The sequence below is a fragment of the Carcharhinus amblyrhynchos genome, chromosome 10 (genome assembly GCF_965287045.1).
Source record: "Carcharhinus amblyrhynchos chromosome 10, sCarAmb.v2.hapA, whole genome shotgun sequence".
NCBI lineage: Eukaryota > Metazoa > Chordata > Chondrichthyes > Carcharhiniformes > Carcharhinidae > Carcharhinus > Carcharhinus amblyrhynchos.
The window spans coordinates 77,190,963-77,335,141 of record NC_137333.1 but is presented as its reverse complement, the minus strand read 5'-3'; the positions used below and the strand labels follow the sequence as shown (position 1 = coordinate 77,335,141).

The window sequence follows — 144,179 nt, the reverse complement described above, 5'->3', positions numbered from 1 at the left end:
CGAATTCTGAAATATCATCTTAAGTATTTGTCACCGCCTTTCTATTGACCTATCCTTTAACCTAATTTGTCAGTTTGCTTTTGCTAGCTGTGTTTCAATGCCCTCATAACTGCCCCTTTTTAAGTTTAAAATATTGATCTTAGACCCACTCTTCTCCCCCTTAATCTGAATGTAAAATTCAATCAGCAATCAGAACAGCAGCTAGCATAATCAAGGACCCCACGCACGTTGGACGTTCTCTTCCACCAGGAAAAAAATACAAAAGTCTGAGGTCATGTACCAACCGACTCAAGAACAGCTTCTACACTGCTGCCATCAGATTTTTGAATGGACCTACCTTGCATTAAGTTGATCTTTCTCTATACCCTAGCTATGACTGAAATAATACTTTTCATTGTATGCTAATACATGTGCCAATAATAAAGCGAAAAAGGTTTAATTTTCTGAGGTGTGAGTTGATATTCCTGCTCTCAGATCTCCCTAGTAATAAATCTCATGCCTTTACCACTCATATCTCCTTCATAAATTCTAAAGTTTGTCACTGTGGCAAGCTTCAGTTTCCCGCCCCTCAGGTTTTCCATTCCCTCCGATCACAGATTATTAAATGTCACAATTTAAGATCTAACCTCATGTCACACTGCATTTGCATGCAAGTACGTGCTTCCACATAGTGTGAGCCTATATTTAGAGCTGTTGTCAAGCTGTGAGCTTTTTGTGGATAGACAACTTTTGTAAATTGGGAAGTTTCTGTCCTGTTTAGAACACAGGCCAATATGGAACTGGGGCCTGAGAAAATAGGCAATAACCCTTTAATCGTAAAATGTGCCACTTTATCACTGTGACAATAATGCAAACCAATAAAGGAGGGACAAAGCAACATAACTACAGTTAATGGTGATCACCCCATAGGTCAGGAACCAAAGTACCAGAGAATCTTCTGGAAGGATCCAATGTGTCAGTGGAACTTTGGTTCCATTTTCTCAGACACATTGAAGTAAATCTAATTTCTTTCAGCACTTGCACACCATCTGCCACAAATCAACAGGATCCTTTAGATCCTTTGCAAGAAGGCAGTTTAGAGTTTCCTGGTATTAGACACTTCAGTATTGTTTTGTTTCTCATTTGTTTGTGAAGTGTGTGCATTGTTGGCACAACCAGCATTTATTTTCTATCCCTAACTGTCCTTGAGAAAGTGGTGATGAGCCATTTTATTGAACCACTGCAGTCAGAGTGCGGTTAGAAAGTTCCAACATTTTGGCCCAGTGACAGTGAAGAAACTGATGCAGTTTCAGGTCAGGATGGTGGGTGACTTGGAGGTGAACTTGCAGGTGGTGATGTTCCCAAGCACCTCCTGTCTTTGGCTCCCCAGATGTCAGGGGCCATGGTTTTGGATGATTTTGCAGAAGTTTGGCAAGTTGTTGTAGTGCATCTTGTAAATTGCATATTGCAGTGGTGATGCCGTTAGTACAGCAGTGACCTCTTAACTCCCAGAAGTGTCTGTGCAGAATGGAGCCTAAAATTCCTCTTGATGAAAAGGAGTATGGAGGGAATTTTCCCATCCTACCAGCCACGGGAATCATAATGGGCTGGGAGCGGCATGCAACGGTCTGTTGACCTTGGGTGGCTGTCTCCAGTTTTGACAGTGAGCGTGGCAGGAAAATCCCACCCTACCTCTTTACTGAGGTACCAACAGCAAGAGTGAAATAGAACATAGAACTAGCAATTTGATATTCTAAATGTGAATCTGAATTTATAAAGAAAAAGCCCTGAGCCCTGATTATATTACTAGAGTTTATTGCAAAACAAAACATCCTTCCACCAGAGAAAAAAGGTCCTTTAGCCCTGGTGTAGCAGTATTGATGAAGAGACCTCAGATAAATCTCCTGATTCTTAATTGACAAAGCATAAGTCTCAACATATACATGGTATTCTCCAGTAATGAGAGGAGAACGCCAGCTCTTGCAAGCACATGCAGAGCATGTAACTAACTTACCAGCTTTCAAATGTTGAGCACATTATGGGTCTTGCAGAGGTAATGGCTGATGAGGTTGATGACTCCATTTTCTAAGCTCATGGTCCTCATCGAATGTGAAGTAGGGCCTTCTTTAGACTAAGATGTGCTTACGATGTGCACACTGGACTTCTTGTCTGGCCTTTCCCTTTAACTGGCTATTTGCTCATGCATCTGAGCCATAATAACATAATTATTATCAGATAATGAAGCAGTCTGTGCTTGCATCCAGCAAGACCTGGATAACATTGAGGCTTGGGTTTGTATGTGGGAAGTAATGGTCTGAAATGGTCGCTACGAGAGGACACAGGTTTAAGGTGCTGGGAAGCAAGTACAGAGGAGATGTTAGGGGTAAGTTTTTCACTCAGAGTGTGGTGAGCGAGTGGAATCGGCTACAGTCAGTGTGGTAGAGGTGAACTCACTGGGGGTTTTTAAAAGACTTCTGGATGAGTATCTGGGATTTAATGGGATTGGGAGTTACAGATAGTTCTTTGGCTTGGTAGGTATGGATGTGATTGGCGCAACTTGTGGGCCAAAGGGCCTGTTTGTGCTGTAGTGTTCTATGTTCTATCTTGTGTGGAGCACAGTTATCAGGCAATGACTACTTCCAATAAGGGGAAATCTAACTACCTCCCCTTGAAATTCAACAGCATTGTCATTGCTGAACCCCTATTATTGACATCCTGGGAGATCACCATTGACCAGAAACAGGACTCTTCCAGCCACATCAATGCAGGTTATTGGTTATGGAGTTAAGTTTTTTTTAGGAATTCAGGTCCTGTGTAAGACTTTTTTCTTTTGTGCCAAATCTTTGAAACTGGTTCTAAATACAAACATAAATAGGTTCTAAACTAAATGTCAGCAAAATTGAAACCGTAGCTATTCTCTCCCAAAAGCACTGACTCTACCCTCAGAAAGACTGCTTCCTCTTAAACTAATGAGGAAGTTGTGAAAACTTGGCACTCTACTGAATTCTGAACATATTTTCCCCAAATTTTATCAGTCATTAAAACCACTCTCACTTCCACTCAGGAATTTTTTTTCCACTTCTACCACCAAAGCTTTAAATCATATCTTTATTATCTCGGGCTCAAAGCTCTCCAATCTCCCATTGCCACATTTCCCACCACATCCCCCCACCCCCTGCCTCCCCACACACTCACCATCTCCCATCCCCCTATCTATAAATTATGGGTCATGCACCAAGACAGGCTCCTCTATTACCCAATCCTTGAAAACTTCATTGGCTCCACGAGCAAAAAAAATCATCTTCATCTTTCTGTTGCCTTGGCGGGGACTAGCTTCTGCCCTCTCGTTTTGTACCTATCGACACAGTCCCCACCTCTCTTTAACAAAGAAACAAAATACTGCAGATGTTGTGATAAAGACAGACAATGCTGGAAATACTCTGCAGTTCTGGCAGAATCTGTGGAGAAAGAAACAGAGTTAAAAATAGACCGTAACTTCCTCAGAATGGCAATCAGTGCCAGGTTACCACTGCAGGATGGACATTTAATGCTGGTCCAGCTTGTGGTGCCCACATCCCAAGAAAGAGTAAAGAAATTCCATGTCTGTTTCACTCGATCTTCTGACTCAGGCCGTGCGAGATCCAGGCACTGCAGAGCCTCCCCAGGGCCTGTAGTCAGGACCCAACGTGTCTCCGGGGGCCCAGAGTCACAGTCCAGCAGAGCAGAATTGAAGAAGGAAATGCCCCCTTTTTCACAGCACCAGTTAAGGTAAGTGGGTAGGATTTGGTGAGGGTCGGAGATCAAGGGGGTCAGATCTCAATCAGGGTGAGGCAGTCAGACTTAAAGTGGGGGGTGGGAGGTGTTAAACCTTAGAGGGGTTGTGGGGCATTGGTGGTCATCAGGGAGTCAAGTCCGCCTGCGGAGTGGGGAGTGGTTGGGTAAGGAATGGAGGTCAGGTTGGACAGGGAACTCTTGGGCCTGCAGGATAGGGCCAAGTTGGCTTCAGATCTTTGTGAGGGGCGATGTAGCTTGGGTTAGGTCTGTTGTGGGGGTGGGGCTGCAGGGGTGGGGTGGCATGGTCTGGTTGGGTCTATGGGAGGAAGGGGGCGGTCAGATCAGGTTGAAGGGATTGTTGGGGGGAGTCTCATGCTGGTGGGGGAATCCCAGGGAATCAGAGTATGGGGAATACTTTAGGTGTGTGGTCAGTTGAGGGAGAATTATAGAATCCCTACACTGCAGAAGGAGTACATTCAGCCTATCAAGTCTGCACTGACAACAATCCCTACCCCACGCCCTATCCTCATAACCTGACGTATTTACCCTACTAACCTCCCTGACACGAAGGGACAATTTAGCATGGCCAATCCACCTAACCTGCCCATCTTTGGACTGTGAGAGGAAACTGGATCACCCGGAGGAAACCTATGCAAACATGGGGAGAATGTGCAAACTCCACACAGACAGTGACCCAAGCCAGGAATCGAACCCAGGTCCCTGTGAGATAGCAGTGCTAATCACTGTGCTGCTATGCTGCCTGTGTGAGGGAGACAACTGGCAGCCAGGGGCATGTGCAGTGTCCCATCTGAACATTAGTCTGGGTCTGAAAGAGTTATTAATATCACATGGACAAGTATATGGGAATAAATTGGGAAGTACTAGAATGGTTACACATGATGTAGTGGTGGGAATTGTCTAAAGTTGGCACAGATACAGATGGAAAACTTGATGTTTATTCAGAATGAGATACAGCAGCCAAAAGTCTCGATTGATCACACAATTCTGGTGGACGTGGGGAAAGAAAACAAGTTAATGGACAATGATGTGAACAAAGAAAGTGAGCAGGTGCAGTGATACAAGTCAAGGTGACTGTTTTGGAACATGCTCCTGAATTGTTCAAATTGCCCGAATGTAAACTGCAGGACTGTCAAAAACAGTTCATTATCTCCGCAAAAAGTGTGGATACTTCAACAATCGTGTGTGATCTCAAAAAGGAGATTGAGGAGTGGAATTATTGTACTAATGTGGATCAAAGAAAAGGATATGAGATCAGACTGTTTGCCAAAATTGTACCATCATCCACAGTGAATTGCTGGCATAATGATTGTGTGTAGAGATGTGGATGCCCAGCACTGTACACAGCTGGTGTTTGAGTGAATTATGGTGGTTTTGGCAGCAGCATAATTGCCACATTGATCTGTGGAACCATGGTTGAGATGGGTTCTGACACCAAGGAAGACAATCTGCTGCGTGCCTTTACCAAAGAGTGTGCAGAAAGTGTTAGAAGCCATAGAAACCATAGGAAATTACAACTCAGAAACAGGCCTTTTAGTCCTTCTTGTCTGTGCCGAACCACTTTTTGCCTAGTCCCACTGACCTGCACTTGGACCACATCCCTCCACATCCCTGTCATCCATGAACCCATCCAAGTTTTTTCGGAAATGTTGAAAGTGAGCCCGCATTTACCACTCATTCCACACTCCCACCACTCTCTACATGAAAAAGACCCCCCTAATATTCCCTTTAAACTTTTCCCTTTCACCCTGTTGGTGCAGATCCAGAGCAAACAACAAAGTCAAACTACTTGACAGAGGAGGAACTAAGGCCAATGTACAAGAAAGGGGACAGAGATAAAAGACCTTTCTGAATGGCCCTGACTACACATGTGTAATGTGTTATCTTATTGATCCTGCCTAGTTCTATGAGGACACTGCCAGAGTTAATTTATCGTTGCAACAACAGACTGAGTTTAGACTTGGAATCAAAGCAGGACGAAGAACTGAAGGAGAATTTTGAAGAAGCAGTTTGTTCCAAGTGTGATAAAAGAAGGAGTGGGAAGACCTGAATAATTTGCTGGGTGTTAGCGATGGAAAGGTGGTAGGACTGGAGGGTCTCAATGACATTATTGTTACTAGAGAGGTGGTGCTCGACAGACTGGAGGGACTGATTGTGGACAAGTCCCCAGGACCGGATGGAATGCATCCGAGGGTTCTGAAAGAAATGGCGGAGGTGATAGTGGATGCCTTGGTGGTTATTTTCCAAACGGATTCCGGGGAAGTGCTGGAAGATTGGAAAGCGGCTAATGTTACGCCGTTGTTTAAGAAGGGTGCCAGGCAAAAGGCAGGGAATCATAGGCCGGTTAGTTTAACGTCTGTTGTAGGTAAAATGTTAGAATCCGTCATCAAGGAGGAAATAGCGAGGCATCTTGAGGGGAATTGCTTGATAGAGCAGACGCAGCACGGTTTTGTTAAGGGGAAGTCGTGTCTGACAAATTTATTGGAGTTCTATGAGGATGTGTCTAGGGCGGTGGATAGAGGAGAGCCGGTGGATGTGGTCTTTCTTGATTTTCGGAAGGCGTTTGACAAGGTGCCTCACAAGAGGTTACTGCAGAAGGTAAGGGGACATGGAGTTGGGGGTAGGGTGTTAGCGTGGATAGAGGATTGGTTGTCAAATAGGAGGCAGAGAGTGGGGGTTAATGGGTGCTATTTGGATTGGCAGTTGGTGACTAGTGGAGTGCCCCAGGGGTCGGTGCTGGGGCCTCAGCCATTTACCATTTATATAGATGATCTGGAGGAGGGAACCGAGTGTATGGTGTCGAAATTTGCTGATGACACCAAGATTGGTGGAACGGCAAATTGCGCGGAGGGTGTGGAGAATCTGCAGAAGGATCTAGATAGGCTGGGCGAATGGGCCAGGAACTGGCAAATGGAATTTAATGTTGGCAAGTGCGAGGTGGTCCACTTTGGTAGGAATAATGGTAGGAAGGACTATTACTTACGTGGCGAAAAACTGCAGCAGGCGACGGTGCAGAGGAACCTCGGGGTCCTTGTGCAAGAGTCGCAAAAACCCAGCCTGCAGGTGCAGCAGGTGGTCAGGAAGGCTAATGGGATGCTGGCCTTCATAGTGAGGGGGATTGAATATAAAAGTAGGGAGGTCTTGCTGCGGCTGTATAGGGTATTGGTGGGGCCGCAGCTGGAGTACTGTGTGCGGTTTTGGTCGCCGTACTTACACAAGGATATTTTGGCCTTGGAGGGAGTGCAGAGGAGATTTACTAGGCTGATGCCGGAGTTGAGGGGGTTGAGCTATGAGGAGAGGCTGAATAAACTAGGCTTGTACTCGTTAGAGTTTAGAAGAATGAGGGGAGATCTCATTGAGACATATAAGATGATGAATGGGATGGATAGGGTAGAGGTGGAGAGACTCTTCCCGCTCAGAAAGGACAGTAGGACTAGGGGGCACAGCCTCAAGATAAAGGGGGGGGGCAGTTTAGAACGGAGTTGAGGAGGAACTTCTTCACTCAAAGGGTGGTGAATCTCTGGAATTCTCTGCCTGTTGAGGTGGTGGAGGCTGCCTCGCTAAATATTTTTAAGACGCGGGCTGATGGGTTTTTGATAAGCGAGGGGATTAAGGGTTATGGGGAGAAGGCGGGAATGTGGAACTGAGCCACGACAGATCAGCCAAGATCTTATTGAATGGCGGGGCAGGCTCGAAGGGCTGGATGGCCTACTCCTGCTCCTATTTCTTATGTTCTTATTATGTTCTAAGACAAGAACTGAAATGGACTATGTTGCTGTTATGTTTGCATGTTTTGATTTTTGTAAAATTTATCTTATTGTAGAGTTTTAGTAATGTGAAACTGGAAGGGTTTGAAAAATGAAAGCATCTGTGATTGTTAATGGTTAATTTTTTTCTTAAGGGGTGAGGTGTGACATTAGTGTACCTTTAAGAAAGGTTTTCTTAAGTCATGATCTCTGCAGCTTTTACAGCTTCAGCATTTTCTTAGCTCACAGCCTCAGCTAACACCATTTGTTGCCGACTTGTCTGGAGATGGCCTTTTATTGTTGCTTAAATGGGGGCTTGTTTTTACTGGGATGTTTAAGACTTTGCATTGTTAGGAGGACGGTCATGTGTATTTGGACATTTTTTTCTCCTTTCCAGGTTTCATTTTCTGTTTGGCTACAGTTAGAGTTGAGTTTTAGAAAGGACAGCAAGTTGAAAAAAAATCCTTCTCTCTCCCTGGTTTTGGAAATTCTGCTGGTTAGCTAAAAACAAGGTCTTGTCTTTCTGAAGGGGGGATCTGCTGTTGGTGGCTTGCTTGGAGTCCCTGGTGTTTTGGGAAGCTGTTCTGACTTCAAACTTTTCTGAGTCTATCCAGAGAACAGCAGACTTTGTCCGAAGGATTCAATTCCAGTATCACATGAGCTGTATTACATGCTATATTAAACCCTGTTTGATGGGATTTGTTTATGGGACTGGTTTGATTAGGACAGCTCCTAAGTTCATTAAGGGTTATACTATATCATGATTGGTTTTTTGTTGCTTGTAATTGATAAAAGTTATTGCTAATTTCTTATTGTACACACTAACTATATTCTTAAATAAACTTTGATAAGAAGTCCCTAGTGGTCACTTGAATCATACCTGAAGTGAAACATCTCATGCTTATCCTAGCCAAATTCAAGCAGCAAACCTGATAATCTAGGCAGCCTCCATAAAACACTTTGGAGTTTTTACCCTGAACCATAACAATGGCCCCAGTGCAGGGTAATTGTCCGGGGGCAGTCTGCACTTTTGGGCAATTGCCCTGCAAACTCTTAACTGGAAACTTCAGACGGGTTTCCCCGCGTACCTTTGGGATATCCCCTCCCCACCTGCTTCCCCAATCTGATGCTGGTAAGCCCAGAAGCTGCAGTCCAATGTTTCATTCAGGTCTGTGACCTGCAGAATCAGTGGAGAGAGAATTTGTAAACTTTTGTCAGAAATCAATCCTCTTTCCCTGTTTTATCAACATCAACATCTCATTTAGCTGCTATCTCTCCACCCACTGGCACTCCTTCCCTCAACATCTCTTTGAACCCTCCCTCCTACTGTTTCAGCATTCTCCTAATGACACCTCTCTTCCCTGGCCCCAGTCTGGTTATGATGTGGAGATGCCGGCGTTGGACTGGGGTAAACACAGTAAGAAGTCTGACAACACCAGGTTTAAGTCCAACCGATTTATTTGATAGTAAACTCGCAAGCTTTCGGGATTTGCCCCTTCGTCAGGCGAATGGAGAGTTCTGACCTCAGACAGAGCATATAACAGCGCAGATAGTCTGCACGGTCTACATGGACGCTACGACAACGGATGAATGAACATCGCTCGACAATCACCAGGCAAGACTGTTCCCTTCCTGTTGGTGAACACTTCAGCAGTCACAGGCATTCAGCCTCTGACCTTCGGGTAAGCATTCTCCAAGGCGGCTTTCACGACACATGACAGCGCAGAGTCGCTGAACAGAGACTGATAGCCAAGTTCCACACACATGAGGGCGGTCTCAACAGGGATCTTGGGTTCATGTCGCACTATCTGTAACCCCCATGACTTGCCTGGGTTTGCAAAACCTCACTCACTGTGCTGTCTGGAGACAATACACATCTCTTTAATCTGGACTTAATGCTCCTTCCACTCACATTGTCGGCCACTTTAGGACTTGAACAGCAGGTTAGGTGTAAAGATTCGCATTCTAATCAGTAATCTGTAAACTGTCTGTGCTTTATATGCTCTGTCTGAGGCCAGAACTCTCCATTCACCTGACAAAGGGGCAAACCCCGAAAGCTAGTGAGTTTACTATCAAATAAATCGGTTGGACTTAAACCTGGTGTTGTCAGACTTTTTACCCAGTCTGGTTATCCAGCTCTGTGTAAAATGGTTCACAAGGTGGTGGTGAGCTGCCTTCTTGAACAGTTGCAGTTCATGGGGTGTAAGAGGACAGCTGTTATAAATGCTGCATCACAGTATGTCTGAGGAGACAGCGCTACCATGTGGCGAAAGACTAGACAACATTTTTGTAGTTAAAATATATAACACAAACATAAGATTCTAGAGTGGTGAGAAACAGTGATAGCAGAGTGAAGCTCGAAAGAGAATAGCTGACAGCGAGACTTCGCTTGCAGAATGGAGGAAAAGGAGTGAGCCATAGCCACTCCAAGGGTTCAGAACCCACATTCAGAAAGACAAATTGAGGTGCGGTATTCCAGGGACGCAAGTAGATGATTGACTGGTGAATATTTCATATTAACCTTAATAAACTTCTGCATAAACTGGTGAGTCATAGAATTATAGAATCCTTACAGTGCAGAAGGAGGCCATTCGGCCCATCGAGTCTACACCAACAACAATCCCACCTAGGCCCTATCCCCACAACCCCAAACATTTACCCAGCTAATCCCTCTAACCTACACATCCCGGAACGCTAAGAAGCAATTTAGCCTGGCCAATCAATCTAACCCGCATATCTTTGGACTGTGAGTGAAAAGCAGAGCACCCGGAGGAAACCCATGCAGACATGGGGAGAATCTGCAAACTTCACACAGTCAGTGACCCAGGCCGAGAATCGAACCCATGTTCCTGAAGCTGTGGGTCAATAATGCTAACAACTGTGCCACCAAAGTCTGAGGTTTTATTAGGTTTTAGATTTATTAAGTTTATTTTTTAAAGTAAGCTCTATTAATACTTGTTAGTAGGCTTTATCTGTATTAGTAAGGTTTATTGTTATTAGTAAGGTTTATTAATAACAATAAGATTTATTTATTTGAAGTAGCAAGGTTATTAACAGATAGAAAAATGGCAGGAAGCTCAAACCTCAAGTGCGTATCCTGTGCTATGTGGGAACCCCAGGACAGTTTTCATGTTCTGGATAACCATTTGTACAGCATGTGCCATCCATTGCAGCAATTTGAGCTCTGGCTTTCAGAACATAAGGCAGCACAGTGGCACTGCTGTCTCACAGCGCTAGGGACCAGGGTTCAATTCCCAGCTTGGGTCACTGTCTGTGCCAAGTCTGCACGTTCTCCCCGTGTCTATGTGAGTTTCCTCCAGGTGCTCCGGTTCCTCCCACAGCCCAAAAGACGTGCTGGTTAAGTGCATTGGCCACGCTAAATTCTCCCTCAGTTTACCCAAACAGGTGCCGGAGTGACTAGGGGATTTTTCACAGTAATTTCATGGCAGTGTTAATGTAAGCTGACTTGTGACACTAATAAATAAACATAAAAACATAGGCAGCAGGTGTCATTGCAGTTTAAGGATATGCAGGAGAGAGGGAATGGTTGACCACCAGACAGTGAAGTAGAAATGGGCAGTTAGCATAGGACTACTCTGAGTGTATCCCCCTCTCCAACCAGTATTCAGTTCTAAATACTGATGAGAGTGATGGTGCATCTGGGGAGTGCAACCAGATCCAGGTCCATGGCATCCTAGGTAATGCAGCTGTATGGGAAGGTACAAGGAAGGCTGGGAGAGCATTAGTGATGGATGATTCAATAGTTAGGGGGATAGGCGTGTGTTTCCATGGTCACAGACCTGGCTCCAGCATGATGCGTTGCCTCCCTGATGCCATGGTCAAGGAAATGATTGAATGTTACAGAGAGCCTTGAGGGTGGTCAGTCAGCAGTCGTGTTGCACATCAGCATTAACTATATAGATAGAAACAGGGTGCGGGATTTTCCAGCTAATCTCAGCCCAAGATTGGAAAGTCCCTCCCAAGGTCAACGGACATTTGCATGGTCTGCCCCCACCCGCTACGATCCTCATGGTGAGTGGGACAGGCAAATTCCACCCAGGGAGTCTGAATTTAGGGATTTAGGTAGGAAATTAGCAAGAAGAACATCAATATGAATAATTACTGGATTGTGCTTGATGTTAGAGTTTAGAAGAATGAGGGGAGATCTCACTGAGACGTATAAGATGATGAATGGGATGGATAGGGTAGAGGTGGAGAGACTCTTCCCGCTCAGAAAGGATAGTAGGACTAGGGGGCACAGCCTCAAGATAAAGGGGGGGTGGTTTAGAACGGAGTTGAGGAGGAACTTCTTCACTCAAAGGGTGGTGAATCTCTGGAATTCTCTGCCCGTTGAAGTGGTGGAGGCTGCCTCGCTAAATATTTTTAAGACGCGGGCTGATGGGTTTTTGATAAGTGAGGGGATTAAGGGTTATGGGGAGAAGGCGGGAATGTGGAACTGAGCAGCGACAGATCAGCCATGATCTTATTGAATGGCGGGGCAGGCTCGAAGGGCCAGATGGCCTACTCCTGCTCCTATTTCTTATGTTCTTATGTTCTTATGCCACGCATAACAGGAGACAAAATAGATGAATATGTGTCTGGAAAGATGATACAGTAAAGAATCTCGTATACAGTTGCCATTAACATGTTTGGTGGGGCTGCTGTCCATGGCACAAGCTTTTGCAACAGATTGTATTAGGTGCTCCTGGGACATTGGGACTGGCTCTGAGGAAGATAGATCGGGTACAGGCTAGACCGGTTACTCCTAAACAGAATCAGCAATTTGCTAATGATATCAGCAGGGGTTTAAACCAGCTTGGCAGGAGTGTGGGGACCAGGAGGTAATAGGAGAGAGCAAGGTGTGAAGAATACTGGGAGAGACAGAGAGCACTAGAGTAGGAAATAGTATGCTATTCGGTGGGTTCAGCAAAAGGGAATGTGCAGAGTGTGGGAGATATGATTGGTAAGTAACAGGCACAGGTTGCCATGAGCAAATGTGATGTTGCGGCAGTAACAAAGATGGGCAGATCTGGATATTAAGTACTCCTGGATACTAGGTGTTCTAGTTGTTCTGGTCACCTCACTATAACAAGGATGTGGAAGCATTGGAGAGAGTGCAGAGGAGATTTACCAGGATGCTTACATAAGAACATAAGAAATAGGAGCAGGAGTAGGCCATCTAGCCCTTCGAGCCTGCCCCGCCATTCAATAAGATCGTGGCTGATCTGAAGTGGTTCAGTTCCACTTTCCCGCTTTCTCCCCATAACCCTTAATTCCCCTGCCTGTCAAAAACCTATCTACTCGTAACTTAAATATATTCAGCGAGGTAGCCTCCACCACTTCAACGGGCAGAGAATTCCAGAGATTCACCACCCTTTGAGTGAAGAAGTTCCTCTTCAACTCCAATCTAAACTGCAACCCCCCCAACTTATCTTGAGGCTGTGCCCTCTAGTCCTGCTATCCTTTCTAAGCAGGAAGAATCTCTCTACCTCTACCCTATCTATCCCCTTCATTATCTTATACGTCTCTGTAAGATCCCCCCTCAACCTTCTAAACTCCAACGAGTACAGAGCCAGTCTATTCAGTCTTTCTTCGTAGGCTAACCCCCTCATCTCCGGTATCAGCCTGGTGAACCTTCTCTGCACTCCCTCCAAGGCCAATATATCCTTCTGCAAGTGCAGCGACCAAAACTGCACACACTACTCCAGTTGCGGCCTCACCAGTACCCTGTATAGTTGCAGCAAGACCTCCTTACTTTTATATTCTATCCCCCTCGCGATAAAGGCCAACATTCCATTCGCTTTCTTGATCACCTGCTGCACCTGAAGACTGGGTTTTTGCGACTCGTGCACAAGGACCCCCAGGTCCCTCTGCACCATAGCATGCTGCAGCTTTTCGCCTTTTAAATAATAATCCCTCCTACTATTATTTCTACCAAAGTGGATAACTTCACACTTGCTAACATTATACTCCATCTGCCAGGTCCTCACCCACTCATTCAGCCTATCCAGATCTCTCTGCAGACTTTCCACACCCTCCATGCAATTTGCTTTTCCACTCATTTTCGTGTCATCAGCAAACTTCGTCATCCTGCACTGCCTGCTGTGATAAATGGAGTCGGACACTTTAGGAACTTTCAAGCAGTTATTGGATAGGCACATGGAGCACACCAGAATGATAAGGAGTAGGACAGCTTGATCTTGAGTTTGGACAAAGCTCGGCACAACAATGAGGGCCGAAGGGCCTGTACTGTGCTGTACTGTTTTATGTTCTATGTTCTGTGAAAGGAAGAAAAGGGAGTGAGGTAGCATCTTTTTCAAGGAGGACATTGAAATGTTAAATAGAGAGGACAGAATCTATCTGGCTGGGTATAAAGATCAAAATGATTACACAGCTTTGTGAAGTCCACAGTCCTGCAAATAGTAGGAAAGATGTAGAGGAACAAATTTGAAAGGAAACTGGAGAGAGATGCATCAATTATTGAGTAGTTATAATGGGGGATTTTACTCAGCTACACCACTACTATGTCAGTCTATACTTAGAAGGCAGAGTTCCTCGACTGTTTTTGGGAGAAGTTTATACAGCAGTATGTTTCCAGTCCAATGGAACATAGAACATAAAACATAGAGCATAGAACACTACAGCACAAACAGGCCCTTCGGCCCACAAGTTGCGCCGATCATATCCATACCTACCAGGCCTATCTATAACTCTCAGTCCCATTAAATGGAAAAGGAGGCAATGCTAGATTTGCTTTTTGGAAATAAGTACATAGATCATATGTCAATAGAAGAAAATGTAGGTAATAATGTTGTATCACAAGGCTTATGCTGACAATGACACAATCCAAAGTTAGAATAATTAACTAGGAGAAAGCCAAATCCAGTGGGATAATACTGGATCTAACCCAGGTAAATTGGATTTGAAAGCTGGCAGGCAAAACTTAAACTGAACAATAGAATTCACTACCACAAAAAGTAGTTGAAGCCAAAACGTTGTGTGATTTCAAGAAGAAATTAGATAGCCCTGCCTCCCAGTCGATTTTCGGCATCGCACAGAAGTAACCAGAAGTCTGGGCTCGGGAGACGCAAGCGCTGCGCAATTGCTCTCGTGATTCCCACAAATCGGCCAACACACAATTCTCCAGCCCAATACACTAAAAAATTAATGCAGCAGGATGGGAGAACTGCCTCCATAACTCTTGGGGCTAAAGGGATCAAGGGATATGGCAGGGGAGAAGGTGAATGAAGATATTGAATTTGATCATGATGAATGGAGGAGCAGGCTCAGAGGGCCGAATGGCCTACTGCTATATTTACCTTTAAATAACAGATTGTTCAGGCTACTGTGTGCAGTTTTGGGCACCATACTTACGCAAGGATATTTTGGCCTTGGAGGGAGTGCAGAGGAGGTTTACTAGGCTGATGCCGGAGTTGAGGGGGTTGAACTATGAGGAGAGGCTGAATAAACTAGGCTTGTACTCGTTAGAGTTTAGAAGAATGAGGGGAGATCTCATTGAGACGTATAAGATGATGAATGGGATGGATAGAGTAGAGGTGGAGAGACTCTTCCCGCTCAGAAAGGACAGTAGGACTAGGGGGCACAGCCTCAAGATAAAGGGGGGGGGGCGCGGTTTAGAACGGAGTTGAGGAGGAACTTCTTCACTCAAAGGGTGGTGAATCTTTGGAATTCTCTGCCCGTTGAAGTGGTGGAGGCTGCCTCGCTAAATATTTTTAAGACGCGGGTTGATGGGTTTTTGATGAGAGAGGGGATTAAGGGTTATGGGGAGAGGGCGGGAATGTGGAACTGAGCCACGACAGATCAGCCATGATCTTATTGAATGGCGGGGCAGTCTCGAAGGGCTAGATGGCCTACTCCTGCTCCTATTTCTTATGTTCTTAGAAAGGATAGCAGGACTAGAGGGCACAGCCTCAAGATAAGGGGGGGGGTGCGGTTTAGATCGGAGTTGAGGAGGAACTTCTTCACTCAAAGGGTGGTGAATCTCTGGAATTCTCTGCCCGTTGAAGTGGTGGAGGCTACCTTGCTATATATAATTAAGTCACGGGTAGGTAGGTTTTTGACAGACAAGGGAATTAAGGGTTATGGGGAGAAAGCGGGAAAGTGGAACTGATCCACTTCAGCTCAGCCATGATCTTATTGAATGGTGGAGCAGGCTCAAAGGGCTATATGGCCTACTCCTGCTCCTATTTCTTATGTTCTTATGTTCTTATGTTCACAGTCAAGATATGTTCCCACAAATGAGAAAAGCAGGACAAACAAATTCAGAGCTCCCTGGGTGACAAAAGAGATAGAGATTGAGGTGAAGAAGAATAAAGTGTGCCTATGAAAGATGTTAGGTGGATAATGTTGTTAGATCACACTTGTGAGACCATACTAAATGTCAGTTGTGATTGGCTAAGGGACGATTGCAGAGACATAGAAATGCCTGAACAATAACTGATTTGGTGGATGAAGATATGCAGAAATACCTTTTCCTTCTGAATCCTAGTCATGTGTCTCTTACATCATTATGCAAGTGGAACTGTTTCTCCATCTCACGTTAACCTTTTCAATGCTGGACATCACAATACTACACCTTTGCGAGGGCTGGTGTTCCACTGTCTCAGCATCAATATTAAAATAACTTCACTTGAACAGAGATATTGCAAACTATCAGGGCAGGTAACGAAAGCAAACCGTTTTTTCCTCTGACCTTGGATACCATAGAGATGCTTCATTGAAAATACCAATTTATTTGCTAGTAAAAGATCATAATCATCAGGTAAAGAGCGCTTTATGTCCGATATCAATGTTGGATTAATTTTCAGATGCTTTTTCATTATCAACAATATTAATGTTTGATATATTGATGCACAAATTGAGCAGAGACAGTGCTCATTAATTCAAATTGGAATCAGAATTGGCATTTGATGAAATACAAGCATTTTACTTGACGCAATTTGTCTTACTTGATCTTGTACCGTATATCATTGGAGAAATGAGCCCTGCCTATGAAGCAGCAAATTACAGCAATAATGTTTCGTGAGTGGAGTAGGTTTGACAAAATAATTAAACTCCGGGATTAACCCTAATGGGACACAATAGAAGTCAGGATGAGCAAAAGCCGTCCCATCTATTGGACTGCACCTCATCAGCGCATCAAGTGCCTCTCCATGGCACCGATTTATATTTGAATTGTCCTAGGGGGCCGAAACTAAAATAGACCCTGAAAGTAGACAAATGAAATTGTGATGTGTGATAAACACCCTGCAATTGTTTAAAATGCTGCCATCTTTCTACTGCCAATTCATGAACCTGGCCCAGATTTACCTCCTTCAATTGTAGTCAATGCTGAGAAATTCTCTGCTATGAGGGAGGTTGCAGTCTCACAGCAGCCAGCCAGCTCAAGTAACACCCAAACCAGGAAGCTGTGATTACCTATCTGTTCACACCCACCCCACCCATTTCCCCAGCTTCACCCCGTCGCCACTGATCCTGCCATTCGTATTCTTAAAGCAACAGGGGCCAATCACTCAAAACCTGCTTGTTTGCCTTCAGCTTGTATGGATTATTCTGTGCCAAATGTTAAGGTTGATGATCACAGGCATAAATCGAGGAGTCAGATCTCTGAAATCTAATGTTCCCATCCACAATCTAAACAGGGCTGCCAATTGCGATGACATTGTTTTTTATGATATCTCTCAGCTCCTTTACCCATCTGCCCTCCCACCCACTACACAGGACCACAGTCCCATTGTCAGCACTCCAATATCTCCCCACTGTCCTCAACCAGCACCCCCAACTCCCGACCACTGTCACCCCCAACTCCCCATCGCTGTCACCCCCAACTCCCCACCACTGTCACCCTGAACTCCCTACCACTGTCACCCCCAACTCCCCATCGCTGTCACCCCCAACTCCCCACCACTGTCACCCCCAACTCCCCATCGCTGTCACCCCCAACTCCCCACCACTGTCACCCCCAACTCCCTACCACTGTCACCCCCAACTCCCCACCACTGTCACCCCCAACTCCCCATCGCTGTCACCCCCAACTCCCCACCGCTGTCACCCCCAACTCCCCATCGCTGTCACCCCCAACTCCCCACCACTGTCACCCCCAACTCCCCATCGCTGTCACCCCCAACTCCCCACCGCTGTCACCCCCAACTCCCCATCGCTGTCACCCCCAACTCCCTACCACTGTCACCCCCAACTCCCCACCACTGTCACCCCCAACTCCCCATCGCTGTCACCCCCAACTCCCCACCACTGTCACCCCCAACTCCCCACCACTGTCACCCCCAACTCCCCATCGCTGTCACCCCCAACTCCCTACCACTGTCACCCCCAACTCCCTACCACTGTCACCCCCAACTCCCCACCGCTGTCACCCCCAACTCCCCATCGCTGTCACCCCCAACTCCCCATCGCTGTCACCCCCAACTCCCTACCACTGTCACCCCCAACTCCCTACCACTGTCACCCCCAACTCCCCACCACTGTCACCCCCAACTCCCCATCGCTGTCACCCCCAACTCCCCATCGCTGTCACCCCCAACTCCCCACCACTGTCACCCCCAACTCCCTACCACTGTCACCCCCAACTCCCCATCGCTGTCACCCCCAACTCCCTAACACTGTCACCCCCAACTCCCCACCACTGTCACCCCCAACTCCCCATCGCTGTCACCCCCAACTCCCCACCACTGTCACCCCCAACTCCCCATTGCTGTCACCCCCAACTCCCCACCACTGTCACCCCCAACTCCCCACCACTGTCACCCCCAACTCCCTACCGCTGTCACCCCCAACTCCCCACCACTGTCACCCCCAACTCCCCATCACTGTCACCCCCAACTCCCCACCACTGTCACCCCCAACTCCCCACCGCTGTCACCCCCAACTCCCCATCGCTGTCACCCCCAAATCCCCACCACTGTCACCCCCAACTCCCCATCGCTGTCACCCCCAACTCCCCACCACTGTCACCCCCAACTCCCCACCGCTGTCACCCCCAACTCCCCACCGCTGTCACCCCCAACTCCCCATCGCTGTCACCCCCAAATCCCCACCACTGTCACCCCCAACTCCCCATCGCTGTCACCCCCAACTCCCTACCACTGTCACCCCCAACTCCCCACCACTGTCACCCCCAACTCCCCACCACTGTCACCCCCAACTCCCCACCGCTGTCACCCCCAACTCCCCATCGCTGTCACCCCCAAATCCCCACCGCTGTCACCCCCAAATCCCCACCGCTGTCACCCCCAACTCCCCACCACTGTCACCCCCAACTCCCCATCACTGTCACCCCCAAATCCCCACCACTGTCACCCCCAACTCCCCATCGCTGTCACCCCCAACTCCCCACCACTGTCACCCCCAACTCCCCACCACTGTCACCCCCAACTCCCCACCACTGTCACCCCCAACTCCCCACCGCTGTCACCCCCAACTCCCCATCGCTGTCACCCCCAAATCCCCACCACTGTCACCCCCAACTCCCCATCGCTGTCACCCCCAACTCCCCACCGCTGTCACCCCCAACTCCCCACCACTGTCACCCCCAACTCCCCACCGCTGTCACCCCCAACTCCCCATCGCTGTCACCCCCAAATCCCCACCGCTGTCACCCCCAAATCCCCACCGCTGTCACCCCCAACTCCCCACCACTGTCACCCCCAACTCCCCACCGCTGTCACCCCCAACTCCCCATCGCTGTCACCCCCAAATCCCCACCACTGTCACCCCCAACTCCCCATCGCTGTCACCCCCAACTCCCCACCACTGTCACCCCCAACTCCCCACCACTGTCACCCCCAACTCCCCACCACTGTCACCCCCAAATCCCCACCGCTGTCACCCCCAAATCCCCACCGCTGTCACCCCCAAATCCCCACCGCTGTCACCCCCAACTCCCCACCGCTGTCACCCCCAACTCCCCACCACTGTCACCCCCAACTCCCCATCACTGTCACCCCCAACTCCCCACCACTGTCACCCCCAACTCCCCACCACTGTCACCCCCAACTCCCCACCACTGTCACCCCCAACTCCCCACCACTGTCACCCCCAACTCCCCACCACTGTCACCCCCAACTCCCCACCGCTGTCACCCCCAACTCCCCATCGCTGTCACCCCCATCTCCCCATCGCTGTCACCCCCAACTCCCCACCACTGTCACCCCCAACTCCCCACCGCTGTCACCCCCAACTCCCCATCGCTGTCACCCCCAACTCCCCACCACTGTCACCCCCAACTCCCCATCGCTGTCACCCCCAACTCCCCATCGCTGTCACCCCTAATTCACCACGTCTGTCACCCTCAATTTCCCATTGTGGAGAGGGGAGACCGGAGTCTCCGGGGGAGAGGAGACAAGGGGTTGGGGAGAGGAGACAGGGGGTTGGGGGAGGGGAGACGGGGGTTTGGGGGAGAGGAGGCAGGGGATTGGGGTTAAGAGATGGGGTGTTGGACAGAGGAAACAGGGAGTGGGGAGAGAGGAGACAGGGGGTTGGGTGAGAAGAGGTGGGGGCCTGAGGAGTGGAGGCAGGGGGTTGGGGGAGGGGAGACAAGGGACACTGGGGATTGGGAACAGGGGGACTGGGGGAGAGCTGGCCGGGGGTTGGGAGAGAAGAGACAGGGGGTTGGGGGAGAAGAGATGGGGACTGGGGACAGGAGACGAGGGTTAGGGAAAGGAAGCGGAGGTTGGGGTAGGGGAGACAGGGGATTAGGGAGAGGAAACAGGGGGTTGGTGAGAGGGGAAACAAAGAGGTTGGGAGAGAGGAGACAGGGAGATTGGGGGAGAGAGGACAGGGGGTTGGGGGAGAGGAGACTGAGGGTTAGGAGAGAGGAGACAGGAGGGTTGGAGGAGAGGAGATGGGAGCTCAGGGAAAGGAGACAGGGGGTAGGGGGAGAGGAGACAGGGGCTGGGAAGAGGAGTCAGTGGGTTGAGGGAGAGGAGATGGGGTGCTGGGGGAGAGGATACAGGGGGGTTGGGGAGAGGGGAAAGGGGCATTCGGGGGAAGTGCAGACAAAAGAGTATCTTTCCCCCAGTTAATGGCCCTCCAGAAACAGTTGATGTTTGTTTCTGTGTGCGTCCCTGGAAACAACCCGTAGAGAACGGAGTTCTGCATCACAGAGCTGCTTGGGATGAATCTCAGCAAAGGCCAGTACATCGCTCCAGACCTTCTTTACAAAGGCACATTTCATCAGGTGGTATGCGACCATCTCTTCCCATCACAGGCATTTGAAGGGCAGCGTGCAGTGGCGCAGGCACCTCAGGTGTGCCTGCAGGATCTGACGCGGAGTGCCCTTCTCACCATCAGCTAAGCTTAGCCTTGGTATTTGTTTGAAAGTTCATGTGACGAGACATTCTGCCAAATGACTCTGAAAGTCTGCTCAGGGAACAGTCTGACAGGATCCACCATCTCCTTTTCCCTCAGGGCTTTGAGGGCATTATGTGCAGGCCACTGATTGGTGGCCTTGTGGTCAAAAGTGAACAAATTTCTCCACAAGGGATAGGTGATAGGCGTGATCTAACCGCATGGAACACTCTGCAGCAATGTGTCCAAACTCATCCTTCACAACACCGGGGACATGTAAAATCTCAATATGTAGTGACACTTGGTGTTTGCATACCAAGAATCTATGCATAGCCTGGTACAGCCACACACAAAGTTGGCCATCAGGTAGAGGGCAGCATTGGGTGCATTTTTTTCTACCCTTATCTTTGCGTACAGTGTCCCTTTGGACACAATCCTTCCTGCATCTCCAGATGAACGCTTATTTCCCAGCAAGTCTCACCCCGAGACAATGAATGGCCTCAGTTCTTTGGTGATGGGCTCCCGACTGAGGTTTGGTTTGAGAGAGTCAGGGAATTCAGCAACCTGTAAAATCCACCCCAATGGCTTACATCTGGTTTGGACCCATTGCCCCCTGGCTGGGAAGTGACAGGGTAATATTACTAAGTCACGGCTGACCTCTTTAGAAATAATTAAGAGTTTTTGGGTCAGGTATGTACAAGGGCAGTGAAATGAAGCAATGTATAACACAAATAACAGGACCTTCTTTTAGATTGTGTGTTTGATTTGCATAAAACAAAAATAAAATACAACATGTGAAATGCAGCACAACTTGGACAAGATTTGTGATGTGAAAATTCTGGTAAATAGTCAGAAACAGGATCGGGATAATAGGCAATTTAATTCTCCATGTATCAGTCATGCCACTCCTGATATTGGTGTATGCTCTTTCTACCTGTATTTGTGTATAGTCATCATTTGCATCAAAGGAACAAGGCTCAGAGCAGCATGTGATGCTGACATGAATAAATCATCTATCCATGGAGCTGCAGGCAATATCTGCTCAGCTTCACATCAGATTTCAATTACTTTTCAAGAGGTTCAGTTGAAAATCTTACAAATTTCCAACCACGCAGAAATTACCCTCCCAACGCTACAACTGTAGATCCATGAGATATAATAAGAAGGTTGAGGGAAGACCGGTGTGGTTATATTAGAAGACAAGTTTATTTAAGAAATACATTGAATCAAACCTACTGAACTACATTTTAGCCCTTCAATCAAAGACTGCAGTGTGACCACTGCTCCAAGATCCCTCTCATTGTGTCAGACAGATTATCGCTGTGATCGACAGGGATCCAAATGCCACATCCAAATAATCAAAGTGAAGAGAACAATGTGTAGTGTCCATCCTGGCCTTTCAAAGTTCCCCAAACACAGCTCCCTTTTTGAATTATTTTTCGATGCAGCCAAACTTTGCATGTCCTACTCTCCCAAAGGAAATTCATGGGGGATTAGATCAGGATTAGAATTGCTGCACACCATTTTTTCACACGCATATGATTTTCTTTGTGGCTGAGACTTTCCATTGCATTCCAGTCTTTCATTATAAATATATGTTAAAGGTCTCATGACAGTATTCAAAGAGCATTGAGGAATGTTCCCGGTGTCTTGCATTGTCCATTAAGAGAGCAGCCCTTCCCAGTTCTAACTTCCCTGGCCTCTCCAAGATCCTCCCACACATTGGTGTCATCAAATCCATCTCTCTTGGCGCTCTCACTTTGGTTTCCATCCAGCCCTTCATAACACACTTACCTCAGCTAAACTCACCAATTGCTCCATAGGATTCAATTCCCTGCTTGACCTTGCTTTGCTGCAATTGACCACTCCTCCTTCTTCCGTCATTTATCCATTTATCCATAGAATCCTTACAGTATGTAAGGGGGCCACAATCCCACCCGTAACCCCACACATTTACCCTGTTCATCCCCCTGACTCTAAGGGGCAGTTTAGCATGGCCAATCAAACTCATCTGCACATTTTTGGACTGTGGAGGAAACCAAAGCACTCGGAGGAAACCCACGCAGACACAGGGAGAAGGTGCAAACTCTACACATACAGTGACCCAAGGCTGGAATTGAACCTGGGTCCCTGGTGCTGTGAGGCAGCAGCGCTAAACACAGTGCCACTGTGCTGCCCTGGCCCTATTCTCTATAATTAACAACTGTGTCATCACCTTTTCGTAGTTCTATCCTCATCTTTCCCATGTTGGCTCACATCTCATTGAGCACCTTGAGTTGCCCCCTCTAACCTATGGCAAGATTGTATTATGGGCCTCTCGTCCTCACATACATGCTGAATCACCAAGAATGTGGATGCAGTGACACAGTTTCACCTTTCCAATATGAGAGGATCCAGTCCATGAAGGCCGCTGTGTTTGTCTTGACTGCCTGACATCAGGTCAGGAGAAAACCAAAACTTCAACCAAATATAGAAAAGAATGATCCCACTCGCTTCTCCCAGAGACTCTGTACCCTGGAGCTGAATGACAGTGTGGGGAGAGGGGGCAGAGAGCACAACACATTTCCAGAAACCACATCGGCGTGAAGCCCACCGACTCCTGACTGAGCAGCACTGCAACAGTGAGGCACTGCGGAGCTGAGTAACAAGGGCCAGATGACTTTTCAGCCCCTCAAAGGGATGGCTGTCCCAGCCTCTGGAGCTGAAAGCCAATCTGATTGGCTCTAACCAGCCCCAGCAGTGCCAGGAAGGAGTGAATGGCAACTGCTGGATCTACAGGTGACAAGTGCGGTCCAAGGCCTCAGGTCTGCAGAGGAGGGACGTCTAGCGTCATGGGCTTAGGAGGGTTTGGAAGCATTAGGGACAGAGGTGGCATGGGGTATTAGGGGGATGTTTATGAGAGGGAGCAGATAAGAAGGAAGGATGTGTTCAGTCGGGGTGGGGGGGGTGGGGGGAGGCACCCGAACAAGGACACTCCCCTTCCTCCTCCTTCCTGCCCTCGTAACCATTTTATTTTGAAAACCAACCTTCCACCCTGTTGCCAAACCTAATGTGGCACGGGCAGCTTATTATTCAGCTCAATATGTTTAATTAAATAGGCTAATTGACACATAATTATTCATTTAGTCACAGCAGGTAGGCAGGCAAAGACTGGGGTCCAAGGCCTCAGGTCAAGGAAGTCCAGGGTTTTGGGCCAGGAAGGTTTGGGCCCAATAGGGAGAGGTTTTGGTGGCGGTCCATGCCCTGTATTCTGGGGGGTAAGTGGGAAGGTGGTGGGGATGGGTGCCAATGCCCTGCCCAGGGGAATCATGTCCACCAGTGGTACATAAAATTCAACCCCACGCTTCCAATTCAATTCGCAATCAGCTACTGGCTCAGGCCGAACAATGTACATCTTTGGTATCTGCTTGAAGCAAACATTTGAAGTATAAACACAGGAAGGAAGAAATCGTGTTGTAATAAAACTGTCTTTACTTTCATGTCACTTCATTGCTACAATCTGTCATTTCATGACTATAAAACACCAGGTGTGTCTCCCTATAAACACTGACTTGTAACTAAAATACAAATCTCCTATTGGTGTTCTGGATTAGTTCATTCTTGTATTAATTTAAAAGAGATCAAATTATGGAAATTACATGAAAAATATTCGATTACAAAGCGTTTTTATTTTGTGTTACAGATCTTACGGCAAACCAGAAGATGCAGTGTTAAAATGTGACCTCAATAGAAATCCCTAGAATGTAAAAATTCTGATTGGGTCACATTCCAGAGTGGAATTTGGATTGAAGTTTGATTTATTCTGATGTACCCACAAAATTAAAACAACAGGTGAAGTGATAATTCCAATCCATTGTCAGCTGGTTTCTGCATCTCTGTTCATAGTGATGTATCGATGGAGCTTGCCCTATTTATGTTTTAACCTGAAATTAAACATGGATACTGAAAGCTTTGGCCTTTTGGAAATGATTACGTAGTTTCTTTCACTGGTACAGGTCCCGCAGCAATGGTTTACAATCAGTTCCAGTTAGCTATGTTATTATGAAGGGAGCCATGATGTGGAGATGCTGGAATCAGACTGGGATGTGCATGTTAAGAAGTCTCACAGCACCAGGTTAAAGTCCAATAGGTTTATATGATATCACAAGCTTTTAGAGTGCTGCCCCTTCATCAGGTGATGAAGGACCACTCACCTGATGAAGGGGCAGTGCTCCGAAAGCTCATGATTCCAAATAAACCTGTTGCACTTTAACCTGGTGTTGTGAGACTTCTTACAGTGAAGGGATGTTATTATCAAACCAAAGGGGTGTCATTGAAGTTTCATTAATGACAATGAAATGGGAGTGGGTTCAATTTTCTTTGAAATTAGGCCAGCAAATGCAATTTCACTTTCAGAAATTGTATGATTCAAGCTACACATTCAACAGTTTTCTTAGTGCAATGTGGATTATGTAGAAAAACCATCTTTCTTGTATTTTTCATTAGAAGAACTATTATACCTCAAACCACCTAGTGAGGTTTTAATTGGATCATTTTAATTCAATTATTGATCCAGCTATGATTCAGTAATAATCCCCAATGGTGAAATTAAATATTTACTTATTGTTCCTTCTAAGGATGACAGATATACGTGGAAGTTGCTGGAAAATGATCTTAGTTTTGCTTTCAGTATAAATGTACTGTGGAGCACAGCAATATTTTCCTAGAGTTCAGAGTGAACCAATTCAATCAGTTCATTTGCCATCATCCATTTATTTTGTACCATCATTGGAGTTTCCCTGTTATCCCTGAACACAGGGACCTTCAGTCCAGAATAACGTATTGATGGAAATCAGAAATGCTGTACATGTTTTAATGTTGCTGAAAACAGAGATGAGTTGCTGAAGATTTTCATCTTGCACTCATCAGGACAAATGCAAGAATGCCAAATTTCAAACAAGCACAACAATCTATACCACAGGAGAAAGAGGTGATCCCCAGCTGTATAATTTGCACAGATTGTTTGAAATTTGATGTTTTTGCATTTGTCCTGATGAGTCCAAGATGAAAAACTTCAGTGACTTGCTCCTCTTTTTAACAAGATTCAAGTTCAGTACTACCAAGTGACGGTTCGTATACATTTTGATCAATTGTGCAGTGAGATGAAGGGACCAAAACTGTGCATTAATTTCCGCTTATAAACCTTTTAATTTTCAGAGGTCCAGTATGAGTGTTTATCAGAAATATAGGGCGGGATTTTACGGCCTCGCTCGGGCAAGACTAGAAATTCCCATCCAAAGTCAATGGAAATTTCTGTTGTTGGACCCTCTTCTGCTCCAATTCCATGGCGGGTGAGGTGGTAGGAGTTTGGTCACAGTCTATAATGAAGAAAGGTTTAAATGCTACAATAAAATAGGATATATGCTGAACATAAAGCAACATGTTATAGAATTCTATAATGTATTAAAAAGTGAACAGAACAGAACCATCTGGAAAAAAGAAAAAGGCTAGAATTTATATAGCGCCTTTCATGATGTCCCAAAACACTTTACAAACAAAAAGAATCTCAGAAGTGTAATCACTGTTGTAATGCAGGAAAAACAGCTGTCAATTTGCACACCGCAAGATCCCACAAACAGCAATGATCAGGTAATGTGTTATCTGATTAAAGAGATGAACATTGGCAAGTACATCAGGGAGAGTTCCCCTGATCTCATTGGGAATAATGTCACAGGATCTTTCAGATGCACCTGAGAGGGCAGACAGGACCTCTGTTTAATGTGTACTATCTACAAGAAGCACTGCAGCAATTCACCAAAGATCCTTAGACAGCATCTTCCAAACCCACAACCACTTCCGTCTAGAAGTGCAGCAGATATATGGGAACACCACCACCTGCAAGTTTCCCTCCAAGTTACTCACCCTCCTGACTTGGAAATATATCAGCCGTTCCCTTGCAGTCTCTGGGTCAAAACCCTGGAATTCCCTCCCTAATGGCATTGTGGGTCCACCGACAGCACAAGGACTGCAGCGATTCAAGGAGGCAGCTCACCACCACCTTCTCAAGGGCAACTAGGGATGGGCAATAAATGCTGGCCAGCCAGCAACATCCATGTCCCACGAATGAACTAAAAAAAAGGTGCAGCAATAATGAGTCTTGTGCTGGAGTACTAGAACAGGACCTGAACCCTAACCTTCAGACTCAGAACTGAGAGTACTAGCAGCTGACCCTTGGCTAACACATTGATGTAGGAAACCAAAGACAGTATAACTTGCATCAATAAAGATTTGAAATCTTATTAATTTGGAGAAAATATGTACATACAGAACCAAAGTGATTGTTCTATTTGGCTAGAGTTTAATTTATGGTTTCTTGGTCTTCTTTTTCGACCAGAGCTTTTTCAAAGTTAAATCATAGATCATAGAACCCTACAGTGCAGAAAGAGGCCCTTCGGCCCATTGAGTCTGCACCAACCACAATCCCACCCAGGCCCTATCCCCATATCCTTACACATTATACCCACTAATCCCTCTAACCTAACTATCTCAGGACTCTAAGGGGCAAATTTTAGCATGGCCAATCAACCTAACCTGCACATCTTTGAACTGTGGGAGGAAGCCGGAGCACCTGGAGGAAACCCACGCAAACACGAGGAGAATGTGCAAACTCCACACAGACAGTGATCCGAGCCAGGAATCGAACCCAGGACCCTGGAGCTATGAAGCAGCAGTGCTAACCACTGTGCTGCCGTGCCTTGAAAGGCTTTGACTGCTTGTATTATTCTTCCACAAGCCTCCATATCAATCCTTCTCCAGTACTTCCCCAAGCGATTGTTAATCTTGTGCAAGCCCTGACAGTGGGTGTTCAAAATTGTTCAACAGTGGGGCATCATAGTTGAACCTGATCCAATATATGGGCAGCACAGTGGTTAGCAGTGCTGCCTCACTTTAAACTTCACAGTGCCAGAGACCGGGGTTCAATTCTAGCCTTGAATGCCTGTCTGTGTGAAGTTTGCAATTTTCCCCATTTCTGCGTTGGTTTCCTCTGGTGCTCTGGTTCCAGCTTGGGTTCTTCCAAACTCCTGCATGGCTTAATTATTCACAATTTGAGCTCATTTGTTCTGTTACGGTTTTGGCACAACATCTGATAAGCAAGCTGTGTTTCCCTAACTCTAGCACAATCATAATAATGGAAAATAACATGAAAAGAAAAGGCTGCAGTTTGCCAACAACTGTTTGAACATTCCTTCCATCTTTCCATAAACTCAATCAAAATCACTCCCACACTCCAAAGATGTTCAGGTTAGGTGAATTGGCCATAATAAATTGTCCCTTAGTGTCAGGGGGCTTAGTAGGGTAAACAAGTAGGGTTACGGGGAGAGGGTGGGATTGTTGTCAGTGCAGGCTCGATGGGCCAAATGGCCTCTTCTGCACTGTAGAGATTCTACGATTCTATGATAGCCACACACTTTGAACAGGGATTGCTAGTCAGGAATAAATATCCTAACTGATTGTGCTTTCTCTAATCCAATGATGCTAAAGCCAAATGGACCATTCTTATTGCCTTTCCTGTTGTGAATAGTAAATTTAACTTTGATGAGGGAGCAAGCTTGGGTTCTTCCAAACCCCTGCATGGCTAAATTATTCACCAATTCGAGCTCAGTTGTTCTGTTACGGTTTTGGCACAACATCTGATAAGCAAACTGTGTTTCCCTAACTCTAGCACAATCGTAGTAATGAGGTAATATTGGAAAATAACATGAAAAGAAAAGGCTGCAGTTTGCCAACAACTGTTTGAACATTCCTTCCATCTTTCCATAAACTCAATCAAAATCAGTTTCGACCTGCAGGAGTAACTTTGGTCTTGAAATTATTAAATTTTTACACAATAGGCCTAGTGTTGGTTGGGTGTGCCATACCCTACAAGGTTTACATTACTTAGGTAATCTGCAGAGTAATTTTGTGATAGTGCCCCACAACCAAACTTAAACTGAGAGCTGCAATTAGTGAAGGTATTACACCAACAAGCCGATTTACAAAACATCAGCTGGCAATCTGCTAGGTTGAAGATGAGCATTTTAAAGTACAATTTCCACCCCCCCCACAGTTCTTTTTTTTTCTCCATAGAAATGATGCCTTTCTGTTCCCAACTTTTCAACCTATTAATGTGATAATCCAACTCTTTCCCAGCTCGTCCTCCTCTCTGCCTACAATTCTTTCTCTTTCTTGACATTTCCGATGTCTCTCTACTGATCCCTCAGTTTGTAATGAATCTCTGATATTGAGAACTTTCTGGAAACATGCTGATACGTGCATACATTCCTTTTAAAATCATTATTTTTAGCAGGTAATCTATCACACTGGAAAATGCAGCAGCAAATGGGCTAAACGGATGAGTGAGTGCTGTGAGGATAAGGGAAGCAGCTATAGGATGAGTGAGGACAGTCAAATCATATCCTACTTGGTGGCACAGTGGTTAGCACTGCTGCCTCACAGCACCAGGGACCCAGGTTTGATTCCTGGCTTGGGTCACTGACTGTGCGGAGTGTGTATGTTCTCCCCATGTCTGCGTGGGTTTCCTCTGGATGCTCCGGTTTCTTCCCACATTCTGAAAGGCGTGCTGGTTAGGTGCATTGGCCGTGCTAAATTCTCTCTCACTGTACCCGGACGGGCACCAGAGTGTGGCAACTAGGGAATTTTCATAGTAACTTCATTGCAGCGTTAATGTAAGCCTACCTGTGACACTAATAAATAAATGCTTTGGAAAAGTCCCACCTTTCCAGAGAATGTTGTAAAATGTAAGTATGGATGTTGAACTGAGCTTATGGGTCTGTTGCACCTCAGCCTAAACACAGGAAAGAAATGTCACTAATCCTGCATTCTCTGAGCAGAATTTTCCTGTCCTGCCTGCCATGGGAATCATAGCGGAACGTGGACCATGCAAAGGTTCGTTGACTTCAAGCGGAATTTTCTAACCTTGGCCGGAAAAGAACACAGCTCAGACACAAGCCATTGTGCTGATTCTCCTCTATGTCTTCTATATATATCGGTGAGTTTACCTTCACACGGTCATTTCTTTAAATAAAAATAACTGTAATAAAGGGAGGCAATTTTTCTTAAAGAACATACCTCATGTTATCGATGTGTATATCCAAACAAGGAATGGGATGTTGCTGTGTTCACTCTGCCACTTTGTCAATGCTGAGTTAAATGTAAAATTATCATCTCAAAAGGAACCTTGTGTAACGAGGATTTTTGTGCTTGATCTCTAGTTTGATAAAATGATCATCCAATACTCACTGCAGTGTGCAAGGTATGAAAGTAATGGGTTTAATTCTCTTTTTGTGCTATTCTTAACATATTTGTTAACATAAATTAAATGCCACTTGATTCTGATTAACATGATGGTTAAACCATTTATCCCACTCTCAGTGTAAGGAGAACACAGCTCAGCAATAAGGCTACAACCCCATTGTGTTGATTCTCCTTTTCTCCCTTTGTGTTCAGCAGTGAATTTACCTTCAGGTGCCGGGATAATCTCCAAACTGACAGAGTTTACCTGCAAAGACAGAGTCTACCACTCCTCTGACTATAGCACAAATCAGATATGGAGGGCTACATGGCCTCCAGGATGCCTGAAGCTATGAACTCAGAGACTTGAAGGGAGTAGTAATAATGATAAAAATGCATGGGGCAAACAAAAATAACTTGTAAATATGTTGGATAAAGTCTAGGGGGAGGAGTAGTATAAGGGTCTGGCACATAAAGGATTAATGTGGGTCTGAGTACAGGAAGGTTACGCATGACCCACACCTAAGGGAGAGTCTGGTGTTCGACCGAGCCAAATGCGCAAGCAAGCATGGTGACAGCTCCCAGCTTGAACCCTTTGCTGCATTCATGTACATAGTTCTATAGTTAATAAATCTATACAGTTAACCTATCTGAGACTATGAAGACTTTATTAAGACCAACCAAGAGGTATCCAGCATCCTACCACGGCCATTTCCAATCCCTTTGATTTCTGTACCACAAAATCTTTTGTAATTTTAGTCTCTGCTGCCCTCCACCCTATCAAAGACCTTCAATTTTTGTTCTCTGTTACCCTTATCATTCACTCAAAACATTATAGGCAGGATTTTCCGGCTGTGCCCTCCCCGAAACCGGAAAGTCCCACCCAAGGTCAACAGACCTTTCCATGGTCTGCCTTTCACCTGCCCTGATTCCCATGGTGGGCAGAATGGGAAAATTTGCCCCTCTATTTCTATTGTTCCTCAATTCTGATGAAGGGTCATTGAACTGAAATGATGGGCAGTATTTCATGCACGCGACAGGGGTCTTGCCTCTGGCTGAAAAGCCAGCGAAAGTCCTGTATCACCTCCCCGGGAGCAGCCCACCATTACAAAGTACTTCTCACACTTCAATGGCCATCCTCGGGACGAAGGATCCTGGGGGCAGAACACCCACCCACTGAGGGATGCCTGCCAATTACAGGCTAGCAGACATCCAATGCAGGCAGCTCCAGCAAGAGAGGCGCCAACTGCCCACACTGCACCCAACTGAGACCCAGGATCGCTAAGGGAGCCAAGCCGTGAGGGAGGTGAGTGAGGGAGAGACAGAGAGTGCTGGGTGGGGTCACAGATGAAGGGAGAATGGGGGGCATCAGCAGCTACAGCTGGAGGGCTTGAGCCGACCGGCCCTAACGGCAACAACATGGGTCTCTTGCTGGCCCTCCAGCCTTTGGCCAAAGGCTTGTTGTCTCCAGAAAATTCCTCCCAAGATACTGAGCTGCCTTGATTAGATTTCTGATAAGACGCTATCGACTTGAAACACCAGCTCTGCGTTTCTCTCTCCACAGATGCTGCCTGATCTTTTCTAGCATTTTTTTGTATCTTTTATTTTGGATCAGTAGGTTATGTGCTGTGTTAATTCTACTGAACCAGTGTTGCTGGGGGAAGCTCGGGTTGGGGTTGGGCACAAATTTCTGGACCAGAAAGAAAAAACAATTGGTTGCGTTTCCAGAATTCACAAGAGACTTCCGGATGAAGAAAGCCTTTGAGTCTTTCTTTAATCATCCACCCAGAGAGAAGTGTTTTATAATCCGTGTTGATTGATGTGGGAATCCAAATAAATGAGATTGGCAAAACTTGCCAATGGCCTTGTTGAAGCAGAACTTTCTTTTAGAGGTAATTATATATGCAGCCAAATACAATATCTGTTCAGTGGAACTCAACCATTGTGGGTTTTTTGCTCCTTTGATAGTTTGCAGTCTTCACAAACTTTCAAAGACGAAATGGTTGGACCCAGCAACTTTGTAACAAAGAGGTCAGAATTGATGATGATATAGAAGGATGAGGAGGTTGATTTTGAATTGTAACAATCTCTAATCCACTCATGAGTTTAAATCAGGACCAGCCAATCTAAATCACTTGGAAATGTTAACTGTGTTAGGTATGCAGTGCACTGTGTAACACGCTGCCCTTCAGGGATCAGATTACTTCTCAGTGAGAAGCTAAGTTACATTTTGCGTGTCAAATCCAGTCTTACAAGACTCTGGGAATCAGCGCTGTTAATTTCTTCACCTTGTTCACCTTCTCTCCTTCCTGTCTCATATCTATGTTCATGATGATTCGCTCGTCCCATTTTCCTTTTCTGTCTACAATCCTTTTTACTTCCTTTCATCTTTCCAGCTCTTACCTCATCTCCCTTTTATCTATTTTCAATATTGTCGAAGCAATCTTTAACTATAACACCCTGAATACCAACAATGCCACTCAGCAAACTTCCACAAACCATGTTTCTACCATGTGGCATGGTGTAGACGTTCAGACACTTGCTGCTCCTGCTGTGACCTTAGCTTTAGTCCCATCGCCATGGGGAAACACTTAAGCTGATGTCAGGAACCAGGAAAATCAGAGAATCAGCTTCTCCTCACTGCTCACTCACACCGTCTGGTGAGCAATTCAGAAACTGTTAGCTGCTGGAAAAATATCACGGAGCAAAATATAGAACACCTACAGAGCAGAAAGAGACCATTTGGCCCATTGAGTTTGCACCGACCACAATCCCAGGCAGGCCCTATCCCCACAACTCCACCTATTTACCCCGCTAATCTCCCTTACACTAAGGGGCAATTTACAATGACCAATCAACCTAATCTGCATATCTTTGGACTGGGAAGAATGTGCAAATTCCACACACATATACCCAAGGCTGGAATTGAACCCAGGTCCCTAGCGCTGTGAGGCAGCACTGCTAACCACTCTGCCACCATGCTGCTCTTTGTACAACCCAATATCCTGCTATGAAAGCAAAGCTATTCTGTCTCATTAGCCAATGTACAGAATTTAAATTTTTGCCATTGATTTTAAATAGGTTTCAAGATAAAACAAATATATTGATTGTCAGAGATGAAAAGCACAGGACATGACAGAAGTGGATCTCTTCTCTTCGGGTACCAAGCCCTAAGAGAGTGTTGGCGACCATGAAGAGAGTGTTGGGGACCATGTTAACCTTGCTCAGGAGATGGGGACCACCTCAGTTGGGGCTCATTCATCCAGTCTGGGAGGCTTTTTGGAAGGATGGCTCTTTATCTATCTCAATCTCTTTCTTTCCATCAATCTTTCACATCAGCATCAGACTTTCTAAATTATGATTTCTTACGATATGCCCAAGAAATCTCAACTGTCTCTCCCATATTCTCTTCAGTGTTGGATAACTGCGGGATAGGCTTATCAGGAGATTTCCAGCAATATCGGGTCATGTTGTAACAACATAATATCTGCGACATAGAGAATACTGCACACAATGGCTGAATTCTCCAGTCTCGTTCCCTTGTTGCCACCACTGCCAGTCTCACTCCCTGCCCCTGCTACCGCTGCCAGTCTCATTCCCTCCTCCTGTCTCTGCTTGTCTCATTCCCCCACTGCCAGCACTGCCAGTCTCCTCCCCTGCTGCTACCTTTGCCAGTCTCACTCTGCCAGTGTCACCTCTGCCAGTCTTGCTCCCCTGCTATCGCTGCCAGTCTCACTACGCACCCCCCACCCCCCCCCACCCCACTACCACTGCCAGCAAGAATGGAGAATTTGGCGCTCAGCCAAATCTCCGTGCTCAGTGGTGGAACTGGAGAATCCTAGCCATGGACAAAGTTGAAGAATGTTGACCCATACAAATCTACAATCTCAACAAAGAACAAAGAACAACCCAGCATGGGAAACAGGCCCTTCGGCCCAATGAGCCCGCGCCGCCATCTTAACCAAGCATTTTGCTACACCTACCTTGCCCCATGTGTATGTGTATGGTACCCCCATTGGAAACCAGATTCAGGGGGGAATAGATTAGGGATCATTTGTTACACCAATCAGCCTAAGGGCACATCTTTGGGGTGTGGGAGGAAACCGGAGCACCTGGAGGAAACCCACACAACCACAGGGAGAATGCGCAAACTCCCACAGAAACTGGCCCAAATCCATGTGTCTGCACAGCTAGCAGTGCTAGTCACTGAGCTGTTGTGGTGTCCATCTGCTGGTCCAGTTTTAAGCACACACATCGACACGAAGTACTAGGCCACTCTCGAAACATCCAAGAGCAGTCCACGCACGACCCCCGAGAGCGTGCTCCTCGTTAGACAACAAGGTGGACCGACACACCTGCGGATTAAAAGAGACAAGACATTAACATGTAGTATTACATTTCCACTTTCATCCCGAGGCTCTGAACCTCTTTAAAACCGTCTCCTATAACCCTCCATCCCTGTTTCATTCATGTGCCTATCTCAGTAAACCTTAAACAAGTCCAGCGTGCCTGCCTCCACCACCTTACTTGGTAATGCATTCCATACCCCCACGACCCTCTGTGCGAAAAACCTCCCTCTAGTATCCAAATTATACTTCTCCCCCCTCACCCTTAGATTGTGACCCCTCGTGATATTTGTCTCCAATCTAGGAAAAAGCCTGCCACTGTTAACTCTATCTATACCCTTCATTATTTTATACACCTCTATCAGATCCTCCCTTAATCTCTGTCTTTCTAAGGAAAAGAGCCCCAGTTTGCCCAATCTTTCCTCATAACCCAGTCCTTCCATACCAGGCAGCATCCTGGTAAACCTCCTCTGCACCTCCAGGGTCTCCACGTCTTTCCGGTAGTAAGGCGACCAGAACTGGACGCAGTACTCCAAACGCGGTCTAACCAACGTTCTGTACAACTGAAGCATTAGACGCCAGCTCTTGTACTCTATACCCCTTCCTATAAAGGCTAGCATTCCATAAGCTTTCTTCGCAACCTTCTCCACCTGGGTTTCCACCTTCAGAGACTTGTGCACTTGCATTTCTATACTCTTAATCGGTCTACCCTTTATCATGTAACTCCTCCCTGCATTATTCCTTCCAAAATGCATCACCGCGCAGCACTTTATCTTTCAAATAGAGTTCCAAGACCACAAACACTTTTTCAGTTCTAACGTAACTTTATCTAATCACACCTTATCAGAAATATCATAATAGTACTTGCCACAACAAAAAGCATGCGAGATTTTAGGAACATTATATGTGCAGTCATCATTAAAGTTCCTGCAGCAAATGAAAATCTTAGGGTGGGATTTTCCAGCTGCATTTGCCCCCAGACCAGAAAATCCTGCTTTGAGGTCAACAGATCTTTGCATTGTCCACCCCCTACCACCTACCCCCTCCCCCGGCCACACCCTGTCCCCCCCCCATCCACATCTCCCCCCACCCCTCCCCAACACCACCCCTCTCACCAACCCCACCTGCTATGATTCCCATGGCGGGTGGGACAGGAAAGTTTCAGTCTTATATTTGTAAATTCACTTTTAAGGTAAAAATGAATCTGCTATCTGAAATATTAGGATGAAGGAAGATATAGCATTTATTTTTAATGAACTTGTGAGGTCATTTGATATCTTGTTACACTGATGACCAATCTGGGAGTTAGGGCATCCTCACTTCTTCCCACGCTATCAAAAGGATGTGAATGCATTGGAGAGGCTACAGAACAGGTTTACAAGAAAAGTTTCAGGGATGAGAAAGTTCAGTTATGAGGAGAGATGGGGAAGATCAGAACTGTTCTTTTTGGAGGCTACGAAGGAGATTTGATGGAGATATTCAAGATCTTAAGGGGCTGAATAGAGTGGATAGAGAGAAACTGTTCCTGCTCATGAAAGGATCAAGAATGAGAGGGCACAGATTTAAAGTGATTTGCAAAAGAAGTAAAATTCATTTTCACCGAGTTAGTGGTTCAGGTCTGGTGGAGACAGGACCAATCAAAGCATTCAAGAGGGCATTAGATAATTATTTGAATAGAAACAATGTGCAGGGGTATGGGGAAAAGGCAGGGGAATGGCACCAAGTCATGGTGCTGGTTTGGAGAGCTAATTCAGACATGATGGGCCAAATGGCCTCCATCTACAGAATTAATAGAATTCTGGGTAATCCTACTAATTACCCAGTAAGTAGTAATTGCTACTTACTTCAGAAAGTAACAATTCTGTAACTTTGTGATGATTCTTTGTGCTGTTTTGATGGTGTTTTGTCACAGGTGGCATCATCTTGTACCTAGTTTCAATTCATAAACATTGAACATCACCATTAATGAAGTTTGAAGCTTTTCTTTTGCGTCCTCTGATGTTATAACCTTCTCTTCCTCTTGGCTGCAGCACCCCATCAAGGACAGTCAGCTTTGAATGATGAAGCTGTATGCCTTTCCTCTTCACATTTTTCATTGTCCCACCCAGCAGCATTAGAGTGAGTTGAGCCCAGGATTTGGGAGAGCGTTAGAGTCACAGGGTGGGCAGATGCCCAGGCCTGCTCCAATTACAGCGGTGGATCTTGGAACTTGACGTTTTGGTGCCCCTATGTTTTGGCATTCTCACAATTTTCATTAATGGGATGTGAGTGCCATAGATTTTTTATTGAGGCTCCAAGTGGGCTTGATGCCAGCTAGGTCAGTATTTGTTGCCCTTTTTTTATTCATTCATGGGACATGGGTGTCACTGGCTGGCCAGTATTTATTGCCCATCCCTAGTTGTCCTTGAACTGAATGGCTGGTTAGGCCATTTCGGAGGGTAGTAAAGGCCTGTTGTGGCTCTCGAATCACATGTAGGCCAGACCAGGTGAGGATGGCAAATTTCTTTCCCTAAAGGACATTAGTGAACCAGTTGGAACTTTTTGACAATCAGCAATGTTTGCACGGTCATCAGTAGGTTCTTAATTCCAGATATGTTTTAATTGATTCAAATTCCACCATCTGCCGTGGCAGGATTCGAATCCAGATCTCCAGAACGTCAGCTGAGCTTTTGGATTAATAGTCGAGTGATAATACTACTAGGCCTCCCCTTGCTTTTGTTGCCCATCCCTAATTCTCCTGAGAATGTGATGGTGAGCCAACTTTTTGGAGAACTGCAGTCCATGTGGGGCAGGTACACCCACAATGCTTTTTTCAGTTGCACTTTGATATGACTTGTTAGTCCACTTCTGAGGGTGGTAAAGGGTAAAGACAGTAAATTTTCCCCCTTTTATTAGAGCTACACAGCCACAAAGGAGTCATGTGAAGTCATAGAATCAATAATAGCATAGAAGGAGGCCATTCAGCCCATCAGGTTGATGACTGTGCACATTGAAGCAATCATGGCTATTTTCCCGTTACCCACATTCGTTTCTACGTCAGAGACAAACATGGAAGTGCTTAATGTTTAATTCAAAATCACTTGACTTCAACTCTGAGCCTCGATGACAAATCAATTCAGGATTGGATTGAATTTCCATAATGCAGTATATTTAGACTGTTCAGCCTAGTCTCCAGGCAACCTTCCAGCCTCAAGGACATTTGCCTGGTACAGGGAAAACTCCCCGTTCCGTCAGAATGATGGGGTAAGTGTGCAATGGTCCAGTATGTGGGCTGTCATCGCACAGGCGTAACTGTTAAAAAATATGAAAGATTTCCAAAATGCCCTCTCATCTTCTGGGTACAAGTGAGGCATTGTTTGAAAAACAACACACAGGCCTTGGCTGCCGGCAACAACTTGGCTGTCCTACTGCCCACTTTAAATAATGAACACCAACAATGGTGCTAGTACAATGATAGCCAACACAAGTTCAATTCTCTCTGTGCCTGCAGCAAATATCAAGCATTGTTATCAACCAGAATGTCCGTTACCATTGGAGACAAACTGCAGATGACATGGCAGATGCTGTGTCCTCTGATTTTAATGTTGTTTTTGTGCACCATCTTGAATCCCTCCCTCCACCACCAATGCACAGTGACTGCAAAGTGTACCAAGATGCACTGCAGCAACTTGACAAGCCTCCTTCCAAACCCGTGACCTCTACCATCTTAGACAAGGATAGCAGATACACAGGATCATCACCGCCTGCAAGTTCCCCTTCCAAGCCTCTCACCGTCCTGACTTGGTTCCTATTGCCGTTCTGGTGACTATTGCCGTTCCTTCACTGCTGCTGTGTCAAAATCCTGGGGCTCTTTCCCTAACAGCACTCTGGGTGTTTCTGCAACTCAGAGGCAGTAGCAATTCTGGAACCTGGCTCACCGCCATCTTCTGAAGAGCAACTAGGAATGGGTAATAAATACTGGCCTTTCCAGCAACATCCCATGAAAACATAACAGCACCATCCAATGATTTGAATAGTGGGGGAGGACATTTTCCACTGCCACTCAACACAGATGCACAAGTGAGGCCAGGTAATCCAGGTTTCTACCGCTAAATTCTAACACCTTATTGTTTCTGTAACTATTACTCCGAGAATTCTTCTAATATTAAATAAGAACATAAGAAATAGGAGCAGGAGTAGGCCATCTAGCCCTTCGAGCCTGCCCCGCCATTCAATAAGATCATGGCTGATCTGTCGTGGCTCAGTTCCACTTTCCCGCCCTCTCCCCATAACCCTTAATCCCCTTGCCTATCAAAAACCTATCTACCCACATCTTAAATATATTTAGCGAGGCAGCCTCCACCACTTCAACGGGCAGAGAATTCTAGAGATTCACCACCCTTTGAGTGAAGAAGTTCCTCCTCAACTCCGTTCTAAACTGCACCCCCCTTATCTTGAGGCTGTGCCCTCTAGTCCTACTATCCTTTCTGAGCGGGAAGAGTCTCTCCACCTCTATCCTATCCATCCCATCCATCATCTTGTACGTCTCAATGAGATCTCCCCTTATTCTTCTAAACTCTAACGAGTACAAGCCTAGTTTATTCAGCCTCTCCTCATAGTTCAACCCCCTCAACTCCGGTATCAGCCTAGTAAACCTCCTCTGCACTCCCTCCAAGGCCAAAATATCCTTGCGTAAGTGCGGCAACCAAAACTGCACACCGTACTCCAGCTGCGGCCTCACCAGTGCCCTGTACAGTTGCAGCAAGAATCCCAGATACAAAAACAAAACTAGCTTTGCCAAAGTGACTTGATGAACGATGACCTGTATCTTACCGGTATGGTGCATATTATTTCCTAAATTTCCTCTGACTTTTCCAACAGAAACATTTCAGACACTAAAGATACACATTACACTGAAGGCATCAGCATAGCCTCTCAGCAAGTCCCTGCTGTGAAAACAAATGACCACAAAACCTACTTTCATGCACTTGGGGAACTATTGACTTATACAAACAATGATAGCAAAGTTTCATACAAAACTGCTGCTTGTTGAACTCTTTCTCAGGCAGTAACATCAGATGGAACTTTGAACTTTATATAGGGAAATCCAAATCCTTGGCCACCCATCGCTTGTTGATTTAGAGTTACTCGACCATGCATAAAGCAAAGGGGTGGGTAACTTGCTGCTGATAACCAGCACAAATTCAAGCATTTCTGTGCTCAAAGCAACATCGTGTAATGTATTGTTGATTTGATTTGATTTATTATTGTCACATTTATTAGTACACAGTGAAAAGTATTGTTTCTTGTGCACTATACAGACAAAGCATACCGTACATAGAGAAGGAAACTAGAGAGTGCAGAATGTAGCGTTACAGTCATAGTTAGGGTGTAAAGATCAACTTAATGTGAGGTAGGTCTATTCAAAAGTCTGATGGCAGCAGGGAAGAAGCTGTTCTTGAACTGGTTGGTACGTGATCTCAGACTTTTGTATCTTTTTTCCAATGGAAGAAGGTGGAAGAGAGTATGGCCGGGATGTGTGGATCCTTAATTATATCTGGGTATTCCAGATTCCGGAAATGCAATTGGTCAATGAGGAAAGCAAGTCCTGGGTCTAGCAGGGCTTGGGAGAGAGAAGTCGAGGGGCATTAAGGGGTTTCTGGGATCCAGAGTAAGGTTGGAGTTGAGAGTATAGGGCCCAGGAGAATGGGACTCAAATGGTCCTTGATCCCTTTTGATCATCAGGCACCATTTCCCCAAAAATCTTTTCATTGGATCATCTGTTGAGCCATTTTGGGCATCAGGCATCAGCACACTACCTCCCCGTTCCTTCCAACCATGCCCCAACCTCAGCACTCTCCTCTCCATTCATCCACTCCCATTCTTACTTTCTTATATAGAGCACCATGAGTGATCTTACAGATTGAATATTGCTTAATGATCATACATTTCCATGAACAACAATAAAAGCCTCAAAAGCTTATTCTTTATGTTTATATAAAATAATATCCTTCAGTCCCAAAATAGTTCAGGAGAAAACCTAGTCCTCCCCCACGTAGGCCCAACCACCTTCAACTGTTTAATCAATCACCTTCCTTCCATCATAAGGTCAGAAATTTGGATGTTCAGTACCATTCACAACACCTCAGACAATGAAGCAGTCCATGTCCAAATGCAGCAAGTCCTGGACAATATCCAGGCTTGGGCTGACAAGAAAAACATTCATGCCACATACATGCCAGGCAATGACCATCTCCAACAAGAGGCAATATAGACATCAATGCTTAACATACAATGGCATTATCATCACTGAACCCTCCACTATTAACATCCTGGGGGCTACCACTGACCAGAAACTGAACTGGACCAGCCATATAAATACTGTGGTTGCCAGAGCAGGTCACAGGCTGGGAATTCTGCAGTGAATAACTCAACTCCTGACTCTCCAAAATCTGTTCACCATCTACAAGGCATAAGTCAGGAGTGTAATGGAATACTCTCCACTTGTCTGGAAGAGTGTGGCTCCAGCAGCACTCAAGAAGCTTGACACTATCCAGGACAAAGCAGCCTGCCTGATTGGCACCCTGTCCACAAATACTCATTCACTCCACCCACTGAAGCACAGTTGCAGCAGTGTGTACTATCTACAAAATTATTTGATTTGATTTGATTGAACTTACCAAGGCTTCTTAAATAGCAGCTTCCAAACCTGTAACTGCTGCTGTCTAGGCCACCAGCTGAAAATTCCCCTCCAAGCCACTGACCATCCTGACTTGGAATTATATTGCCGTCCCGTCACTGTCGTTGGGTCAAAATCTGAAACTTCCTCCCTAACAGGACTGTGGGTGTACCTACACCGCATGGACTGCAACAGTTCAAGAAGCAGCTTACCTCTCAAGGGCATTTAAGGACGGACAATAAATGCTGGCCAGCCAGCGATGCACTCATTCCATGAAAATAAAATAGGGGAAAGTTTTGTTCTGTAGTTAAGGTATAAGTTGCCTATTATTCTCCTGTGTGGGTGGGTTTGGAGGTAGGGGATAAGTGTAAAGTTCCACAGATAGGCTTGCTGCTGGCTTCCCACCTACCCCATCCTCTCAATAATTTTACGCTACTGTGGGTGAGGTCTCAGCCTGCTTGCCCTTGCCCAATTGAGGCTCTTAAGTTGCCAATTATGAACCATTTAAGAGCTGTTTCCTACTTAGCCTCAATTTTCAAAATGATGGAATTGGGCGAAACCCAAAAATGAATCGAGTTCAGGCCTTGGGTGGGAAGGTTGGGGGAGTGCACCTCCATCCTTTTAATCTTAGCACCCCTCCATCCCTTAATGTTGCAGGCCCTCCTTTCACACTAGTCCCCCCACCCCACCCCCCAGGCTGTCCATTAACATGATATTCCTCCTCATCCACCGGTCCCTCTATCTACCCTTCGCACTTTGAGGCTTCCAACAATTACCTTGTCCTAGAGCCCCAGGACTTTGGTCTGGGGACTGCTTGCAGTTCCAGACCTGGCCACTGCAGCTTCTGGCACTGCATAGACCAGAAAGCTACCAACCAACCAGGTTGACCAACTGCCCTCTAAGGCAGGACTTCCTCCTGAGTCAGGAGGCCCTGCCTCTATTCAATCAACACTCATTGGAGCTGGGTAGGCAGTGTCATACGTTTGATTGATGGAGTTCAGGTTACTTACAGTAACTCGCCAATTGTAAATCAAATCAGGCTCTGCAAGAATTAAGGCTTTCAACGGTGAATTCAAAAGGTTTATTAACGATTAAAAATAAAAGTGTAACAAGTCAATTAACAGTTAGTTAGTGGCAGTTAACAGTAAAAGGGGAAAGTTTAATTCTAAGAATTGAACAGACTTCATACCATTTCCTTTGTTGATCAGACTGACATGTGATGGTGATAATTCCAAAATGTGGATAACATGTTAACAAACACGGCTTCTCGAGAACCTTATTTCATACCTAAAAGATATTGTAAGCCCACTTTAGCCAAGTTGTTGGAAATAGCCAATTGGTCTACAATTTGTCAATAATGAAATGAGAGCCAGTCTCATTGGATTGAGGTAATTACGCATGTTGCCATAACCTTAACACAATGCTTTCTTCTAAACTATGTTTCTTATCTTGAGTTAGCCTAAGGATCGAATAATAATTGATTATCTTAACTGTCTCTCAATTTATAATTGAGACATTCTGAATAAAGTCACTTTTATCCATTCATTCAGTCAAGGACAAAAGTGTCTTGAGAATTCTATATTATCTCTCCAGTCTGCCTGGAAAGACACCATTATGTAATTCTCATGATTTATGATAAGGATACTTAAAAATCAAATGTTAATTATGTGCAATTAAAAATATGAAACATTACGAACTGTGTTATAGGTTATACTACTAGCCTTACTTAAAAATCGATTGATTAATTGCTTCCTCTTTAATTGTCTTACAATTAAAGCCTTTTGTTTGACTAGTCTTTCTGGTTTCCAAAAATGCATTAACCTGTTAGCTTTTAAAATGTCTTCTTGTCTCAGCATTAGCTCAAAATGATGCTTTAATATTCATCACAGTGAATATAACTTAAATTAACCTGAAAACAATTGGGTCACACTAAAACTACTGGTTTTAAAACTGCCAATGGTGCGATGTGCACCCACTAATTCTTTGGGTGGCACTAAACCCTGGCATCCTAAAAACTGTGACCACAGCTATTCAATATTGCTTTTACTTTGTTTGTTACAGTAAAAGTCTTCAAATGGGGAGGCTATTATCACTAGGCTATTAATCCAGAAATTTAGCAAATGTTCTGGGGACCCGGGTTTGAATCCCACAATGGCAGATGGTGGAATTTGATTTCAATAAAAAAAATCTGGAATTAAGAATATATTGGTGACCATTAAACCACTGATGATTGTCTGAAAAACCCACCTAGTTCACTAATGTCCTTTAGGGAAGGAAATCTGTCATCTTACCTGGTCTGGCCAATATGTGACTCCAAAGCCACAGCAATATGGTTGACTCTCGGGCAATTAGTGATGGGCAATATATGCTGGCCAGCCAGCATCAGCCACATCTCATGAATAAATACAAAAAATGTGAAATCTTGCAGGGTCACCCTTTTAACTACTCAATGGAAGTTCCAATTACCTTTTTAAAGTTATTGCCCCCTATAGGGATCAAATTTAGCTGTTGTCACATCACAGGGAGTCTAGGGAATGCAATCATTTTGAATTGACTGATTGTACCACCAACTGTGTGCTGATGTAATTTTAAAATATTTTCAGATACCCTCACATTTTGATTATATAATAGAAAAGCATTTGGAATAGTTTACAAAATATTTTACATGGGGAGTTCTTCTGCATTCAAAAAGCTTTCCATTGACTCTCATGATAAAATGAGTGCACTGATGAAAGTCTTTTGATGGCCATCGACATGATGACAAGTATCTAAATATGCGATTGTAAAAACATTTTTAAATAGATAGGTGGTGAGTAGTGTTATCCCTTTGGATAAAGTGGGTGCCATAGTGGTTAGCACTGCTGCCTCACCAGCAGACCCGAGTTTGAGACAGGAGTTTGATTCCCAGCTTGGATCACTGTCTGTGTGGAGTTTGCACATGTCTGTGTCAGTTTCGATAGTAGTCATGATGTGGATATGCCGGCGTTGGACTGGGGTAAACACAGCAAGAAGTCTGACAACACCAGGTTTAAGTCCAACCGATTTATTTGATAGTAAACTCACTAGCTTTTGAGGTCCCCCTCTTCATCAGTTGAATGGAGAGTTCTGACCTCAGACAGAGCACATAACAGCACAGACAGTTTATAGATTACTGATTAGAATGCACGTCTTTACAGACTCGTATTCTAATCAGTCTTTACAGACTCGTATTCTAATCAGTAATCTGTAAACTGTCTGTGCTGTTATATGCTCTGTCTGAGGTCAGAACTCTCCATTCACCTGATGAAGGGAGAAACCCCAAAAGCTAGTGAGTTTACTATCAAATAAATCGGTTGGACTTAAACCTGGTGTTGTCAGACTTCATACTGTGTTGGTTTCCTCAGAGTGCTCCTGTTTCCTCCCACAGTCCAAAGCTGTGTGGATTAGGTGGATCGGCCATGCTGAATTGTCCATTAGTGTCTAGCTAGGGTAAATTCATGGGGTTATGGGAATAGGGCCTGAGCGAGATTGTGGTCAGTGCAGACTCGATGGGCTGAATGGCCTCCTTCTGCACTGTAGGATTCTATGATAAAGGCAGGATACGATTTGGTTATTCTAAAATTAGACCCACTGGGAATGATTTGTCACTATTTGAATACCTTAACACAATTCTAAGTTCAACTTCCGCCAAATAACAAGCCATTATCATGACAAAATGAAAACATTTAACAGATGATGTAAAACAAGATGATCAGATAACTTCAAAATAAGTCATAATTGCCTGCCAAATCAAGATGTTTTACCATGTGACTTACAGTTATCTTGGTATTGTATCTATTTTCACAAACCCTAGCTGCTGCACATATTTATAGCGAGTACGAGGAAGGATTTAACTGAATATTTTTCTAGCCCAGAAAATCATTTAAAACTGTGTTTAATGCGGCATCTGAAGAATGTGATTAGCATATCCCATGGAAAATACCCACATTTTTGTTAGAAATGTAAGAAGTTGTAATGATTGTATTATGAAATGAAGACGATTACCAAAAGCTTTCAAACATGTCTTAAGCAAGGAGAAAGAGAGTGGAGGGGCAGATGGCTTTGCATGTAGAATGACAGAATTTACAGCATAGAAATAAGCCATTTGACCCAATGGTCGAAGGCAGTATTTATGCTTTATTAATATTTATTTATGGGATATGGGTGTTGCTGGCTGGGCTAACATTTATTGCTCATCCCTAAGGGCATTTAAGAGTCAAACACATTGCTATGGGTCTGGAATCACGTATAGGCCAGACCAGGTAAGGACGACAGATTTCCTTCCCTAAAGGAAATTACTGAACCAGATGTTTTTGCAACAATGGACTGTGGCCATCATCAGACTTTTATTTCCAGATTTTTATTGATTTCAAATTTCACCATCTGCCATGGTGGGATTCGAACCCGGAATTACAATCCAGTGACAGTGTGAAAGTTGTCAAAATCTCAGAGGACCACAGGCTGCCCCCTTTTTGAGGGAGAGAGAGTCGACTGGTGATTTAACCTGAGGGACTCCACACTTCTGGCAATGGGAAAGGTTGAGAGTGTACGGCCCCATGGATAACCTCACCTGGTCAGGGAATTGAACCTGTGCAGTTGGCACACCAGCGTCATAGACCAGCCAACTGAGCAAGCCGACCTGTCCATCAGTAACAACACACTGCTTTCTCAGTTATATCTGTCTCCACCACACTGGCCTGAGCTTTTAGGCTGTCAGTTGAGCGTGATTGGCAGGACAGGGGGCAGATATGAAATCAGCTCCTGCCCATGACTGTCCCCCCACAGTACTAAAGTTTAAAGTTTATTTATTAGTGTCACAAGTAGGCTTACATTAACACTGCAATGAAGTTACTGTGAAAATCCCCAAGTTGCCACACTGTGGCACTTGTTTGGATACACTGAGGGAGAATTTAGCATGGCCAATGCACCTAACCGGCACATCTTTCAGACTGTGGGAGTATACCAGAGCACCTGGAGGAAACCCACACAGAAATGGGGAGAACATGCAGACTCCGCATACACAGTGGCCCAAAGCTGGGAATCGATCCTGGGTCCCTGAGGCAGCAGTGCTAACCACTGTGCTGTGATTTTACATTGGTTGGCCGGGGGAAAAGCACGCTGAGACAGGCTCAGCTGTCAGTGGGGACAGGAAGAGAGTGTATATCCTGATCAGTAAGGGTGCAGGTGAGAGATTTAATTGAGCTCCCTGAAGGCTGGAAGGCCAGAACCTTGATGAGCTGCTATGGAACTTGTAACTTTGGGCATTTAGCTTGTTTGAGAGCAGCTATGATCATCCGGAATGGCGTCATTACCTGAAGCCTATACTGGAGAGGCAGAAATGCCTGGAGCTTGTCTGCACCCTGCTTTTCAGATATGTTCCATCGGGTCTAAGGGCTTGAGGCAGTTGGTGACTGTCACAATATCCTGCTGCCTTGAGACAGCAAGAGGAGGCTGACTGACGTGACGGAGAAGGCTGGCCTGCTTAGTGGCCATGACATAAACCGCTGAACCTAAATCCTATGTAGGCAAAGGTCCAATGACCCTCTGCAAGGGCGGGTACTGAATCATAGAATCCCTACAGTGCGGGAGAATCCACTCTGTGCATTGCTGTGCCCTTGTGGGAGCAAGACCTGCGGTTGTAGCTCTCCTCGACTGGACTCCTTGAGTGTCGCAGTGGCGTCACCAGCCACTGTTTCAGTGGATAGTCATGTGAGCGGTCTTGGCACCTGGGATTGATGGAGGATATAGTCATCATGGCAGCTTCCCTACCTGACACAAACCTACAGTACCTGACTTGTGGTCATGCACAATCTGGACATTTAGAGGATGAAAGCCATTTACAATGGCACCAGGTTCACCCCCGGCACCTTTATGGCCATATGCGTGCCGTCGATAGCTCCTTGAATTCAGGGAAATTCTGCAGTTCCTTCAAGGATTCAAGCTCGCCCAGCCTGGCTGGCCTTGTGTGTCTGGAAGTGAATGAAAGTCTTGACCCTTTGCATCAGTACGTTAATAATCAGTTTAATGTGGGCAGCTGATTGGGTGACAGCACACAGATTTCCCACTGACACCCGGAAGGAAGGTGAGGCATAAAGGTTCAGGACAACTGTCACGGTAAGAGCTACAGGCATAGAATGGAATTTTGGGACTGACCATTTCACATGTGGGGGTGACAGTGTCCCTGAAGAGGTGGAGCGTTCTTTGGCATTGAACCTCAGACATGTCCATGTAGGGTGAGCGCTGCTAGTATACCTGTCTGCTGAGTAATAGTGCCTTCTCCTGGCCCTTCAGCCTTGCACTTCTTGCTGGCCCTCCACCCCTTCTGTCTGTGTCTCTTGGTCCACAGGTTCACCTCTGGGACACTGCCTGCGGGCAACTGGCCTCCTCTCCCTCCAACAGGGTACACAATCTCCATGTTTCTACAGGTGGTTCTACAGGCTTCTGCAGAAAGCCCTTGTACGTGTTGAGGAATCAAAGAATTTTCTGAAATACCAAAACAATGCCAGAAATTATCTCTGAGACAACCCCAAACAACTCACAGCAAATCTCCTAACTATTTACCTTACCAATACCCAGTGGGCCTTTTATCCTGTCTTGGATGTAGAATATATATGAAAAATGTGAAAGCTGCCTGGCCATCCACTGAGCATAAAAACACACGGGCCTCTCAAAGTGACTGACAATTGCTCTTTCAATGGGTTTCACTGGCTCTTTAACTGTCAAGCCCATCAATGGAAATATTGCAAAGTGGCACAGTGACTTTGATTCACCCTCCCAATGTCAGTGTACCCCATTTAGCAATTGTTCACGTCAGTTACGCACCCGCTCAGTCTGCACCACATTCTGGCCTCTGTCAGCTGGTGCATTCACTGACTGCATTAACAAGGCTTTTCCTCCTGTCACAGAACTGTTACTGTGCAGAAGGAGGCCATTCGTCCCATCATAGCTGCACAAGCTCTCCTAATGACACCAACAGTTCTTTTGTCAATCACTTTAAATTTGTGTCCTCTGGTTCTCAATCCCTCCGCCAATGGGAAAGGTTTCTCATTATCTACTCAACCCAGAGCCCTCATGATTTTGAACACTTCCAACATGACTCCTCGCCCCAGCTTCTCCAATCTGTCTATGCAACTGTAGTCCATCATATCTTAACATTTTCATTCCCTCCATCTGTTCTGTAACCCATCCCTCTCTAGTTCCTTCACAAGTGTATTTCCAATGTTGGACACAATTGAGGCTGACCCTACAAGCCTTTTTCACCAATTTCCTAACCTGCTCTGTCACCTTTAATGAGTTGTGCACATAGCCTCGGGTATTTACAGTTCTAAAGTTTAAGTTTAAAGTTTATTTACTAGTGTCACGAGTAGGCTTATATTAACACTGCAATGAAGTTACTTCACAGTACCAGACACCCAGATTTGATTCCTGGCTTGGGTCACTGTCTGTGTGGAATCTGTACATTCTTCCCATGTCAGCGTGGGTTTCCTAAGGGTGCCTCCCATAGTCCAAAAGACATGCTGGTTAGATGCATTAGCCATGCTAAATTCTCCCTCAGTGTAACCAAACAGGTGCCAGAATGTGGCGACTAGGGGATTTTCCCAGTAACTTTATTGCAGTGTTAATGTAGGCCTATTTGTGACAAAATAAATAAACTTTTAAAAACTTTAAACTTTCCTTTTATTCCATGGGCCTCAAGCTTTGCTGGGAAGTTTATTGTGTGGCACACGCTATATGAAAGGTCATATACACTTCATCAACTGCATCACTCTCAGCGACCATCTCTGTTACCTCATCAAAAAACTCAATCAGGTTAGTTCAACATGATTTACTTTTAACACATCTGTGTTAGCTGATTGAAATTAATCTATATCTGTCCAAGTGATAATCATTTTTTTACCCATCCACTAAAGCTTGTCCATGATTGAGGTTAAACAGACTGGCCTGCAGTTGCTGGATTTATCCTTGCATTCTTTTTTGAAGACCTAGAGAAGATTTGGGAAGAATTGAGGGGCAGCATGGTGGCACAGTGGTTAGCACTGCTGCCTCACAGCATCGGGGACCCAGGTTCAATTCTGGCCTTGGTCACTATTTATGTAGACTTTGCACATTCTCCCCGTGTCTGCGTGGGTTTCCCTGGTTTCCTCCCACAGTCCAGGGATATGTGCGTTAGGTGGATTGGCCATGCTAAATTGACCCTAGTGTCAGGGGGATTAGCAGGGTAAATACGTGGGGTTATGGGAATAGGGCCTGGGTGGGATAGGGGTTGGTGCAGACTCAATGGACCAAAGGCCTCCTTCTGCACTGTGGGTATTCTGTGATCCTACGAGGAAAGGGCAAATCGCTAGAAAGATTTAAAGAAAAGGAGATTTGGAGCCAAGGTAAGCCGGGAAGGATACGAGGAAGGGGGTTATTGATGTGTTGGCAGACAGGCAGTTCCCATGAGCACTGAGCAATCAAATCTGGAGGAAGGAAAGGTCTCTATGAAGGAATTAGGTTGAAAGTGCATTTTTAAAATGGACATTAAAGCTGACAGCGCAAGTTTTTGAAAATATACAGAGAGAATGGTGGAGGAGAAAATAACCCAAAGACAAATGCAATTAAGTCTAGAAAGAAGTATTCTGCAAGGAGACCAATTGTTCATCGTTTAATTTGGTGTCAAATCATCTGTGATGTTAAAACAACTTTTGATTTTAGTTTTTTTAAATTAGTTCCACAAGTAGCCTTCCATTTACACTGCAATGAAGTTTCTGTCAAAATCCACGAGTCGCCACACTCCAGCGCCTGTTCAGATACACTGAGGGAGAATTTAGCACTACCAATGCACCTAACCAACATACCTTTCGGACTGTGGGAGAAAACTGGAGCGCCCGGAGGAAAGCCACGCAGACACAGGGAGACCGTGCAAACTTCACACAGACAGTGACCCGAGGCTGGAATCAAACCTGGGTCCTAAGCGCCATGAGGCAGCAGTGCTTGCCACTGTACCACCAATCATAAAGATGACGTGTGAAGTTATGGGTGGAGGGGTGGTGAAGGCACTGGCTTTGCAATGTGTAGACACCTGACTCTGTTCCCTTAAAAGGTTGAGATTGCTTATTGGCAGGGATTTGTCCATTTGCATCTGGACAGGGCTGTTGCTTTTTCCCTCCTTGTTGTGGAATCCAACCTACAGGCTTCAAGATTGGCTTTCAGGAGCTATTTGCATCAAAGTTTGGTACAGAAAAGAGCTGACATTTCGAATCCAGATGGCTCTCTTGTCAAAGCTTTGGCAAAGGGTCATGTTGACTGGAAACATCAGCTCTTTTCTTTCCTTGTAGATGCTGCCAAACCTGCTGAGATTTTCCTGCATTTTCTGTTCTGGTTTCAGATTCTAACGTCCACAGTAATTTGCTTTTATTCAAAGTTTGGTACATCCAATGTCGCCACAATAGGCAGTTAGAAATTGGCAAATTCAATGAATACTTTACATCTGTTTTCTCAGCAAAGAAAGGGGGTAAAATACTCTCCATGCCAAGGAATCCAGACATGAATTAAGGGCAGGGAGGTCAACTTAGGTTGATTTATTAGAAATGAAGGGAAATAATAACACTGAAAATAGTGGTAGTTAAGACAGAAAAATCTACAGGTTTCCAGCCCAGATTATTGAAAAAAATGTGTTAGGCATAAATTTCTAAAGCTCTGCCTATGAATTGAAACAGTACAGGTATCATTCCATTATACATGAAGAGAGGGAGGAGGAAGCACTTCTGATTTGCTTTATTATTGTCACATGTATTAGTATACAGTGAAAAGTATTGTTTCTTGCACGCTACACAGACCTAGCATACCGTACATAGAGAAGGAGAGTAGAGGGTACAGAATGTAGTGTTACAGTCATAGCGAGGGTGTAGACAAAGATCAAATTAATGCGAGGTAGGTCCATTCAAAAGTCTGATGGCAGCAGGAAGAAGCTGTTCTTGAGACAGTTGGTACGTGATCTCAGACTTTTGAATCTTTTTCCCAACTGGGAAAGGTGGAAGAGAGAATGTCCGGGGTGCGTGGCGTTCTTAATGATGTTGGCTGCTTTTCCGAGGCAGCAGGAAGTACAGTCAATGTCAATGGATGGGAGGCTGGTTTGTGCGATGGATTGACAATGGTAATAATAATTACAGAGCATCGAATGGAATCCACCAGAGACAAATGCAGGAGGTTTCTGTTCTGGAGACAAATGCGAATGTTAGAGTGATTTCTGTGGGGTGATAGCTGACCACAAATACTCCTGCATGACTCAGCTCATTGGCTATGCATACATGAGGATCTTGGCGAATCGCGTGGCGGAGGGAGTAGGAAGTCACCCTCCCCGCCATTGCCTCATGGGGTTGAAGTCTGGGGGTCATAGTTAATGGTCACATGGACAAGCATTTGCTCACTGCAGGCCAGGTGCTCCAGTCTGGCTGTCCTTGATGTAGTAAGAAGTCTCACAGGTTAAAGTCCAACAGGTTTATTTGGTAGTGAAAGCCACAAGCTTTCGGAGCACTGCCCCCTCGTTAGGTGAGTGGGAGTTCTGTTCACAAACAGGGCATATAAAGACACAAACTCAATTTACAAAATAATGGTTGGAATGCGAGTCTTTACAGTAATCAAGTCTCAAGTCCTTGATGTCCCCAAGGAAGGAAATAGATTATGGCCCAACAGTTCAGCAAAACCTCTCCAGAGAGTCTCCCACCTCTCCCCCCGCCATCCCCCAGCCCCGGTACACCCGGGGGGTGCAGTTTCCCTGGGATGAGAACAGGAGGCTATCCGGTCTGACCACAGTGACCCACAGTCAGAGGCTGCAGTTAAGATCAGCACCCCTGCGGCAAAGCACAGAAATGCCCAGCAATATCAGAAGAGGAGGAAAGGTTTGCTATGCTCTGCCAGGGTAAATGTGCCATTTAATCACGGCATGTGGACACTCATGAGGGCATCAGGCAGTCTAAGTGTGCGAGTGCACAGAGATGTCAAACAGGAGCTTGGGCTGCTCCACTCAGCTGTTTACTGAATGTATGTCAGCCACTTCATGCTCTTAAATCTTCTACTAGCCACAGGACATCCTGCTTTTAATCACTTACTGGGCAGGGCTCAGCAGCAGCCATAGACATGCTGCTCGACTGCTCATGCAGCCACTGGGATGACCACCAATTCGTCCCTCTTTCTGCAAGACAAGAGGGGGAGATGCCCCAGACCGGAGGCAAAATTCACCCCTATATGAGGAGCAGGCCTCCGATTGGGCTGGTCATTTAAAACAGAGCGCACAGAAATTTCCTCTCATAAAGGTTGGTGAAGCTCTGGAATTCTCTGTCCCGAAGAGTAGTGGAGGTGGAATCATTAGAAGTATTTAAAGTGAAGGTGAATAAATATTTGATAGATTGTGAAATAGAAGGCTATGGGCAAATGGCGCAGAAAAGGCATTGAAACCAGCAAAGATCAGCCATGATGGTATTGAAGGACAGGCTTGAAGGGTCGTGGCCTACTCTTGCTTCTCCTTCTTGTGCTCTTGTGAGATAGAAGGAGGAGCAGCCTGTGCTGAAGGCGAGATAGGACTCCCCCGGCAAGTCTGCAATTGTCAGCTCCACCCCCAGAGTAACACATTGCTTTAGCTAAGGAACCTGCTTAGGCAAACCACTAAACCTCCCTTTCCTCTATTCTAGACACCAGCAGGAAAGGACAGAGACCAACAAGAGACACAGCTCCGAGTCCAACCCCAGCTCTGAGGGTGCCTCAGATTTCAGAGGATACACTGTCAAGGCGTTCCCCTACATCCTCCGCCAGTCTCAGTGTGGGTGGGTGCACATTCTAGACTGGGCTTGGGGTCACAATCTGGTGAGCACATCACTGAAAGACGTCCATAGCTGGCAGAGGAAGTGTCAGTCTCTAACATTTGGAGGACTGCTGCTCAGCTGCATGCAAAGTGACTCTTAGCAGGCCAGGGCTGTATAGGCCTCCAGCTATTCCACTCCCATCTGTCACCCTTGAACCACCTCTCCCCCGTTACCTTTTCACCTATTATGTTCCATCCCCACTCGCCTTCCCTTCCCTCTGAGCTTACACTGGTTACCATCCCCTTGCCTACCTGACCCTCATCTGTCCACATCTATCACCTGCTCCCCTTCTGCTACCCGGCTATCACCACGGACGTGCCACCTTACCACATACCACTTCCCCCCTCTGACTGTGTCTGTTCCCTCTGCTGCCCAGCACTCTCAGTTGAATCCCAAGACACTACCATCAACAGCACTGACACCATCCCCCTTTCGCCATCCTTGCCTAGGCACCCACTTCCCCCACCCAGCCACAGGATCTCCAGAACAACAAAAAATGCGGTTGGCATTTTGCATCTGAGAAAAGCAGAGCAGAATATTTTCTTAATAGTTAGGAGCTTCAGAGGAGAAGAAAGATTTTGATGTCCATGCCCACAAGTCACAATAAACAATTCCAACTTGTTCAGTTGATTGACGATGCTAAATTTCCCCTTAGTGTCAGGGGGGATACGCAAGGTAAATATGTCAGATTAGAAGGATAGGGCCTGAACAGGATTGTTGTCAGTGCAGGCTCAATGGGCCAAATGGCCTCCTTCTGAACTGTAGGGGTTCTATGATTCAATGGAGCGCAGGGTATAAGAAACATCAAAAAGTATAAAAGTCTTTACCTCAAGGGGGCTGCAACAAAATAGTTCAGGAGTATCACTTCAGGATGATAGACCTTAACTGGAGTTTTGCATAATTTTAGCATCAATCTTCAGGAAAAAAATTGGCTCTGCTGTGTAAAATCATCAGAATAATCCTCCTCCTTCAGGTACCATGCCCTAAGAGGACATCAGTGACAATGAACTGCCAATAGATGCCTTATAAGGCTATTTAATTGTGTAACTGTAATATTGCGTGCTTAAGTCTTCTTTTCTTCTTATTGATAAATCATTTACTTCTTTTCTAAATCTCAAAAATGTTCCTAGAATTCTTTGCTGCTAAGATCAAGAAGTTTCTTCTTGTTTTCAGACAATAAAAATGGGTTACGTAAGCCAGTTTTACCTCTTGATTTGGCTTGCTTAGCAATTAACACCACCATGGTCATAACAATGTAAAATATCAGATAGGATATGAAATGTAATAATTCCAAATTTGCTAATGGCACAAACTTGATGTGATTGTGAGTTGGATACAAAAAGGGAATGTAGGCAGGCTAAGTGGGCAAGAACATGGCAGCTGGAATATAATGTGGAAGAATGTGAAAGTTACCCACTTTGGTAGGAAAAAGAGAAATGCGGAGTATTTATTAAATGGTAAGAGATTTGGAATTGTTGATTCCCAAAGGGATTTAGATGTCCTTGTTCTTAAGTGACCGAAAGCCAACATGCAGGAGCAGCAAGTAGTTGGGAAGCCAAATGGTAAGTTGAATTTTATTGCAAGAGGATTTGAATACAGAAGAAAAGAATTCTTGTTGCAATTGTATAAAGTCTTGGTGAGGCTGTGCCTGGATTATTGTGTACAGTTTCGCTCTCCTTAACTCAGGGAACACGGTCTTGGAATAAAAGGTAGGCAATTCAGGACTGAACTGAGGAGGAGTTTCCTCACTCAGAGGATGGTAAATCTTTGGAATTCTTCACGCCAGGGAATGGTGGGGTATGTTCAAGACAGTGATCAATAGATTTCTAGATATTAAAGACATTAAGGCTTATGGGGATAGTGGAGGAAAACAGCGTTGAGGTAGATCAGCTATCATCTAACTGAATGGCAGAACAGGCATGAGGGGCTGAATGGCCTGCTCTTATTCCCAATTCCATTGTCCTGTACAAAAACATTGATGTTCTCTATTTCTGCATCGGGCTTTCATCGTGAGCCAGTGGCTAGGATTTATGAGACTGCTGAGAGGACCAATCTTATGCAGTGTGGAGTTATATGAATCCTAATGTGTATATTGACTGGTGATGGCAGGCATGCGATAGATAGTACTGGGCAACCCATTAGCGAATTTCTCCATTAGCAGGTTGCAGAAAGGGTGTGTGTTAGACAGTACCACCTCAAAAGTGAACGGGAGCACAGATCATGGGGATATGTTATTTACATTTATTGGAAAAATGTCTGGGATAGGAAGTTTGGTGCATTCCATTAAAAACACTTTTCTTGTGGAAACCGACCAAAATGTCAGTGACAGCTGGATCTAAATAACATAAGAACATAAGAAATAGGAGCAGGAGTGGGCCATCTAGCCCTTTGAGCCTGCTCCGCCATTCAACAAGATCATGGCTGATCTGAAGTGGATCAGTTCCACTTTCCTGCTTTCTCCCCATAACCCTTAATTCCCCTGTCTATCAGAAACCTATCTACCCGTGACTTAAATATATTCAGTGAGGCAGCCTCCACCACTTCAACGGGCAGAGAATTCCAGAGATTCACCACCCTTTGAGTGAAGAAGTTCCTCCTCAACTCCGATCTAAACTGCCCCCCCCCCTTATTTTGAGGCAGTGCCCTTTAGTCCTGTTGAAGCAGGCAAAGCAGGCAAAGGCCAACTGGCCCATCAAACCTGCTCCACCATTCAATAAAATCATGGCTGATCTGGTTGTGACCCCAACTGCTCGTGCAACACAATCTCCAACTCCCCATGTGTCCCACCACGTGGCTGGGTCCAGACAGGGACCCCGGGACCGTCCCTCCTCCCGCAGTCTGCAACCTCCCAAAACCACCGTCCCCCATCCAAGATTCTCAGGCCCGCAAGTAGGCCCACATCAACACTGCAATGAAACCACCATGAAAACCCCCCAGTCGCCACACTCCAGGGCCTGCCCAGGCACACTTAGGGAGAATCCAGCATGGCCACTGCACCCAACCAGCATGTCCCTCAGACCATGGGAGGAAATTGGAGAACCCTACCGGTGCAAACGGCCGGAAAACTCCGGCCTACACATTTCAGCAAGACCACCTCTCCATCCACTGAACTCCAACAACCACAGAGAACTCCTCACCCCTCCCACACTCCCCCCGGAACACCGCTGCCGGATCCCTCTGTTGGAATTTTAGTGTCTCGTCCACTCGTGGCTCGCAAGATCCCGCTCGAAGCCAATGGAGAATGCCATTCGGCGAGCCTCTCCCATCCCGATTCCAGGGCAGACATGCCGGTAAAGTTCCAGCTTTTATGTTCACCTGTGAAAGTAGATTTTGATTTGATTTATTATTGTCTCATGTATTAACATACAGTGAAAAGTATTGTTTCTTGTGCGCTATACAGAGAAAACATACCGTTCATAGAGAAGGGAAGGAAAGAGTGCAGAATGTAGTGTTACAGTCATAACTAGGGTGTAGAGAAAGATCAACTTAGTGCAAGGTAAGTCCTTTCCAAAGCAGCAGGGAAGAAGCCTCGGGCGGGATCCCACGAGCCAAGGGTGGACGAGGCAGCAAAACTCCAACAAAAAAGGTCCAACAGCAACACTCCAAGAAGAGTATGAGAAGGGTGGAGAGCCCCCTCCGGTCACCAGAGCTCAAAAGATAGAGAGGTGGTCCCACCAAAGCATACAAGCCAGAATCCTCCAGCCACCCACACCAGCGGGACCCTCCAGCCCCCTCCCACAGTCTGAAAGACACGCTGTCCAGGCGCACCGGCCATGCCAAACCTCCCTGAGTGCACCCACACAGGCCCCGGAGTGTGGTGACCAGGGGACCCCCACAGCAACCTCACCGCTGTGTCAATACAAGCCCACTCGCGACCCCAAAAGTCTCAAATAGAAAACAATGGCTTCAAGACGTCACAGGAGGACAGACAATCCCAAAATCCCCCATCCAGACCCGGCCACACAATGAAACACATGGGGAGCCAGAGACCATGCCACACAGACAGTTAAGGCCACAACCAGATCAGCCATGTTGGTACATGACCTCAGGCTTTTGCATCTTTCTCCCGATGGAAGAAAGTGGAAGAGAGAATGTCCAGGGTGGGGTCCTTAATTATGCTGGCTGCTTTGCCGAGGCAGCAGGACGTGTAGACAGAGTCAATGGATGGGAGGCTGGTTTGCATGATGGATTGGGCAACATTCACGACCTTTGGTAGTTTCTTGCAGTCTTGGGCAGAGCAGGAGATGCGCCAAGCTGTGATACGACCAGAAAAAATGTTTTCTATGGTGCAGCTGTAAAAGTTGGTGAGAATCATACTGACATGCCAAATTTCAGTTGTGCCTCAGTTTAGCGTCATTCGAAAAGCAGCAGCTTTGATGCTGCAGCATTCCCTCAGTGCTGCACTGGAGTGCAGCAACCTCCTGGCCTTCTTCCCTTTCCTTTTTTATAACAATTGAACCTCTGAGGAGATTTTCGACCAGAGAATACCATTTGGATCTTTTGATCTCAGGCTGAGCATCAGGAGCACAGTAAATGGGCCACTTATCCAGGGAGAATGTGAAAGTTCTAGGGGTGGCATGGTGGTTAGCACTGTTGCCTCACAGCTCCAGGGACCTGGGTTTGATTCCCGGCTTGGATCACTGTCTTTGTGTGGTTTGCATGTTCTCCCCATGTCTGCATGGGTTTCCTTCAGGTGCTCTGGTTTCCTCCCACAAAGATATGTGGGTTAGGTGCATTGGCCATGTTAAATTGGCCCTTAGTCTCCTGAGATGTGTAGGTTAAAGGGATTAGCTGCGTAACTATGGGAGGGCCTAGGTGGGATTGTTGTCAGTGCAGACTTGATGGGCCGAATGGCCTTGTTTTGCACTGCAAGGATTCTATGATTCTAGATGGGACCTTATGGCTATGCCATATTTGAGCATGCATGGCGTGATGAAAATTAACTTGACTGTTCACTAATGTCTTTTAGGGAAGGAAATCTGCTGTCCTTACCCAGCCTGACCTACATGTGACTCCAAACCCACAGTAACGTGGTTGACTGTTAACTGCCCTTTGAAATAACCTTCTCAAGGGCAATTAGAGATGGGCAATAAATGCTGGCCCAACCAGTGATGTCTACCTCCCCAGAAAAGAGTAGAACAAAAGAGTTAACATTTAGAGTCCAATATGCCTCTCGCTCATATGTTCAATGAATACAAATTCAGAAAATGGTGACTTGTATATTGCCAGTGATATTTGCAACTTCTGCACCAGCAAGTCACTGTGTATATACACATCAGCGCCAGGCACACAGCTACTGTATCTATAGGATCCTGTTCCTCTTCATCTGAACTGCAAAGCTGATTGTACATCCACCCTACTCTGAGCCGTGTTTGTGTTGGCAATTGAGGGGAGAACTGGAGCAGTCAGGTGTCCAAACATAGGCAACAGTGAAGTAGTGAAATTGGGAGGAATGTATACGTTAAAGCGTTGTACGCGCTAGGCGAGGTCACGCCATTCATTTCATTGCGGAGCCCCGGGAACCGCCTCTCTCTGTGGCTGTGTGTGTATCTCTCCAGCTTAGGCAATGCAACATTTGCTTTAGTTTGTGTGTGTGTGTGTCTCCTTGGGCAGGCTGAAGACTCGCTCGCCGTTGCACTGCAGCTTCTCTGTGTCTTTGAATCCAGGTTGTGCAGAACCGCCCGTGGAGAAGCTACTCTTTGCTGGAGAACCCCTTTCATTTCCTCCCAAGGTACGCAAGCGCCACGTTTTAATTCGACCTTTGTGTGGGTTTCGTTGTAAGCTGGAGGGGCTTTGAGGGTCACTGAATAATGGGGTGGGTTAGGGCTTTATTGAACGGAGGCTTCTCGCCTGCTTTGGGGTTTGGTTGAGTCGCCTTTTGCCTGCGAATGTATGATGTTCCCCCGTTCCCCCCTATCCACGGAGAAGTTGCAATGGCCACATGGTGAAAAACCCAGCACTGGGATGATGCAAGAATCACACCCGATGTAAACAGACGCGGAAACTTCGCCTGTATTCCGAATAGTGTGTGTGTGCTTGCTTACCCTGAGCTGGGGCCGGCTTTCTCACCTCTCTCTTTAAAAACACTAAATTACAATGGCATTTCTGTTTTTTTCCATTTTGGAATAATTCAGAGGCTGCTAGCAGCTTTTGTGTGTTTGGCATTTGCTGCCTTTGCTTGTCGATGACTCACATTCCAAACTGGAGTGGTATCTGCGTACCGTAGGCCAGTCCCGGATCCCATTGGAGTGTTTCTGGTTTGGACCCTTTTGGCACTGAATTAACTTAGAGACCTGTGCATTCTGAATATTGTGCTGAAAGTCAGGTCCTCGGAGCACAACTGTGGGGTGCAGAATGTGTTAATACAGGAAAAGGAGCTAAAATACTGGGTGTAAATCTTTTTATATCGTTCTATTTAAATAAAACCAACAAATTCGTTTTGGTTGCAATTGAGTTACAGTTTGTTAATACTGAACATCTTATTTCTATTTGATTCTAATGTGCAAAAATGAATAAATTCAAGACATCAAAGCAAGTTACGATAGTGTCATAATGTCACACATTGCATATAATATTTTATATTTGGAACTACATTCTATGTTGAAAGCAGATCAGATTACATTTTTCCTTTCCAACAGAGTTTGTGTGTATGTGTATTACATATCATGACATTTGTTACTTGGCCTCAGCCTATACTCATCTGTAGTAGCAATTTTCTAATAGTCATTATGCTGTAACAACTCTAAAACAGCAAGATGAGGTTTGTTCTGACAGTAATTAGGTGTGACTTGCTTTGTATGTTGCCCTAGCTAATGTAGATAAGTGTAATGCAAATCTGCAGCGTGGCACACTGGCCCCAAATGGAATCAGTTCCAGCAGAGCCCTGTCCAAGCCTCTGAAGGACAGCACCAGCTGCCCACATGAAACAGTGGTCTACTTGCAGAAAACTTAGTACCTGACAGCAGTAATGTCAGAAAGGCAATAACACCAGAAAATAATCAAAATTCTGACTACTTTAAGGACGTTCGGTATGGGATTTCCTCATTTGAAAATCAGTCACATGTTGCATCACAGAAATTTATCATCTGGGAATATTTTATTCCTTAATCACATATTTTGTGCTGGCCAATATGAACAATGACAAGTAGTGGAAGTATTCCCATTTCAGATAGTTCCCTATCTCCAAGGTCAGATGCAGAATTATTATTTTATTAGTGTCACAAGTAAGTTTACAGTAACACTACAACTAAATTGCTGTGAAAATCCCCTCGTCGTCACATTCCGGCATCTGCTTCAGTACACTGAGGGAGAATTTGGCATGGCCAATGCACCTAACCAGCACGTCTTTCAGACTGTGGGAGGAAACTGGAGCACCTGGAGGAAACCCATGCAGACACAGGGCAAGTGTGCAGACTCCGCACAGACAGTGACCCAAGCCGGGAATCAAACTGGGCCGCTTGCGCAGTGAGGCAGCAGTGCTAACCACTGTGCCGGCTGTGTAATGTTCACTCTATCTAGCACCCTGTACTATACCAGCATGGTAATCATTTCCCCCACACAACTTCCAGCTGGTGAAGAGTACAGAAAGGGGAACAGTTTTGCTGTATGTCCATACTTCCTCGCAACTGTGTGAAAACTGTCCAAGCTGATTTCACCATGACTCTCAACCAGTAGATTGCGAAAGTTTTCACCCTGTCAATCCAGGTTAGTTTTGAGTTTAGGTCACAGCAGTTAAAATCCCACAAGTTCAACGCTGTAGGGATATTTGACATGGAGAATAAAAAAAACTGGCTGATGGGTAGAAAACATGGTAAAGAGGAGTTACGCCAGGGTCAATGGCAGGACTGAATGCACGCTTTAAAGTTTGGCTTTGGGACAGCAGCTGTTAATTTATAAGTATTGACATGGATTAAAAATCAATATAAATTGTTAAAGTTGGGGGAAATGCCAAACTCAGATGCAGCTTGCCATTTCTAAAATGTGTGGAGGCAGAACAATGTCAGATTAAATTTAATGCAATGTAATCAGACATTATCTGCTGGTACAAGGATTAGTGGAAAAGATAAGTGAAGAACTTGTTTTACACAGTGAGTGGTAATGACCTGGAATTTGCTGTCCTTGAGGCTGCTGGAAATGGAGGCAAGGAAGGATTTCAACAAGAAATTGGAATAGGCACTTGAGGGGGGGAAAATCTTGCAGGGCTACAGAAAAAGAGCTGGGGCCAGGAATTGACTAGGTTGCCCCCACAGAGAGCCAGCATGGACTGAATAGGCCAAATGGGACTCATTCTTTGTCATAATAATGGTATCCCAGGAAATATAAATAACTACTTACGAAGGAAAAATGGATGATGAATGTTCTGTGTATACAGCGTTGAGATAAATCTTGAAAATGTGAGAGCTGTGAGACTTGGGGTGGAATTTTCCAGCCGTGCTTGTCCCAAGGCTGGAAATTCTCGCCAGAGGCCAATGGACATTTGCGTAGCCTCCCTGCCTGCCATAATTTCCATGACAGACAGGAAATTTGCGCACTTAAAATGACTTGATGTCCAATTTGCCTATCAAATGCAAAGTGGCATTCAACAAATCCATTTTAATTTTGCGCTGAATTGCCAAGTCTGTGGAATTAGTGATAAAATTGTGCAGTATGCTGGTCAGGCTACATCTAGAACGTGATGACAAATCCTAGTTGCTGAGACACAAGGGAAAATGCAATGATATAGACTCCCAAGATTAATCTGGAGTGTCAGAGGTCCGAGTACAAGGAAAGACAAGATCAGCCGTTCACAAGGAGCCTAAACAGTGAACAGCTAACTTGAAAAGAACGGCATCTTGAGGATTAACAACTTAAAAGAAACAGCAGCTCACACCAGACGAGGGAAAATGTCCTGGGACTTTCGTTGTCTGGATGGAGTGAAAAGCAGCAGAACCAAAGTGTTGGAATGAGGTAAATTTCTGACTTGAATATTAAGAGCACAATACCCTTTAGCTAAACAAACAGACCCATGAAACTAAAGCGGGGAGAGGAAACCAACTATAAGGATTGGGGGTAAGTTATGTTTCTCTCTCCACAGATGCTGCCAGCCCAGCTGAGTTTATTTAGCATTTTCTGTTTTCATAGGGATTAGGACTTGATAATAAACCCCATAGTAAGAACATCCTTATTGAGTGACAACCATATTGACAAAAAGGGTAATCACTAATTTGGCATGCAAACTAACGAGGTTTATTGGACCATAAAGATTGATATCAAACATTTCCTCAGTCGAGGCATGGCACGAAATGCAAGTTCACAACTTTGTCAGTTTGCCTTTCCTGCCAGGTCACGGAACTCGTGAGGTCTTCCCTTCTGGGTTCTTTGAACCTGGCCTCTTGACTCAGCAGCCTTTGAGATTTTAGCTTAACTTATAAATCCCTTTGCAGTTTTAAAACTTCAACGGATCCTTTTTTCCAACTCTCAGCTTCCAGTCCACCTGAACCGTTGTCTGCTAAGTGTTCTCTGCCACTCACGACAATTCCCTTAGTCCTGGCTATTCTGTGTATGCTGGATCCACAAATCTTAAATACTGGATTCTTACGGCGACGTCTCAACCGACAATGTCCGATGTTAAATGCTAACTTCTTAGCAGTGTCCTACATCTGACAAGTGTTCTCCTATTAAGTGCACTACACTGCAGATTTCCTCCAGCCAAGTCTGTGGAATTAGTGACCAAATTGTGCACTATGCTGGTCAGAACATGATGACAAATCCTAGTTGCTGAGACACAGGGAAACGTGCAAGTGATGGAGCAATGAGAGAGACTCACAGATTAATCTCTAATGTCAGAGGTCCGAGTTGTGAGGAAGGACAAGATCAGCCATTCACAAGGAGCCCAAACAGTGAACAGCTAACTTGAAAAGAACATCATCTTCAGGATTAACAACTTAAAATAAACAGTGGCTCACACCAGATGAGGGAAAATCTCCTGGGACAAATGCTAACCCATGGCAAGTGCAAAGATCTCTGTGCTGCACCCATATTTCTGTAGCTTTGCAGAATGTACTGTATACCTGGAGCAAAGCTAGACTTGCTGAAGCCCAAATGTGCTATAGCTATTACTTTAGTTCAATCAATGTATTTTTTCTTAAAGCTGTATTACAGTATTTGACACTTGAGGGATGCCAACTTTATAACTTAACAAAATTCATGATTCATCCCAATAATACATTTATGTACAACACAATTTGATCATTTAAGCCTTATTGATTACACAAATGTGGTGAAGACGAAAACAAGATTAAGTTTATATAATTTGCATTCAACAGGTACCTACTTTATATAAAAATAATTACAAATTAATTTCAGTTCAGTCTAATCTATCAGATCATTTAATGTGAGATCTTGAGTGATTCTGTTTGTTCCAGATATAAATACTGTGAATTAAGGTGCTGTGATGGGACTGAGATACATAGAAGCAATTCCTAAGACACTGCCTTAAAGCAAGATCCCAACCCAGCATACTTTGGATGCTGGTATTGGAGCGGGGTGGGCGCAATAAGAAGTCTCGCAACACCAGGTTTATTTGGAATCATGAGCTTTTGGAACGCTGCTCCTTCATCAGGTGAGACGAACAGGAGCCAACAGGAAGCAGAGTTAAATGGGTCTTTTTTGTGTTGGTAGGATGCGATGAGTGGAGTGCCCGCATGGATCTCTGCTGGGGCCTCTTACAATTTATAATCAATGACTTGGATAAAGAGACAGGATGTATGTTTGCTAATGTCTCAAAGCTAAGTAACAAAATAAGTTGCAAAGACGCAATTATCAATGTATCAATAATTGCACCCTTTGGCAATTGTTAAGCCAATTGCATTGTTAAAGACAGGTGGTGATCATTGGCTTAACCTCCAAAAGGATATACTTGAACATTTGGGTGTGGGGAAGCAGATTGTTGCCATGCTGAGCTGTTCTGAGAATAAACTTCCTTCAGGTAAAAGACAAGTAAGGTACTATTATTGGAATTAAGATGGTCACAGAGGATGAACATTAAATGTGGATGGTTGGTTGCTGTAAAAGAAGGTTTTTGCCTCTAATTTATAAAAGACAGAATTTACTGTTTCTGAGAAAATTAAGACAAAGGATGGTAGAAGGACTATGCAAAATATCAAGTTTCGATTATCCACCAATTTTCTCACAGGCAGGAGACGTGAGCAATGAAAAACTGAGATGTGGGTACATGTTACTTTGTGACACAAAAAGAAGCAAGGTTTGGCTGTGGCTTTTATCGTTACTGGCAGAGAATATAATAAGGAGTAAAGTGTTTTCAGAATGGAATGTAAATGATTTGGATGACAAAGCGGGATTGGACCTTCTGTTACAGTTCTTGGATAAACTGGTCCTACAGGCTCAGTGGAAGCAAATGAATCTTGGTCAGCCTTTGCTGGATGTAATAGAACAGATGATCTAATCATGGAAGAATATATCAGGGACTTTGACAGATGTTATAAGAAACTGAAGCAATTTGAACTTGACATCCCAGAGTCAGTATTCGTGTTTTGATTGCTTGATTGTGCACGTGTTTTTCTTGTCAACAGACTTTTAGTATTCATAGAAACATTGGCTTCCTAGAATCCTTGCAGTGAAGAAGGAGGCCACTGAGCCCTTTAAGTCTGCATCAGTTCTCTGACAGTATTTTACCCGTGCTCTGGGTTCCACTGCAATGTAAGGGTTCCCGTTTAAACCAAATGATTGTTGCCCTAAAAAATCTTCTAGGAGGACAATCATTTCCAGCTACTTTCGTATTGAATACAGGGAACTCAGTTATAAAGCAAAGAATAGTGAATTCAAAGGTGTCTGAGCTTTGAGATTGACAGAACGTTAAATGTAGATTTCAATACAAAGTTGGGTTTATTTATAAGCTGTCTGAAGGTGGCCATACTTTTATCTAATTTGAGAGTCAAGAGAAAAAGTGGATCTGCGAAGATAACTACAGGTGCTTAAAACCTGAGAAATTCATGGGGAATGGTTATTTAATGCTATTAGTGTATCATTACTCAATGTGAGCCACAGAGAGAGAGAGAGAGAGAATCAAGTGAAATGCATTTTTACTCAACACTGAAAATGATGAGCAGGACAGCCCAGAAGAAAGTATTTTTGTTACTGAGAATTTGAATCCAGTGATGAGTATTTCAATGGCTGATTAATTTAACTGTGTACAGTTTTAGATAGCGATTGCGCATCCATAGTTAAGGGTGGACTGGCTTAACTAATATCTGGTGAAGCAGATTGGCGGAAGGTCAAGGAGTAAAAAAGGTCTACGCGCTTTAGGTTTGGAGATGACAACATTCTAGCATTCTCCAAAAGGATAGTCCCCCCCCTCCTTGCAGGATAGCTGGGATCAGCCTTTTGATCAGCCTGAGATAGCCAAGTTCCGCACACATGAGGACGGCCTCAACCGGGATCTTGGGATCATGTCACACTATCTGAAACCATCACGATTTGCCTGGGCTTACAAAATCTCACTAACTGTCCTGGCTGGAGACAATACACATCTCTTTACCTGTGCTTAACCCTCTCTCCACTCGCATTGTCTATACATTTTAAGATTTGATTACCTGTAAAGACTCGCATTCCAAACATTATCTTGTAAATTGAGTTTGTCTACATATGCCCTGTTTGTGAACACAATTCCCTGACCTGATGAAGGGGCAGTGCTCCAAAAGCTTGTGGCTTGTGCTACCAGATAAACCTGTCGGACTTTAACCCGGTGTTGAGACTGCTTACTGTGATCAGCCTTTTCAACAGTACAGATGTGGATTTCGCGTGTCATTCTTCTATTGCTAAGCAATCTTCAATGAAAAATGCACAGATAACATGAAGAATGACGGAGTGATTGAATTTAGGAAGACTGTGGAGCTACATTTGACTCAGTCTGACTATCACTGCCTGCCATTAGGGGAATCAGCAATTTCTCATCAAAGAATTCACATGTTTTGTTACGTTCTGGGAATAAGAACTTGATGGACAAAGAGAAGGAATTTGGAAGTTAAAAAGTCAGCTGGCACATTTAGTGCCACAAAAACTGGATGCTTTATTGCAAGATGCTGGAGTGCTTGACTAAGAATGTGACAACCTTTTATTGACCAAGTCACAGCTCAGTGTGAAATCTGAATAAAATATAAAACGACACCCACCACCAGCTGTGAGCTTGCCTCAAGCCAGGGAATGTAACGATGCAGTGACAAAGTATGGGACAAAGATAGAGGTTCTTTTTGTTACACTGTATAGATATGGTGACCAGTTTTAACATATCCACTGTAATACATGGCAAGGACAAACAGTCTATTGTCAATGAGGTCATGGAGAAATGAGTGGGAACAGGATTAGGAATACCAACAAAATTCCTGACAGATAATGGTGGGGAATTTGCCACCGAGGAGTTTTGAGATGTGTGGAAATTTGAGCATGGTAGTTATGTGTCGGGGATTAGCAGGGTAAATATATGGGGATATGTAGATAGGGCTTAATTCCTTCTGCACTGTAGGGATTCTATGTACACTGCAGTTGAGAGCCTGTTCCGTAATGGTCTATGTGAAAGAAAAATTTGTTTGTTTTATTAGTGTCAAGTTGGCTTACATTAACACTGCAATGAAGTTACTGTGAAAATCACCTAGTTGCCACACTTGGGCGTCTGTTTGGTTACATTGAGGGAGGATTTACCTTAGCCAGCGCACCTAACCAGCACGTCTTCTGGACTGTTGGAGGATACTTACGCAAGGATATTTTGGCCTTGGAGGGAGTGCAGAGGAGGTTTACTAGGCTGATACCGGAGTTGAGGGGGTTGAGCTATGAGGAGAGGCTGAATAAACTAGGCTTGTACTCGTTAGAGTTTAGAAGAATGAGGGGAGATCTCATTGAGACGTATAAGATGATGAATGGGATGGATAGGATAGAGGTGGAGAGGCTCTTCCCGCTCAGAAAGGACAGTAGGACTAGAGGGCACAGCCTCAAGATTGGGGGGGGGTGGGCGCAGTTTAGAACAGAGTTGAGGAGGAACTTCTTCACTCAAAGGGTGGTGAATCTCTGGAATTCTCTGTCCGTTGAAGTGGTGGAGGCTGCCTCGCTAAATATATTTAAGACGCGGGTTGATAGGTTTTTGATAGGCAAGGGGATTAAGGGTTATGGGGAGAAGGCGGGAAAGTGGAACTGAGCCACTTCAGATCAGCCATGATCTTATTGAATGGCGGGGCAGGCTCGAAGGGCTAGATGACCTACTCCTGCTCCTATTTCTTATGTTCTTATGGAGGAAACCCACACAGATCCAGGGAGAACATGCAGACTCGTGCAGACAGTGATCCAAGCCAGGAATCGAACCCGGGTTCCGGTTGCTGTGAAGCAGCAATGCTAACCACAAACCGTACAGCAATGGATCACGTTAGATCCTATTATGTATTCGTTCTACTCTAAGCTTAATGCCAGTAGTAGGAAAGATGATGGAATTTTCATGCAAAAATGTAACAGTAAAACATGTAGGGTGGAATTTTACCCTCACTGGGGTGGGACTGTCACACATGGCGAGTATTCAAATGTCCATAGACTTCAGAGGAACTGGAAGATCCGGCTGGTGGGAGGGGCTGTAAAATTCTGTCTTGAGAAACTGAAAATATAATAAAAGGGTAATCAGTATGGATTTCATTAAAAGCAAGGTCATACTCTCCTCACTGTTATTCCTTCAACAATTCACCAAGGTTGAGTAAGTATGTGTAATATATTTTTGATTTCTGAATGGGTGAATTAGAATGAACCCTTAAGCTGTACCTATCTTGTCAAAATCAAACATTGAAATCTCTGAATTCCAAGCAAGGAAACAAGGTGCACAGTGTGATTACTGGGAGACCCGATGCAGTTTGAACAAGACAGCAGTTTGTTTTTAAAATGCTCGAAGCATACATGCACATTTCATCAACAGTGGATTTTCCTGTTCAGGGCTTTGTAAGGGGAACTCTGAGAAACATGATGTGTGTGAGTGGTATGTGAAGGATGTCACAAGGGAAGTGACAGTTTGATATTCCTAATCTTTTGCTGTTGACCTTCAAACATAGTTTGATGTTTAAGTCACCGTGTCAGTGGAGGAAGTCCGGGGAGCAGCTACCAAGTGTAGTCGGTACCACTTGTATTTTGGTGGACAGTGTTACAATACTACCATTTAACTTTCCTACTTGTGTTGAAGACCTTCACGAGAGGTATGGTTTGAGCCAAGCTGGAGAAATTGTAACCATGGTATTGACTGTTAAGCCTACATGTGGCTCTGACATCCCCGTGCAGAGTGGCAGATCAAAAGAAGCACCCAGAATGATGTGCTTTGTGCAGTTGACTTAAAAAAAACCCCTTGAGTAAAATGCCATGTTTCTGTGTCTGTTCCCAATCAGTGTATCCTTGCAGAACAAGATCCGTGCTGAGTGCCTTGGGCCTTTCTGGCTCTGTTTCACTGCCTGTGTGTGGCTGCATCGTTTCGTTTGGTGCAGTTTCTGCGCTGTTCGTTGGAAATGCAAATCGTCTTCTCACCGATTTAATTTACATTGTGGTAGTGGGTTCCAGTGCTATGCTCACACACACAAGCCAACGTTGGACCTGAGCCCTGATGTGCGGTTTAGGTGGATCAGCCATGGTAAATTGCCCCTAGTGTCAGGGGGATTAGCAGGGTAAATATGTGGGGTTACGGGGATAGGGCCTGGGTGCGATTGAGCCTGTACAGGCTCAATGAGCAGAATGGCTTCCTTCTACACTGGGAGTTCTCTGATTCTCTTAAGGTTGGAATGGATGGATTGATTAATTTGGTGAATTCTGGTACACTGATGTGACAGTGAAAGCTTGGCGGACTGAATGAATAACTGACCCTTAAGATCCTGAAGGATCAAGTTAAAGGAGATGGATGTAAGTGGGGGTGGGGAGGCAGTTGTTGAAAGACAGTTGTTATGCAGACAACATTTTTGCAGCGTTTAAAGCAGCAAGGTGATTTAATTTTGGAAATCTTTTGAGGCTCAAAACTGAGACTGGTTATCAGTAATGATTTAGTGCAAAATTTGCTTCCGGCTGGGCACGATTGCAATTGGGGGTGGGGGGGGAATCCCTTAACGCACGCTCCAAATGGCTGTCTCCACATCTGATGAAAGGGAGCAGGAACTGGTGGTAATCCTGCAATGGGAATATTTTTTGGAAACCTTTTGTAAATTATTTGACTCATTAACATTTATTCAGAAAGCAAGAACAGATGCAAAATTACAGGTCAGCTTAAAGATATAAATTGGCTGGACCTCAGTACTGAGTTGGTGTTGCGATTATGTGCGTTAATTTGGTGATAAATAGACATGAGCAGTGAGTGATAGGGCCACTACATCAAAAGAACTATCATTGTGTACATCGTGTTTCCAAGTAGAAATTCTTCTCTCTTGATTACTAAGCATCTCTGGTCTTCTGACTTCTAAAGTGCAATTGTCTCTTGGTAGGTCAGGTAAAGGTAGATTTTCTTGGAGAAAGGAGTGGGTCCAAGTGCCATCCCTGTCATGCTTTCCTGGAGCTTCCCCAAGACGCGACTCGTGGATGAGATGCCCATGGTTCCCATGTTCAATTTCTTCTCTTTGTTCTTGACATAATGGTTGGCACTCCTTGAAGCTGGTCTCTTGAGTCATGACATCTTTTGAGATTTTAGTTGAGCCAACTTTGTTCTACATACATCCCTTTTGTAGCTTTAAGACTTCAACTCTTGTGGGTCCTTTTTCTGATTCGTAGCTTCCAATCCCCCCCCCCTTAGCTACACAGTTTGCAGCTACCTGCAAAGTGTTCTCCCTCCCCAGTGGAAACTGCTTTCTACCAATGACTGACTAGACTATACTGCTGGATTTGAAGTAAGTCTCTTCCCTCAAGGCTAAGGGCAAGATTTCCCAGAACACAGAACTCAAGATGGCTGAAGGCATAATCATCAATGTTAGGTATGAACAGGAGGCAATAGCTGGATGACTGAAGAATTCTTGGGTTGTAGGACTGCAGGTTACAGAGACAGTGAGAGGCAAAGGCATGAAAGGATTTAAGGAAAATGATTAGAATTTTAAATTTCAGACTCAACTGTGACCTTATGAAAGTTTGTGCATCTCAACTTAACTTAAATTTTTTCCATTGGGCTTAGTATTTGATCCTTTTTTTTTTTAAAAGTGCTTATTTTCCAAGTTTCCTTTCTTTCCCAATTTTAAATGAATTCACCTCCCTGTTTATTGATTAGTTTTTATTTTGCCCCCAGTTTCTTAATTCCCATTTAGCTTGTCCAATTCACTATTCTCCACAAAAGGAAATGGCTCTGATTATTTTACCCACCCTTGTTCCCATTTGCTTTTAACCCATTTTTCTTCCAGCCAGCCAGTCTGATATTGACGTAGTTCGGCTTCTAACTCATTGTAATTCCTTAACTACTGGAAAATAGTTTGCTTTTGTCGCCCCTGTTTTATTCTACCATGATTTCTTGCCCTAATAAAACATTTTTTTAGTCTTTCTTTGTATTTCCATTTATTTCTACAAAAACTGATTCCAGTTCAATTTACTTATACAAGAACTGATTCCAATAATCTAATTTGTGCAGTTCTGTCTGTACCTATCACATTTTCCAGTTGGCATCTTTATAGGTCTGTATCCTTCCAAATTTTATGCAGGTTGTAAACTCAATTGTCCAATTTGGAATTATCTGTTTTTTTTATCTTGTTAAATGGTGATTTCATCCTTAATTGAAACTTATTTTATTTGCTGTAGATGTGAAGCTAACTGGCCCATGATTACGCTGCTTAGTTTTGCCTTGTTAATTGGCACTATACATTTTTTCTCATTCCCACCCTTCTCATACCTTCTGGCTTCATCAGACGGAGGTCATGCCTAACAAATTTGATTGAATTTTTTGAGGAAGTGACCAGCTGTGTAGACAAGGGTAGCGTGGTCGATTGTTGTAAATATGAATTACAGCAAAGTCTTTGACAAGATTCCGCACGGGAGACTTGTAAAGAAGATAAATCCACATGGGGTACAGGGTAATTTGATAGAGTAGATTCAGAATTGGTTCAGTCGTAGGACACTGAGGGCGATGACAGAAGGATTGGAAGCCAGCGTCCACAGGAATCCGTGTCGGGCCCCTATTATTTGTCATTTATATAAATGATATTGATGATGATGTGGGAGTTAGGATTAGTAAATTTGTGGATGACAAAGATTGGACAGGTGGTTAGCAGTGAGTGTCTTGGGCTACAAAAAGACATAGATGGAATGGTCAAATTGGCAGATAAGTGTTAAATGGAATTTAACCCTAAAGTGTGAGGTGATACACTTTAGAAGGAGTAATTTGACAAGGCAGTTTTCAATGAATGGTAGGACACTAGGAAGTTCTGTGGAACAAAGGGACCTTAGCACATTAGTCCACAGATCTCTGAAAGTGGAAAGGCATGTTAGTAGGATGGTGCAAAAAGCATAAGGGATACTTGCCTCCGAGTGCAGCTGCTGCTTGGGATGGAACATTTAAGTTTATGATAAGACGTTGTGTAAGCTTGTTTTTGTTGGAGCAGAGAAAAGGGTGACCTAATCAAGGTGTGCAAGATTATGAGAGACTTGGACCGAGTGGATAAGGAGCAGCTCTTTCCCCTTAGTTGAAGGGTCAGTCACGGGAGGGCATGTTTAGGAAGAAATGTGAGAAAAATTCTTTACCCAAAGGGTGGTGACAGTCTGGAGTGCGCTGCCTAGGAAGGTGGTAAAGGAGGGGCTGTCTACTTGGATGAACACTGGGTACATCATAACATTCAGGGCAATGGGCCAAGTGCTGGTAGATGGGAATAGGTGGAAGTTCAGGTGTTTCTAATGTGGGTGCAGACTCAGTGGGCTGAAGGGCCTCTACTGCTCTGTATAATTCTTATGATTCACAATTGATAGAACCCAGAATATAATTTCATGGACCTTGAGCATTTCCTCCCTCATCTTCCCCTGGCGTGCCCTGCCTGGTCGCACCCTACTTGATCAGATATCCTGCTGTGTAATGAGACCATTGCTAATTGTGTATATTAAAATTATTCTTCACAGATTTACAAAGCTTCTCCTCCTCTTGTCAATACTACTTGTACAGATACACTTCAGAAATATATTTTTTAAAAATTCATTCAAAAGAATAATTAGTTTGTCTTAATACATTTGATATTACAAGACCTTTCACAGTTTCCCCCATTTCAGCTTTAATTAGTTTCTGACTTCATTTATCTTGTGTCTGGACACTGACAGTGAGTTTATTTTTAAATACAAGATGCTTAGTCACCTTTGCAACTTACTTTTTGCTGTTCTACAGTCCAATGTCAATTTTTCCATGAACCTCATGACCAATCTTGCTCCTTTTTCTTTGTGTTTTTTTTTCCTTGATTCAAAGTGTATTCTAGTCTTTGTATTGACTCTGTTTCTAGTCATCTCTTCAGCAGTATTCTGTGATGACTATTGTTCCTCAGATATTTACCTCGAACTAGCTTGTTTCTGATCAACTTCATTACTCATTTTTGAAAAAAAAGAATTTGCAGAGAAAGGCCTTTGGTCTCAAAAAGCCTCTGGAGTATTGCGAGCAGTTTTGGGCCCCGTATCTAAGGAAGGATGTGCTGGCTTTGGAAAGGGTTCGGAGGACGCTCACGAGTGATCTCTCGAATGAAGAGTTTGTTGTATGAGGAACGGTTGAGGACTCTGGGTCTGTACTTGTTAGGGTTTAGAAGGATGATTGAAGCTTACAGGATACTGCAAAGCCTGGATAGAGTAGACTTGGAGAGGATGTTTCCACTAGTAGGAAAAACTAGAACCAGAGGGCGCAACCTCAGGCTAAAAGGACGATCCTTTAAAACAGAGATGAGAAGGAATTTCTTGAGCCGGAAATTGGTGAATCTGTGGAAATCTGCTGCAGAAGTCTGTGAGACCAGGTCATTGAGTGTCTTTCAAGACAGGTAGGTTCTTGATTAATAAGGGGATTCAGGAGTTATGGAGAAAAGACAGGAGAATGGGAATGAGAAAAATATCAGCCACGATTGAATGGCGGAGCAGACTCAATGGGCCGAGTGGCCTAATTCTGCTCCTGTGTCTTACGATTGATGCGGATGCACCATATAGGCAATACTGTTCATGTCTGAGTAACTGTGATCGAATCAAATTTGCTTTTATTTGTTTAGCCAATTGGTGACATTTGCCTGTGACATGCAGAGCAGTTTGCATGTTTTTCTCCCTGTTCGTATGTTTAATTTCTTGCATTTTTTTTTAAGTTGCGAGATTTGGTTGTGGAAGATATCAATCAGTATCTCCAGACTTGAGCTTTCCAGTTTGCTGCTGGCAGGCTCAACCAAAACTCAGGATGTTGGTGTTCTCTCCTCAGTCCCAATCCCGTGTCACTCCCGCCTCTTATCCTTCCTGACTGATATTGATTCCAGCTCCCAATTTAAAACTTTCCTTGGATTTAATTCCCCTCACGAAATTGCCTATTTCCACCTCTCTGATCCTATGTGGCAGTACAAATTACCTTTTAATGTCACGAGGTACTTTATAAGGGAAAAGGGGTAAACCATACAGCCATTGAGACTGTATTGAATGGTGAGGCAATCAAGGTGGCACTGCTGCCTCACAGCACCAGGGACTCAGGTTTGATTCCTGGCTTGGGTCACTGTCTGTGTGGCACTTGTACATTCCCTCTGTGTCTTTGTGGGTTTTCTCTGGGTGCCCCGGTTTCCTCCAAAGATGTGATGGCCGTGCTAAATTGCCCCTTAGTCTCCCTGACACTATCTAGAGCAAATATTGCGGTTATGGGGATAGGGCCTTGCTGAGATTGTGGTCGTTGCAGGCTCGATGCACTATATGGCCTCCTGCACTGTGGGATTCTATGATTGTCCAATCTTAGTCCTGGCTGATCTTCAGTTTTCAACTCCCCATTCCTGCCAGCTTCCTATATTCCTTGATTCCCTGAGACCAAAAAATCAGTCTGTCCCTGCCTTAAGAGTCACAGAGATAAACAGCACGGAAACAAAACCTTTGGTCCAACTAATCCCTGCCAACCAGTCTGAAACTGAACTAGTCTCATTTGCCTGCATTTGACCCATATCCCTCTAAACCTTTCCTGTCCATGCACCTGTCCAAATATATTTTAAATGTTGTAAGTGTACCCGCCTCTGCCACCACCTGGCAGCTCATTCCAAATGTGTACTACGCACTGTGGAGAAAGTTGCCCCTTGGGCAACTTTCCCCTCTCACCTTTAAACCAATGCCCTGTAGTTTTGGACTCCCCTCAACGTTGGAGTTGTCCACGAGTCTCTGAAATAGAGAATTCCAAACGTTTGCAACCCTTTGAGTGAAGAGGTTTTTCCTGATCCCAGTTCTAAATGATCAGCCCCTTATCCAGAGGCTGTACCCCTGTGTTTTAGACTCCACAAGCAAGAGAAGCAATCTGTGTCTACCCTATAAACTGCCTCACAATATTTCAGTGTAATCACTCATTCTTCTCAACTCCAGAGGATACAAAATAAATTTAACTCAGCCTCCCACCATAGGAAACACCCTCATCTCTGGGACCAGTATGGTGAACTATTCTGTACTGTCACCAATGCAGATATATCCTTTCTTAAATACAAGACTAAAACTGCGTGCAGTATTCCAGATGTGGTTTCACCAAAGCCCTATAAAATTGTAGTTAGACTTATTTAGTCCTGCACTCCAACTCCCTTGCAATAAAAGCTAACATGCTGTTTGCCTTTCTAATTGCTTGTACACCTACACACTAACTTTTTTACGTTCCTTGTATGAGCTCGCCTTTGAATATCAGCCCTTTCCACAGTTAAGAAAAAAGAATTTTTTTTAACTTTTGCCCAAAGCGAATTATTTCACATTCTACCTGCCATCTTGTAGACAGGTTAAGCGAACAGACAGCATCTGTGTCCACCCCACAGCCTAACTTCTAATCTAATTTGATATCCTGAGCCAGTTTAGATTCATAACTTAGACAAAGAGGCAGAGAGTAATTAGTATAGATTTTGAATAGAAGCGGCCACAGCACTGATCCCTGTGGCATTCTGCTATTCACTGCCTGCCCAAGCAGGATTGGTAACCAGGTCAAAGAGGTAATTGCAGAACAGCATCTTCAAGGAGGAGATAGAGGCAGATTGGCTGTCACCAAGAATGCTGGAGCTGGGGCCCAGGCAGGTGAAAGACAGAACTGCCATTGATGGAACAATGAAAATGAGGGTGAGAAAGAGGCCAAAATTGAGAATAGGGCAATCTTGTACGGCAGAGCAAGCTTTTCGATGAACTATGGAAGGAAGAAGGTGGGAAACTGGCCAGGGAATCATTTGAATAGTGGGCCTAGGGACATGGGCGAGGGTTTTAATGGCAGTTGAGCAAGGGTTGGATGAAGATGGCCCGTTTACAGAGGCGGTAGTAGGCAGTTTTGGTAAAGGAGTGTGGATATGTAGTTAAAAGCTCACCTTGGGTCAGGTTGTACGCAACGTTGGTCCATTCTATGGTCTATGCTATGGGATCTCCTCTCTTGGGAACTATCCACAGCCCCATTTCTTTTCTGAATGAGTCTTTGAAGCACTTTGGGCTGTTTTTCTATATTAGAGGTACTACTTCATGGGAGTAGCTCCATTCTGTCTCCCCCTACCTCCCCCAAGTGTAAGTGTCCTTCCTTCAGCAATAATTTGTTAGGATTTTTTTCTATCTCTCTATAAAGTGGAGGGTTCTCATTAAATATTTAATTATGTTTTTTTCTGTTTATTCCCTTTTCTTTGCTGTTGGGCACTGGCCAGCACCTTCGCGCTGTAGCAGACAGAGGCCAGTTAAGGGGAATTTTCTACAAACCATCAATTCCTTTATTGAACTGATCATTTTATTTGCTGAGGCCAGGAGTTAAAACATTGACTCCAATAAAAATTGTAGCAAGTCCAGGTGACCGCGCACTTTAAGTAGGTCTGAAAGGTCAAGTGCAAGAAATTAAGTCTTCCCGTGGACGCTGGAGATCTGAAATTAAAAGAGAAAATGCTGAAAAAGCTTAGCCACATGGCAAGAAAAATGGAGTTAGTGTTCCGAGTCAGATGTGAAGTCTTCAGAACTGGAGTGGTAGAAATGTGACAGGCTTTGTTGAAGGTGGGGGGAAAAGAAAGCTCTGGGATAGGGTAGAGGCAAGGGAGATTTAAGTGACAAAGATGTCTTGGAATAAAAGGCAAAGAGTAGTAATACTAGCAGTAAAGAAACAAAGCATTGGGCCAGAGTAGGTATTAATAGCAGAATAAGGCTCGGTGCTGTCTGAAAACAAAACCTGAGGAGGAGACGAAAGCTGGTACTGGGTGGGGGGGATACAAAATGGAGGACAGTATTTATGTTCCGAAGTTGGTGAAATCCGTGTGAGTCCGGAGGCTGTAGTGATGTCTAATCAGAAGCTGAGATCCTGTACCTCAAGCTAGTGTAAGGTTTCATCGGAACATTCCAGCGGGTGGGAGACTGAAATGCAAGCGTGAGAGCAACATGATGAATTGAATTGGCAAGCGAGCAGAAGGTCGAGATCATGCTTGCCAATCTCGGAGGTGTTGCGCAAAGCATTCGCTAATTACTGGTACCTTGTAGTAGCTGCCAAATGCTCCAGTGCATTGTGAAATTACAGCCATCGTTTCGTTTACCATGCTCGGCTTCAGATGCAAAGGTAACATTGCTTTAATTAAAATAGAGATGTGATAGTCATGAAATTTTTAACGAAGGACATTTTCTTAGTAATTGATATGTAAATACAGAAGTGCTGAAGCATTTACAACCACCGTTAAGCAGACATGGAAGATGTATCTTGGTCTCTTCCAGAGGTCTCCAGCATCACAGATGTCAGATTTCAACCAATTCGATTTGCTCCACATGATATGAAGAAACAGCTGAAGGCACTGGATATTGCAAAGGCTGTTGGTCCAGACAATATTCCAGCAATTGTACTGAAGACTTGTCCTCCAGAAATAGCCGCACTCCTTGCCAAGCTGTTCTAGTACGGCTACAACACTGGCCTACCCAGCAATTGGAATTCTACCAGGTATGTCTTGTACCCAAGAAAGAGAAAAATCAAATCCAGCCAGTGACTGTTGATTAGTGGGGGCCACTCAGCTCCTCACCTCATTGCAGCCTTGGTTCAAACATGGACAAAAAAAGCTGAATTTAGGAGAGATGGAGTGAGAGTGACTGCCCTTGACGTCAAGGCAGCAAGGGGTGGTGAGTGGGGAACAGATGGATAACCTCTCTACTGGTTGGAATCATACCTGGCACAAAGGAAGTTCTTGGAGGTCAATCATCTCAGTTTCAGGACACCACTGCTGAAGTTCCTTGAGTAGTATCCAGGACCAACCGTCTCCAGCTGCTTCCTCCAAAGACCTCCCTCCTATCATAAGGTGAGAAACAGGGATGTTTTCTAGAATCCTACAGTGCAGAAGGAGACATTTTGGTTCATTGAAACTGCACTGACTCTCTATCACAGCATCTTACCCAGGGTCTATACCCCTAATCCTATGTACCTACCCCGCTAACCCCCCTAACCTACAGATCTTGGGCTACTAAGGGGCAACTTAGCACAGTCAATTAATCTATACTGCACATCCTTGAATTGAGAGAGGAAACCGGAGGAAACCCACACAGACACAGGGAGAATGTGCAGACTCCACACAGTGACCTGAGGCCGGAATCAAACCCAGATCTCTGGCGCTGTGAGTGCTGACTACTGCCAGCATGCCACCCATAAATTTACTGCCCCATTTGTGACTCCTCAGACTCCAAGTGCAGAAATACCAGGACAGTGTTCAGGTGTGGGATGATAAGTAGCAAGTATCATTGACACCGTACAAGTGCCAGGCAATGACATAAGAACATAAGAAATAGGAGCAGGAGTAGGCCATCTAGCCCTTCAAGCCTGCCCCGCCATTCAATAAGATCATGGCTGATCTGTTGTGGCTCAGTTCCACTTTCCCGCCCTCTCCCCATAACCCTTAATCCCCTCTCTTATCAAGAACCCATCAACCCGCGTCTTAAAAATATTTAGCGAGGCAGCCTCCACCACTTCAACGGGCAGAGAATTCCAGAGATTCACCACCCTTTGAGTGAAGAAGTTCCTCCTCAACTCCGTTCTAAACCGCCTCCCCCTTTATCTTGAGGCTGTGCCCCCTAGTCCTACTGTCTTTTTTGAGCGGGAAGAGTCTCTCCACCTCTATCCTATCCATCCCATTCATCATCTTATATGTCTCAATGAGATCTCCTCTCATTCTTCTAAACTCTAACGAGTACAAGCCTAGTTTATTTAGCCTCTCCTCATAGCTCAACCCCCTCAACTCCGGTATCAGCCTAGTAAACCTCCTCTGCACTCCCTCCAAGGCCAAAATATCTTTGCGCAGGTGCGGTGCCCAAAACTGCACACAGTACTCCAGCTGCGGCCTCACCAATGCCCTATACAGCTGCAGCAAGACCTCCCTACTTTTATATTCAATCCCCCTCGCTATGAAGGCCAGCATCCCATTCGCCTTCCTGACCACCTGCTGCACCTGCAAGCTGGGTTTTTGCGACTCATGCACAAGGACCCCGAGGTCCCTCTGCACCGCCGCCTGCTGCAGTTTTTCGCCCCGTAAGTAATAGTCCTTCCTACCATTCTTCCTACCAAAGTAGACCACCTCACACTTGCCAACATTAAATTCCATTTGCCATTTCCTGGCCCATTTGCCCAGCCTATCTAGATCCTTCTTCAGACTCTCCACACCCTCCGCACAATTTGCCGTTCTCCCAATCTTGGTGTCATCAGCAAATTTCGACACCCTACGCTCGGTTCCCTCCTCCAGATCATCTATATAAATGGTAAAAAGCTAAGGCCCCAGCACCGACCCCTGGGGCACTCCACTAGTCACCATCCGCCAATCCGAATAGCACCCGTTGACCCCCACTCTCTGCCTCCTATTTGACAACCAATCCTCTATCCACGCTAACACCCTACCCCCAACTCCATGTCCGTCGACCTTCTGCAATAACCTCTTGTGAGGTACTTTGTCAAACGCCTTCTGAAAATCAAGAAAGACCACATCCACCAGCTCTCCTCTATCCACCGCCCTAGACACATCCTCATAGAACTCCAGCAAGTTTGTCAGACGCGACTTCCCTTTAATGAAACCGTGCTGTGTCTGCTCTATCAAGCAATTCCCTTCAAGATGCCTCGCAATTTCCTCTTTAATGACAGATTCTAACATTTTACCTACCACAGACGTTAAACTAACTGGCCTATAATTCCCCGCCTTTTGCCTGGCACCTGTCTTAAACAACGGCATAACATTAGCCGTTTTCCAATCATCCGGCACTTCCCCGGAATCCAGCGACGTCTGGAAAATAACCACCAAGGCATCCACTATCACCTCCGCCATTTCTTTCAGAACCCTCGGATGCATTCCATCCGGTCCTGGGGACTTGTCCACAATCAGCCCCCTCCAGTCTGTCGAGCACCGCCTCTCTAGTAACAGTAATGTCATTAAGACCCTCCAGTCCTACCACCTTTCCATCGCTAACACCCGGCAAATTATTCACGTCCTCCTCCGTGAAGACAGAAACAAAAAAGTTATTCAGTACCTTAGCCATATCCCCATCCCCTACCACTAGGTCCCCTTTCTCATCCTCTAAAGGACCAACGTTCACCCTAGCCAGCCTCTTCCTTTTTATATATTTATAAAAACTCTTGCTATCCTTTTTTATATTAAGCGCTAGCCCAGCTTCATAGTTTCTCCTACCCTTCTTTATCAACTTCTTTGTCAATCTTTGACATTTAAACCTCTCCCAATCCTCTTCTCGCCCACTACTCTTAGCTACTCTAAATTCCTCCGCTTTTAATTTAACACTTTCCTTCACCTCCTTTGTTATCCACGGCTTATTATCTCTCCTCCTACTATCCTTTTTGACCATCGTCTCCAACAAGATTGAATCTAACCATTACCGCTTAATATTCAATTGCATTATCATTACTGAATCTATCAACATCCTGGGGGTTACAATTGACCAGAAACTAAACCAGACTAGCCATATAAATACTGTAGCTATAAGAGCCGGTTAGAGGCTGGGAATTCTGTGGCATTGAATGTATGTGTTATTGGCAAGGCCAGCGTCTGTTGCCAGATTTGAGCCTTTGATACTCATCAGTCTCGATGACCAGTGATTCACTTTGATAATGGGTATATTTGTCCTTTTCAAATCCGCAGATCACCTGAGATGAGAGAAGTAGCTGAGTCTATATTCTGGCGTTTTGGGGACCCCCTTAACTGCTAGAATTCTGTATTTCAGCCCTCCCCATGACAGACAAAAGAGGATGTCGTATCATAGAATCCCTACAGTGCAAAGGAGGCCATTTGGCCCATCAAGTCTGCACCGACCTCAATCCCATCCAGGCTCTATTCCTGTAACCCCATATATTTAGCCTGCTAATCCCCCTAACACGAGGGTCAATTTAGCATGGCCAATCAACCTAACCCGCACTTCTTTGGACAAGATCTTTGGATATAGGAACAGACAAATGACATTTTAAATCCAGAAATGTGTGTGATGCTCCTTGGTTCAGAGCTGGTACTAAAATGCAAGATGTTATGTTTTTAGAGTTTAAAGATCTGTGGGAAGAATGGGATATTAAGAACAGTAAGTAACCTCACCACATCAAGGTAAAGTCCAACAGGTTTATTTGGTAGCACGAACTTTTGGAACGCTGCTCCTTCATCAGGTGAATGGAAGTTGTGTTCACAAACAGGGCATGTACACAAACTCAATTTATAAGATAATGGTTGGAATGTGAGTCTTAACGGTAATCAAATCTTTACAGGTGCAGACAGTGTAAGTGGAGAGAGGGTTAAGCACAGGTTAGAGGTGTGAATTGTCTCAAGCCAGGACAGTTAGTGAGATTTTGCAAGTCCACATCATACTAAAAATAGGTCTGCCCACAGAAGAAACAATATCTAATGGATTTTATCTTCACCCATTTTTTTTAAGGTAAGATTGAGTTCAGTAAATGTGATGTGCTTTTGTTAGTATCCCAGTTACTTGATTGCTGTGAAATAAATTAGCTTCCAGTGAGTGAGTTTATGACCTTGGTTCAATCTGCCTTCTAAAAGTTTGGGCAAGCACAAATAGAGGTATGTGTGACCGTCATGGTGCCCATTTGATATCACAAGGGGAGCCTGTTGTTGTTACATCAAGAGTTACGCCACTTGTTGGCTAGCATGAGCATAGCCTGGCATGTGAGTCACTCAAACCATTTATCAAAGTGACTAACAATACTCCAACATAGATTATTTAACAGGTGACCCTTGGTGCATATAGTGTTTCCTCAGATCATGTTCTCTTGCGCACCTGCCACATTCATTCCCACCATTGGAGTAATTTGATCTGATACCCAACATAGGTAAAACCTACTCCAAGTTCCTTATTTTCTTCCTCAAAATTGTGCAAGTGTTTAAAGAATGTTTGCAATATTTTAATCAAATCTGCAGTTAGCTGTGTCAGTTTCCAAATTTCGAATTGCCATTTTTCTGGCGAGTTCTTTGATCTAAAAAGCTTTTCCAAACAATGCATTTTCGGTCCAACTTCAGCAACAGCACATGTTTGCAAGTTTCTCTTGGGATATTTTGGGTGACAGGTACTTGTTGGCAGTTCTTGTATCTCCTCCTAATGTCAAATTGGCTAGTTGTGCAAACTTGGTAAACGATGATCATGAGAGATGGATAGTATTATTATTCTGCTTGACTCCCACTGTAAAGTACCTATAGTGTTCAGTAGTTATTGTATTCTCTAAATCACAGCAACCCGCGAAGTTACAGACAGTGTAGTGTTCACTTCCTATTGAGGGAAATACGTCACAGAAACCTTGGTTTTTCTATCTCAAATGCAAATTGCCTTTATTTCAGGGTCAGTAATTGATCACATGCAAACTTTTCATGTGTAAATTGCAGATAGGCAAATATTGGGGACTGCAATGAGTATATTCAAGGACTTCTGCACAAATCAATCTGTGGAGGACAAAATTGTGAACAGTGAGGCTTTATACTGTACCTGCATAGCAGATATTGAGCTTGATGACAGCACTGTTCAGTGGAAGCCCCTTGTTCTCTATCCAAGACAACCATTGACCTGGTGAAAGTTAAATGCCGATGGTAATGTTGCTGCCCTTTCTTTAGGTGGGTGATCAAGAAATTGGCTAGGATAGACTTCAGAACTGTATTCCTTCACGTGAAGATGCAACGTTTTCACAAAATGAACTTAGTGGTGCAAAGTTCCGCCTTTCCGCTGGCATGGTCTACCAATGACACTTGGTTAGAAACTAGAAGCAGGAGTAGGCCATTTGGCCTTTAGCCTGCTGCACCCTGCTCGTTTTGATCATGGCTAATCATCAAATTCAATATCCTGAACCCTGCTTCCTCCCATATCCCTTGATCCCTTTTAGCCCCAAGAGCTATATTTTTTTTCTTGAAATCAGACAATGTTTTGGCCTCAGACTAAATTCTGTGGTAGTGAATTCCACACATTCACCACCCTCTGGGTGAAGAAATTTCTCCTCACCACAGCTGTAAAAGGTTTACCACTTAACTTCAAGCTACGACCTCCAGTTTAAAATGTGAGGTAATGCATTTTGGAAAGTTTAATACAGATGGGAAAGAAACAGTAAATGGCAGAACCCTTCATAGTACTGAGAGGCAGAGGGATCTGGGTATACAGGTACACAGGTCACTGAAAGTGGCAACACAGATGGAGAAAGCATATGGCATGCTTGCCTTCTTCAGCTGGAACACTGAATTTAAGAATTCGCAAGTCGTGTTGCAACTTTATAGAACCTTAGTTAGGCCGCACTAGGAATATAATGTTCAATTCTGGTTGCCACACTACCTGAAGGATGTGGAGGCTTTGGAGGGTACAGAAAAAAATTTACCAAGATGTTGCCTGCTATAGAGAGCATTAGCTATGAGGGGAGGTTAGAGAAATTTGGTTTGTTTTCATTGAAACAACAGAGATTGAGACTTCAGATGTCTTCAAATGTATGATGGCATGGACAGAGTGGAGAGTTTTGAAACTTTTTCCTAAGGTGGAAGAATCAATTACCAGGAGGCATAGGTTTAAGGTGTGAGGGGCAAGGTTTAAAGGAGATGTACGAGGCAAGTTTTTTTTTAAGAGGGCGGTGGATGCGTGGAACTCTTTCCCGAGGGAGGTAGTGGAAGCAGATACGATAGTGACTTTTAAGGGGCGTCTTGACAAATAGGATGGGAATAGAGGGATATAGTCCCTGGAAGGGTAAGGGGTTTTAGTTCATTCGGGCAGCATGGTTGCTGCGGGCTTGGAAGACTGAAGGGCTTGCTCCTGTAAAGTAATTTTCTTTGTGGTCTGGGTCAGATAGCTCGACAGCTGCACTTTGAACCCAGCCTCTGCAGGTAGTCATTAAGAACACAACAGCCATTGGATTTTGAGGGCCCTTTGAGAGACTGAGGCCTTCATTAATCAAAACCCAGAATATGCCTTACATAGAATATCCTGGACATTCCTGCAAGATCACTTGATAGTCAATTCAAAGGAAAAGCAAGACCTAAATCTGGAAAATATAGGCCGATTGGCAAAACAAACAATTTAAGGGGAAACTATCCATTTCTGTCTCAAGAATATGGAGGTCATAATGCTTTGTCAAAGTAGCTTAGAAGCATTAGGTCACACCCCATCAATCTACTGGAATTTGAAAGTGGGAAATAAATCCCTATACAAGCTTGATCCAGTCATTTGATTTACTTTGTTTTTCTTTCCCCTATAAGTCCATTGGTAAAGTTCCATATTTGCACTCCTGAAGAATATTAAGCTGCTTGGAATTAATAACAAACCAACTTGATGGATTTGAAAGGTGCTTTGAAATAGAATGAGAGATTTTAAAAGTTCAGTCTGGGATTATTGACCAAGAATTTGTTCAGCGTATTCTGTTGCTTAAGCTAGGAGCAGGAGTAGGCCATCTGGCTCCTTGAGCCTGCCCCGCCATTCAGTAAGATCGTGGCTGATCTTTTCGTGGACTCAGCTGCACTTATCCACCCGTTCACCATAAACCTTAATTCCTTTCACGTTCTCTGTCTTTGCCTTAAAAACATCCAACGAGATAGCCTCAACCGTTTTGCTGGGCAGGGAATTCCACAGATTCACAGCGCTTTGGATGAAGAAGTTCCTCCTCAACTCAGTCTTAAATCTGCTCCCCTTTTTATTTTGAGGCTATGCACTATTGTTCTGGTTTCACCTGCCAGTGGAAACCACCTCTCTACTTCTTTCTTAGCCATTCTCTTCATAATTTTATACGTTTCTATAAGATCACCCCTCATTCTTCTAAATTCCAATATGTAGTCCAAGTCTACTCAGTCTCTCCTCATTAAACCAGCCCCCTCAATTCCTAGTGAATCTCCTCTGCACCCTCTCCAGTGCCAGTAAGCAGACCAAACTCTACATAGTACTCCAGGTGTGGCCTCACCAGCACCTTATACAGCTGCAACATAACTTCACTGTTTTTAAACTTTATCCGTCTGGCAATGAAGAACAAAATTCCATTTGCCTTCTTAATTACCTGCTGCATCTCCAAACCAACTTTTTGAGATTCCTGCACAAGGACACCCAGGTGTGTCTGCACAGCAGCATACTGCAATTTTTTTACCATTTAAATAATAGTCCACTTTGCTATTATTCCTACCAAAATGGATGACCTCACGTTTACCAACATTGTACTCCATCTGCCAGACCCTCGCCTACTCACTTAGATTATCTATATCCCTTTGCAGACTTGCAGTGTCCTCTTTTTGCTTTGCCGTTCATCTTAGTGTCATCTGCGAACTTTGACACACTATACTTGATCCCCAACTCCAAATCATCTATTGAATCGTAAACAATTGTGGTCCCAACACTGATCCCTGAGGCACACCACTAATTACTGATTGCCAACCAGAAAAACACCCATTTATTCCACTCTTTGCTTTCTGTTAGTTAACCAATCCTCTATCCATGCTATCCAAGCTATTACTAAAGTGAAGGAGACTGTTTTGAGAGACTTCCTCTTTGCCAATGACTGCGCCCTGTATACTGGCTCAGAGCCAGAGATGCAGATTTTCCACGGCTTGTGACAACTTTGGACTCACCATCAACATTAAAAAGACTGAAGTCATGCACCAGCCTCGTGCGCCATGCACAGAACCCATAATCACAATCAAAGGGCAGAAACTACAGGCAGTGGACCAGTTCACTTATCTTGGCAGCACCCTCTCCCAAGCAGTGACTATTGATGCAGAAGCTAACTGCAGAATAGCAAAGGCAAGTTCTGCTTTCGGTAGACTACGCTCCACTGTTAGTTAACATGACTTGCCTTTCATGAACCCATGCTGTGTCTTCCCAGTGGGACAATTTCTATCCAGAAATATTGCTACTACTTCCTTGATGATTTGATTTCAAGCATTTTCCCCACTACAGAAGTTAAGCTAACTGACCTCTCGTCGCCCGCCTTTTGTCTACCTGCTTTTTAAACTCCTTTTACTCCCTTCAGCCGATGGGTGCATTATTATGCATCTCGACTATCGGCATTTCTATGGTAACCAACTGTATGAGTAGGGGAGATTAATGTCATTCATGGTTTTAAGAGGATTTGAGGAATTTTTAATGTACGCACATTGGTATGGTGGGGCTATGAAACATTTGGCAGCTGTTAACTATCAAAGGCAAAAGATCACTTTTTGCTGGAATGTGAAGTTGGTGCAAAATGTTTCGCGGCGTTTGGTCAAGATTCCCGTTGGGCTGATAAGGTTAGTGTTATTGGTTGTGATGATCAGAATGCGGACGAGTACCGACAAACTTTGAATTGATTGCCTCAAGGCTTTCTGTGTCAAAACTGGTTGCTTAAACCAAGAGTTTCTCATTGGTAAACATATACTTTGAGTATTATATGCTGCTCTGGGCATTCTACCATCGGAAGCACAAATCACAGTGGGTACAGAAAATGGTTCAAAAATGTCCCATGACTTAAAACTAGGATAAAACTGTGATTCTTGCTAGAAATATTGATAAAGCATGAGAGTTTCAAGTTTGTAGGTGTCCAGATTACCAACAACCTGTCCTGGTTCCCCCCATTCAGGCACTATAGTTAAGAAAGCCCACCAACGCCTCTACTTTCTCAGAGAACTAAGGAAATTTGGCATGTCAGTTATGGCTCTCTCCAACTTTTACAGATGCATCATAGAAAGCATTCTTTTGTGGTTGTATCACAGTTTGGTATGGCTCCTGTTCTGCCCAAGACCACAGGAAACTACAAAAACTTGTGAATGTAGCTCAATCCGTCACACAAACCAGCCTCCCATCCACTGACTCTGTCTACACTTCCCGCTACCTTGGCAAAGCAGTCAGCATAATTAAGGACCCCACGCAACCTGTACATTTTCTCTTCCACCTTCTTCCTTCAGGGGAAAAAGATACAAAAGTCCGAGGTCACGTACCAGCCAGAGAAGTTGTGACAGAAATTGCTTTTTGAAACCACCTAGGCAACATCCGTCGTACACAGGCTCTGCAAAAGCTGCATTGTGGTTGCAAAAGAGTCTAGAAAACGTGACGGTAAAAGAGTAGAACTTATTCAGTTTATAGTTACTCTGGGTACTTTGTGGTCCTAACTAAAGATTGACAAATTAATCCTCTGTGAGAGGATTGAAGCAAGTTGATGTGGTGTTGGAAAAAGATTGTTGGTTCTTTCAAAATCCACAAAATAATTCTTCAGCTTAATTCTTTTGAAAATCGTGGAATTCCACATCATTAGTTTAGCTTGTTATTCCCTGCCGTCACAATTTCTCTCCTTGTGTGGAAAGAATGGCCCAAAGCAATTCCAACTTTGTCCTTCTAGCAGAGAGTCTGAGGAAGCAGGAAATTCAAACACCCATGTGCTTCTGGTGGGTAAGGCCTTTCTCTGGGTGAAATAAGAGAACTGCGCTTAAAAGGGTGACAGATTGCTTAGAATAGTGTTTGTAATTGACAAAGCTTACCATTCATAGAGGAGAAGGAAAGGTGAGGGTACAGAATGTCATAGCTAGGGTATAGAGAACAAAGAACAGTACAACGCAGAAACAGGCCCTTCAGCCCACCAAGCCTGCGCCAATCACATTGTCCTATCTGGACCAACTATCTGTATTCCCCTATTCCCTGCCTTTTTCATGTGTCTTATCCAGATAAGTCTTAAATCTCACTAACGTATCTGCCACAACCTCCTCACTTGGCAGTGCATTCCAGGCCCCCATCATCCTCTGTAAAAAGAAAAACTTCCCTCCCACATCTCTACTGAACCTTTGCCCCCCTTCCCTTGAACTAGTGCCCCTTGTAATTGTAATTTCTGCCCTGGGGATAAAGCTTCCGGCTGTCACCTTATCTATGCCCCTCATAATTTTTGTAAATTTCTATCAGGTCGCCTCTTGGCCTCTATCTTTCCAGGGAGAACAATCCCAGTTTTATTTGATCTCCCTTCATAGCTAATACCCTCCGTACCAGGCAACATCCTGATAAACCTTTTCTGTACTCCTTCCAAAGCCTCCACGTCCTTCTGGTAGTGTGGCGACCAGAACTGGACGCAGTATTCCAGATATGATCTAACCAATGTTTTTTTCTTTAATTGTAACATAATTTGCCAACTTTTATACTCTGCCCTGGCTGATGAAGGCAGGCATGCCAAATGCTTTCTTCACCACCTTTTCTACCTGTACTCCCAGATCTCTGTGTGTCTATGCTCCTGATGGTTCTGCCGTTTATTTTATCGCCCCCACTTGAATTGGATCCAGTAGTGGTGAGCTCTGCTGCCTTTCAGTGCCAGAGACCTGGGTTCCATTCCTAGCTTGGGTCTGTGTGGGGTTTGCACATTCTCCCTGTGTCTGCGTGGGTTTCCTCCCACAGTTCAAAGAAGTGCAGATTAGATGCATTGGCCATGCTAAATTCTCCCTCATTGTACCCGAACAGACACTAGAGTGTGGCGACTCCAGGATTTTCATAGCAACTTTGTTGCAGTGTGAATGTAAGCCTACTTGTGACAAATAAACTGTTATCAAAACTTTTTATAATTATAAGAACGCCTGTCTTCAAGAAAAAAGATTATCCTCCCTTGCTTAGTATAGCCATGCATTTCTGGTATCATTATTGTCATTTTTTTATTTGCACCTTTTCCAGTGCCTGTACATCCTTTTACATAACAAGACACAAGTGTAGTTTAACCAAAGGTGAATACAGGTTCAGTATAACTTCTCCACTGTTCGTTTCTCTGCCTCCTAGAAGTAAACCCTCATGTTTTGCTTTTTTTAATGGCCTTGTTAACCTGTAGTAGTACCTTTGTGATTTATAGTCGATTGGTAGTGTAGAACACGCTGAGAAAGGAGATGTGTTGTCCAAGCTTTTTGTCTTGCACCCATCGAGACAATTCTCGGTATCAAATAATAAAAGGAACAGTTTGTACTGCATGAGGATAGGGTGCTGATCAGTTGGTGAGATTTGATTTATTATTGTCACATGTATTAGTATATAGTGAGAAATATTGTTTCTTGCACGCTATCCAGACAACTCACGCCATACATAGAGAAGGAAAGGAGAGAGTGCAAAACGTAGTGTTACAATCATAGTTGGGGTGTAGAGATCACTTAATATGAGGTACATCCATTCAAGAGTCTGATGGCAACAGGGAAGAAGTTGTTCTTGAGTCGATTGGTGCATGTCCTCAGTGCTTTGTATTTTTTTCCCGATAGAAGAAGTTGGAAGCGTGTGTCGGGTCCTTGATTATGCTGGCTGCTTTTTAGCAGGAAGTGTAAATGAAGGCTGGTTTGCATGATGGAATGTGCTTTTGTAACTTCTTTTGCAGTCTTGGACAGAGCAGGAGTCATACCAGAAAGAATGTTTTCTGTGGTGCATCTGTAAACATTGGTAAGCATCCCAGCAGACACGCCAAATTTTCTCAGCTTCCTGAGAAAGTGAAGGTGTTACTGGGCTCTCAACTATTGCAGCAGCATGGAGGGGCCAAGACAGGTTGTTGGCGATGTGGACACCTGGAAACTTGAAGCCCTCGACCATTTCCACAATGTCCCTGCGTGGAAATGGTGGGGCATTGTCTTGGAGAATGCACCAGTTAACTGCCTGACAGTTGTTCCCTTTCCAATTTGGAATTATTGTGAATTATCCTGATGTGTTCAAGGGGAAAAGCTTTGACATCATGTCTGCTCCTTTCAGCAGTATTCTGTGATTTTGCATGTTTGTACTCCCAAATCCTTTGTTCCCTTTTAGGTTTTTATTTTCCAAGTAACATTTGACCTCATCTCTTGCAGTTACCTCTCTCTTATCTGTATTGAAACTCATTTGCCAATTATATGTCCATTCAGCAAGTCTTGTAACTTGTTACAATCTTCCTTGGCGTAGTTTCCTAATCAAATTCCGTTCACTACCTTTAGATTTAAATTCCAAATATGATTAAATTCCAAAAGAGAGAACTTCACTTTCTAGAATATTAACAGTTATGTACATGTATACAATCAGCAAATTAACTCTCTTTGTTGCTTGTGGTTTGTGCAGTAAACTGCAGATTGATGTATTCCTATGCATTTTCTCTGACTTTCAAAGTAATTGGCTAAGTTAACATGGCACATTAATAGATACAAGTCTTTCCAGGAACAATATCAGATTACTGAACTCAGCAACATCAGCTTGCATTCATATCTAGTCCTTCATGCAGAAAAAATGTTTCAAGGTGCTGAGCAAAAACTTCATCGGGCATAATTTTGACACAACAAAAGATGGTCTGAGATGGGTTTTAAGCAGCATTTTAAACAGACAGAAGCACAGGGAACTGGAGGGAGTTCCTGACAGTCTAGATTACAATCACCAACAGTGGGTAGAAGCACAGAACACTGGAATGTTGCAGGGCAGGTAGAGATACCGTGACTAGGAAAGGGTGAGGCCATGAATGAATATTTATTTGATTTGCTTTTTCTTGTCATGTCATGTGTTAACATACAGTGAAAAATATTGTTTCATGCGCTATACAGACATAATATACCATTCATAGAGAAGGAAAGGAGAGAGTGCAGAATGTAGTGTTACAGTCATAGCTAGGGTGCAGAGAAAAATCAACTTAATGCAAGGTAAGTCCATTCAAAAGTCTGACAGCGACAGGGAAGAAGTTGTTCTTGCGTCAGTTGGTATGTGACCTCAACTTTTGTGTCTTTTTCCCGAAGGAAGATGGTGGAAGAGAGAATGTCCGGGATGTGTGAGGTCCTTAATTATGTTGGCCGCTTTGCCGAGGAAGTGGGAGGTGTAGACAGAGTCAATGGATGGGAGGCTGGTTTGCGTGATGGATTGGGCTACATTCACGACCTTTTGTGGTCTTGGGCAGAGCAGGAGCCGTACCAAGCTGTGATACAAGCAGAAAGAATGCTTTCTATGGTGTATCTATAAAAGCTGGTGAGAGTTGTAGCTGACGTTCCTAATTTCACTCGTGGGACATGGGCATTGCCAGCTAGGCCAGCATTTATTGCCCATCCCTGGTTGCACATGAGAAGCTGGTGGTGAGCTGCCTTCTTGCGTGACTCAGCTGATGAAGGGGCAGCGCTCCTAAAGCTCATGCTGCCACATAAACCTGTCGGACTTTAACTTGTGTTGTGAGACTCCTTACTGTGCCCAATGAATCGCTGCAGTCCATGTGCTGTGGGTTGACCACAATGCCGTTAGAGGCAGAATTCCAGGATTTTGACCCCAGTGATTGTGAAGGAACAACGATTTGTTTCCAAGTCAGGACGGTGAGTGGCTTGGAGGGGGAATATGGATGGGATTTTAAATTTCTGACATTGTGGGGATCTGCCAGTGTAAGTAGCAAATACAAGGGGCGTGTTGGAAGATAAAATATGGATGGATTTTTGGATGAGTAAAGTTTATGGATGGAAATGTTGAGTGTGAAAGGGACTGAGTCATTGGATGAAGGCGGAGCTGTATCGTCTTTGTGGCATCGGGACAGAAACTGGGTTTACAGCCTCACCTCACCTGATCAAACCTGAGAGGGAATGGAGTTTGTGATTTGGCCAACTTCACGATGTTTACCTGGTCTGAATGTCAGGGAAGCAATCCGAAAGGGTTGAGGGAGGTATTAAAATGGTACAGTATTGCCAGTAGGTTTGTGGAGGCTGCCTCCTGAGGGTTATGTTGGTGTCCGTCACCAGGTGAAAATGGACTATGAGGAGGATTGAAATTGGACCTGGTGCTCCTTACTTCCTCTTTTTATGCAGTTTTAATCTTGGAGATTGTCCAGCCAGCCAAAGCAGATATCTCGTCAATTTGGACAGATGTTGAAAATCGGACCCAATACAACTTTAACTGTTTGAAAAATAACAGATTTCCTGTCAATCTCCCAGCCCTCAAAGTGAACTGGTTTGGTTCCAGAGGCAGAATTACAAAGTGGGAAGTTGCAGAGATCTGGGTGTTACTAAAGATGTTGATGACAGACTGACCTGGGACTTACTTTCTCTTTGGTGACTTCCAGTCTGATGGATGGTTTCCTTGCTGCAACTTAGTGGTTGGAGGAGGAAGCGAGACAGAGCAGCAGAGCCCTTGCTGCAGGAGGCACTGTCGATGGCTCTGTAGGTGAGGGGCCCAACTCACTGAGTCCAAGCCAAGGATGACCGTTCTAGATATGTACGATGAGGTGGCATTGCTTAAGGCATGTTGCCTGGAATTTTACCAGCTTGCCTGCCAATGGAATCAGAGTGGGCAAGGGGCAGAGCATGGGAAAGGTGGGATTTTACGGTTTCAGGACAAGCGAGACTGGTTTGTTTCTGACCGTTGTAACCATTATCCCTGTATCAGTTACCACAGGGAGCCAAGGCCCCCCTGATTGTAAAGGTGATAACCACCGGGTGCTAATGGACAGGACGTGTGTTAAGCAGGTGTCCAATGCTGTATTAGCCAGGCTGTGACTGTCGATAATAGCTGTCAGAAATGAGTGATCGTTGGCTCTGCAGCAATAGCGCTGAGGGCCATCAAAGCTGCGATTGTGTTGCCAAAAGGGTAAGCCAAGGCCAGCTAGGAGGTCTCTCTGACTTGGGGGGCAGGATATTCTGGCCGTGCCCTTCCTAAAACTTGGAAAATCCCACCGGAGGTCAGTGGACCTTTGCATGGTCCACCCAGTATGATGCCCGTGGCAGGCGAGATGGGAAGATTTCCCCAAAGAGGTTTCACTCTTTACAGCGTGAATCTTGTGCCTTAGTGTAACGCAGTTTGCCCTTGTGCTGTATGTAATCATTTCTCATGGCACTGAAGGGTGGAGCAGAGTGGCTCTGATCAGATACGGAGTCAGAGGTGGGAAAAGGGATCCTGTCAGGAATTGTCTGGGAGAGATGGGTGGGCGGGTGACCTGCTACCAACCAGTCCACCATTTGTATAGAATCCCTACAGTGTAGGAGGAGGCCGTTTGAGTCTGCACAGTCCCACCAAGGCCCTATCCCCGTAATCCCACATATTTCCCCTGCTAGTCCCCCTGATACCAAGGTCAATTTAGCATAGCCAATCCACCTAACCCACACACCATTGGGAAGAAACCGGAGCTCCCGGAGGAAACCCACGCAGGCACAGAGAACGTGCAAACTCCACGCGGACAGTGACCCGAGGCCGGAACTGAACCCAGGTCACTGACTCTGTGAGGCAGCAGTGCTAACCATTGTGTTACCGTGGGACCCAGCATTTAAAATGGCTTTCCTGAAACCATAAAATCCCACTTTTCCCATGCTCTGTCCCTTGCCCCTCCGATTCCAGTGGTGGGCAAGCTGGTAAAATTCCAGGCAACGTGCCTTAAGAAATGCCATCTCATCGGATATATCTAGAAAGGTCATCCTTGGCTTGGACTCAGTGTACCACCCAATTAAGGGGTGGTAATTATAGGGCGGATTCAGAGGTAGGTTCTTTACTCAGAGGGTAATAAGGGCGTGGAATGCCCTGCCTGCAGCAGTTGTGGACTCGCCAACTTTAAGGGTGTTCAAATGGTCAGTGGATAGGCATATGGATAACATTGGAATAGTTTAGGTAAGAGGGTCATTAGATTGGTTCCACTGGTCGGTGCAACATCAAGGGCCGAAGGGCCTGTACTGCGCTGTAATGTTCTATGTTCACGCACCAACTTGAGACCTCCTGCTCTCATATCAGTGGGTGCTAAGATTTGACACAGCGTTGCACATTAATATGAGTGCCCAATCTAAATATCGGCAATAAATAAGCACCTTTCTGACTGCATGATGGGGGAATTTGAATCATTTGTTTTTCCATGCGTCTATCCCTGTCCTGCTATTTCTAAAGATCACTCAACACACTCTTGTTTTGTTGTCTCGTGGCAGTGTTTCCCTGTCGGTGCCAGACTCTGCTCTGATTGGCTTGAGTTTGATACACCCCTACCTTGCCCACTTTTGCAGTCGGCTCAATTTGGCATCACAAGAGAACGGATAAATCACGCAGTTGTATTTCTAGAATCCTCTAGGTACGCAGTGTCGGTGAGGCAAGATTGGATTAAATTCCAGGCTATTTTAAATCTCCTGAGCTTCAAAGGTTGTTGTAATGTCATTAGTAAGTCTGTGTTGAAATGCAGTGTTATTTATAGATTTTTCCACGTTTGATTCCAGCAAGTTTCAAAAGCCGCTTGTGTTGTGCAGACATGTGCCTTGCCTCTTAATTTTGTATTTACCGCAGTATGATTGATTCTAATGAGTCCTGAAGCAGCACTTCGGACTTGTCGGAGCTTTCCTTTTCTGGAAACACATATAAAGGCACATAAATTATACTCGATTCGATCTCTCTACGTGAGGAATAATGCTCTCAGCTTTCTGCTTTATACCAATTTAGTTGCAGCAGTTTGGTTTTTAACGTGATGGTTCTATCGCACTTTATATTTCCTCGGGAGTTTTTCTGCTTGGCCACGGTAACTTTGTCCTAAAGTCGGCTGTGTGAGATATCCGGAGTTTTCATCAATGTTCTGGTGGCCAATTGGGAGACCCTCTGAGGAAACTCCCATTGTTAAAGTTGCACATTTGTGAAGTGTTTGTAGTTTTTGATACCTTCATCGTGGCAGCAAAGAAACAACCAGTCAAATTGAGTTTTTGACTGATTTTTAAATTTACTTCAAAAGAGAAACTGCTGTAAAATCTCGGCAGACTGGCAGCACCTGTAAGGAGAGAGAAGAGCTGACAGTTCAGGTCCAAATGATGCTTTGACAAAGGGTCATCTGGGTTTGAAATGTCAGCTCTTTTTTCCTCCTTGCAGATGTTGCCAAACCTGCTGAGATTGTCCAGCATTTTCTCTTCTGGTTTCAGATCCCAGTAACTGCAGTATTTTGCTTTTATTTAAATTTATTCCATCTGATTAGCGTTTCGTCACTCCATGTCTCTGTGGATTTCCTCCAGGTGCTCAGTCTGAAAGACACGTTGGTTAGGTGCATTGGTCATGTTAAATTCTCCCTTAGTGTACCCAAACAGGCACCGGAGTGTGGCACCTAGCGGATTTTCACAGCAACTTCATTGCAGTGTTAGTGTCAGCCTACTTGTGACATTAATATATGAACTTTAATAGCAGAAAGTGTTGTTTGGTTTTACAGCCTTTGCAGCTGAATATTGAAATGCTTCACATGGGGACAGGGCAGCAACCAAATATAGCAAGATTCTACCAAGCTACAGTCAGAATTACATAGACAGTAATAACTTTTAAGAAGAAATTTGAATCTGCAACTGCAAATTGATTGCTGAAAGGATGACACAAGATAATGAAGGACTAAAATCACTATTATCTAAATACCCTCTTGGGCAACTTGCACTTTAAACTATCTAACTGAAAACACAACTTTAAACTAAGCATTTAATTTGTCCCTGAATGTTTAATCTAAGAACGGTCATTATAAGTGAGTTTATTTAATCCCTGGAGATACTTTTCTCTAGCATAAACTAGGTGGATCTTCTAGCCTTCTTTAAACTCCTCTTGAATTTTGGTCTTATCAATTTGAGCACAAGCTCTCACCTGCATGGTGAACTACATCATCTTGCTGCTTGCAGCTGCTCTCCCTCTCCTGGATCCTGACAGACTAACCTTTTTTCTGTTGTCTCTTCTACCCCCCACCCACCACACACACACACACACACACACACACACACACACACACACACACACACACCCCTCATCAGTAAGAATCACCTGGGCCTTGTATTCAGGTAGAAATACTGATTAGCTATTTCAGACACCAACTCTCTCTCGAATTGATAGTTTAAAGCAGAACTGTTTACAGCTTGACATTCTTAACACTTTTTCCTGGCACGTTCAGACTAATGCCTAACCTCCACTGTTAGTGCACAGGTTGCTTCTGCTGTCTCCAGGTGTAGGCACATTACACCTTCCCAGTAAATCTGAGCTCTCTTTAATCTCCAACAATCCAATGAATCAGACTGCAGAGCAGGCCATATGATTCCCGTCATTTTACCTTGGGTGCTGGGGCACTGTCTTTAACTCAACAGTTTTCTAAACCCAGCATGACCAGCCAGTGTTTATTTTTTGATTATTAGAATAGTTTCCATCATGTTATATTTGTAATTCTGACTGTAGCTTGGTAGAATCTTGCTATATTAGGTTGCTGCTCTGTCCCCAGCAATAGAGTGAAGGACTGACATCATAGAACCCCTACAGTGCAAAAGGAGGCCATTTGGCCCATTGAGTCTGCGCTGACAACAGCCCTACCGAGACCTGACCCTGGTAACCCCATGTATTTACCCACTAAACCCCAACACATCTTGAGACACCAATGGCTATTTACCGTGGGCCTAACCTGCACATCTTTGAAGTGTGGGAGGAAACTGAAACACTGGGAGATGTGTAATCTCCACATGGGCAGCCACGCAAGGCAGGAATTAAACCCGGGTCCCTGATGCTGTGAGACAGCAATGCTAACCACTACGGTGCCTGTAAAGCAAGATTCCACCGAGATTTGAACTTGGATTAGAGCCCAACATGCTCACTATTACACCACAGATCCCAGAGCACAAAGTTTATTTATTAGTGTCACAAGAAGGCTTACATTCACACTGCAATGAAGTTACTGTGAAAATCCCCTAGTCGCCACACTCCAGCGCCTGCTCAAGTACACTGAGGGAGAGTTTAGCATAGCCAGTTCACCTGTCCTGCACAGCTTTGGAGTGTGGGAGGCAACCAGAGCACCCAGAGGAAACCCACACAGACACGGGGAGAATGTGCAAACTCTACACAGACAGTAACCCCAGCCAGAATCAAACCCCAGGTCCCTGGTGCTATGAGACAGCAGTGCGAACCACTGTGCCACCGTACTGCCCCATATATTGAATTTAAATTCCACCATCAATGAACCCAGGTCCCCAGAACATTAACTGAGTTTCTGGATTAATAGTCTAGTGATAATACCACTAGGCTATTGCTTCCCCAAGGTGATGTTACATATTTGGGAATAGTTAAGGAAAATGGTATTGGAAAGTATCAGTACAAGTTTGTTCTTTCCTCTTCCTGTGCAAGCCTTGTCTTGGGGTGATCACCCTGTTCCATTGTCACAGTGTGTGAATTACTTGTCTTTTACACTTAGCCCAACTTCCCCTCTTATTACTTTAACTCATAGCTTAATGTCCAGTAAAACTCTGATGCACCAACCAGATGCTTAGGAGCAGCAGCTTGGACGATGGATAATCTGGTAAAGGATTAGTTTTTTTTTTAAAAGGTTGGTTTGCTATCGAAGGTGAGAACTTGTGTGCAGCAAGCAAGCACAGAAAACCTTTTCCCGGATTACTGTGGATGATCCTATTGTAGAAGTGGCCATTTTGGAAAAGGGTGCCCTGTTTTTAAAGTGAACACATAAGTTGTTTGGCTGGAAAGAACCAGAACGTTTGAATCCAGATTCCAGTTCCTTAGAATCTTGTGTTAGTGGAGGAGGAAGCTTTGTGGTATCTGGGAGAGGTCCAAGACCTGGGTGTTCATCCTTGAATGCGCTACTGTGGGATCTACTTAGTGTAGTTTAAAAGCAAAACCAGCCTTTAAAGAATGGAGACAGCCTGCTCTTGTTGAATTTAAGCTGATGGGCTTCCTTTCTTGGACCATGCAATTAGTTTTCACAGTGCGACTTAAATGCTGAAGTGCTGAGAATCAGTACAAATTCCATGCCTGCTGAATTGGAATTCACACAATGAAATTATGTGGACTGACCATAAATATGGTGTCTCTGCAATCTGGTTGTCTTGTGTGAGCTTCATGGAGTCTCAAATTTCACAGTTTCTCCAAGTTTACTCATGATACTTCAGCATCAACCTTTTAAACCCAAATGTGCGTCCCATTCAGTTTTTTAATTTATTTCTATAACATTTTAAATTGAAGGTGAAAAATCACATTTTTCTTCCTGGTTTGCTGTCTGTGAGAATGCTTAAATGCGATTGGCTATTTTTGGGGACAGCTTGCAAGAAGTTGCCTTGCTCCGTCACCATCTTTTTTCCTGTGTGACGAGGTGCTGGATACCTGGAGGTCCCCTTGTTTCAACACTAGGTTCAAACTGACACTGGGGAAGGAAAGATCCAGGCCACAGAGGTCGCAACTTCCCTCAAGGTCAGTAGTGTGTGTTTTGCCACTGCCTGTGAAATCTGGGCCATCCGGCCGCAGCTCCTTGGTTTGTTTTCAGCGCTCCTTGATTGATATGGGTTGAGAACGAGGTCAGCTGTTCTGGCATCCTTTCACCATCCCCTGCCTCTCCCAGCAATTAATCAACTGGCTGACACTCGCTATGTAGATGCAAATTAAAAATAAAATGCTGGAAATGCTCAGCAGGTCAAGCAGCATCTGCGAAGAGAGAAACAGAATTAACGTTTCGGGTCAACGACCTTTCGTCTAACACTTGATTAATCTGCTTACACGGATATTGCCTGGTTCGCTGATAGCAAACGCTGGAAGCAGTTTTAATCTGAGATTTCCAGCACCTGTGGTATTTTACTTTGCTATATGAAAAACAGCCTGTTGGGCATGGTACCAAGAGTTATTACTAACACCCATGAAACCTTACCCAAAGAAAGAATGTCAGTAAATTGGCAGTAAATGTATTCTTCCAATTGCCATGTAATTTAATAGTAGGGTTCTGATACCTGTTATTTTAAGACAAAAATTCACAACTCTTCCCTGAGCGACGTTCAGTTTTTCTTTTCCATGCAGCACGTCTCTACCATAGCTGTAGTAAAGCATGTTTATTTATTAGTGTCACAAGTAGGCTTACATTAGCACTGCAGTGAGGTTACTGTGAAAATCCCCCAGTTGCCCCACACCTGTTCGGGTACACCGTGGGAGAATTTAGCATGGCCAGTGCACCTAACCAACAGGTCTTTTGGACTGTGGGAAGGCACTAGAGTACCTGGAGGAAACCCACGCAGACACAGGGAGAATGTGCAGAGCCTGCACAGACAGTGCCCCAAACTGGGAATCTAACTCAGGTGCCTGGTGCTGTGAGGCAGCAGTGCTAATCACTGTGTCACCCAGTGAGCAGTGAAGACCGGTGGTGGATTTACTAAATCTCTAATGTTTTTGGCTACTCATTGCGTGCCTTCCTTTCCGTGTCCTGCTGTCAGAGATTCCGTGGGGTCACCCCGCTCGGCAGTCCCTCGGGATCACAGATGGTTTTTCCACTCCAGTTGGATGGGTCTTGAAGTGACCAATTAAATCCGGTGTGTGACCTGCAGATTCTGCTGTACACTGACCAGTTGATACATTGCTGAATGGGTTGTTTGGAGGCTTGTACACTCTCCCAGATGCCTTGCCTCTGCCTTTCCCTAATGACCCCTCTGTGTTTGGTATCTTCCTGAATGATCCAGCCACAAGCCAGGGATTCCTGATTGGCTGTAGGAATGTTTAATTTCCTCAGGAGTGCTTTGAAGACATCCCTAAATCATGTCTGCTGTCCTCCTGCTGTGCCCAAATTCCAGGTGGTGGGGTTGCTGCAGGAATCTGGTGTTGGGCTATGAATGACAGGCCCCACCCGCAGAAGCTGGTTTTGAGTGATTAGTGCCACTGTACTGGCAGAGGATGCTGATGTTGGACCACTTTTCTTGCAGCTGGATTTGGAGATTATGCAAAGGCATTGCTGGTGGTAATCCTCCAATAAGGTGCCTGTGGTAGGTTGTCCAAATCTCTGAGGCAGGTAGTAGTGTGGGGGTCACTGCTATCCAGTAAACCGTCAGCTTAGTCTCAGGTTTGAGATCCTGGTTCTCAAATACTGTATTTTTCTCTCAGTTGGATGGCGGCCATGATGGATTTTATTGTCTTTGTCGAGAGGAGACTCCTGAGATACGGAGAATAGTCCCTAGGTGTTGGTTGTTCTGCCATTCACACCTTCTCTAAACACTACTTTTGTTTCTTGGGCTATTATCATTTGTATTCTTGTATTGTTATGGTGCAGGAGGAGGCCATTTGGCCCATCGATTCTCCAAATGTGCATCATGACTTCTATGTGTTCATGTGTATAGCCTTGTGATGCCACCAATTATACATGAGGATACGGTTTGCAGCTAAACGTGTGGCTAGCGTGGCTTGACGTGGTCCCTGTGTTAGCTCCATAAGGGCAGTTGACGAGGCTACCTGATCATGATGGTGCCATCAGGGTTTTGGGCTTCCTTGTATATATCTCAATCTGCTATAATGTAAATGTGCAAGACTGTAATGAGATGGGAGTGGAACTCCAGTGCAGCAAACCACAATGGTGTGGGGAGAATACTGGAGAGTGTCGCCTGATTGCCTCATAGCGCCAGGGATCTGGATTCAATCCTCAGCTTGGGTTGGTGTATGGAGACTACACATTCTCCCCGTGTCTATGTGGGTTTCCTCTGGGTGCTCCGGTTTCCTTCCACAGTCTGAAAGATGTGCTGGTTAGGCCATGCTAAATTCTCCCTCAGCGTACCCGAACAGGCGCAGGAGTGTGGTGACTAGGGGATTTTCACAGTAACTTCTTTGCAATGTTAATATAAGCCTGCTTGTGACAAAAAAAAAACTTTTTTAAAGACTGATTTATTAAGGCATCTTTATCATGCCAATGGTCTGCTCCACCAAGTTGTCTAGGCCCAAACAGCCATTAAAATACGAGAACATCTGCTCCCCAGAGGAAGCGCTGTTTGATTAACAGCTCAAGCTATTTGATCTCTTGTGGTCCAGTTCACAACATTCATTGACCGTAACCCGCCTTATAAAAGATGCTCTCATGCGCACTTGTGTTCACAAAGGGGCTGTGCACGACGTATTTTTTAAAAACCTGATTCAACTCCATGAGAATTGCAGAAGAGAAGGACATTTCTCAATGGAGCCTGCCAGGTCAGGAGTGCTAGATGGAGGCTTCTGATAGGAAGGAGCCCAAATCTGTTAAAAGCACTTTAAAAGTTAGCCCGGGGAGAGGGTTGGAATCCTGGAATCAGACCCGCCATCTGTTTTTCGCCTGACTCGATGGAAATCTGGGTTGTTGATCTGGTTTCTGTTTGCGCAGATGTTGTAAGACATGGCTGAGTTGTTCTGGCATCTCCTGTTCTTGTTTCAATACCTGAAATGTTAATGTGTTTTTTTAGCAGCTGCTGCCTGATCATCCAGTGTTTGCTCTTTTTTGGCTTTAGAATTCCAATATCTGCAGTATTTTGCTTTGGTTTTGGTCTAATTCTGTGATGTATTTCTCAATCATAGGGAAGTCAAGTCACTGACACTTGCTTAATCAGTAGGGACCAGTTAATTCTGGTTTCAATCCCATGATATTTAAATTGTGAGTGTTTGAGAGAAATGCAGATTGAAGTTTCCTTGCCCCACTCCCCTTGCTGTACTGTGAACCAACTGAATCGAGACCCAAGTATTCATCAATGACTTTTTTATTGTAATGAAAAGATGTTTATCTCTCAATCCACGCCAGTACATTCCTCGCTAAAAATACATTTTCAGAATTACACTCTTAATTCTCAATTCTCTTTCTCCGCTTCTGAAAATTGAGTACATTTTGTGATACCTTACAAAAGATCATTGACGAAGCCCAGTCCATCAGGCAAATCAGCCGCCCATCCATTGACTCTGTCTACGCTTCCCGCTACCTTGGAAAAGCAGCCAGCATAATCTCAGACCTGATACACCCTGGACATTCTCCCTTCCATCAGGAAAAGGTACAGAAGTCCAAAATCACATGGCAAGCAACTCAAGAAGAGCTTCTTCCCTACTGACATCAGACTTTTCAATGGAGCTACCATATATTAAGTTGATCTTTCTCTGCACCCTAGCAATGACTGTGGCACTACATTCTGCACCCTCTGCTTTTCTTCTCCCCATGCACTCTACGAACGATATGTTTTGTCTGTATAACGTGCAAGGAACACTGTTTCCCAATGCATGCTGTATGTGATCCAGCAGCAATGGTGGACATTAGTGGAGTTTATTGTACAATATTACCATTTCTAATTCTCTGCTCTCCATTTAGATCTGGTTGGTCCTGCAATTCCATACTTTGTTTCAAAAAGCTTTTTTAAAAATGAAGTCACTGTCCACTTGTGGCGCAAGGCGTCCGCATTCTGTTCTTTCAAAAATCCTACGTGGAATAAGTTTGGGAACTTTCAGCCCTCATTTGGCACAGGGCCTGGGCAGGCAGTGTGCAGACTTTTCAAACACCACTCCTCCTCCTTCCCCCACACCTCCTCACCCTCACCACTCTCCAAAATTGTTTTTTAATCCACCCTTATTTTGCAAGAACTTGGATCAGGTGATGGAGCGTAGAAACGCGCATGTCACTGCTGCAGGTCTACCTGTGAAGAAGGGTTAGTTGGGTCCACATTTTGAATGTTCATCATTACAGTGGATAGCTACAGTGCTAATTGGCTAGTGACTGTCCCTTCTATTCCCAGTGATACTACCCAGCTGCTGCGTCCAGCCGGTTTGAGCCAGGACACTGAGTTAGGAGGAAGCGGCCAGAGGCTGGCTTTAGAACCTGGTGCTGCTCGAGGTCAGGCCTGTTGACTGCATGGCCTGGTACCTGGGTTAGCAAAGCCCATCCCCAAGTTCAGAGCCGCCTGGAGCTGACAAGTCATGAAGTTGATGAAAACCATTGTTTCCAGACAGTAGGGGAGAGAGAGTCTGTGGTGTTTGCATTTCACAGACTGTGTAAAGAATAAGAGTGCAGAGGGCTGGGAAAGATACTGTACAACCAGCCCTTCGACACATCAAGATACAAAATAGGGGAAAATGTCTTTAATAATCAATGGGTGTCTTATCTTCAAAAGAAAACATCATTTTTTTTTAAATAAGTATTTTTATTTCTCTTTACAGAGGGATAGAGTTAAAATGCAACATACATTCTAAAAAATCCATAACTATTTTTAAAATATAATTTATCATGTCAGTGTTTTGGATTGATACAGTGAATTGCTGTCACTTTGCGTGCAGGGACATTATACAGGTCAATTCTCCATAATCATTGTTCCGTAAGATGGAGATACGGGTAGTTCGCCTGGTTTATTTTGGGAGAGTGATACTAATTTTAAGAAAAGGCTGTTAGACAGGACACGAAAAGCTGTCCACACTTCAAATAATCCACTGGGACGTATGCACAGATAATCAGCCCCCCCGTGCCACTGGTCTCAGTTTAGCATCTGATAGGGTCCAATTGAGAGGAGTTGGAGAGGGAAGAATATCAGGATGGGCAGGGAGGGAGGACTGAAAAGAGCAGAATGCAGATTAAATTGGCTGGATTAGTTGTGGTTTAAGTTTATGATTTTGACTGGATTAGTAAATCACCAACTCGACAGCAAACTTTAAATCATAGAATCCTACAGTGCAGAAGGTGGCCATTCGGCCCATCGAGTCTACACTGACCTCAATCCCACCCAGGCCCTATTCCCTTAATCCCATATGTTTTCCCTGCTAGTCCCCCTGACGGGGTTAATTTAGCATGGCCAATCAATCTAACCCGCACCTTTGGATTTATTTAAGCTGAAGGTTTACACTGTTGGTCTGCTATCACAAGTTTAACACCACTCTGTTCTCTGAATGTTCAAGTGGTGCCTGTGTTTGTTAGATGGTAGGGCTAAACATTAAGTCAATTGCTGGTTTTGCCTTGCTGAGTGCTCAGTCCCACTTGTTAAAAAACCTTTCCTGTCAGCGTTAAAGCTGCAAAATACATTGGGGTTGTTGAAGGTGTCGATGCATCCCACTGAATCCAGCAGAACAAAACATATAATGATTCTGAATTATCTACCTGTGGTTATTTTGGACATGACTTGAATCCACAATTGGATAATTTATTATTGTCACACGTATTGGTATACAGTGAAAAGTATTGTTTCTTGCGCATGATACAGACAGAGCATACCATTCATAGAGATGGAAAGGAGAGAATCCAGGAAGGAGTGTTACAGTCATAGCTAGGTTGTAGAGGAAGATCAACTTAATGCAAAGTAGGTCCATTCAAAAGTCTCACTGCAGCAGGGAAGAAGCTGTTCCGTGACCTCAGACTTTTGTATCTTTTTCCTGATGGTAGAAGTTGGAATGCCTGGGCTGCGTGGCAGCCGTGATTATGCTGGCTGTTTCGCTGAGGCAGCGGCAAGCGTAGACAGTGTCAATGAATGGGAGGCAGGTTTGAGTGATGGACTGGGCTTCATTCACAACCCTTTGTAGTTTCTTGCGCTCTTGGACGGAGCAGGAACCATACCAAGCTATGATACAATCAGAAAGATTGCCTTCTATGGTACATCTGTAAAAGTTGGTGACGATTTTACCAGACATGCCGAATTTCCTTAGTCTTTGTGCTTAGTAATTGTGTCGAAACTAGCAAAACAAATCTTGTTCAGTGGAACATGTACACAGTGGGATCCACATTTACTGCAAGCAAACTCCTAGATTGGGTAAATAAAGGTTATATCAAACAAGAGCTCCCAAAATGATCTTCAACAGTGGAAGATCTGTGGATAAGCATAGCACTTGTGTGTACTTCCTACACTTCCTTCCAGAGAAGAGCTATTCTGAGAATTGTAAGGTTAACATGGAGAAGTAACGTCTGTTTCTCAAACTTGTTGTTCTTGCCCTTATCCATTCTGAAAGCATATCTTACACACTAGTGGGTGTAGCTTTCTCACAGTTTGCCTCAAGGCTATGTAGATAAAAAATGCTTTTGTTACCTTTAATGGTGTCTGAGAACAGTTTAGCATAAACCTACAATATTTTAATCTCTTTGAAGTGATAACCTCATTTCTCTCGCCAATTAACATTTCTATTTACTTGCTGCTTGGAGGTGTATACATGTAGTTTTGGATTGGTTCCCCTCATAGAATCAGTGCAGAAAGAGGCCATTTGGCCTATCAAGTCTGCACTGACAACAATGCCACCCAGGTCCATTCCCTGTAACCCACGTATTTATCCTACTAATTCCCCTGATACTAAGGATTAATATAGCATCGCCAATCCATCTTACCCACATATCTTTGGGAGGAAACCGGAGCATCTGAAAGAAATGCACACAGACATGGGGAGGGCGTGCAGACTCCACATAGGCAGTCACCCAAGGCCGGAATTGAAACCGGGTCCCTGGCGCTGTGAGGCAGCAATGTTAACCATCACCCTCCTTCCCCGTGGAGTAATTCCAGGCTGCGCTTGCATGTAGTTGGCTGAAAGCGTAGTAATTTCAAGAGAACATTCACATTTTTCTTTTAACAGCAGCTTGCTTTTAACGTGTCTGTTCTGTGATTAATTTCCTCAGATGAGTGGATGAATGTCATGTTGAGTCAGAATTTGGGAGAGAACAAGGTTGATCGAGAAACTTAAAGGAATGCATGCTGTTTCCAAGCACTGTCTTGTGTGGATTAAGTAATGGTTAGCTATTGCCAAATTCGGGGTTTAACAGCCAATAGATTTGTTTGAACTTCTTGAAGAGTTAGCAATTTTTTTTAATTGGCAAATGTTTATGCTGAACAAGGTGTGACCTTTTCATCACAACAACACATTTAAGGATACGTTAAATTTTGACAGGGTAGGTAGAAGCTGGCTGTTTGCAGAATGGAACATACATCCTTTCATTTAAAGTAGCCAAACTTGTAAAATGTTGTTCCTCGGAGAGTTAGATGGACTCGCACAAGGAACGCAAGTTAGTATACAAGTACAGCAATTGTGAAGGCAAATGGCACATTGGGCTTCATTGCAAGGGAATTGCAGTACAGCAGTAAAGAAGTCTTGCTACAGATGTTACAGAAGTTTTGATGAGACTACACCTAAAGCACAGTTACTGTTTTGTTCTCGTATCTAAGGAAGGATATGTTTGGCTTGGAGGGTTGGAAATTGGGCCTTCCTTCCCTGGAGTTTAGGAGAGGTGATTTCATTGAAATATTCAAGCTTCTGACAGTGAGACACTGAGTTGTTTTCCCCAGGCTGGGGGAAATCTAGAATACAAGGGCACAGCCTCAGGATAAGGAGGCAATCACTTAGGACTGAGGTGAGGAGAAATTTCTTCCCAGATTTGTGACTCTTTGGGATTCTCTCCCCCAGAGGCTGCAACATTAAATATATTCAAGGCTGTAGTTGGTAGATTTTTAACCTCTTATCAAAGAATAAGGAGGACTGGACAGGAATGTGGAGTTGAGACAAGATCAGCCATGATTGTGTTAAATGGCAATGCAGATTTGAGGGAAGATATGGTCCTCTCCTGCTCATACTTATGTTTTTATAAATAGTTAAGGAATCTAAAATGAGTACCCATGGACTAAATTAAACTAACACATGGATTAATTAAAAATTAAACATTGTGGTGGCACAGTGGTTAGCACTGCTGCCTCACAGCTCCAAGGACCTGGCTTTGATTCCCAGCTTGGGTCTGAACTGTTAAATTTTTTTTTCCCAGTTGTTTCATATGAAAGTATCATAGAATCCCTACAATGCAGGCCACTCAGCCCATCGAGCCTGCCCCAACAACAATCCCGCCCATCCCCATAACCCCCTGCATTGACTACTAAGGGTTAGCACAGCTGCCTCACAGCTCCAAGGACCTGGGTTCGATTCCTGGCTTGGGTCACTGTGTGGAGTTTGTACATTCTCCCCGTGTCTGTGTGGGTTTCCTCCGGGTGCTTCGGTTTCCTCCCACAGGCCAGAGATGTGTGGGTTTGGTGGATTGGCCATGATAAATTGCCCCTTAGTGTCAGGGGGACTGGCTTGGGTAAATGCAGGGAGTTAGCTGGATAGGGCTTAGGTGGGATTGTGGTCAGTGCAGACTTGATGGGCCGAATGCCCTCCTTTTGCACTGTAGGATTCTATGATCCTATAATCCTCCTGACACTAAGGAGCAATTTAGTGTGGCCAACCCACATATTTATGCTTTAAGATGTAGAAAGTGGGGAGATTACAGAGATTTGCTACTTTATACCCCATGCAACTCAACACACTGTATTCATTTATTTTACAAATAAAAATCTTAAGCCAACGGAGTATCTAAGGAACTTAAAGTATAACTAATTTGAGCTCTGATTTCTATCGTACTCAACGATGCCATGGAGTAAAGCAGTACAACTACACATGGCACGGAGTAAACACAGCCGATCTATAATCAGACTACTCGCAGGTATGGGATGGGCACACATTCAAACAATTAATTTTCATAGAAATCATAGAATCATAGAAATTATAGAAACTCCACAGTGCAGAGAGAGGCCATTTGGCCCATCAAGTCTGCACCGACCACAATCCCACCCAGCCCCTACCCCCGCACCCATACATCCCTCTAACCTGTGCATCTCAGGACACTAAGGGGCAATTTTAGCATGGCCAATCAACCTAACCCGCACATCTTTGGCCTGTGGGAAGGAACCTGGGCACCCAAAGGAAACCCACGCAGACACGAGAAGAATGTGCAAACTCCACACACAGTGATCCAAGCCGGGAATCGAACCCAGGTCCCTGGAGCTGTGAAGCAGCAGTGCTAACCACTGCTACCGTGCCGCCAGTTTTGGTGGGAAGATCAGCTCAAACTGCGACAGGTGGCCATTCTTACTGATACCAAGAGCTTTTCTAAAACAAGACAATTTTTAAAAATTCTACTTTAACATACAATTGCACTAAAGCATTCAGCAATAATTTATTTATTAGTACCACATTAACACTGCAATGAAGTTACCATGAAAATCCCTTAGTTGCCACACTCCGGCACCTATTCAGGTACACTGAGGGAGAATTCAGCATGGCCAGTGCACCTAACCGGCACGTCTTTTGGACTTTGGGAGGAAACCGGAGCACCCGGACGAAACCCATGCAGACATGGGGAGAATGTGCAGTGACCCAAACCGGGATTCGAACCCGAGTACCTGGTGCTTTGAGGCAGTAGTGTTAACCACTGTGCCATCATGCCACTCTGAATAAATTAAAATTCCAGATACTTCTCAAAATTAGTGCAAAATGGGTAAATTTTGCACACAAAGCAGAAATTCTTAGAATCATAGAAACCCTACAGTGCAGGAGGAGGCCATTCTGCCCATCGAGTCTGCACTGACCACACTAGTCTAACGTAGGCCCCATCCCTGTAACGTCACACATGTACCTTGCTAATCCTTCCAACCTACGCATTCCAGTACACTAAAGGGTATGGCCAGTCCACCTAACCTATACATCTTTGGACTGCTGCCTCTCAGCTCCAGGGACTTGGGTTTGATTCCTGGCTTGGGTTGCTGCCTGTGTAGCACCTGCAGTTCTTGTGTCTGTGTGAGTTTCTTCCGGGTGCTCCGGTTTATCCCACAGTCCAGTGGTTTCCTGTGCCCGCTCGGACAAGTGCACATCTGCAGACAGGTATTGGCAGACGTCTTGTGAAACTAAAAGCAAGTTACTGCGGGTGCAGGAATCTGAAACCAAAAGGTCTGGCCGCATCTGTAAAGAGAGAAAAGAGCTGACGTTTCAAATCTAGGTGATGCTTTTGTTGAAGGGTTATCTGGACTCTGTGTCAGCTCTTTTCTCTCCTTACAGAAGCTGCTAGACCTGCTGAGATTTTCCAGCAGTTACCCTTCTGGCAGACATCTTGTGTTGGCAGGAGTCAGCATTTTTAAGGAATTGAAAGTGACATTTTAAACTTATTCCAAATCATTCATTAATTTGATTGAATTCCTTAATTCCCTAAATTGAATTCCTTGAATTAATGAATTCCTTAGTAATCTTGCATTTATTTTCAAAACATAACCATTAGTGTCCTTGCATCCAAAAGTTCCATTTTCAGTTAATGTTTCTCACTCATTTTGGGGTATCTTTGGCTGCAAATGGGCATAATTATCGGAAGCTCCCAGTATTGAGTAACTCGCCCTGGGGCCTGCTTCTTGTGATGTCTCTTATAAAGAGAGTATGGAGAACATTGCACACGGTGTAGTTTGTAGCACCTTTATTTTTTAGCATTGGCTTCCCTGTTTTTTGGGTCAATTGTATTGAAAGCACCAGTGCAATCAAGTGGATACTCCAGGGCAAGATATTGGGAGCAGAGAGGGAATGTGTTTTTTAAAATATGAATTATGAGCCTGTGGCATTCCTTCCAGGATTAGTGATTGTTTTCCCTCAATGTGAGAATTTAAGGTTTGGGTGAACAATGGTTGACAGAAAAGACGATCGTGAAATGGGAATATGGATAAAGACCATTTACTCAGTGAAGTCTCAGGGCTGACGTGGATGGGTTTGTGCTCTGTAACGTGTGGCTTTCTACATACATCTGGATTTCCACCTGTAACATTGGCTGCTCTTCCTTCGCCTCAACATTGGCTGCAGTGCTTTCAATTGCTGAGGCCCCACTTTCTGAAATTCCCCACTTCACAAATCCCTGTCATGTCACCGCTCCTCCTCCCTCCCTTTTGTATGCTCTTTTGAGCATACCCCATTTGCCTTACCATCTCGCCATCCCTAACCTCAAAGTTCCTGTTTTCTTTACAATTCTTTGCCGAATCTTTGAATGTTTTTCTATGATGAAGGCACTCAATAGATGCGGGTTGTTGACACCGTCACTGTTGAGTTGAGACCAGAACAATTCTTGCCGTTGTTTTCTTCCTTCAGCCTGGATTTATGTGACGCAGCTCCCTTTAACTGAATGTACAGTTCGTTGATTGGTGACTGACCGTGTCTCCGAAGGGATAGGTGGGATTCGGTTTGTGCTTTTGATTCGCAAGGTTTCTGATCTCTACCTAGTTATCCAGATGAGGCACCTGCCTCAGTGGTGGAGAATAGGCACAGTCATTACTAAAAGCAAATTACTGCGGATGCTGAAATCTGAAAATGAAAGAAAAAATGCTGGAAAATCTCAGCAAGTCTGGCAGCATCAGTAAGGAGAGAAAAGAGCTGATGTTTCAAATCCAGATGACCCTTTGACAAAGTTTTGAAGAGGGTCATCTGGACGCAGCCTCAGCTCTCTTCTCTCCTCGCAAACGTTTATTACTAATGTTGAGTTGTCGAGATGGTAGGTTTTCAGAAAGCTACTTTTTGAAGCTGACATGTCTGTCTGTTTTGAGTCAAAAATACGTACTTTGGTTTTATTTAAAATATGTATGTACATTAGATGACAAGTAGTTCATGACTTTAACAGTGAAGCTAATGCAATTGAAGTATTAGCTGGATTGTTGAAAATGCTTTCTGAATAATGTTCAAGGTAATTAGAAGTGTTTGGGGAGGGGGAAATGGCAAAGATATTTTGGATAGAAATGATTTAAAGTAAGATCCATGGAATAGTGACTTGTCACAGGTTAACTTACGGCTGAGTCTCCCTAAAAATATACAGAACGTCACTGTAACACGTTATTAAGTGCTGCCTTCAACCTTGTTTATAAATAGCAATTGGAACTTGGGTTTTGTTCTAAGTGTCGAAACAAAACTTTGAAAAGCGGAGGAGGATTTTTTTCTTTTTCATCAGTGTATTTCTTTTCCTTTTTAGGTTTGTGTTGTTCAGTGAATCTGGTCTGACGAGATGGATTGTAAGCCGCTTATTTATTTTGGACGCCAACTGGTTCGCCGTAAATATGTGGACTGCACTAATGAAGAAACCAGACTCGCTCGCTGTTTGACGACAGTGGACTTAGTTGCCCTTGGTGTTGGCAGTACCCTTGGGGCAGGTGTCTACGTGTTGGCTGGAGCTGTAGCCAGGGAGAATGCTGGTCCTGCCATTGTTATCTCCTTCTTGATTGCTGCTTTGGCCTCCGTGCTCGCGGGCCTCTGCTATGCTGAGTTTGGTGCTCGAGTCCCCAGGACTGGTTCTGCTTACCTCTACAGCTATGTTACTGTCGGAGAGCTATGGGCCTTTATCACTGGCTGGAACCTAATTCTGTCTTATGTAATTGGTAAGTGTGGTTCTATTGTGAGAAATTTACACTCTTAAGCACTTGGTTTAGTGTTATGTCCAGCATTAGTTTAGGGATCGACTTGCTCTAGTATTGCATTGTGTAAAGTAGTGGTGAGTACTTGGCAGGTCTGGGGTTTATTGGATAAATCAGTGTGATAGCCAGGCACGGGCACAGATTCCAAGTTTGTAGTTGGGGTCAGTTACATCATCTGGGTCATTGGGAGCTGCCGTTAGTGTTTTGGTTTGGGAGGAGATTTGAGGCCGGCCATTGGCTTTTTATCACAATTCAATGATCAGCCCACAACGAGCTACATTATCAGACTGGAAGATCGAGGATAAAGTTTCATATAATGTAACGCACTATCCTTGATAGTGGATGTAAATCTAATCAAATTTGGGATGTTTTCTGATGTTTGTTTTAGTGCTAACTGATTCGTTAGTTTGCTTTTCAGCATGAATTAATCTTTTTATCCTATAACCATTTTGCCTAATCCTGGAGAACTTGCCTTTAGTCTTCCTTAGCAAGATGCCAGGTGAATGAGTGGATTGCCACAGTAGGTCTCTGTTTAAAGTTTGGAACACCATCCAACGTTTCATAAGAGAAGCCTGAGATTTGTTGATTGATCTAGTAACAGTAGCTAGGCTGCCACTCCACTTAACAGGTCAGATAATGTTACTCTGAAAGTGTCGCCTAGAATGCCATTACAAAAGGGATCACCGAGAGTTTTTCATATATAGTAGCTCAGGAAATGTTTTTATCGTGGTTAGTATAACTTTCAAACTACACACCCTGACCTGGTCAGCATTGCTTACTTGAAATACGTTTTTCCAAGCATTAAATGGTTCCTCTTAAGAATGTCATTTGTTATTTGTAGCACATCTGTATATGGATGAATAGCACAGTGGTTAGTGCTGTGGTTCAATTCTGGTCTCGGGCTGCTGTCTATGTGGAATTTTGCACACACTCTTCGTGTCTGCATGGGTTTCCTCCCACAGATGTGCATGTTAGGTTGATTTGCTGTGCTAAAGTAACCCTAGTGTCAGGTGGATTAGCAGGGTAAATACGAGGGATTATGGGAATGTGGGTGGGATTATGGTCGGTGCAGACTTGATGGGCTGAATGGCCTCCTTTTGCACTGTAGGGATTCTACAATTCTATAACTTAATGTAACGGGAGACTTGAAACAACCTGCATTTGACTTTTGTGCACTGCAGTTGGTACTGCATTCAAATAGTGAGATTTGTAATGTTCAATACTGATCTTTGCATGAATTCATTCTCTGGTACTAATGCTACAAAATGTTCCATTCACAAATCTTGCAGCAGGCAGAGTAGCTAGAAGAATCATCTCCACAAGATTTCATACGTCAACTTGTCAGAAGTGCAAAGTACTTCCCTGAAATCTTGTTTAAATGGAATTTTGGCTCCAGATTGAAGAATACAAATAGATTTGTTGAACATTAGTACTACACAGAATGTGCAGCTTGAATATCTGAAACTGCCCAATCTTGGTCCTTTTGTTTAAGTGATTATTTCTGTTCTAGGGCTGTTCGTTCAAGTTTCTGAAGTGATGTTTGGCAGCATTCTGATATTTTTCTGTCTCTTTCTCTCTCTACAGGAACGTCAAGTGTTGCAAGAGCGTGGAGCGCGACATTCGATGAACTCATCGGGAAGCACATTGAAGTGTTCTGTCGTCAGTATATGGCAATGAATGCTCCTGGTGTATTGGCGGAGTATCCAGATATCTTTGCTGTATTTATAATCTTGCTGCTAACAGGCACGTACTCTTTCACAACAGCGATTGTTTTACAAACCCGTTATTATGTTGATTTTATCCGAGTTAACTGCAGTGACTGAATTTCAGTAACCTTGGAAACGTAGCTAGCTCAAACTTCAGTTTGTGTGACTGATTTGAGTACAGGTTCTGACTTTCACTCTTTCGCTAAATTTAAACTTTATTGACACGTTCCCTCTTTTGTGCTGTGGGAGCAGGGGACGTGGGGGCGGGCAGGTGGTATAGTTGGGAAGACTCCAAAGTAGATTGTTCTAATTTCTGCTTGACAACTTGCACATCTCCTTTGTACTGCTCCTGAGACCCTCCTCTTTTATTTGAGTAACTCTTACCACAAAATTAACACTCTCAAGCTGCAAATATAACAGGTAAATACACAGACAAATTTTTAAAAACATGTATATTTTCAGTGTTTGACATTTTTTGGAAATATAAGTAATGGTCTCAATAATCTACTCCAGTGGTTGGCGATTTGATCTTAAATTGGAGTCTGACTATTACATCCGTTGCACCAGTGGTTCCCCATGGACCCAAAAACAGTCTGCCTGCAATACCAGCAATCCGACCAGGATTGTACCTTCCGGTGCCCTCCCAGTGTTGTTCCTGCTGGGATGTGCAGCTACCTCGGCTGCAACAGGCCAAGTGGGAATCTCTGCCATCACGGACGTGTCTTGGGTTCTCACCAGCATTTCCACATTGCTGGAAAATCCCACTGCCTTGCTGACAAAGGTGCATGGTGAAAATACGTATTTGTTAGCGGGGTGGAAAGATGTCTGCACTTCGTGCACAACTCAAAACAAAAACTACCTCATTTTCGATGGTCTTGGCTGTTTGCCCCAGCCTGGACCCTCCACCCTGGCCATCTTATACTCGGTTTTAGTCCAACCTATTTATTTGATAATATACTCACAAGCTTTCGAGGGACACCCTCTTCGTCAGGTGAATGGAGAGTTCTGGCCTCAGACAGAGCATATAAAGCACAGACAGTTTAGAGATTACTGATTAGAATGCGAATCCTTACACCTAACCTGCTGTTCAAGACCTGAAGTGGCTGATAATGTGAGTGGAAGGAGCACTGATCACAGTTTAAAGAGACGTGTATTGTCTCCAGACAGTATAGTAAGTGAGGTTTTGCAAACCCAGGCCAGTCACGGGGGTTACAGATAGTGCGACATGAACCCAAGATCCCTGTTGAGACCGTCCTCATGTGTGCGGAACTTGGCTATCAGTCTCTGTTCAGCGACTCTGCGCTGTCGTGTGTCATGAAGGCCGCCTTGGAGAATGCTTACCCGAAGGTCAGAGGCTGAATGCCCGTGACCACTGAAGTGTTCGCCAACAGGAAGGGAACAGTCTTGCCTGGTGACTGTCGAGCGATGTTCATTCATCCGTTGTCGTAGCGTCTGCATGGTCTCCCCAATGTACCATGCTTCGGGACATCCTTTCTTGCAACGTATCAGGTAGACAATGTTGGCCGAGTTGCAAGAGTATTTACCATGTACCTGGTGGACGGTATTCTCACGTGTGATGATGGTATCCATGTCGATGATCCGGCATGTCTTGCAGAGGTTGCTGTGGCAGGGTTGTGTGGTATTGTGGTCACTGTTCTCCTGAAGGCTGGGTAGTTTGCTGCGAACATTTCTAATCAGTAATCTCTAAACTGTCTGTGCTTTATATGCTCTGTCTGAGGCCAGAACTCTCCATTCACCTGACGAAGAGGGTGTCCCTCGAAAGCTTGTGAGTATATTATCAAATAAATAGGTTGGACTAAAACCTGGTGTTGTCAGACTTTTTACTGTGTTTACGCCAGTCCAACGCCGGCATACCCACATCTTATACTCAACAGGATTACATACACCATTGTCTCTAACCTCACACTGGACCTCTTGGAAGGGATAAATCTCAGTCTAGAAACTTGTTGTCTCTGGCATTGTAGGAGTCTGGTGGAGTTATGGTAGCAGCCTGCTAGAAGTAAATTTAGCCCCTTAGACTTGACCATAGTCTGCAGCAATTTCAATCTTAGAACATAGAAAAACTACAGCACAAACAGGCCCTTCAGCCCACAAGTTGCATTGGTCACATCCCTACCTACTAGGTCTACCTATAACCCTCAATCCTATTAAATCCCATGTTCTCATGCAGAAGTCTCTTAAAAGACTCTAACGAATTTGCCTCCGCCACTGACAGCAGCCGATTCCACTCACCCACCACCCTCTGAGTGAAAAACTTACCCCTGACATCTCCACTGTACCAACTCCCCAGCATCTTAAACCTATGTTCTCTCGTAGTGACCATTTCAGCCATGGCAAACAGCCTCTGAAAATCCACCCGACCTATATAGAACATAGAACACTACAGCACAAACAGGCCCTTCGGCCCACAAGTTGCGCCGATCACATCTATACCTACTAAGCCATAGACCTATCTATAACCCCCTATCCCATTAGATCCCACATACTCATCCAGAAGTCTTTTAAAAGACCTCAGCGAGTTCGCCTCCACTACCACCGACGGCAGCTGATTCCATTCACTCACCACCCTCTGAGTGAAAAACTTACCCCTAACATCTCCTCTGTACTTGCTTCGCTGCACCTTAAATCTGTGTCCTCTCGTAGTGACCATTTCAGCCCGGGGAAATAGCCTCTGAGAATCCACCCTATCTATTCCTCTCAACATCTTATAAACCTCTATCAGGTCGCCTCTCAACCTTCGTCTCTCCAGGGAGAAGAATCCCAGCTCCCTCAACCTATCTTCATAAGGCATGCCTCCCAATCCAGGCAACGTCCTTGTAAATCTCCTCTGCACCCTTTCAATAGCTTCCACGTCCTTCCTATAGTGAGGTGACCAGAACTGCGCACAGTACTCCAAGTGGAGTCTGACGAGGGTCTGGTAAAGTTGCAGCATTACCTCCCGACTCCTAAACTCAATCCCTCAATTAATGAAAGCTAGCACACCATACGCCTTCTTGACCACATCCTCTACCTGCAAGGCCGATTTAAGCGTCCTATGGACCCGGACCCCAGGATCCTTCTGCTCTTCAACCCAGCTAAGACTCCTACCCTTGATATTGTATTCCTTCATCCCACTGGTCCTGCCAAAATGGACCACTACACATTTATCTGTGTTGAAGTCCATCTGCCACTTCTCCGCCCAGTCTTGCATCCTATCTGTGTCACGCTGCAACTTCTGACATCCCTCCAGACCATCCACAACACCACCAACCTTCGTATCGTCAGTGAACTTACTAACCCATCCCTCCACTTCCTCATCCAGGTCATTTATGAAAATGACAAACAGCAAGGGTCCTAGAACAGACCCCTGGGCACTCCACTGGTGACCGACCACCATGCAGAAAAAGACCCATCCACAACCACTCTCTGCCTTCTGTGGGCAAGCCAGTTCTGGATCCACAAGGCAACAGCTCCTTGGATCCCATGCCCTCTCATCTTCTCAAGAAGTCTTGCATGGGGGACCTTATCGAACGCCTTGCTGAAGTCCATATAAATCACATCTACCGCTCTTCCTTCATCAATGTGTTTAGTCACATTTTTCAAAGAACTCAACCAGGCTCGTAAGGCACAATCTGCCTTTGACAAAGCCATGCTGACTACTATTGAGCATACTAAACTTCTCTAAATGTTCATAAATGCTGTTTCTCAGGATCCTCTCCATCAACTTACCAACCACTGAGGTTAGACTTACCGGTCGGTAATTTCCTGGACTATGTCTGTTTCCTTTTTTGAATATTGGAACCACGTCTGCAATCCTCCGGAACCTCTTATGTCTCCATCGATGATGCAAAGATCATCGCCAGAGGCTCTGCAATCTCTTCCCTGGCCTCCCACATAACCTGGGGTACATCCCATCCGGTCCCGGTGACTTATCTATCTTGATGCTATTCAAAATTTCCAACACATTCTCTCTCTTAACATCCACATACTCAATCTTTTCAGTCCGCTGCAAACCTGCAGTACAACCACCCAGATCATTTTCCACCGTGAATACCGAGGTAAAGTATTCATTAAGCACCTCTGCCATTTCTACCAGTTCCATACAGACTTCCCCCTTTCACATTTTATAGGTCCTATTCCTTCACATACTTGTAGAACTCCTTAGGGTTCTCCTTAATCTTACCTGCCAAGGCCTTCTCATGACCCCTTCTGGCTCTCCTAATTTCCTTCTTAAGTTCCTTCCTACAACCCATATACTCCTCTAGATCCTTAACGTCACCCGGCTCTCTGAACCTTCTGTACACCTTTTCTTTTTGACTAGGTTCATTACAACCTTCATGCACCACGGTTTCCGTAACCTACCAAAACCTCCCTGTCCCATTGGAACGTTGTCGTGCAGAGCTCCAGACAAACATTCCTTGAAAATCCGCCACCTTCCTTTGGTACCTTTCCTCAAGAATACCTCCTTCCAATTTACTCGTTTAATTTCTTGCCTGATGGCTTCATATTTCCCCTTACTCCAGACACTTTCCTAGCTTGCCTGATCCTATCTCCTTCCAATGCTATTGTAAAGGAGATAAAGTTATGATCTCCATCCCCAAGATGCTCTCCCACTGAGAGATCCAACACCTTTCCAGGTTCATTAGCCAGCATCAGATCAAGTACAGCCTCTCCTCTCGTAGACTTATCCACATACTGTGTCAGAAAACCCTCCTGAACACACCTAACAAACTCCTCCTCATCCAAACCCCTTACCCTAGGGATATTCCAATCGATGTTTAGGAAATTAAAGTCTCCCATCACAACAACTCTGTTATTACAACATCTCTCCAGGATCTGTTTCCCTATCTGCTCTTCAACATCCCTGTTACTATTGGGTGGCCTATAGAAAACACCCAGCAAAGTTATCAACCCCTTCCTGTTCCAAACTTCCACCCACAGAGACTCCGTAGGCAATCCCTCCACAGTGTCCACCTTCTCTACAGCCGTGACACTATCCCTGGTCAACAGTGCCACTCCCCCCCCCCCCCCCCCCCCCCCCCCCCCCCTCTTTTGCCTCCCTCCCTGTCCTTCCTGAAACATCTGAAACCCAGCACCTGAAGTATCCAGTCCTGTCCCTGAGACATCCAAGTCTCTGTAATGGCCGCCACATCACATTCCCAAGCAGCAATCCACATTCTAAGCTCATCCACTTTATTCACTACACTCCTGGTGTTAAAATAGACACATCTCAGATCTTTGGTCTGAGCACTCCCCTTCTCCATCACCCGTCTATCCTCCCTCTTACACTGTCTACAATCCTTCTCTATTTGCAAGCTAACCTCCTCGCTCCCAGTCATCTCATCTTGATTCCTGTGGGATCTACCATGGTATAAAGGAATTAAGAATTCTTTACTCAGCTGTTACAGAGTATTATACACCCTCCTTGTTTAATTTTGGATTTAGAAGAGGGATTATGGTGTATTTAAAATACTCAGACAGTGGTAGGTTGTTTTAACATTGGTAGTGATTATGTAAAGTGAGCCAGGACTCCCCTACATGTGCCAGCATTCATCTCTGATCTACTTTGACCACATTACAACTTGGCAGAGGTGGAGAAATGAACCCTTTTAATGTAAAGTAAGTTATGGCAGTCCACTTGTGAGTCGGGAGAACAGACATGTGGATCTGTAAAGTGGGATGCCTCGCCATCGGCATACCCACTGCCTGGGGAAATGTTGTGCCCTGTAACAATTCCGTCGGCTGAAAGATTCTAGCAGGACCAGCCGTCCAGCCTGATGTAGACTTGTCCCCAAAAATTTACGCCATGCAGTGGAGATCCCACCCTGTGAGGATAATCCAGCCCATGTTTCTGTTTACTTTCTAACATAAGAACGCTCCCTGGCGCACAAATCAAACTTCATGTATAACTCGGAACTCATTCTTCACACTAACAGACTTTACATCAATTTGGGAACGAAGGGATGTGGACTGTGGTCAGGAAAGTGGAGTTGAGGTAAACGATCTGGTTCAAGGGGCTGAATGGCCTACTCCTCTTTCTGAAGTTCACCCAGATTTCCAAAAGCATACAACTTTCAGCACCAGAAAAATCACTATTGTGGTACGCACTGGCTCCATTCCGAATTCCTAATGCCACGGTTTTGGAAAAGCTAGGAAGCCCTGCGATGATTGAAGTAGTAGTTAGACAGGAGTTGGTTATTAACCTGGTGCTGATTTGTATAAGAACTTAAGAACGTAAGAAATAGGAGCAGGAGTAGGCCATCTAGCCCTTCGAGCCTGCCCCACCATTCAATAAGATCATGGCTGATCTGTTGTGGCTCAGTTCCACTTTCCCGCCCTCTCCCCATAACCCTTAATCCCCTCTCTTATCAAGAACCCATCAACCCGCTTCTTAAAAATATTTAGCGAGGCAGCCTCCACCACTTCAGTGGGCAGAGAATTCCAGAGATTCACCACCCTTTGAGTGAAGAAGTTCCTCCTCAACTCCGTTCTAAACCGCCTCCCCTTTATCTTGAGGCTGTGCCCCCTAGTCCTACTGTCTTTTTTGAGCGGGAAGAGTCTCTCCACCTCTATCCTATCCATCCCATTCATCATCTTATACGTCTCAATGAGATCTCCCCTCATTCTTCTAAACTCTAACGAGTACAAGCCTAGTTTATTCAGCCTCTCCTCATAGCTCAATCCCCTCAACTCCGGTATCAGCCTAGTAAACCTCCTCTGCACTCCCTCCAGGGCCAAAATATCCTTGCGCAGGTGCGGCGCCCAAAACTGCACACAGTACTCCAGTTGCGGCCTCACCAATGCCCTATACAGCTGCAGCAAGACCTCCCTACTTTTATATTCAATCCCCCTCGCTATGAAGGCCAGCATCCCATTCGCCTTCCTGACCACCTGCTGCACCTGCAAGCTGGGTTTTTGCGACTCATGCACAAGGACCCCGAGGTCCCTCTGCACCGTCGCCTGCTGCAGTTTTTCGCCACGTAAGTAATAGTCCTTCCTACCATTCTTCCTACCAAAGTGGACCACCTCACACTTGCCAACATTAAATTCCATTTGCCATTTCCTGGCCCATTCGCCCAGCCTATCTAGATCCTTCTGCAGACTCTCCACACCCTCCGCACAATTTGCCTTTCCCCCAATCTTGGTGTCATCAGCAAATTTCGACACCCTGCACTCGGTTCCCTCCTCCAGATCATCTATATAAATGGTAAATAGCTGAGGCCCCAGCACCGACCCCTGGGGCACCCCACTAGTCACCAACCGCCAATCCGAATAGCACCCATTGACCCCCACTCTCTGCCTCCTATTTGACAACCAATCCTCTATCCACGCTAACACCCTACCCCCAACTCCATGTCCCCTGACCTTCTGCAATAACCTCTTGTGAGGTACCTTGTCAAACGCCTTCTGAAAATCCAGAAAGACCACATCCACCGGCTGTCCTCTATCCACCGCCCTAGACACATCCTCATAGAACTCCAATAAATTTGTCAGACACAACTTCCCTTTAATGAAACCGTGTTGCGTCCGCCCTATCTGCTTTACAAAGAGGGAGGAGAAAGAAAGCAGGAAATGAAAGGAGTTTAAAAGCATGATTGGAGAATGATTTGGAACAGAAGTGACAAATTGATGTCAGGTGGAGAGATAGAGGAACCAGTGGCAGAAAAGAAACTTCATTTATGCTGCACTGAAAAATGGAAAGTTATTTTTGCTTCGTTGTTGCTGTGAAAATAACATTTTAAATGTCACCTATGACTCTGTTATTGAGTGAAGCAGAGATTTAATATGTGATAGAGCACATCTTTTCAGGGGAATGTTAAAATGAGTGGTTGAATGATGAGCATGTGATGTTTGTTTCTAAGATTGTTTCTTTTCTGTGTGTGACTTTGCGTTAAATATTTTTGTGCTGTGGCACTTTTGACCTCCCACCAGTGAAAGAATGTCTGCCTTCCAGAGACTTTGTTCAAGTTTTTTAGGGTGGCATAGTGGTTAGCACTGCTGCCTCACAGCACCAAGGACCCGGGTTCGATTCCAGCCTCGGGTGACTGCATGTGTGGAGTTTGCACATTCTCCCCGTGTTTGCGTGGGTTTCCTCCGGATTCCTCCCATAGTCCGAAGATTTCCGGGTTAAGTTGATTGACCTTAGTGTCAGGGGGATTTGTAGGATAAATATGTGGGTTTATGGGGATAGGGCCTGGGTGGGATTGTTGTTGGTGCAGACTCAATGGGCCGAATGGCCTCCTTCTGCATTGTACGATTCTTAAGTTGTGTTGATTTTCATCTATTTTATATTTAACTCCCCAGTGTCGCTTCAGTATGCGAGTAAGTTCCACCTTATCCTAAAAGCTGCAAGATATGGTGCAGCACATAATACAAAGGTCATGGGGTGGGATTCATGAAAAACAGATGAAGGAACGAAAGCAGACCTGAGCATTCGGTGAAGCGACGGTCGCGCACTTTGTCAGTCTGGGAGAAGTGGCAAGTGCTACCCGAATGCAAGTTCTTCCTCTCAGCTTGGGGGGTTTTTAACCTTCAACAGATAGCAATGAAGTTATTGACACCTTAGGCTTGACCTGCTTCTGAATTTAGTTCACGTGTGGCATGAACAAATGTTGATATTAAATTTAACACAGCCATCAGGAATAACATTTTTATTAAAATTGTGTAGACATTCCCACTTCCCCTTTCTTTCCATGATGTTCCTCTTTTTATTTGAACATGTTTAGAACGGTTCAGAACGGAGTTGAGGAGGAACTTCTTCACTCAAAGGGTGGTGAATCTCTGGAATTCTCTGCCCGTTGAAGTGGTGGAGGCTGCCTCGCTAAATATTTTTAAGAAGCGGGTTGATGGGTTTTTGATAAGAGAGGGGATTAAGGGTTATGGGGAGAGGGCGGGAAAGTGGAACTGAGCCACGACAGATCAGCCATGATCTTATTGAATGGCGGGGCAGGCTCGAAGGGCCAGATGGCCTACTCCTGCTCCTATTTCTTATGTTCTTATGTTCTTATGCTGCTTTACCTGTTCTAGTTTTTTGCATTTTGCTTTGCATTTCTAGAGAGAGGTTCAACTTGAACATTGGCTCTGCTTGATTGTTCTCCCTGTGTTGATACAGCCTGATACACTTTCAAACTCACGCTGTTTACCTGCAGGTAGATTGTCTTGTGCATAGTGCCAACGATATAACTGAGGACCGCTAAGAGTATATAAATGTAGCAGATGGCTATTTATATTTTTCTGGACAGCATTGGTGCTGCTACGACTGCCTTTTTTTTAAAACAATGCACAGAATCATCCCAGTTAATGATTTCTCCATTCTGTTATACATAGAATTTTGTTTTTTTTTCAGTTCTGCTTTTGCTTGCACCAACCTGGGTTATGTTTGCTGCTGCAATTTCTTAATAGCGATGGCGTTGAGTCCGCTTTCAAAGCGTAAGCTCCAGAGCAAGCCAGGTTGTGGGTTCCAGCTCAACCCAAGACTTGTTTTGAACAGTTGCTTTCTCCCATTTCTCGTTTCTCTGCTTTGCAGCTGAGAGTTTTGCAACAAATTTCCCAACAGATTGCTGAGTGGGTTGGGGGGGGAGGGTGGTGATAGGTGGTTAGTAAATAATTCAAAAAAATTTAGGACGGTGATTAAAGGAAAGTGCTTCAAACAGCAAACTGTATTAATCTTTGATTTTTTTTCTCTTGGGCATCAGCCTGATCTTCCTGATATCAGTTGAATCGTGTGAAGAAGCATTTAGAATAAGGTTGTGTATGTGCTGTCGCACTGTAACTGCCATGTTACTCTCCCTCTGCACATTATATGTTCACTTTCCCTTGCTATGAACTGCAGCCAGAATGAGAGTGACTTCTATTTGCTATGCTTGGTGTATCCAACACTTTCCAGAGTTCCCACATTTATCTTTAAAAGATTACGATCTTTTTATGTACTTTTTTTTAAAAGGAAGATCCATTTATGGAGGGGATACATTTATGGATGTGGAGGGGCCCTATAGGGTTTGAGAAGTGAAGGCATGTTCCTGGATGAAGTCATGTTCTGTTAATAGGCAAGCTTAGAGCAAGAGCAACATTCACAGACCATGTTCAGGTTACAGTATTTGGACATATTTCATAAGTTGTATCCGTCCTGTGCCAGATCCGATTGCTGTGAGATTGTTTTGAGTTCTGGTGTCTGGCTGAATAAGTACTTCAAAAAAATCTTGATCAAGTTGAGATTCTCTAACTGGGAGGCTTGTTTCTGATGATGATCTTTTCACTTTTTGCTCAGGGCTGTTATCTTTTGGAGTGAAGGAATCAGCAATGGTAAACAAAATCTTCACGTGCATTAACATCCTCGTGCTGTGTTTTGTCATGGTGTCCGGCTTTGTGAAAGGTTCACTCAAGAACTGGCAGCTGAGTGACGATGTCTTGGCTAATGGAACAAACGGTACAGGCCCAGAGAAGTGAGTGCAGAAATGCTGACGTTCACAATGATTCATCAGGGGCGCCGATCTAACACTGGTGCTTTCCTTGACCAGTAAGAGAGATCAAGAGGGAGAAAGTGTTCTAGAACTGCAGAGGAAAAGAGTCAATGTTAGAGTTGTATGAGCAAAGGAACAGATGTTTGGAAAGTAGGGTTTAAATATAAGAATGGTAGAATGTGAATGAACTACAATACGGACAGAATATTGCAAAACAGACTAGGTCGAAACATTGAGTGAATTGAAGTTGGGTTGTGTAAATGAAATGCCTTCCATCAATTGGCTTTGTACATACCGTTCCTTCACCAGCCGATTTTCCCCTCAAACAGCTTCCTCTTTCAGTCAATTTTCCACCTCCAGTTTTTGTATATGATACAAATGGCCTTGGAAAAAAAATCTGCTTTTTTTTTTACAAACCACCCTTACTGTCAGCAGGACCTAGGCCAGCACCTGGATAGGGTAGATCCTTTCTGCCTGACTTTACAAAGGCTGGGCCTGAGATGTGGGAGTCAGACCAGGAATACCTCCTAACAGGGGCAGGGGTGGGGCGTCATGGGAAGGTGTGACAGTGGTAACTGGAGAGGCTAGTTCTTGAGATGCAGGCACTTGAGCAACTGGAACACAACAACTCCTGGTTTGGAAGGAGTCTGGTATAGACGCCTGTTGTCTGCCCCTTTCGTCAGCAGCCTTGACTCAACTTGTCCCCATCTTGTGGGTTGTGTTTCTGGATATTGTGCGGTAGCTGTTCCTGTCAGCCGCCGGTATTTGCCATCAGCAGTCAAAATAGGGAGCTTCCGCCTAGCTCCAGAAAATCTGCTGGGCCAACTGGCTGAAGTTCCCATCCCAGATTTTCAGAGCCACTGTATCCGAGGGCTGGCAGATGGGTTGTGACCTCCTTGAAGGGGTCATAGCTGTTGGTCAGACTGGTGATTCCAGTTTTTGCTGATCAGTAGGTTAAAATACTCCCAACTTTTTTTTTCTTTATTCATTCCATTTGTGGGACATGTGCAGAGCTGACTGGCCAGCATTTATTGCCCATCCTAGTTGCTGTTGTTCAGAGGGCAGTTGAGAGTCAACCACATTGCTGTGGCTCTGGAGTCACACTTAGGCCAGACCAGATAAGGGTGGCAGATTTCCTTCCCTAAAGGACATTGATGAACCAGATGGGTTTTTCCAATAATTGACAATGGTTTCAGGGTCATCATTAGAACATAAGAAATAGGAGCAGGAGTAGGCCATCCAGCCCTTCGAGCCTGCCCCGCCATTCAATAAGATCATGGCTGATCTGTCGTGGCTCAGTTCCACTTTCCCGCCCTCTCCCCATAACCCTTAATCCCCTTGCTTATCAAAAACCCATCAACCCGCGTCTTAAAAATATTTAGCAAGGCAGCCTCCACCACCTCAACGGGCAGAGAATTCCAGAGATTCACCACCCTTTGAGTGAAGAAGTTCCTCCTCAACTCCGTTCTAAACCGCACCCCCCCTTTATCTTGAGGCTGTGCCCTCTAGTCCTACAGTCCTTTCTGAGCGGGAAGAGCCTCTCCACCTCTATCCTATCCATCCCATTCATCATCTTATACGTCTCAATGAGATCTCCCCTCATTCTCCTAAACTCTAACGAGTACAAGCCTAGTTTATTCAGCCTCTCCTCATAGCTCAACCCCCTCAACTCCGGTATCAGCCTAGTAAACCTCCTCTGCACTCCCTCCAAGGCCAAAATATCCTTGCGTAAGTGCAGCAACCAAAACTGCACACAGTACTCCAGCTGCGGCCTCACCAATGCCCTATACAGCTGCAGCAAGACCTCCCTACTTTTATATTCAATCCCCCTTTCTATGAAGGCCAGCATCCCATTAGCCTTCCTGACCACCAGATTCTTAATCCCAGTTTTTTTAAATTGAATTCAAATTCCAGTGTCTGCCATGCTGGGATTTGAAACTAGGTGCCCTGAATGTGAGTTTCTGAATTAATAGTCTAGCGATAATACCCCAAGGCCATCACCTCCCACTTAGTTCCTGCATGTTATCAGTTAGTGGTGTGAAATGAATGGATTTGCAGTTACTCAGGTTCATGATGTGCTGCCAAACAGTCAGTGATAATGAGAGTGAGGGGCTAACTGATTAATATCATATTTCAAGCAAGTTTGGAAACTACACACAGTTTGCATGCATTTGTTGAATGTGTATAGGTAGAAAGGTGCAATGTGTATTGTTTATATTCTGCCTTAAGTGGTTGACACGGTCATTGTGTAACAAGGTGACTGATTGTTCAGTGAAAACAGGTTATTTTCCTTTTCTGCAGTCACACTGAAGAATCCAGCAGCTGGAATTATGGCTCCGGGGGCTTCATGCCCTATGGTTTTACGGGAGTGCTGTCAGGCGCAGCCACGTGTTTCTATGCCTTTGTAGGCTTTGACTGTATCGCTACCACAGGTAAGGGAAAGTTTGTCTGCAGGGCTCCACATGCTGAAAACCAAGTCAATGCATCGCATGTTGTTTTAATTAGCTGTGAGTCCTGTAACCATGGGAACAGATGCTGTTTGCCTGTATTCCTTGCAGCTGTTTTGATTTAGAAGCCTCTAATTATTTATGATGCTTCTCAGTATTGTCGCCACACAGGCGCAGTGATGGGTGTACTTGTCCCTCGGGTGGGTGTTACCTGGTGAGGCAGCAGCTTACAGAGCCTCTCTGTTTAAACAGGGGCTCCATTTTAAACCAGCGACTCTGCAACTCCATTGAAAATCTGACCGAGTAAAGCAGCATGTTGCTATTTCCGAACTAACCAATGAGATATCCAATAAGCTGAATGCTTCCAGGAGAGAACATGCTCAAAGCCCAGGAATACTGGCCACACGCCTAGTTTGCATTACCATATTGAACCAAAAATATTTTATTGAGAGCAAAATACTGCAAATGCTTTTGAGACGGCTTAACCTTGTACAAGTATTCTTCATAGAATAGAACCCCTGCAGTGCACAAGGAGGCTATTTGACCCATTGAGTCTGCGCCAACCACAATCCTACAGGGGCCCCACATATTTACACTACCAGTCCTCTGACAATAAGAAGCAATTTAGCATGGCCAATCAACCTAACCCGCACAGCTTTGGCATGAAGGAGGAAACCCCTACTGACAGGGGGAAGAATGTGTAAACTCCACACAGGCAATGACTCGAACCCAGGTCCCTGGTGCTGTGAGGCGACAGTGCCAACCACTGTGCCACCCTTGTACTGCTTACAACAGTAGTAAAAGTTCAAAAAGCTGAGGTTAAATGATAGAAAATCCTAAACCTATTTAGCCCATCAATTATTTGTGGTGCCACTCCATGTTGTTTTCTGGAGGGTGGCACAGTGGTTAGCATAGCTGCCTTTTAGTGCCAGGGACCCGGGTTCAGTTCCAGCCTTGGGTAGTTACCTGTGGGGAAGCTGCACATTCTGCCCATGTTTGCGTGGGTTTCCTTCCACAGAGCAAAGATGTCAAAAGTTGCAGCAGGACATAAATAGGATGCAGGACTGGGCGGAGAAGTGGCAGATGGACTTCAACGCGGATAAATGTGTAGTCGTCCATTTTGGCAGAACCAACGGGATGAACGAGTACACTATCAAGGGCAGGAGTCTTAGTAGTGTTGAAGAGCAGAAGGATCTTGGGGTCCGGGTCCACAGGACTCTTAAATCAGCCTCGCAGGTGGAGGAGGTGGTCAAGAAGGCGTATGGGGTACTGGCCTTCATTAATCGAGGGGTTGAGTTTAGGAGTCGGGAGGTAATGCTGCAACTTTATAAGACCCTTGTCAGGCCTCATTTGGAGTACTGTGCGCAGTTCTGGTCGCCTCACTATAGGAAAGACGTAGAAGCTATTGAAAGGGTACAGAGGAGATTTACAAGGATGTTGCCTGGACTGGGAGGCATGCCTTATGAAGTTAGGTTGAGGGAGCTGGGTCTCTTTTCCCTGGAGAGACGAAGGTTGAGAGACGACCTGATAGAAGTTTATAAAATGTTGAGAGGCATAGATAGGGTGGATTCTCAGAGGCTATTTCCCCGGGTTGAAATGGTCGCTACGAGAGGACACAGATTTAAGGTGCGGGGAGGCAAGAACAGAAGTGATGTTAGGGGTAAGTTTTTCACTCAGAGGGTGGTGAGTGAATGGAATCAGCTGCCGTCAGTGGTGGTGGAGGCGAAGTCGCTGGGGTCTTTTCAAAGACTTCTGGATGAGTATATGGGATTTAATGGGATTGGGGATTATAGATAGGTCTATAGATTGGTAGGTGTTGATGTGATCGGCGCAACTCGTGGGCCGAAGGGCTTGTTTGTGCTGTAGTGTCCTATGTTCAATTTAGTTGGATTGGCCATGTTATATTGCCCCTAATTGTCCAAAGGTTAGGTGGTTAGATTGGCCATGGTAATTGTGTGAGGGTGGAGTAAGAGGACCTGGGTAAGATCTGTCAGAGAGTCAGTGCGGACTCGACAGGCTGAATGGCTTCTTCTGCACAAAAGGAATTCGATGATTTCTGAGAGAGAAACTCTACAGAAATCTTCCTGATTAGCTGCGCAGAAATCCCGATTTGGTAGATTATTCATCATTGTTTGTGAAGCTTATTTAGCTTTTTACTTTAAACGAACTGTCTCTTACATTCTTTGGTGCCATTTTTGCACCACATCAGAAAAAAATGAGCTTTGCATATTTCCTTATTTAATACAGATAGCCCTATGGCAAAATCTGCAGCGTGGCACACTGACCCCAAATGGAATCAGTTCCAGCAGAGCCCTGTCCAAGCCTCTGAAGGACAGCACCAGCTGCCCACATGAAACAGTGGTCTACTTGCAGAAAACTTAGACAGCAGTAATGTCAGAAAGGCAATAACACCAGAAAATAATCAGAATTCTGATTACATTGAAGTTTATTTATTTATTAGTCACAAGTAGGCTTACATTAACAGTGCAATGAAGTTACTATAAGAATTCCCTAGTCGCCACGCTGGTGCCTGTTCGGGAGAATTTAGCATGGCCAATGCACCCCCCAACTGCATGTCTTTTGGACTGTGGGAGGAAACTGGAGAACCTGGAGGAAACCCACGGGAAGAACGTGCAGACTCTGCACAGTGACCTGAGCCAGGAATCAAACCCAGGTCCCTGGTACTGGTCAGCAGCAGTGCTAACCACTGTGCCATCATGCCACCCATCATAGGGATGTTCGGTCCGGGAGCGCTTCATTTGAAAATCAGTCACATGTTGCTTCACAGAAACTTACCATCCGGGAATATTTTATTCCTTAATCATATATTTTGTGCTGACCAATATGAACGATGATGAGCAATGGAAGTCTTCCCATTTCAGACAGTTGCCTATCTCCAAGGTCCGATGCAAAGTAATATTCACTCTATTGTATCCAGCACCCTGTACTGTACCAGCATGGTAATCACTTCACTCAACCTCCACCCGGTGAGAGTACAGAAAGGAGGACAATTTTGCCTTGTAGGTCCATACTTCCATGTAACTGTGTGAAAACTGTCCAGACTGATGTCATGTGAGTTTGGGCCACAGTCGGTAAAATTCCACACCGTTCAAAGCTGTTCAGCACAGAGGAAAAATACTTGTCATTGGGTAGGAAAGAGCACATATTTGTTGGCGTTGTTACAAGGAAGGACTGAATGACGCTTTAAGGTTTGGCTTTGGAATGACAACCTTTAATTTAATTTATATGCAATGACAAGAATTAAAAAATAAACAATAGAAATTGTTAAATTTGGAGGAAATGCCAAACTCGACGGCAGCTCGGGAAGATACAAATTACATTTAAGTTTAACACAGGCAATGTAATCAGACATTAGCTGATGGTACAGGGATTAGGGGACAGAGACTAAGTTTTAAGTTTTTTTTTTAAAGTTTGTTTAGTAGTGTCACAAGTAGGCTTACATTAACACTGCAATGAAGTTATTTTGAAAATCCCCTAGTCGCCACACTGGCACCTGCTCAGATACATTGAGGGAGAATTTAGCATGGCCAATGTACCTAACCAACATGTCTTTCGGACTTTGGGAGGAAACCCACGCGGACACTGAGAACATGCGAACTCTGCACAGTGACCAAACCAGGAATCGAGCCCAGGTCACTGGTGCTGTGAGGCAGCAGAGCTAACCACTGTGCCACTGTTTAGTAAAGAGATGTGGGGAGACTTGAGTAAAAATGTTTTTAGCCCAGTGGGCCTTGGTCCTGAGGTGGCCAATTTTGAGACACTGTGCCAGTACTAACAGGAAATGATGTCTTGAGAAATGATGTTGTTCCGTTGGATTGCATCTTGTATTGATATATGGACGTTGAGTTGTTTTTATTAAGTAACACTGATCAAAATGAGCAATGTGACATTCTGCATCCTTACCGTCTTCCACTCTTTACTGCTTGTGATTCCAGGAGAGGAAGTGAAGAATCCCCAGCGCGCAATTCCAATCGGTATTGTCGCTTCCCTTTTGATCTGTTTTGTTGCCTATTTTGGAGTGTCTGCCGCCCTCACATTGATGATGCCGTATTTCTTACTGGATAAGAACAGCCCATTGCCAGTGGCCTTCAAGTATGTCGGATGGGAGGGGGCTAAATATGCTGTAGCTGTCGGATCACTCTGTGCGCTGTCCACCAGGTATTTGTGACTCCTTTGCATTCAATCCAGTGGTTAACTTGCATGGCTGAGAGAATCATCTTTGGTTTTTGTTTTAGAACGCATGTGATATTTATAATGAAAGAATAGCATTATTTACATGGGTGTTTTGCAAAAGAAAATCACAGAATAGTACATTTATGGTTGAAGGAATCTTGATTCAAAAGCCTAATTTAGATAGGCTAATCTGATCAGTTCAACTGTTTGTACTGCCATCAGGGCTATCGCAGCACCAGAAAAGATCTTCTGTGATTTTGGCGAGGTGATGGTCTAGCCGTATTATCGCTGGACTATTAATTCAGAAACTCAGTTAATGTCCGGAGGACCTGGGTTTGAATCCTGTCACGGCAGTTGGTGGATTTTGAATTCAATTTTTAAAAAAAATTTGGGATTAAAAATCTACTGATGACCATGAAACTTCCCCTTTACCCTGCGTGGGAACCTGAGCAGTACACTTAAACAAATCATTCCTCCACTCCTAAGTAAATTTACTATCCTCTAAACATCACAAATTACTTGAAGAAAGGGCGCCGCTGGTTTAAGTCCTAATAGTTTTATGATTTGCAAACAATCTTGTGTCACAAGTTCTTTCAAAAATGATCCCACAACTCTGTGATTTTGACTAGCAGGATGATATTTCTCACAATATTGAAATGTATAAAACATATATCGTAACATTTCTTATTGCCTCAGAAGTTGGCTGTTTCATAGATTTGGTTTTACAATTAACTGCTTGTGTTTGATTGTATAACACTAACATGGGATGGTGGACTTTTTCTCTACATTAGCCTTCTTGGTTCCATATTCCCAATGCCAAGAGTAATTTATGCTATGGCAGAGGATGGACTGCTGTTTAGAGTGTTGGCCAGGATCAACGAAAAGACTAAAACACCACTTATTGCTACCGTAGTCTCGGGGGTTGTAGCAGGTAAGGAAAGTCACTTACAGAAAGGGAAGGTAAATGTATTCTACCAAATGTGTAGGAATTGTGGCCTCTAATTTAAACTAAGATCTTGGAGCGCTTTTTTTTTCCTAATAATTTGTGTGCATCTTTTTCCCCTTCAATCCTTTTGAGTGAAGTTTCTCGAAGCTGTTACAAGCTCAAACTGTTTCTGGCAACTTTTCCAAATATTTTTCATAATGCAGAGTGCCAATCTGTGTTTTTTTTAAGGCACGTCACCCCGCCTGTTTATCTACTTTTGTTGGCTTTGAACCACTGTTTGACTAAGAGCGAGGCGATTGTCTTCCAGTGACCTCGGACCTCCACAGGCACAGCTTTTTGCAGCCAGTTGTTCATGGTTGCGTAAAGCTGCGATTGGCCACTTTGCCTTTCGAACCTTCCCGCTGTGAAGAAAGGCCTGAGGCCTCGGTGAGTTTCAGAACCGCACTTCTGAACTGGGCAGCAGTGCGGAATGGCTAATTGTCCGCGTGATCTCACATTTCCACACTTGGCCAACTCACCGTGCCAGTCACAGGAACACATTTTCTAATTTGGGTTGACTTTTGAAGGGGTTGAAGTATAAATTCGAAAGAAGTCTAATTTCTGGAGTGAACAATTCAGCCAAGACTCTGAAATGTTTGAGGCCCAATGCTTACCTTTTTGGTATCGATGTGTTTACTTTCTCTGTCCAGTCACAGCTACTTGAATTATACAATTGATTTCTCCCTTGCAGCCTTTTGGGTTCTATGTTCCCATTGCCAAGAATCTTGTTTGCAATGGCACGGGATGGTCTGCTATTCAGATTTCTGTCTGGAGTGAGTGAGAGAAAAGCCCCAATAGTCTCCACTATTGCAGCTGGGATACTTTCTGGTAAGCTGCAAGTCATGGGCTGCAGTGTGCTTAACCATCTCAATAACCTGCATCCTGACTGAGTATCTAACCTGTGTGAGTGCCAGCATTATAGACAGAGCTTTTCCAGAATGACGGTATGTTCGCTTCATCTATTAATATTTGCCTTTTCCCAGTCCCATCTTCCCATTTGAACTGTTTACTACCTGGCAGCTTCCTTGAACAGGGAAGGAAGAACAGTGGGTGTACTGGACGATTCCACTAATATGGTCAAGACCTTACCATCAGTGGGAACATTTTGAATTTCCGAGCTCTCACCTCCTTACCAGCAGCCGGTTGGGAAAATTGGTTTGACCAACTGAAATTTGCTTGAGGGACTGGAATTAGTTACTAGTCATTAGTTTGGGAGGCAGGTCCTGAACTGGCTGTGTGTCAGGGACTCTGTAAAACAGATTTAATTCTAAAAAGACGGCAATCTTTAATGTGTATTTATAATGAGCATCCTCCTTGTTACAACCCAGTGAAGAGCGATTAAATGGCATCCTTCATTCCCATTGGATCACAACAGATTTTCATTTGCTAATTCAATGAGTACCTAACTGCTTGTACACAGTGATGATAAAAGAGCCAGTCAAACAGGTTTTCTTGATTTTTAACAAAGGAGAAGGTTAGTTTTATTATATTTAAACACATGCCATTCTTTCTCTGTCGCTGGCTCCGCCACCCCGCTCCCCCAATGCTCTCTCACGCGCACAAACACCCCCTAACACTTGCATACAGATTATACAATTGGGGAGGATAAATTGGCCGAATTATAGAGTTCATAAAAATGAAAAGTTCACAGTTTATTGTTCTCCAGGAGACTCAGAAATTCTTTCTTTCAAATCTCTTCCCTACTACAAAATGGAGACCAAGTCAAGTTAGTAGACCAGGTCCAGACATGTTAATTGGGTGGCGAGAGGGTAGCAGGATCTCAACTGCTGGTCCAGTTCTACCCAGAAAGTTCTGCAAATGACTTGGGCTGGTCATGTGATCTCCACCTGTCAATCGTTCCAAACATTAACTCGATTGGCTCTTGAGAAGAGAGAGCTATCTTAAAAATCAAGGTCTTTTTGCCCAAGCAGTTAACTTTTGAATAGTTCATCTTCAGCTGTTGAATGCTTTTGGTAGCTTCCATTGGTCTCATTGATTGGACAGAAGGGAAGGAAGGTTGCTGACAAGCCCCAGAGAAGTGCCATTATCTGTGATGGGTTTCACAGACTTGCTGTGTGCTCTCCATTGGGTTGAGATGTGGAATGTTATGTCCCTGCTGCAGCATTATCTCCCATTTAAGTTGCTGTTTACTGCAACAAGACACCTGCTGGGTGCGAGGAACTGTAAAATCCTGGCCTACGTAAAGCAGTGTCGCCACCTTGCTGAAGTCTAGGACAGGACAGAAGAGTTGACAGACCAGCTGCAGATTTCGGCTGGCAATTTCAGAAAATCCCAGTCTCTGATGCAACCCAATTTGGCTTTCAGATGTCAATTTGCATGTTTCCACCCTAAGAGTAATTTGCTCAGGTGTCCCCTGGGATGCTCTGTTGAATCTCATGCAACCAATACGTAGACTGCGAAATACAATATATTAAAGAACGAAAAGGAATTTATTTGCTAATGCATGCCTGAGGAGAGAAAATAGTCAACCCTTCTGACAGCGACTGTGTCTCTGTCCTGGTGCATACATGAAATTAGCACATAAATTCCTTTTAGTTCTTTATACTGCCTGTATTGGTTGAGTGAGGTTCAACAAGTACAGGGCACCCCAGGGGATACCTGAGAAAATTCCTCTTACACACCCAATGGATTAAAGATCAATATTTAAAATAAGCACTTCTTCATATCACCACTGCACTATCAGCAATATTTCATTATAAAGTGGCAAATAGTAAGCCATATGCGCATTCACATTAAGCTTTTTATATGATAGCTGATGCTTCATCCACTTTACTTAATAGTCGTAAGTAGGTTTACATTCACACTGCAGTGAAGTCACTGTGAAAATCCCATATTTTAAATGTAGTGCTAACTGACTTGTAAAATCAATATTTTCTTGTATTGTTGCAAAATCAGGCTATGTTCTTCTGATGAGATATTAAACTAAGATTTCAAATGGCTTGTCAGGTTGATAATTACCCACAATCACACTTTAGTGAAGAATAAATAGTGAATCAAGGAGAGACAAGTGCTGATGTTTTAAGACCAGGTAACTCTTTATCAGAGCTTTGACATAGGGTCATCTGCATTCGAAGTGTCAGCTCTTAGCTGTCCTTAGAGATGCTGCTAGACCTGCTGAGATCTTCCAGCATTTTCTTTTGGCTTCAGATTCCAGCATCCGCAGCAATTTAGCAGGATCAGGTGATATGGGGTGGGCAGAAGGTGGGGGATGAGGACATTGAATTTGATCATCAGCCATGATCAAAATGAATGGCAGAACGGGCTCGAATGGCCTTTCCCTCCTTCTGGTTTCTGTGATTCGAATAGGCAACTCTTACTGTAATCTGGCCAGTGTTCTGTCTTCAACCAACTCCCTCAAAAAAATAGCAAATTCTGCATTGCTACATCTGCTGCAGGGTGACTGCTATATTTGTCTACATAACAGTGCACTCCAAAAATAATGAACTGTGTCCTGCTTTTGCGTTCCAGTAGCATAACGCGTTTTATAAATGCAAGTATTTCTTGTTGCTGAATTAGTGCTGTTGAATTGCTGTTACAGTTGGAAGGGAAATATTTTTTGAGTACAAATGTCCAGTTGCTGGATCGCAGCGGAGCTTTTCCTGCAGATGTGGCCAAACTTGCTTTGTTTCTTGTTGGTAAAACTAATTTATTACTTGCATGTTTAAGCCTATACTCTAAATTTGATTCATTATGCAAATCTAGGCATTTTTATAGTCAAGAATGTAACCTGGTTTCTTATTTCCCAGCCAGAACTACTTAAGCTGGGTGTAGCAGTCATGTGTCTTCAGATGTTTTATGTTCATATCCGGGTGTAGACGGGAATGTGGAATTTGAAACACACACGTCAGCCCTTGAATATCAGAGCAGACTCTAGGGGCCGAAAGGCCTACTTCTAACCCCTATTTCATAAGTTTGTAAGATAAAGTCAACCTGTTAGTTGTGCTGTTGATTTTGTGCTACTTAAACTAAGGGTATAATTAACTGGTGAGCTAACACTGTCCACGTCGATGAAAAATAGCAAAGCATTTCAAGTGTTTGTATATTTTTTAAAATGGTCGATCTTCATGCAGAAACTTAGGATTCCATTGCTCTGTTACTGCAGCTATCATGGCCTTCTTGTTTGACCTCAAGGACCTTGTGGATCTAATGTCAATTGGAACCCTTCTTGCCTACTCACTGGTGGCAGCTTGCGTTTTGGTGCTCAGGTAATTATGCGTCTTTTTGTTTTTTAGAGACCATTCATTTGTTGTCCTTCACATTTGTTTCCATTCCACCCCTGCCCCCCCAACCCCTTCAGTTTTATCCCCCCCCTCTCTGCTGCCCTGAGGCTGGAATCAGGGATAAAAAGCCACTTGGTTTGGTTCTTCCTGGGCAATGCCAGGCTGGGTGCTTTGGCAAAATATTCCGTTGTTGCGGTTGATTCCGATCTGACCTGATGTCCCGGACTGCGCGCTCTCCTTCTGGCGTCACCCAGGTAATAGGAGCAGGAACCATGCCTTTTTAAAGACTTTCATATGGGGATGTTGAAATCATTCCTCTGCTCTCTCTCTCTCACCCTGATTGAAATAACCTCACTCCATATAGACCAGAAATCACATTTGGCAACTCGCTGATCTTCCTGATTCCGTGTCACAGGCCACTGCCTTCATTGGAAAGTGACTGAAGAAACCATCTGTACAGCTTTTCAATTTTGAGTTGCGTTGTAGCTGATTTTTACACTGAAAGCAGTCCTATGTGCACTGTTCAGCTAAGACATCTGGAATGAACAATAAACTTGTCCCTCTTTGCAGATACCAGCCAGACCTATTTTGTAACGCAACATATCAAATGGCAAACACATCTGACGATGTCGACATGACAGAATCAGTCAGCACCAGTGACTCCCAAGCAGATGTCTTACCCGAGAGCGAGGAAGAATTTTCGTTGAGCGCCTTGTTATTCCCTGAAAATAGTCTCCCTTCCAAACAATCAGGTTTTATAGTTAATACGTGCGTCATTTTCATTGGTAAGTTTACCATCCCTTTTCATCAAAGTTGATTTATTTCATTGATTCAGTTAGCATCGAGGGTGATATCTTGGATGGGGAGGGTGCTACTGGTAACTCTAAAGATGCTGGTTGTCACCAGCTCCCCTGCCACTGAATGCTTTCAACCTGCCTTGTACCAATGCTTCTAGCAAGTGGCAGATGTATTGTTCCTCAGAGTAAGCTCTTCCATCACGGGAACTGTGCTGAACATAACACTTTTCCAATTGTTCATTTGGCTTGCAAAACACAAAGGAAAGTACAACATAAGAACAGGCCCTTCGGCCTCTGAGCCTGTGCCAATCATGATGCCCTAACTAAACTTAAAAAAAATCTTTTGCCCCTACTGGGTCCATATCCCCCTATTCCCTCCCTATGCATGTACCCATTTAGATGCCTCTTAAATGTTCTAATTTGCCTGCTTCCACCACCGCCTCTGGCAGCGTGTTCCAGGCACACACTCCTTAAAAATTTCCCACATATCGTCCCATAAACATTTCACCTTGAACCTGTACCTCCTTGTAATTGACACTTCCAACCTGGGAAAAAGCCTCTGACTTTCCACCCTGTCTGTGCCTCTCATAATTTTGTAGACCTCCATCAGGCCTCCCCTCAACCTCTGTCTTTCCAGTGAAAACAATCCTTGTTTATTCAACCACTCTTCATAGTTAACACTGTCGAAACCAGGCAACATCCTCCCATCCTTCTGGTAGTGTGGTGACCAGAACTGCACATAATACTCCAAATGCGGTATAACCTAGGTTTTACATATCTGCAACATGATTTGCCAATTCTTGTATTCAGTGTTCTGGCCAATGAAGGCATGCATGCCATATGCCTTTTTAATCACCTTGGCCACCCGTGTTGTCACTTTTAGGGAACTATGGATCTGCATGCCCAGGCCCTTCTATTAATGTTCTGGGCATTATAGATTACATCTAAGTGGCTACCCTGCACCCAAGATTATTTGTCAGATAATGAAAATGCATCAGATACCAGAACATTCTGTATAGCATATGAAAATATCTCAGACAGGTAAAAGGCTACCTCAGTCATTGAGCGAGAATCTAGGACAAATCTGGATTAATTAAGAAAAGGCAGAATGAATTTGCTAAAGGCAGATTGTGTTTACCTGACTTGATTGGGTTGCGGTGATGACAGGATTGATGGGGGTAATACAGTGGATGTGGTGTACTTGGTCTTTCAAACAAGCTGGTCAGCAAAGTTAGGGCACTTGGAATATAAGAGGCAATGCAGCATAGATCTGGTTGAGTGACAGAAATGGAAGAGTAGTTGTTTTTTGAACTGGAGAGAGGCTCTCCAGAGATCAGTATGGGAACAACTACTTTTCTCAATGTACATTAATGGCCCAGACTTGGGTGTGCAGGACACATTTTTAAAATTTGTAGATGAAAGAAAATTTGGAAATATTCATAGAATCTCTTCAGTGCAGAAGGAAGCCATTCAGTCCATCAATTCTGCACTGACTCTTCAACAGAGCATCCTACCAAAGCCCTGTCCCTGTAACTCCATGTATTTATCCCACTTATCCCCTAACCCACACATCCTGACACTCTAAGGGGCAATTTAACATGACCAATCCACCTACCCTGCACATCTTTGGACTGTGGGAGGAAACCTGAACACCCGGAGGAAACCCACGCAGGCATGGGGAGAAGGGAAAACTCCAGACAGGCGGTTGTGAACTGTGAAGAGGGTAGACTGCAAATAGATATGGACAAGTTGAACTGGACAGACACATGACAGGTGAAATTTAACGCAAAGATGTGTGAAGTGTTAGGTTTTGGTAGAAAGAAAGAGAGGAATAACAAATAAAGATTACAATTCTAAAGGAGTAGGAGCGGATCTCTGAGGGTAAATGTGCACAAATTATTGAAAGTGGCAGGGCAGTTAGGGAAAAGTAGTCAATAAAGGCAGACTGGATCTTAGGCGTTATGTGAAAAGGCATGGAACACAACAGCAAGCTGATTCTTTATAATGTACTGGTTTAGTTACAACTGGAGTATTGCGTCCAATTCTGTGTATCGTACATTAGGAAGTATGTGATGACATTGGGAGGGCACAAGAAAGATTTACAAGAATGGTCACAGTTGAGTGACTTCAGTTATGTGGGGAGGGTTGAGAATCTGGTGAATTTAAATGGATTAGCCGAGAGGGTTTAAAGTCTGGAGTATATCAATTGTTAAAGGTTAACTCAGAGGTACAAAAAGTGATCAGACTCTTAACAGGTGGCTGGGCTTCATGACTCGAGTATGGAATATAAAAGCAAGAAAGTGCAAGTTTGGCTACGAAAAACTGACCGAACCTCATTGGGAATATGTTGTTTGGTTGGATGGGGAAAGATTATTGGCTTTGTGGGAATTAGAGCAAAGAATTCATCAGGTAAAGACCCAGCTGTGTTCGGAGAATGGGGAAGGCTGGATTTATATTTACAGTTTAAAATAATAAAGAATTGAAAGGCGGGGCACCCCTCTTATTCTGAGGGGAATCCAGGACAATGGGACGTAATCCTAAAATGCCAACTTAAATATGCTTGCAGGTTGGAATCTGCACTTCCCCTATTTCTGCGTGGGTTTCCTCTAGTGCTCTGGCTTCCTCTAATCAAGCGTTAGATTGATTGGCCATGCTAAATTGCCCCTCATGTCAGGGAGATTAGTGAGGTTATGGGGATAGGGTCTAGGAGGGGGATTTTTGTTGGTGCAGGCTCGATGGGCTGAATGGCTTCTTCTGCAATGTAGTGATCCTATGAAATTGCTTATGAACAGCTGTAGACCGCACTTCTCCAGACAGCAATAAATGCAAAATCAGTTGACCTATTTTCGAGCTAGGTACTCGGAAATTAAAGATATTAATATTCACGACCACACTTAATGGGATTAAAACGAAAACTGGTGACATGGATAACAAAACAGCAAGCTAAAATGTTGACGTGAATTCCTCCTCTCTCCCTTTGTGCCTGTGCAAGTACAGCACCAACTATGAAGCTTTCAACAAGTTTCGCTTGGGCAACTTTCCAGTTGTAACAATGAGATACTATCCTTCCTGTTGCAGGACTTTTTATCCTCATCTTTTGCCTGCTGGCTGTCCATGCGAAAGACCCTTTGTTGGAGGGGAAAGCATGGTGCATATGCTTGCTTGTTGTAGTCATCCTTCTGTGTGCGATTCTCACTGCTATAATCTGGAGACAGCCAGAAAGTAAAACTAAACTGTCATTTAAGGTAAGTACCTTGATGATTTTTTTTTGTTGTTGCTGTTTGACTATTTTGAATGCTTTACACTCACCAAATTAATTGTCCTGATTTCCAGGTACCCCTCTTGCCCTGTTTACCTATTGTCAGCATTCTCGTGAATATGTACCTTATGATGCAGTTGGATCGTGGTACATGGATCCGCTTTGCAATCTGGATGGTGATAGGTGAGAAAGAAAGCATGCACAGTTATAGAATACCTTGCAGGTCTCCAGTCTGTCTGAAAGCACTTCGCGGCCATAAAGATTTTGCCTGAAGTGTTGCCAATGTTTCTTTGCAAGTAAATTAAGCAATGAGATAAATAGCTGTTGATTTGTTCTGGGGGCATTCATTCAGGGATAACTATTGGAAACCAGCTCTGCTCCCTGAATAATACCAGCATGGTGGTTAGCACTGCTGTCTGACAGCGCCAGGGACCCCAGTTTGATTTTGACTTTAAGTGACTGTCTGTGTGCAGTTTGCACGTTCTCCCGTGTCTGTGTGGGTTTCCTCCAGGTGTTCGAATTTCCCCCCACTCTCCAAAGATTTGCAGGTTAAGTTGATTGGCCATACTAGATTGCCCCTAGTTTGTAGATTAGGTGGATTATCTATGATAGATGTGGTGAGTTGCGGGGATGGGGCAGGAGGTTTGCTCTGGGTGGGATGCTCTTCAGAGAGTTGATGTAGACTCGATGGGTCAGATGGCCTCCTGCACCGAAAGGATTCGATGCTGAAGTCCAGCGGTGATTTGCTGACTCACTAGAGGGTGACAGCATTGAGCCAAACATGATACCCTGTTTCAATCCAGTTAAATGTATCACTATTTTTGTATGCTTGAGTTGGAGTGGCAGTGAGAAAACAAATGACATTGGTTGATACTGAGGATTTTGGAGCAGAAACTTGTGTATTCTAAGTGACCGTGACCTTAACTATCTAAATCCTCGTCGCTCTCTAAGTGAGCTTTCGTCCTTTCCGATGCTGCTCCTCATCCTGAGCTCCTAGTTGTGATACATCTTCAGAAAGGGAACTGACAAGTAAAGGATAGGCGAGTAGTAACACCCTTGGGAGTAAGCAGACAGCAAAGGAGATTAAAGCTGTTTGCCGTCTATTGCCACACAAACTTGCCATGAGAACTGGCCAGGCATTCACCTGTTGACTGGGTACCTGCATCATATCACCATCATACAACCAATTTTGCTACCTCTGAAAGCCAGATTAGAGTTCCTCACCAACAGCCCTGGGGCTTTCTCCTTTGTCTGATGTCCATAGTTTTGTTTCCAGCACCCCCATCTTTCACATGTTATGCAGTGATTTGAGTAACAAGGTTGAGGAGATTAAAGAGGGATAGTGTGTGAGGGATGTTTCCTGGGCAGTATCAGACAGCACATGTTCTGGACCTGCCTGCATTGGAAGAAGGGGTTTTGATGTTTCTAATGCAATTAATTGTTGATTAGGGTGGGAACAAAACATTTAAAGATACTATGTTAGTGACTTCTGTAACCATAGCTTCTTCCCAGGAATACGCAACATTTTTCTCTGCTGCATTTCTTCCAAGGGGTGTCAGAAAATCATTCTCAGTTTACTTTTTCAGGAGAGAGGGGGTGCTGCCTCAGGGGCGGGGGGGGGGGGGGGGGATCTCTGCCAGGCTTTGACCACTCCCTTTACAGGCACCCCAAAATCTCTTTATGAACCAACCATTGCAGCTACCCGACAGCCAATTCAACACATTCCAAATGCTCTCCTACTTCCTGAAGCTGTTATCTAATCCAGCCATGCTAAGTTTCTTAATGTTTATGTCCCCCCACCACCACCTCCGCCCCCATTCTGTACTGATATAGTCTTCCTGGGTCTTTAACACAGCAGGAAGGCCAACTCTAGGATTCAAGGCTACATTCGAGATAATTCAATGAATAAAGTCCAAGAGCCTCTTTCCGTAGAGTGTAATTACACCTCAGATCATGGGTTCATCAATCATAATTGCATTGTAGACACAGAGTTCATGCTACTGCACCGAGCTTCCTCCCATCCTACTCAGTCCAGCCCCATCCACATATCCTTCTATTCATTAGAAATAAGAGCAAGGGAAGACGAGGAGGCTCTGCCATTCAATCAAATTACGCTTGGTTTTGGGCTTCAACTCCCATTTTCTCAACATCTCCCCACGTCTTTCCCACATCTCTCCTTCGATTCTTCGAAAGACCTGAAACCTGTTTCAGCCTTCAAAATATTCAACATTGGGGCATTCACAAAATTCCAAACAGTTGCAACGCTGAGTGAGGAAATACCTTCTCATCTTAGAAATCATCGACTCGTTATTCTAAAACTCTGCTTTGTTGTTCTGGATTACACAGCCAGGGGAATGCCCTCTCCTTGTCAAGCTTCTTCATAATCTTGAGTGTTTCAATGAGATCATCCCTTTTTCTTCTTCAGAGAATATGGACCCAATTTGCTTAGCCTTTCATTTCTGGGGCCACTCTCGTGAACTTCAAAGTTTTAAAATGTATTTATTATTGTCACAAGTAGGCTTACATTAACACTGCAATGTTATGGTGAAAATCCCCTGGCCACCACACTCCAGTGCCTGTTCAGGTACAATGCAGGAAAATTTAGCATAGCCAGTGCACCTAACCAGCATATTTTTTGGAGTGTGGAAGGAAACCAGAGTACCCGGAGGAAATCCACACAGACACAGGGAAAATGTGCAGACTCCACACAGACAGTGACCCAAGCCTGGAATTGAACCTGGGTCCCTGGTGCTGTAAGGTAGCAGCGCTAACCACTGTGCCTCCGATGCAATTATGTTCTTCCTTAAATATTGAGACCAAAATTGCATGCACGATTTTGATGCACTCTCACCAAAGCCCCATAAATTGTAGCAAGACTTCTTTATTCTTGTATGCCAACGAAGGTCAAACATGTCTTTTACTTTCTTAATTGCTTGCTGTCCCTGCATGCTAACTTGTTCCTTGATCCGGTAGGCATGTCTCTCTGAACATCGACATTTACAAGTTCCACATCTTCGTAAAAACTACTTTGCTTTTCTATTCTCACAACTAAAAATGACAAACCTCACATTATATACCATCTACCGGTGCCCACTCACTTAATCTATCCAAATCTCTTTGTATCCTCCCTACAGCTTAAAATTTCACTTTTTTTATTATCAACAAGCTCTGATACCTTTTCTTTCTTTCTCTCTCTCTCACTCTATCTAAGTCATTAATATAGATTGTAGATAGCTGAGGCCCCTGTCTCTTTCTCCCTGAACAATGCTATTCACCTCAACCATTCTGTGTGGTAGCAAGCCCCACATTTAGTAGAGCTAAAGCTGTCAGACATATGTAGAATTTTTAAATTATTTATAATTTAGCGAGACAATGCAATTCGGCCCATCGAGCCTGCACTGACAACAGCCACACCCTATTCCTGTGAAGTAGCATGAACTCTCCTAGCCCCCCTGACACTTTACCATGGCCAGTTATAATCACTGTATTTATGTTGTTTTAAATACACCCTTAAAAGCTAGCTATAAATCTGAAAAAAATCTGCAGCAGAACATTGCCAGATGAAATTGAATCCAATTGGCACAAGGCTGAAACATTACTTGGGCAATTCCAAGAAAAATCCCTAATTCATTGCATGTCCTTGCAGACATTGAAGATTCCTCGGTTGTACTTCACTGGGGAAAATGAATTTCAGATTACCAAAATAGACTTGAGAAATGATAGTTTGTGTAATTTGTTGCCTCTAACTTTAGCTCGGGGCACTGTTCCCTCTAGTAAATTACAGTTAAAAAGTTAAAGTTTGTTTATTTTGTCACAAGCGGCCTTACATTAACATTGCAATGAAATTACTGTGAAAATCCTCTAGTCACCACACTCCAGGGCCTGTTTGGGTAAGGAGAAGATGCACCTGACCAACACGTCTTTCAGATTGTGGGAGGAAACCGGAGCACCCAGAGGAAACCCATGCAGATACCGCGCAGTGACCCAGCCCGGGTCCTTGGCATTGTGAGGCAGTAATGCTAACTACTGTGTCACTGTGTTGCTCATATAGATCAGAGTCCGTTCATCAAAGAGGCCATTTTTTTGAGAGATATAGAATCCCTGCAGAGCAGAAGCAATTCGGCCATCGAGCCTGCACCGACAATCCCACCCAGGCTGTATCCCCGTAACCCCCACATATTTACTCTGCTAGTCCCCCTGACACCTTACCATGACCAATTGACCTGACCCACACATCTTTAGACTAATGGAGGAAACCAGAGCACTTGGAGGAAACCCACACAGTTCTGGGAGAACGTGCAAGCCTCCCACAGGCAGTGATCTGAGGCTGAAATTGAACCTGGGTCCCTGGTGCTGTGAGACAGTAGTGCTAACCGCTGTGCTACTGTGCCGCTCATGTAGATCAGAATCAGTTCATCAAAGTGGTCATTTTTGATGGCATTCTTTAATCTCCTAATTGTGGGCGAGTAAAGAAGGAATTTGCTTGGGCGAGGAAAATATTGTTCAACTTTTTTTTTCAAGCTTATCTCATTGGGAGAGCAATTAATGATGTATTTCTCCAGTTTTCAAAGTGAATCTGTTTTTAAATAAGAATCCTTTGTTCCCTTCTTCTGGCAGGATGCATAATTTATTTTGCTTATGGAATGTGGAACAGCTCAGAGTCCAATTGTTCCAGTTTCCCAGCTGACAGAACTGCAAGGGTTTTTAAGGACACAGTCGCTACGTCAAATGGTGAAGCTGTACCTCCAGAGAAGGAAGCTTTCCTGCAAGATACCAGGGAACCTGTTGTAGAAAGTAGGAACGGCGAGGATGATGTTTAAACCAATAAGAGGTTCCCACTCTTTCCGAATATGCACCCCAGTATATATCTTGGACAGTTGAAAAAGGAGAACGGCTGAACGAATGCTGCTTGTGTCATGCAAGCAGTAAGTCTTCTTTTCCCACATAACACTTGCGAGGGGTTTCGTTAAATTGTTTTGCTGAGCATTTTACGTGCTCAAAGGCCAACACTGCTACTATGTGATTTTGTTTTCTTGTATTTTTGCACCCTCCCAAAACAATGGTAGAGTTGATTATGCCATGAACAGGTAATAAATAGCTGGTGCGAATAAAATACCTCAAATGGATTCCAAGATGGTCCAGTTTTGAGGTATTTATTGGGTTTAACTAGGAGAATTGCTGAAATGCTAAACTTTCAGCCTATGATCATGTACACAGAAAAAGTAGGTGGATATATATTTTTTTCAGAACAATATTTTCCTGGTTGAGTGAGCGCTTGTAAAATTATTTTGTTAGCAAGTACAATGGTGTCTATTTTTGTTTGGGGCGTGGGGGGTGGGGGTGGGGGAGGCAGTGTTTCAATCTCTGTACCTTTTCATTGCCTTTCTCTAGCTGCAGTTCTCCCAGTGCAGGACACTGAAAGTCTAAAAGTGAACACTTAAACATCCTACCCATTGCTAATAATCTCTTTTGACTATTTTGAGAGACAACTCCTCAAACATTGTGACAATCTCTACATTTTATTGTCAGAGCAGGTAAGGAAAGGAATCGTATCAAACGAACTCAGTAACTAAAAACAAAATCAGGTCCGGTTGTTTTGCAGCTTTTACTCAGCCCTCATGATTTAATTTATCATCTCAGTGGTTGGTCTGATTTTGAAAGTCCACATTCATCTTTTG

The 144,179-nt window shown here is 44.4% G+C and overlaps 1 protein-coding gene across 3 annotated transcripts; it reads left to right on the top strand.

Annotated features, from left to right (window-relative positions):
• Positions 1-58,336: 58,336 nt before the first annotated feature.
• On the top strand, positions 58,337-143,829 carry LOC145349088 (high affinity cationic amino acid transporter 1-like). 3 transcript variants are annotated; one of them, XM_080197416.1, is made up of 12 exons: positions 58,337-58,706; positions 109,974-110,376; positions 111,997-112,155; positions 122,386-122,560; positions 124,880-125,010; positions 128,982-129,204; positions 130,011-130,150; positions 134,328-134,430; positions 135,016-135,230; positions 138,321-138,487; positions 138,576-138,684; positions 143,119-143,829. In XM_080197416.1, exons 2-12 carry the CDS (start codon positions 110,007-110,009, stop codon positions 143,319-143,321), a joined length of 1,995 nt encoding a protein of 664 aa, XP_080053542.1. In that variant the 5' UTR covers positions 58,337-58,706; positions 109,974-110,006; the 3' UTR covers positions 143,322-143,829. The 3 variants fall into 3 exon arrangements, with proteins under 3 accessions (XP_080053542.1, XP_080053544.1, XP_080053543.1); XM_080197418.1 differs by lacking the exon at positions 130,011-130,150 and adding an exon at positions 130,896-131,032 and having other exon boundaries at positions 58,340-58,706; XM_080197417.1 differs by lacking the exon at positions 58,337-58,706 and adding an exon at positions 77,324-77,403.
• The last annotated feature ends 350 nt before the right edge of the window (positions 143,830-144,179 follow it).

Bases quoted from the DNA above. Each gene is read 5' to 3' on its own strand.
- LOC145349088 (XM_080197416.1), top strand. From the start codon at position 110,007: ATGGATTGTAAGCCGCTTATTTATTTTGGACGCCAACTGGTTCGCCGT. The intron at 134,431-135,015 runs GTAATTATGCGT...CCCTCTTTGCAG, and splicing joins GCTTGCGTTTTGGTGCTCAG to ATACCAGCCAGACCTATTTT. The intron at 138,685-143,118 runs GTGAGAAAGAAA...TTCTTCTGGCAG, and splicing joins TGCAATCTGGATGGTGATAG to GATGCATAATTTATTTTGCT.